Source organism: Schistocerca serialis, chromosome 10, assembly GCF_023864345.2.
Source record: "Schistocerca serialis cubense isolate TAMUIC-IGC-003099 chromosome 10, iqSchSeri2.2, whole genome shotgun sequence".
NCBI lineage: Eukaryota > Metazoa > Arthropoda > Insecta > Orthoptera > Acrididae > Schistocerca > Schistocerca serialis.
The window spans coordinates 186624910-186753962 of record NC_064647.1 but is presented as its reverse complement, the minus strand read 5'-3'; the positions used below and the strand labels follow the sequence as shown (position 1 = coordinate 186753962).

Genomic DNA, 129053 nt, shown 5'->3' with positions numbered 1-129053 from the left:
AAGTCGGAGTGAGATGTGATAGTGGAGAGTGCTGTTCCATGTTTTATGCAGTTATTTGATGGGAGAGATAGCAGATGTTATTCTAATGGAAATACTGTAACAATCAGAGTGTTTTTCGTCAATATATTTGAAGGTAAAATATTGCGTGATTTTTTTATCATTTCCATGTTTTAAATAATGCGTCATGACAGGTTCAGTCAACAACGCATCTGGCTTGTGTTCTTGTATTAGAGTTTAATTCTGCTTTCCTTACGCAATTGTAGTATTTGTAATTTTCTTTTATCAGGTCAGTATAATTGGTATTTAAAAATTCTCGTCTTGTTGGAAAAGAACCGTGCCAGATGTGTACGTTGAGTCACACTCCCACATACAGAACAGTTATACTTGTGCTTTGGTTTAGTAGGTTTTATAGCTGCTGGGTACTTAATTAATTAATTGTGTTAATGAAAAATTTCATTTCATTCTTGTTGTTCTTTGCAGTCAGATAGCGTAATAATACTAGTCAGGGCCTACCGTTTACGAGACACAGCGTAAGCGGACATACAGCTACTAACAATTTAAAAAGTATTTTCAATCATAGTTAATTAAGCCCCCATGCACGTGGCGACCCTGCCAGGATCGTCCCTTGAAATTCTTCTGATTGTGAAAATAGTAGACTGTAGTATTGTTGTAGTAATTTGAGTTTAGTGATTGTAGTCTGTATTGAGTGTGTAGATTTGGTAATTGGCATTCTTCTAATGGTATTTTTCAAAATTTATTTTTTGTTGTTGTCTTGTCTACGGATTTGATAATTTAGTGCAATTATTTCAATTGTTCGATTAATCGTGTTTGAGGGAAACTTTTCATGTAAATGGTATTGTTGGAGATAAAGAGTCATTGTGTGTAATTTTCGTACAGTGACGAATTTTTTTTTATGTTTTGTAAATGATTACGCGGTCAATGAAAAAGGCGAAAATGATGAATAGTGAGAATGACGAAATTGTTGAGATGGCGAACTCGCCAACACAGGACAACAGTATGATGAATAAGGGAGTTGAAAACAATTTAATAAGTCGGGAAGACAGTCCGGAACCATTTCAAAATTTTTCTCAATCAGAAAATTCACAGAATCCGAGATTAACGACAGACGATTCTGGAATAGTATCGTACACAGATAGCCTTATGGCTACGCAGAAGGAAGTTAGTTTTGCGGGAAATGTTAGGGGCGAAAAGAATTCTGAACCATTTAATATGGAGCAGTTGATGAGTGCTATATTAAATTTGGGATCACAAATAGGAACAATGGAAACACGAATGGAAACTTTGGGATCTGAATTAAAAACTGATATGGGAACAATGGAAACACAGTTTCGATCTGAATTGAAAACACAGATGGAAACAATGGAAACACAGTTAAACTCACGAATAGGGACATGTTTCAAAAATATGAAAGATGAGTTAAAGAAAGAAATCAGAGAAGAAGTACAACCGATTTTGAATTCTCACAATAATAGATTAATTGCAGTAGAAATTAGACAAAGGGAACAGGATAGAGAACAGGAAGAAAGAGATCGCGTGATAGTACAAAAATTTTCGGAGTTAAATTTACAACGTGCAAACGATAAGAAAGAAATATTTGAAAGAATCGAGGAATCCGTACCAAATGACAGAATAAATAATCTAACACGACAATATGAACAGTTAACTACCAAATGTGTCAATACTGAAACCCGAGTCGTGACACTTACGGAAGACGTAAACAAACAGAAAGAAAAAATAGGTGACTTATCGGAAAGAGTTGAGGAAATTTTAGATAAGTTGACAAATCTTAGTTTACATGGGGATAGAGATTCGGATGATACAGCTCCATTACCATTCGCAGAAACCGAAGAGTACCAGAGCATAAATAAACATGTTGAAAATCAGGGAAAATTTAATGAACGCGTTAAAAGGGAAGTTGAGGCATTACGAAAGCAAGTCAAACAGATCGAAGGCGAAATTGTAGGAAAAGATAGCAGAAGAAATTTAGAATCACAGGTAGCAGAGGGGTTTGAAGAAAATAATTTGTTTCATTTACGGGATGCAACAAGAGAGCGCCAGGCGCGCGAACTTTACAATAATCGACATTCGGACTGGGACAGACGCGGTAGGTCTTTGTCGCCACGAGGCGAAAGTTTTGACTATAAACACTTTTTGACTGTTCGGAAATTTAAGATCTTCCGCAACTCTAAGAATGACATACATCCATGTGCATGGTTAGATCAATTTATGTACGCACTTCCGCCAAATTTGCCACTAAGTCACAAACTGGAAATTATGTGCGGCTATTAAAGTTCTCAGGGGATTCACTACTCTAAGTGAATATGTGCCGTAGCGAGCATAGGGCCCCGAGCTGTAGTGGTGCTATTTCTCTTTTAGTTTTCTGTACCGCTGCCTACTCTTTCACTATGCTTTGCATCTGTCAAAACAACTCTTCGACTATCAATCTATCTAGTGAGTAAGTAAACAATAACCTGATATGACTGTTTTACCCAAAAGTGACTTTGGAATTTACCGTTTGGACTTACTGTATCTTCTGCAGCATTCATTCGTAGTTTAAATGAAATTTTACCTGTTTATCTTCGTAACAATATTACTTCATATGTTGACGATATTCTTATTGCTAAACGTTCTTGGAGTGAGCACAACAAAATTTTGGATTCATTGTTACGTATTTTTGCACGAGTTGGCATTACAGTAAACTTGGAAAAATCTGAATTTGGTCGTTCTCAGGTGAAATTTCTCGGTCACATTATTTCTACAGAAGGTATTCTTCCTGATCCAGAAAAATTAGACGCTATTCGTAATTATGCTGTTCCTACTACAAAACGTGATGTTCGTAGTTTCCTTGGTGTCTGTAATTTTCTTCGACGCTTTGTTAAATTGGACGATTTGGCCACACCTCGTTTATGTGAACTATCTGGAAAGAAATCTAATTGGTGTTGGGATGAGGAAGCTCAGTCAGAATTTGAACAGCTTCGTGATGCTTTAGTTGCTGCTCCACTTCTTTCACATCCGGATTTATCTAAAGAATTTTGTTTGGCGACGGACTCATCATACAAGGGCCTAGGTGCACATTTATTTCAAGAGATAGAAGAAAACGGCGTTGTAGTACAGAAAACTATTGCATTTGGAAGTCGCGTTCTCTCTAAATCAGAAAAGAATTATTCGATTACGGAACTTGAAGCTTTGGCTGTTGTTTGGGCTTTTACAAAATTTCGCACATTTTTGTTTGGCAGACATACTAAGGTTTACACCGATCATCGAGCTCTGGAATTTCTTATGTCAACAAAATTAACTCATGGCAGATTGTCACGATGGGCGTTGTACCTACAGGAATTTGACTTTAGTATTGTTTACATACAGGGTTCTTCAAATATTGTTGCTGATGCTTTATCACGTGCACCTATGGGTTTGAAACAAAGTGCTGAAGAGGACGGCATAGAAAACAATTATTGTTTGATGTATATTCAAGGTGTTGCGTTTGAGAACTTTATTTCGTCTTCGCTCCAGGACATCGCTAAGGAGCAAAATAAGGATCCAATCTGGAAGGACATTAAGGAGAAGTGGAGGAGAAAGGAAAGCGTAGCGATTAGACAGCATTATTTAGTTCGCAATGACATTCTTTTTAAACGAAAATCGGTCGACAACTCCGTTTGGTTAGTTTGTATTCCTGATGAGTGGGTCAATAAATTGATTTGGTATACGCATTTCAGTTATGCACACTTTGGTCCCAGAAAATGCTTTCACAAATTACGAGAAAATTTTTATTTCAGTAATATGGAAAAACGTATTCGATCTGTTCTGGCCAAATGCAAATTATGTCAAAAGGCTAAGCCGCCAACAGTTTCTCACAGAGCACCGTTGTTTCCTATCATTCCAGCGAAATTAAAGGAGATGGCTGCAGTCGATTTGTTCGGTCCAGTGGTTCGTTCTACTAATGGTTTTGCGTACATTTTCGTAGCAGTGGAGTTGACGTCAAAATATGTATGTTTTACACCTTTACGCAAAGCAACAGCTCGTTCGGTATCTAATGCTTTCATCAAACATTTTCTTAAAGAAGTTGGTCATGTTGATAAGGTTATATCAGATAATGGATCACAGTTTCGTTCTAAAATTTGGCTTCGTACTCTACAGCGTCGTAAAATTAAACCAATTTTCATTTCACTTTTTCACCCTCAATCTAACGCTTCAGAGAGATGGATGAAGGAAATCAATAAATTGTGTCGCCTTTATTGTCATCAGAATCACAGAACATGGGATCAGTATCTTCATATTTTTCAAAACATTCTGAATGAACTTCCTAATGATTCAACTTCTTTACCGCCTTTATTGACATTAAAAAATAAAGCACCGACAAATCGCATTTCTGAAATAGTTCCTTTTCCACCTTCACGGAAACTGCGGCATTCTGAAGTTGTCAACCTGGCTCTACGAAATATTGCATCTGCGGCTGCTAGAAGAGAGAAATCAGCTAAGCGTCCTGGTCGTTCAAAAATCTTGTCAGTTGGTCAAAAGGTGTTAATTAAGTCTCATCGTTTATCGCACAAAGGAAAAGGCTTGTGTCGCAAATTTTTTCTGCTTTATAACGGTCCATATAGAATTCGCAAAATTATTCATGATAACACTGTCGAAGTAGAAACTCTTAAATCTCGACGCTCTAAAGGAATACATCATATATCTAACGTAAAAATTTTTGTGGAATGATATACTTTTAAAAAAATTTTGTGGAATGACATACTTGTGAGAAACTAACAGCTAGATGTAAACATGCGGAGAGTACAAGGATACCGCGCTGTGTTTTGGCGGCGGCATATACTCAAAGCAACAGTCAAGTCTGCGCGCCGCACAAGGCAGTCGTTGACCGCGAACAATTGCTTCCTACGTCACGCGCCTACAGCTGATCGAGCGCTCAGTGCGAATGCACTGACAGCCGTAAACAAATACACAGTTTAATTTCTCCGACTAAATTCAGTATAAAGCTATAGTGACTTGATGAATTATGTTATTAACATTCAGTATTTTCCAGGATACGGTTGTGTAAAATATTTGAGAACTTCAGGTAAATTCTGTGTGTCTCCGACGTTAAGAGGACTTGCTCTCGAGAAATTTTCAGAAAGAATGTAATTTCCAACAAGAAACTAATAAACTAAAAAAGGTAACTATTAATTGAGTTCATTTTTCAGATAACATATTTCCACTTAGGTACGTACTTCAGACGTAATTTGCTGCTCGCGATTACGTGATTCATACTTTGTGCTAATTTCATGTTCTATGAAATTACTTGTGAAGCGACGTGCTTGCATACGTTAACTGAATTTGACAATGATTATTAATGAACTGGGTTGTAACTTGTATATATTCTGCGTCGCTTGGCTGCGCTGCTTTTTCACTGATGTCATATTTTTTAATTATGTGCCTGCTGTGCTTATTTATTTAAATTATAATTGTAACCTGATTGATTGTGCTGACTGTGATTATGTATGTAAGTTATACTTTGTGATTTATCTGCTTGGGCCTTCATGTTTACTTATTAAGATGACATATGAACATTTATTTGCTTATGCTGATATGATGCTAATGACATGTTTACTGCTTTGCGTATGGATTGCATATTTATACATATATGTTGTTGTCATAACTACTCTTTAATTTGGTGTATAGAAATGCTGATGTACAGTGTACGAATATAGAGTTTAGGTTACACTATGGTATAGGTTACAGATTGTTCGCTTGGCAGAGCCTCGTTGTAAGGATTGTGCTGCATCCACTTTTTGACATTCTGTTCTCTACTGGTATATTTACTCGCTATTTCTTGTTTTGCTTACGCTAAGTGCCTTATATTTTTAAGATAAGAAAATGAACTGTTATAATTCGACGAACGACATTAGTACAAGAAACTTTATAGAAGCCACATGAGCTGGAGGTTTTATGGAAGCTGTATAAATTTATGCTAATAGGAAGGAAGCTAACGACATGACATACCATTACTAGGTTTAGACCATTAACAGTTATTACACTGCATTTTTCGTGAGCAATTGAAATAGGAAGTGACACTTGACACAAGAAATACTCCACATTTTTGCTTCTGCCATAATTCTGGAAGTGGTGTACACACTGTGAAATATTATGATCATTCACACTCCGTAATCGTACTTAATTACTGAGAGTTATTCGAACTAAGTCTGTTAGAGGTCATGTATGCATTTCTTTGTTTATAATTTATAATGAGTAGAAGATTTGGGTCAGATGGATTACACAGAGGTTGTGTGTTGGCAATGTGTCTTCAGATTGTATGGGATGATGAGGTTTGCATTAGAATTTTATCTGTACTTGTTCGAGGAGACTGACTAGAGGAAAGAGTTGTTATGGAAGTGAAATGATATTGGTTAATAAGGTTCATATTTATCGACGTATTAAAGAGGTATTAATGAGGTATAGAGATTATATGAAGTTGATGATTATTGGAGTTTTTGTAGACAAGAGGTAAGGTAAATGATATTGATGATAAGATTTATATGTATTGACGTAATAAGTATTAATGAAGTATTGAGATTATGTGATGCTGATGATTATTGGAGTTTTGGTGTATAAGAGGTAAAGTAAGTGAGGAGCATATTTTTTTTTTTTTTGTTGGTCTTATGGAACAAGGAGGATGAAGATAGCAGACTAGAACACTAAAGTAGAAGGAAGATAGTCTATACACACTCTTTGTTAAATCACTAAGCAGTATATACTTATTTTTGAAGAGAGGAAGTATTTGCATATCTTGGTTCACTGACAGTTGTTCAACAACAGTACATTTGATCTGGCTTGGCAAACACTGGTCTTGACATGATGACTATGACGTTGACTTAACTATTATTGACTGTTATACATTGCTGCCATTACTACTTGATACACATGATGAACATCAGATTTTGACAGAATTACATTTACACAGTTAACACCATTCAATTACACAGTAGTACTTAATGTGGATGAAAGATGAATGAGTGTGTTTTGTGTGTTTTCCTTTCCTAATCCTACCCACCTATCTCCTGAATATTATTGTATTTGTTTGTAGTGGCTTGCACTGACACCCATAAATATTGTAGGTTTACTGATATTTGAGTATTTGTAATAGTTAATATGACAATTATCTGACATCTTTTGTGTGTTTATTAGAATTTGTATGTTTAGTGTAAGAGCATTGTAAAAGCATTTGTATGTGTTTTCAAACTATTGTTCATGCCTGAACTGTCAGATTAGTGAAGGTGAATATTATGGACTGTTACCTGCATTTTTCAACGTAATGTGTGACACTTAGGAATGATTAATTTCTGCTGATGAACTGAGTGATCAGTGATAGTGAATATTATGGACTGTTACTTGTACTTTATCTACATGATTGGTGTCACTAGGACATGTTTAATTTGTGCTTATACTCTGATGAACAGTGTGATAAGTGATAGTGAATATCATGGACTGCTCTCTGCACCTGCTCAACATTACTGGGTGCACAGATGGAACTGCTTCTACTGAAATGATGTCACTTGTTGGTGTCTGCACCTCTCAACATTGCTGGATGCAACTGATGGACTGCTTCTACTGAAATGATGTCACTTGTTGGTGTCTGCACCTGCTCTCAACATTGCTGGGTGCAACTGATGGACTGTTTCTGCTGAAATGATGTCACTTGTCGGTGTCTGCACCTGCTCAACATTGCTGGATGCAACTGATGGACTGCTTCTACTGAAATGATGTCACTTGTTGGTGTCTGCACCTGCTCTCAACATTGCTGGGTGCAACTGATGGACTGTTTCTGCTGAAATGATGTCACTTGTCGGTGTCTGCACCTGCTCAACATTGCTGGATGCAACTGATGGACTGCTTCTACTGAAATGATGTCACTTGTTGGTGTCTGCACCTGCTCTCAACATTGCTGGGTGCAACTGATGGACTGTTTCTGCTGAAATGATGTCACTTGTCGGTGTCTGCACCTGCTCAGTATTGCTGGGTGCCACTAATGGAACTACTTCTACTGAAATGATGTCACTTGTTGGTGTCTGCACCTGCTCTCAACATTGCTGGGTGCAACTGATGGACTACTTCTACTGAAATGATGTCACTTGTTGGTGTCTGCACCTGCTCTCAACGTTGCTGGGTGCAACTGATGGACTACTTCTACTTAAATGATGTCACTTGTTGGTGTCTGCACCTGCTCTCAACATTGCTGGGTGCAACTGATGGACTACTTCTACTGAAATGATGTCACTTGTTGGTGTCTGCACCTGCTCTCAACATTGCTGGGTGCAACTGATGAACTGTTTCTACTGAAATGAAGTCACTTGTTGCTGTCTGCACCTACTCAACATTGCTGGGTGCCTCTGATGGATTGCTTCTACTGAACTAATGTGACTTGTTGCTGGGTGTACCTGCTAAACTTTACTGGGTGCCACTGATGGACTGCTTTTACTGAAAAGATGTTACCTGTTGGTGTCCTTTTTTTTTGTATAAACTAATCATTGAAAGCATTTTATGTGAACATTTGTATCAACTGATTTTTTTATGTATTGTGTAAACTATTATGTAAAGCCACATGTATGAAAAGAATTTGTATTGCCTACTGTATTTTATATATTAGGTTATTGAAAGGTCAGTGCAAAGCCAAAATTTTAACTAATTATGTGATATTTAGGTATTAATATTATCTTTTATTTTGTCTGTATTTTTCTGGACGAATTTGTTGGTATTTTCACCACCAATGCTGGCAAAAATACCATCAAATTCTGGCCTGTGGAGGAGGGGCATATGAGAGGTGGCTACACTGAGCCACTGCGCCAGAGATTGCGCCAAAGAGTACTATTAAGCCGCCTCCACAGTGCTTAGAGAGAGCTCGTGGAAGTCAGTGCCTGTTAAGAACTCGTGGAAGTCAGTGCTTGTAGAGAGCTCGTAGAAGTCAGTGTGTGGGCAGAGCTCGTAGTAGTCAGTGCTTAGAGAGAGCTCGTGGAAGTCAGTGCTAGGAGAGAGCTCGTAGAGGTCAGTGCGTGGGCAGAGCTCGTAGTGGTCAGTTCGTGCCGAGATGTGCTAGTGGGCACTGCTTGTCGTGAAGTCGGAGTGAGATGTGATAGTGGAGAGTGCTGTTCCATGTTTTATGCAGTTATTTGATGGGAGAGATAGCAGATGTTATTCTAATGGAAATACTGTAACAATCAGAGTGTTTTTCGTCAATATATTTGAAGGTAAAATATTGCGTGATTTTTTTATCATTTCCATGTTTTAAATAATGCGTCATGACAGGTTCAGTCAACAACGCATCTGGCTTGTGTTCTTGTATTAGAGTTTAATTCTGCTTTCCTTACGCAATTGTAGTATTTGTAATTTTCTTTTATCAGGTCAGTATAATTGGTATTTAAAAATTCTCGTCTTGTTGGAAAAGAACCGTGCCAGATGTGTACGTTGAGTCACACTCCCACATACAGAACAGTTATACTTGTGCTTTGGTTTAGTAGGTTTTATAGCTGCTGGGTACTTAATTAATTAATTGTGTTAATGAAAAATTTCATTTCATTCTTGTTGTTCTTTGCAGTCAGATAGCGTAATAATACTAGTCAGGGCCTACCGTTTACGAGACACAGCGTAAGCGGACATACAGCTACTAACAATTTAAAAAGTATTTTCAATCATAGTTAATTAAGCCCCCATGCAGAGTGTTTGTACAAAACGAATAAATACAGGAAATCAAAACACTGGACACATGTTTATTGCACAGCTGAGCACAAGCAGCAGTGAGGCGCTGGCCTGTGGCAGTGGTGCGGAGCCAGACCCTCGCTGCCCCCCACCACTGAGCTGAGGCTGGATGATGCGCAGTATCCAGCTGCGGTAGTAGCCCACGAACATGTGGTAGTTGTGCAACATCGGCGCGCCGCACCACTGCATGCTGCAGTTCTTGAAGCGGCCGCCCGTGATGATGCCCATCAGCACGTGGCGGCCCGCGCAGAAGACGGGACCCCCAGAGTCGCCCTTGCACGAGGACTTCTTCTCCACGTCCAGAGTGCACAGCCCGTTCTCCTGGTGACAAGCCACAGAAACACATCGTGAGAGCAGCAGCTGCACGTGGATGCCGACATGAGACTGTCAACTGTGCAGGCTTTGACAAGTGATGCAGAACTTTTATGTGTTGTTGAAATTACACTACTGGCCATTAAAATTGCTACACCATGAAGATGACGTGCTACAGACGCGACATCTAACCGACAGGATGAAGGTGCTGTGATATGTAAATGATTAGCTTTTCATGGCATTCACACAAGGTTGGCGTCGGTGGCGACACCTACAACGTGCTGACATGAGGAAAGCTTCCAACCGATTTCTCATACACAAACAGCAGTTGACCGGCGTTGCCTGGTGAAACGTTGTTGTGATGCCTCGTGTAAGGAAGAGAAATGCGTACCATCACGTTTCCGACTTTGATAAAGGTCGGGTTGTAGTCTATCGCCATTGCGGTTTATCGTATCGCGACATTCCTGCTCGCGTTGGTTGAGATCCAATGACTGTTAGCAGAATATAGAATCGGTGGGTTCAGGAGGGTAATACGGAACGCTGTGCTCGATCCAAACGGCCTTGTATCACTAGCAGCCGGGATGACAGGCATCTTATCTGAATAGCTGTAACAGATAGTGCAGCCATGTCTCGATCCCTGAGTCAACAGATGGGGACGATTGCAAGACAACAACCATCTGCACGAACAGTTCGACGACATATGCAGCAGCATGGACTACCAGCTCGGAGACCATGGCTGCGGTTAACCTTGACGCTGCATCACAGACAGGAGCGCCTGTGATGGTGTACTCGACAATGAACCTGCGTGCACGAATGGCAAAACGTCATTTTTTCGGGTGAATCCAGGTTCTGTTTACAGCGTCATGAACATTGCATCCGTGTTTGGCGACATCGCGGTGAACGCACATTGGAAGCGTGTATTCGTCATCGCCATACTGGTGTGTCATCTGGTGTGACGGTATGGGGTGCCACCGCTTACACGTCTCACTCACCTCTTGTTCTCATTGACAGCACTTTGAACAGTGGACGCTACATTTCAGATGTGTTACGACCCGTGGCTCTACCCTTCATTCAATCCCTGTGAAACTCTACATTTCAGCAGGATAATGCACTACCCCATGTTGCAGGTCCTGTACGGGCCTTTCTGGATACAGCAAATGTTCGACTGCTGCCCTGGCCAGCACATTATCCAGATCTCTCACCAATTGAAAACGTCTGGTCAATGGTGGACGAGCAACTGCCTCATCACAATACACCAATCACTACTCTTGATGAACTGTGGTATCCTGTTGAAGCTGCATGGGCAGCTGTACCTATACACGCCATCCAAGCTCTGTTTGACACAATGCCCAAGCGTATCAAGACCGTTATTACGGCCAGAGGTGGTTGTTCTGGGTACTGATTTCTCAGGATCTATGCACCCAAATTGCGTGAAAATGTAATCACATGTCAGTTCTAGTATAATATATTTGCCCAATGAATACTCGTTTATCATCCGCATTTCTTCTTGGTGTAGCAATTTTAATGGCCAGTGGTGTACATATGATTCTTGTTTTATTGAATTGAAATGTTACACAGGACAAGTCTGGTTAAAATAACATACTATTTTGTTTTTAGGTCATTATTGCTTCATAAAGCATGATGTTAAATAAAATTTGTATCAGGACCATGCCTCATTCACTTGTAAGTTTCGCTATCTTGGTGCCGTGTTTCTAAATTAATTTAGACCATACGTTTTTGACATTCTCGTAAAAATTGGAAAATATGTCATTTCAGAAGGATGTCAGGAGCAAGAAAACATAAGAAATGCAGATAAACATTAGGTATTTGATATATTTAATAGATTTGTACTTAAGAACAAATAGACTATTCCTGAAGCAATTCTTCAACAGCATCAATTAACGTTTCTCAGTTCAATAGTACAAAAAGTGAAGACTGGAAGTAGAATTACGAATGTTAATTCGTGAAACAACAAAATTAGTTCCGTTTTTGAAAAACATTTCTCACCAACCCTGTTCATTCGCAGACATCAGAAATAAAGTTTTTGTTCTGTGCCTTATTCCAGCACTTGAGTGTGTGCCCGTAAATTACAATGCTGACACCCAAACCAGCGTTCTCCAGGGTCTGAATGCGAATATAGCCCCAAGTAGTACAAACAGTAACAATCTTCGGAAGCATCACTGTCGTCGCCAAAAAGGCCTTTTCGTGCAATATTTCTTTTCCACAACTAAGTTCCCTCTTAGCTTTTCTCAGCTATTTGGAACGCAAGTTGTCTCACCTCCTTCATAGTCATACCAAACATGTGTGACTCCAATGTCTCAGGTGTTGTACCATTTCACGATTCAAAGCAGCGTTGAAAGTTGGCTCGAATCCACCTAGTCCTTTCTGAACACCAGTAAAGATTTTGTTTGTATTCCTAGTTCGTCTCCTAAGCGTAGCCTGGGGAACTCCGAAAGCTTTCAATGCCCGCAGCCATCCCATCCCGCCTCTGGTGATAGCATCTATAGCCTGCTGCATCTGCACCGCATCCCATAACTGTCTTGACGATTTCCTTACATTGTTGCCAGCCAACTGAAAGGGGAAATACATATACTTGTATTTGGCCCACGCAAATTCATTGCATTTGTGTATTACTACACATTGTTTGAAGTTTCGTTTTATTTGATTTATTATAGAGTAACCTACTGCTATTGTTGTTAAATTTAAACAGATACGCGAAATAAATAGATTAATTAACATCAAAGATCGCACAGAATAGAATTAGAGTCCACATTGGGGTAAACTGACGCAGTATGTCATTTTATCCTGACACATAGCATGTCACTGTAGCCTGAAACGCCTTCTTTGATTCATTTGAGAAATGTTCAGCTACTGGGTGCTGTATCAGTCATCTACCTCTCATAACATAGCTAAGAGTATGCTTTACAAGGTGACTTATACTTTTTTTAAAAATTCAGTTTGTTTCGTCCAAAGTCTTGCTGTGTCATTTTACCTGGGTATGTTATTATAGCCTGATTTCTCCTACTACAGCGCAAAGCGTTAATTTTCACACTGTACATCTGATATAACAGTTATGCCAAGAGTCAGAATGGCTTCACACTGAAGCATACTATGGATGCACCTAATCAGGGCACCATCATGAGCCTCCAGAATAAGTTCCCAAAGTCAGAAAATGTGACGGATGCAACCAAAGCTGGTTGACTCAAAGTGCAGGCGATTGACGTGCAAACTGCGTATTTCTCAAGGTCAACAAAATTTGTACTTTGCCTCTCTACCCAGCCTCAATTAACCGAGCGAGGTGGCGCAGTGGTTAGCACACTGGACTCGCATTTGGGAGGACGACGGTTCAATCCCGCGTCCGACCATCCTGATTTAGGTTTTCTTTGATTTCCCTAAATAGGTCCAGGCAAATGCCGGGATGGTTCCTTTGAAAGGGCATGGCCGACTTCCTTCCCCATCCTTCACTAATCCAATGAGACCGATGACCTCGCTGTTTGGTCTCTTCCCCCAAACAATCCAATCCCAGCCCCAATTGTTTGTCTCTTGGTAACTGTGGTGCTTAACAACGAAAATGATTTTAACGTTTCTTGTGGCTTGTTTACTTTTGTTATGCTGACATACTAATTCTGTGTAGTTGCACTGTGAACATAGGTCTGTTATAACTGGAGTCAAATATTAGATACTGATTTGAATTAATGAAGACGGGTCTCTGGTAGAAGTGGGTCTTTCGCAAAGGAACAGTCCAAGGGAAGTGTTCATTAAATTAGACAAAACGACAGAAGCACAATTTTTCAAGAACTGTCATTCTCACTTCCCTTCAGGTCGGCCTCGTTGTCGCCTCAGTCTCCTTCAGTCGATCACACTTTTCATTCTACAATAGTTGGTTTAGTTGTAGTTCCTTTCGTTCATTACATCTGCCCAGTCTTGTTCAATTTGAAACCTTTCTCCCAACTTCTAGTTTTTTGTGTATGCCGTTCAGAGTTCACGAACAGTAGTTCACAGTTATACAAGTACATTAAACTTGACACAAAAAGTCCTTATTCACTTGAACTAATTTTTTGATTTGCTAGTGGGTGTTTTTGAAAGCAATGTGCCCATAATTTCCACTTTAGCTTCCACAAATGATATTTATCAATTGTAGTATTTAAGTCAGTGTTCTATGAGTTGCTGTAAAATAAAACTTTAAAATGAAGTTCGACGAATTTATCAAAATAGATTCCTTTAGCATTTTCACTTTTCACCTCGTCAGGTACAGCCGATAATACTTCGAATGGATTTTTTTTAGAAAGAACATTGTAACTAAGCTACAAGATGATCCTATGACAAACGTAATGCACAAATCAGGAAAGCCCTTAAAAACATAATTCCTCTACACTGAACAGAAGTAAGACAATGAGAGCCATAATGTTATGTGCACAACCAAAAATTCATAAAATAGACATGCCAATTCGAACTATTGTTAATACTATCGACAGCCAACACATATTTCATACAAACACCTCAATTACGTACTCAACAAATAATATACTTATCAGAAGAAATACACAATAAAGAGTACATGAGGATTAATTGGTCAAATCAAAAATACTAGTACAACAGGAATTACTAATACCACAGCAGAGTACAGTATGTTCTTTGGATATTACTAACCTCTATACAAATACTCCCATAAAAGAAACTGTAGACATAATTGCAAATAGCTTAATTAACAACAAGATAGTATGTCTAGGTGAAATATGTGAGCTTATACATCTTTTGCATCTTACTATTTTCTATAACTACTTTACCTATCCGAATGACACATACTCACAACCTAAAACTGCAAGGTGGGAGTAGTGGGAACCAAAGAGATAAGATGTATGTAGAGGGACTATGGCAAGTTATTTAGCATTCGTTTGGCGCCACACTGTACTCTTAACTGCCCTGTATTGTGAAGACATTCGGCAGTAGTTTTAAAGTGAGAAAGTATGTGTGAGAACTTGTAAGATAAAAAATCGTCTAATTTCTTTCAGAATCATGCCTACCATTTGCTCAGTGTATAACTCCATGCAGAGAAGCAATAAAATGAGTACTGTTTAAAAATATTACCTTTTAGTGGTTCTTATACATTTGCATTGTACACCAGCATGGAAAGAAGTTTATTGTGTCAAACTTTACATGAATCTGTGAATGTAATATTTTAAACCTACATTTCCAGTGAAAAATAAGGTGCTGTCAAACAAATGTGTTACTGCGTTGACAAGGTTTAAGGTAGAGGCCACCGTGATAGATGAGAAAATATTGATCAGCACCACTAGTGGATGTCCACGAGAAGGGATTTTGATCCCATTACTGTAGAACCTATTGGTGAACGAGCTCATCAATGGGTTAAATACTAGGTGTTACTTTTCCCAAGGGAATGCAGACGATTTAGTCCACTAATATTCGGCAAATTTGCAGGTAATATTAGAACAACGGCATATAGCGCTCTGAACATCGTGCACAACTGGTGTAGAAGGCAGGATCTAAGGGGCCAGTCCCAGGAAAACTGTTGTATTACCGTTCACGAGGAAGCACACCCTGGACTCGTAGTGGAATGTTAAGCTCTTTGGCGAAATTGTACCAGGAGGTAGTGAAGTACCTTGGGGTATACTGGATGCGAAACGAACTTTGATCCCTCACTTAAGGAACATAATTTGCAAGGCAAAAAGTGCCGTCAAGTCCACTAAAACGACCTGTGAGAAAAATTTAAGTCCCAGAAGCATGTATTGGAATACACCTCTGTAATAAGATCTGTGATAATTAGCACCATAGTCACTGCTGGAATGGTGATCATGCTTGATATGCCCCCATCTCCCCCATGGACTCCAATGGAGGCAGCGATAAGAGCATAAGCCGGCCATTGTGGCCGAGCTATTCTAGGTGTTTCAGTCCGGAACCGCACTGCTGCTGCAGTCGCATGTTCTAATCCTGCCTCGGGCATGGACGTGTGTGATGCCCTTAAGTTAGCTTTAAGTAATTCTAAGTCTAATGGACTGATGACCTCAGATATTAAGTCCCATAGTGCTCAGAGCCATTTGAATCTTTTTTTTTTTTTGATAAGAGCATGTAGGTTAAAAACTGGAGATAACTCGATTCTTTTAGGATATACAGAATCTCAAACCAATATACTGAAAGTGGTAAATATCAGAATGGTCGGGGAATGGCGGCTGACAGTAACTTCCAGTTGCTTGAACAAATCTTTCAGTGTAACAATTGGAAGAAGAGAACAGTGGAAGAACGAACCTCATTACCGGTCAGCCGCCATAGTCCAGTTTACCGGCGGGTAGAAGGTGTTGGGGCCAGCGTGTACAACCTAGTCTAGAGAAAGCAGTCTCTCTCTGGAAGATGGCCATGGTATTCCATGCGAAAATATCCGTTATCTGGGTTTTCAGACAGCCCCTACAACGAAATCAAAGATTTAACTAATGCCATGAAGCCCTTGGGAGACAAGGGGAAAGCGATAGGGTAAACCTCATGTGGGTCATTCGCATCGGTATGCGCTGTGAGCAACATTATTGTCCTAAGGGCGAGAACAGCGTTCAGACATTTGTTAATTTGTGTACGCGACGCAGTGCAGGTCACGAATCCAGTGGAAGACTGAGGTCAGGCGCAAGTCACATGACGATACTCGGGCGGCAGCAGGCCGCCCCGCATAATTCTCCTCAATACGCTCCATGGCCTGGGTGCACTATGCTGTCTTGTGGCTTCTCAGTGCAGAATCCACTTGCATATAAGTAGCAGTGCCAAAGCTCCGGGATTCATGAAACATTTCCATCATGCCATCAGTCTTGGGTGCAACTGTGGGTGAACAATATGTTAACACTTCCCTGTACTTGTCATAGTTCCATTTGCAAATTAGACAACCGTGAAGGCACATTTTGTTGCCAAACCAGCAGATGTTTGTCAAAAATTTAAATTGTTTAAATTCATAAATATGTTCATATTTTGAAATCTCATTGCTCGCAAAATATTTGTTCACCCACCGTTGCACCGTTCGCCGGCTTTCTTTACTAGTACAGTTATAAATATGCTTATCTTGGTTATCTATCCATTCAGAATAATTACCGCTGAAGGTGTGCACCCTGGTCATCGAATTGTAACTTTAAATTGTTTGCCTGTTCAGAAGTGAAATGTCCTACTTCAGACTGAAAGGTATGAACCATGTTACCAAGTGTGATATTTTCACTAGTGAGCTTATCTGTATTGGTATACAAAGCCTGAAGGAAATTACATAATTTTGTTACACCGCAATTAGACGTTTCTTGTTGTTGCTTCAAATTTCTATTCTCCTGTGGAATTTGCCCTACATCTAGAGAAATGTTACTAAACTTTGACTGCAAATCGTATGAAAGCTCTGAAATTTGTGTTGTGATATTTTTCGTTGCTTCGTCGAACTTTGAAGTCATTTCGTGTATCATTGTTGCATTCCATTTTTAAACCTGGTCATTTTATCTTCAGTAATCATATTAGCTAATGACTTTTGAAACATTTGTTGTGTGTCGAGTTAACAAGAAGCTTGCGCGGGCAGGAACGCAAGGTCGCCTGAAGGTCGAACCACTGCGTTTGTGATCTGTTCATCACTTATAGTTGATTAAATTTCTGACAGAAAGGAGTCACTTTCAGATTGCGTATTTGTTTCACACACAGCAGCATCAATATTCTCCACGTTTGAATTAATTTCTACTTTGTCACTTTCTTCTTCTGAAGGTATGGCACCTGGATTTGTTTCTGCTATTTTTTGTTTCTTACCAATTTTCTCAATAATACTGAAAGATCAGTAAATCGCGAAAAGGTGTTTTTTACAATATATAACATTAACTGATAATGGAAAATATTAACGTTGTTGCTAAATGACCACAATACTCATTGCATTTACTATGATAATGGAGTGCTCCATTACGTGTGAGATGTGACAAGATTGACCATCTTTGACCATCTAAACTGCGTATTGGAATGTTTGTTACTGTTAACTGTGCTGTACTGTATGAAAGCATGTAACTAACTAAGATACAAAAGTAATGAAATGCTGCGATATTCAAATAACAAGCATAAGATAGCAGCCTAGAACTCACTACTTCAGGCAGGAAAAGGCAATAATGAATTCTGTCTAAATATTTTCATTCAGCTTCGGTTGTTAATTTTTCCATTGCAGATCTCTTCGCTTATTTTATTTCGTATTAATTCTTTTCACCCAGTTTTAGTTTCCAATTACTTTGTATGTCCACACAAGAATGTTTCGAGCAATCACTCGACCATGAAAGAAAGACAATCAAAACAATTACAATTTCATTCAGTAGATATTATTTAATAATGATGTGATCACCAGTGTCTGTTGGCTTCCACCTCTGCTCACTAAATCAGTTCCAAAGCAGTTTAAGAACGCATGTTGTAATTGCCCCATATTGGCTCTGGTAGCAGCGCAATTAAAGATGTGGACTGATGAAATTTTTGAAAATGCGAATTACATATCGCTAACTGATAACTGCCCTATGATGTGTGATTAGTTAAAGTTCTCGGACTTCCTCGAATGACTGCAGGTTCACGTTCAAGTTGTACAATAAGAAAAGAGATATTTAAAATTAGTAATGAAGTCACACCAATGGCGGATTGACCTCACGTCGAAGTATTGCGTCTCTCCCACAAAAAAGCGGAAAATCCAACTATTAGAATAATGATTATTCACATAAATATGTGGACTGGTATTATAATAAAGTATTTGAGCAAATTTTGAATGAAAATTAGCTTAATATATTAGAAATTATTTAGAGCTACAGACAGCAATACATACATGACAAGATCAGCATGGTAAAAGATAAAAGCGAACAGTTAGGTATCTTCTCAAAGAAAATAAATTGAAGGCTGCGCCCTCATTAATTAGCACAGATTATATAAATATTGTCATATGGACTCCTTGGTCCTCAGTCGATATATCAATTGTATCTTCCTTTGCACAAACATACAAGAAACACACAAAAAATTTATGGAAAAGGGCTTGTGCATACTAATGCAGAGTTTACAGTTTCCCAAATTTACTTCATCAAAGAAGATGAAGTAAATATTCCAGAATTCAAATCAAGAATAGTTCCTAAAATGAGTAACTGAAGATCAAATTTTCTCAGTGTAGTGAAGCAGCTTAAATCACTCGATAAAGGCAAACATTCCAGTCCAGATAGTATACCAATTACTTACCTTTCAGAGTATCCTGATATAATATCTCCATACTTAGCAATCATACATAGCTGCTTACTTGACAAAAGATCCGTACCTGAAGACTGGAAAGCTGCACACGTGACACAAATATCTAAGAGCTGAAGCACGTCACTGATGTTAATTTGCTGTAGGATTTTGGAACATTTACGAGTAGGACTGTAAGGAAAGGTCTGGGAGTGAAAACAATGTAATCACACCCGACATCATGTTACACATCCAGTGTCAGGTCTGGCGTCACCTCTAAGCCTATCTAATGTATGACGTGATTTATTCAACCGATATGAATGTAATGCAAAATAAGACAGTAAAGTCTGTAATATTATGAGTCATTTTGTCGAGTCTGATGATATTTTGTGACAAATATTGTAAATATTTTCCATTAATCGCAAATATAAAGAATACGGCAGTTCAACACGTTCCATGAAAGCATGAAACTGCAAGTGAAATATATATACACAAGAGCTATCTTGCTCGCCCCAGTTTGTTCTCTGTTTTTCGTCTGTTTGTTCTCTCTCTCCTAAAGATCGATGCATGTATAACTAGCTGTCTGTGTGAGCTTTAAGCTTACAATATATTGTTAGTTGAAAGTATATTATGTTTCCTTTCAAAAACACCTCTCCCTCCATGTGAAACTTATTTAAAGATAATAATAATATTGCTGTCCATTCTCCATCTGACTTCGACTGTTTCAGTGGTGCTGAGTCCGCCGTTAGGTGCACTAAAGAATATTTCAGTGTTTGCGAGCTTCACTCGAAAAGGAAAATAATTCTAAGTGTTTTTATGAATTTTGACAGCCAATTTTCAATATTAAAGTTAGTTAATATTTTTGATTATGAAACTTATTCAGACATTTAACACCGTAAGGCTTCACCTCTGGTTTAAAATATTTTCAGTTAATTCAAAGTATTAAAAGTTAACTTAGTTCTTAAAGAGATAAAGGTAAAAAAATTCTTTGCAATTATTTCAATAATAGGCAGGTGTTTATACCAGTCTTTCTTTCTGTGTAACATTAGATTAATTTTCTGGGAAAAGAAATCATTTCATGCTCTGTATTATCGCTTGTTCAGTTGAGGGTTACGTTACGTTGTCATTAATTGAAAGAGAGCGCAACATTTCCATTAATAATAAATAACTTTTAGTCTGCGGGTTGAGAGTAAGTCACCTTACGTGTATTTAAGACGCGTTTTCCGCTCTCAAAATATACGTGGCGTTCCAAACACAATAATAAGAATTTAAAGAGCTACGTTACAGTAACATTGCTGTAGGTTGTGGCTGACTCCTGCGCGCGTATTTAAAACCACACGTAGCAATCGGCACAGACTTATACAAAATAACAAAATTAATTCTGCATCACAACAATTAAGCAGAAAGGAGTTAATGGTACACAGGTTACACATTGTGCTCCTTGGTGCCACTGCTTCCTCTCTCCTAGACACTGATCAAGGTCACCCAAGGGACATGAGCTTGGTACTGCTTCCACTCTTCCATTGTGGGGGAACTATAGGGGGTGGGGGTGAGGTCCCGTTCGTGAGCGAGGTATGGGGATGGGGTGGAGCGATCTATAGGGAGTGGGGTGAGTGTCGCAGGGAGGTAGAGTGGGGGGGATCCTCGCTGGGATCTTCGCAGGTTTTAACGTTTACTACCCAGGGGAATCCATAGTCCCTACATCCTCCCGCTTCCCCCCCCCCCCTCTCCCCTTTCGACCAGTCAGGAGCAGGCACTCCCTCCACAGCTTTATCTTTTAGAACTAGGTTGCTTGAGTGGGTGAATTTCACTCAGGCACTGAGCAGCATAGGGAGAGGTCTTAGATTGCATCTCTTTCTTAATAACATATTACATTAAGTAATGTCACTTTAGTTCTATTTCTTAATACCAGTTAAATATTACACCATTCGAGGCATCGGCAGAGACCACCCCAGGCAGGTATATCAATTCCGCGCAATTATATGTATTTTTCAATATTTACCGTACTTTCCTCAATTTTACGTGTTTTTCACAAATTTTCACATTTTCTGGATTTTCCACAGTTTTACGTATTTACTCCAATTACACAACATCCACACCACTGTTCTCGACATCGCGTCGACGGCAATCGTAATCCAATACGTGCTCGTATTAGCCATCATTGATACTGAAGCACACCTCCCAAATGCCATCTTTTATAACTGGGGCACTTCTGGAGCTGGGCAGCATAGGGAAGGGACGTAATCTGTGTCTATTTGTTAATAGCAAATTAAATTAGATCACTCAGGCACTATCTGTTAATAATAATTTAACATAAAGTTTATTCTTGAAACAGCAACCAGCTACAAGTATGGTTTCACAAAGTTTATTTGGATCAAATCATGACTGGTTTCTGGTCATTTACAAATCCGTCTTCAGATGCTTGTCTCACATTTCGTTTAGTTTTCTTGCTGGGACCTCGATTTATATCCATCATTGGTCTGCTGCACTGGCACAGATTGAAAATTTTCTGTTCAGTATTCGGAATGTAGAGGCTTATCTCACTAGGGGTAAGATAGATACTGCCTACAGGAAAATTAAAGAGACCTTTGGAGGTAAGAGAACCACTTGTATGAATATCAAGAGCTCAGATGGAAACCCAGTTCTAAGCAAAGAAGGGAAAGCAGAAAGGTGGAAGGTGTATATAGAGGGTATATACAGGGGCGATGTTCTTGAGGACAATATTATGGAAATGGAAGAGGATGTAGATGAAGATGAAATGGGAGATATGATACTGCGTGAAGAGTTTGACAGAGCACTGAAAAACCTAAGTCGTAACAAGGCCCCAGGAGTAGACAACATTCCATTAGAATTACTGACGGACTTGGGAAAGCCGGTCCTGGCAAAACTCTACCATCTGGTAAGCAAGATGTATGAGACAGGCGAAAAACCCTCAGACTTCAAGAAGAATATAATAATTCCAATCCCAAAGAAAGCAGCTGTTGACAGATGTGACAATTACCGAACTATCAGTTTAATAAGTCACGGCTGCAAAATACTAACGCGAATTCTTTACAGACGAACGGAAAGACTAGTAGAAGCAGACCTCGGGGAAGATCAGTTTGGATTCCGTAGAAATATTGGAACATGTGAGGTAATACTGACCCTACGACTTATCTTAGAAGCTAGATTAAGGAAAGGCAAACCTATGTTTCTAGCATTTGTAGACTTAGAGAAAGCTTTTGACAATGTTGACTGGAATACTCTCTTTCAAATTCTGAAGTTTGGAGGGGTAAAATACAGGGAGCGAAAGGCTATTTACAATTTTTACAGAAACCAGATGGCAGTTATAAGAGTCGAGGGGCATGAAAGGAAAGCAGTGGTTGGGAAGGGAGTGAGACAGGGCTGTAGCTTATCCCCGATGTTACTCAATCTGTATATTGAGCAAGCAGTAAAGGAAACAAAAGAAAAATTCGGAGTAGGAATTAAAATACATGGAGAAGAGATAAAAACTTTGGGGTTCGCCGATGACATTGTAATTCTGTCAGAGATGGCAAAGGACTTGGAAGAGCATTTGAACGGAATGGACAGTGTCTTGAAAGGAGTTTTGCTATTTGGGGAGCAAAATAACTGATGATGGTCGAAGTAGGGAGGATATAAAATGTAGACTGGCAATGGCAAGGAAAGCGTTTCTGAAGAAGAAAAATTTGTTAACATCGAGTATAGATTTAAGTGCCAAGAAATCGTTTCTGAAAGTATTTGTATGGAGTGTAGCCATGTATGGAAGTGAAACGTGGACGATAAATAGTTTGGACAAGAAGAGAATAGAAGCTCTCGAAATGTGGTGCTACAGAAGAATGCTTAAGATTAGATGGGTAGATCACATAAGTAAAGAGGAGCTATTGAATAGAATTGGAGAGAAGAGAAATTTGTGGCACAACTTGACTAGAAGAAGGGATCGGTTGGTAGGGCATGTTCTGAGGCATCAAGTGATGAACAATTTAGTATAGGAGGGCAGTGTGGAGGGTAAAAGTAGTAGAGGGAGACCAAGAGATGAATACACTAAGCGGATTCAGAAGGATGTAGGTTGCAGTAGGTACTGGGAGATGAAGAAGTTTGCACAGGACAGAGTAGCATGGAGAGCTGCATCAAACCAGTCTCAGGACTGAAGACCACAACAACAATTCAGTACAGTTTATGATAGATTTAATTCTTATGACCTCTATCACGGCATTTCGGTCAAGGTTTTAAAGTTATTAAAACGTGAAGTGTGGTGTAAACTTACGTACTGCGTGCTTCTGGGAGACGAAATCGCCCAGTGTTTTTGTTGTGAATTTTGAACTTAAGACATTTGTGAGTATGCACTACACGAGTACTGTTCAGTTCCTTGAAAAACACTGTATACCACACGATTCTTGTTTAGTGGCAGCATACACGATAAACGTTTACAGTGTGACCCATCTTCACATGGGTAACACAGACAATGTCTTAAAAGATTTTGCAGTCGTAAATATGGTAGGTTACAGAATCTGTGAGAGTGTGTGGAATTAGTAAAATATGTGTTTCGTAGTGCAGTGGAATTAATTTAAGAAACCAAAAAGTAAAGTAAAATTATTTAGAACGGTTTCTAATATGGTAAATGGATAGCATTACACACACAAAGGTTATACTTAGAAATACGAAACAAAGTGTACATTACATAAGGACAATAAGACACGTTTTCTATTATAGTGATAAAGTTAAGTTTGAACACTGAATCTATGGTTGCATTTTACATTATAAACAGTAATCCTTCAATACATCATACTATGAATATCATATAGATGTGAATTTAACAGTAAACGTACAACTTTTAAAGCACTATGAGAACTATGGGAATATTACATTGCTTTAAAGGATGAAAAGACCTTTCGGAAATTATTTAGGAATGAGGTGTTGGATGACTTTTTCATTCAGAATGAGATCAGGAAAAGCGTTCTTATGTATATGAATATCAGCTTCCTCTGTAAAACTCATTGTGCACTCTTATCTCTAAGTAGTAAGATATGGGTGCTGTTTTCTATATTGCCTTCTTTGTGATTGTTCTCTACAAGATGTTCAGCTGTGATCCTTAAAGCTTGTTTCAAATGTTCTACGTGTTTGGGCAATGCAGAATTTGAGACAGTTACTGCAGTTTAGTTCAGAAATCCCTGACCTTTTTTGGGGACACTAATGTGTGGGAGTGAGTTTATAACTCTCTGTCGAAGTTTATTATTTGTGTAAAAGGTAACTGTAACATTCTTCTTTTTGAATAGGTTGGAAACATTATATGATTTAGAAAATATCGTTCTTGTGAAACACAACTAGCTCTTTAGCTCACACGAAGCTTTCAGTGCTATCGACAAAGGATTTCATATAGATACTCTATTTATAGATTTCGAGAACGCTTTTGCACTCAAGCAGCTTGTAATCAGATTTCGTGCTTATGGCATATCGTCTCAGTTATGCGCCTGTTTCTTCCTGTCAGAGAGGTCACAGTTCGTAGTAACTTACTGAAAGTCACTGTGTAAAACAGAAGTGATTTCTGGCGTTCCCCAAGGTAGCGTTATAGGCCCTCTGCTGCTTCTTACCTATATAAACAATTTACAGAGAATCTGAGCAGCCGCCTTAGGTTGTTCGTAGATGATTCAGACGTTTATCATCTAGTAAAATCATCACAAGATCAAAACAAATTGCAAAATGATTTAGAAAAGATACCTGTGTGGTGTGAAAATTGGCAGTTGACCCTGAATAATGAAAAGTGTGAATTCATCCACATGACTGCTAAAAAGAATCCGTTGAACTTCGGCTAAGCAATAAATTAATCAACTTTAAAGCCCGTATATTCAACTACAATTGCGAACAAATTAAATTGGAAAGAACACATAGAAAATGCTGTAGAGAAGGCAAAGCAAAGACAGCGTTTTATTGGCAGAACGTGTAGAAGATGCAACAGATCTACTAGAGAGACTGCTTACACTACGGTTGTCCACCCTCTTTTGGAGTGCTGCCGCACGGTGTGGGATTCTTACCAGATAGGTATAACGGAACACATCGAGAAAGTTCAAAGAAGGACACCACGTTTCGTATTATCGAGAAATAGGGGAGAGAGTGTCACGGTAATGATGCAGAATTTATGGTGGACATAATTAAAACAAAGGTATTTTTCGTTACGGCGGGATCTTCTCACGAAATTTCAATCACCAACTTTGTCTTCTGAATGCGAAAATATTCTGTCGATGCCACATACATAGGGAGAAACAATCATCATAATGAAATAAGGGAAATCTGAATTCGCACGGAAGGATACGGGTGTTCACTTTTTCCGCGCCCTGTTCGAGAGTGGAATAATAGCGAATTATTTTGAAGGTGGTTAGACGAACCCTCTGGCAGGCATTTAAGTGTGATTTGCAGAGCAGATATGGAGGTGTAGATGAAAGTGGGTCGAAATTTTGTGAATTTCCAACCTAATTCTCAACAAAAACACTAGGCGAGTTCCTCACCCAGAAGCATACAGTAAGTAAGTTTTCACCACATCTCACATTTTAATAACTTTAAAACCTTTTCATAAATGCCTTGATAGAGGTAAGAAGAAATAGATCTATCATGAACTTTATCATATAGCGAAAAACAACAAAAAAAGTACCCCATTGAAGCGAACCAATCACGGAAATAAAAGGAGGCCCCAGGAAGAAAACGAAACGAAACGTGTAACAACTAACTGAAGATGGTTTTGCAAAAAATTCGAAACCGGTCATGATTTGATCTGAAAAATCTTGTGCCTGGTTGCTGTTTCAATTATAAACCTTATTGTATTACAGCCAGGTTCTGAAGACGTCCATTTTCAAAAAAAATAGCGGCAATTTAATATTTCGTAATTTGAGATACCAGCAGACACTACACCCAGGGAGATACGTAAGTAATCTCATTCTTCCACAGTTTTTTTATACTTTTCCATGTTTTCCACAATTTTATACAGTTTATTCAATTACTTGAGCTATGTGTCAACGTCATGTCAACATCGCGTTGTGTCGCGCCACAATGTTACGGTGTCGTGTCACATCATGTCACGACGTCACATCAGCATTGCATCGCATTGGTTCGACGCCATGATGCTCAGTCAGCAATAATGCAACATAGACCGATTTATTTCTCATTGCTAAGCACCACTCCATTACTAGCGTACGTGTGACGTCATACTGCATGTGTTAGAAAGGAACACATTGGTAGAAACAATGATGCCACACCAAATAAATGTCATAGCAAATTCTGTAACGACTACCGACTTCTAACAAAAGATGTTGTATGTATAAGAAATACCACACCGCAATAGATAAACAGCCACTATATTAATAGAGCGTGTGATGTCATAGTAAAATTCTGGTGCTTCCAACCAAAGGTACTCTATTTGTAGCACAGCTCTGCAAACTACGCCTCTAGAGAGGCGAGCGGTATCTGCAACAGCTCTATCAACTGCAGGTTAGCCCTTCCCTCAGACTCAGACACTGCCTCCCTCCCTCTTCCAAAACAGCAATAGCTTAGAAAGTTGCACTGTAATCCTCTACGGCCTGGAGGTTAGCGGTGCTGCTACATCAATTCTGGCCAAGGGATCTCCTGCCTGCTATATTTACTTCAAACAGACCCCAAGACGTCAGTGGAAACATCAAAGACTGCTACAGTTCGCCTAGATTAGGAGGAACTCACCCTAGCACTTGGAGGTTGAGCAAACCAAGCGAGATGCCAGCCCAGCACTAATCTGACCATATATCCAGGCATTATAGAGAAATTTGCAGAGCGTGTGTGAAATCGTCTCCAAACTGGTGGTTGGCAGAAAAGACAATCATTCAGAAAGGCGGCATACTACCTAGGCAAGCCAGTCGTAATTCACGGACACCTTTACCCTGATAGCAGAAACATTGAGGCCATTGGCGACCGTGACGTTAGATGCCGTCTGGAGGCATTACACGCACGTAACATGGTAACAAAAGTATGTGAGCAGACAGACGGGGGATCACCCTTGCAAAGATATGGTCTGCAAATGGGCAAATCCACTCAGATAAGCGACTTTGACAAAGGGCAGATTATTACTACATAGAGCTTGTGAATGAGTATCTCTAAAACGGTGAAGCTGGTCGAATGTTCACATAGCATCTATGGAAAGAGGTAGAAGGACAGTGAAACTGCCACTAAGCGCTAAATGGTTGGACGCCCACGACTCTTCGCAGAACGAGAGGTTCGGAGGCTTGTCTGTCCCGTAAAGTAGGATACATGACGACCTGTGACATCTATGTCGAAGGAGCACAATGCTGGTGCACCTACAAGTGTTTTGAAGCACTTTCGTCGTCCATTGTTGAACATGGTACTCTGCAGCATATCACCCCTATGTGTTCACATGTTGACCCAGCGACATCGTCAGTTATAACACCAGTGGGTGTGGGACCATGGGGATTCAACAATAGCTCAAAGGAAACGTGTCGACTCTTTAATTGTATCACATTTTTGGTACACTAGGTCTATGGCCGTCTCCACAAACGTCGTCACTGAGGTGAACAACGTCTCGAAACGTGCAGCATGCCATGGACGCAGGCTGGTTGGAAGAATATTATGCTATGGGAGACATTCTCCTATGTCTACATGCGACCTGAGGTAGTAATCAAAGACATGCCGACAGATGCAAACCACATGCATCCCTTCATGCTTGATGCAGCAGTATAATTGTTCATGTTTCGGAGCCAGAACCGTGCTACAGTGGTTTGAGGAGCATTATAGTGAAGTCACGTTGATGTCTCGGCGTCCAAATTCGGCTGATGTGAATCCCATGGAACTCAACAGGATCGCTATCGGGAGCCATCATCTCGTACGCAGATCAGCGGCCCGTTATTTACGCCAATTACATGACCTGTGCGTAGACATCTAATGCCACATACCCCCACAATCTTACCAAAGAACTGTCGAATCCGTGATATGCAGAATTCGTAATGTTTTCCAAAAACAGACAGACAAGCTATTAAGCAGGTTGTCATAATAGTTTGGATCATCAGTGCGTACACCCTAGAGGAATACGTTGAACGTTACTACCAGTTTAAGAGATAAGTACTTTCCTCCCTTCCACCCTTTGTCTCTGGACCAATCAGAAACAAGATTCCCTTCCTCTCGCAACTACTATGCTTTTTTAAACTTGCGTTGGCGACCCCATTTTCAGCCAGGCATCACTCCCAGGTGGAATGAAGACATGTAACAATATGTAAACAAAATAAACCCTGCAATATTGTTAGTTTGTGGCGACGCTATAGGACTCGTAAACACTATCCAGCAAGAACACTGGCTGTTGACGAGCTCTTCCAGGACGCCCAAGCAGGTAAAGAGACATGTAACTCATGGTATATTAATGTGGCACGCGACTTTAAGACTCGTAAACAGATGCGGAAGTAATTTGAATTATATACGACCTCACTACACACAAACTAGACTTTGCAATGGTCACAGGGCAGCAAAAATAAACTCTTTCTACATACAAAGTCAACGTATCACAGAGGTCACGTCATGTATCTCGCTATAAAAAAAGACCTTAAAGATTGAGCACTGTCTGTCGATAAACATATTCTCCATAGTCCAATTAACCTATCACCAACACGATTCAAACTACGAACAATAAATACACAATGGCTACTGGAAAAAACGGGCTGCTCATGCTTGATAACTGCAAAACCATCACCATTTCTTCCCAATTTATGTGATCCAAAAAGGCTGCAGGCAGCTGAGAGCTGGAGTCGAACTATTACTCTCAGCATAAATGGAACGTCTAGTCCTGAAGTCCACAGCCTCAAAATGCAGGAAAAAAGGCCTAAGAAAACTGATAAAAGGGGGATTCAACATAGCTGCAAAGTTCACGCGCATCATCTGTCATACTGATTCTGCAAAAACTCACTTACAATTAATCTACCACCAACATTATTCAAATTGCGAACAGCATACGAACAATCACTGGTTAAACGGGCTACACATACAGGGCTATTACAAATGATTGAAGCGATTTCATAAATTCACTGTAGCTCCATTCATTGACATATGGTCACGACACACTTCAGATACGTAGAAAAACTCATAAAGTTTTGTTCGGCTGAAGCCGCACTTCAGGTTTCTGCCGCCAGAGCGCTCGAGAGCGTAGTGAGACAAAATGGCGACAGGAGCCGAGAAAGCGTATGTCGTGCTTGAAATGCACTCACATCAGTCAGTCATAACAGTGCAACGACACTTCAAGACGAAGTTCAACAAAGATCCACCAACTGCTAACTCCATTCGGCGATGGTATGCGCAGTTTAAAGCTTCTGGATGCCTCTGTAAGGGGAAATCAACGGGTCGGCCTGCAGTGAGCGAAGAAACAGTTGAACGCGTGCGGGCAAGTTTCACACGTAGCCCGCGGAAGCCGACGAATAAAGCAAGCAGGGAGCTAAATGTACCACAGCCGACGGTTTAGAAAATCTTACGGAAAAGGCTAAAGCAGAAGCCTTACCGTTTACAATTGCTACAAGCCCTCACACCCGATGACAAAGTCAAACGCTTTGAATTTTCGGCGCGGTTGCAACAGCTCAGGGAAGAGGATGCGTTCAGTGCGAAACTTGTTTTCAGTGATGAAGCAACATTTTTTCTTAACGGTGAAGTGAACAGACACAATGTATGAATCTGGGCGGTAGAGAATCCTCACGCATTCGTGCAGCAAATTCGCAATTCACCAAAAGTTAACGTGTTTTGTGCAATCTCACGGTTTAAAGTTTATGGCCCCCTTTTCTTCTGCAAAAAAACGTTACAGGACACGTGTATCTGGACATGCTGGAAAATTGGCTCATGCCACAACTGGAGACCGACAGCGCCGACTTCATCTTTCAACAGGATGGTGCTCCACTGCACTTCCATCATGAAGTTCGGCATTTCTTCAACAGGAGATTGGAAAACCGATGGATCGGTCGTGGTGGAGATCATGATCAGCAATTCATGTCATGGCCTCCACGATCTCCCGACTTAACCCCATGCGATTTCTTTCTGTGGGGTTATGTGAAAGATTCAGTGTTTAAACCTCCTCTACCAAGAAACGTGCCAGAACTGCGAGCTCGCATCAACGATGCTTTCGAACTCATTGATGGGGACATGCTGCGCAGAGTGTGGGAGGAACTTGATTATCGGCTTGATGTCTGCCGAATCCATAAAGGGGCACATATGGAACATTTGTGAATGCCTAAAAAAACTTTTTGAGTTTTTGTATGTGTGTGCAAAGCATTGTGAAAATATCTCAAATAATAAAGTTATTGTAGAGCTGTGAAATCGCTTCAATCATTTGTAATAACCCTGTATATGATAACAGTACAATCATCGCCATATTTTTGACGAGATGCAGTACGTCTCTGCCGACTCTACTGACACGGTAGTGACTCCTGCGGAAGTCAGACCTGGGATATGAGCCGACAGTGACACTCCATTAGTGCAGAGGAAGAGGCATCCTAGTAGCTTCAAGTTACCGTGGGAAAATCATCCAACGCAAGCTGATAAAATGGGGAATTACCGACCTGTCGATCGGCCCCGTTAATGGCCAGAAAGTTAGCAACTCCACCTATTGTTGCGGCGTCCAGAATACTGAGGCTACACTGTAGCCATAAGAAACGATGTATGAGCAGTGCCCACATACTAGTGACGGCGTCTGTAATTGGCAGAAGCCGTTTTGATAATGCTATCACTATCACCTGTCGAAACACCAAGCATCTGGAGAGACGTTCTAAAATTTTAATTACTTGTCTGTGTGCTGATGGAATTACCCATACAGTTTTATTTAAAAAAAGCAATAGTTGGCAACAAAAGCACACGCTGCTCTTATTGGTTACAATAATATCATCAGATGTATAGTTCTGGACGTTAAGATTTGACAACGAATCCGCATCTCTCCTGGTTCCTATGTACGAGATCTGTTAAAAATTTCCGGTACTTTGTTCACAAAATTTTTATACACTTACTTTTTACCTATTGTGCATGGTCTCCTTCGAAATACTCTCCTCCACAATCGATAACCCACTCCCAACGCAGTTTCCACTTACGAAATCAGTCTTGGTAATGGGCCGATTTTCAGCACGATTGTTTCGGCCGCGAGTGTTAAGGTCGATATTGGCCTCGCCAGAGTTACTGGGCCGCCGAGTTGGTGGCGAGTGGTCCTCTGGTGACGAGGAGAGGAGGGTTAGAGAGCACCGAGCGAGAAGGAAAGAACGGCAGAGTGTTGGGGGTCCGGACGGTCCGAATTGTGCATTAACAATTTTGGCACTCTGGTAATGAACTGATGGTGAAACCGAGACACTTGGGAATTCAACGCTGCTGTGGAACGATAAGCCATGGGCTCTGCAATTGTATGGACGCAATTTATGGCGAGCTGTGGCCAATGTCGTTTATGGGTGTTTTGCCACAGCAGATAAACAAAACAGCATGGGGCCAACCTGAACACGCTGTGCTGTAGCATGTTCGCCCACAGTAAGGGTGTCCTGATATTGGGGAAGAAAGCAGTGGAATACGGTAAGTGTATTAGCCTACAGTGACTTCTGCGGTGTTAGTTTACTTAACCGTGTGGAGATTGAGCAGTAACTGTCACTTTTCAACGGAATTTACGATTGTGTAAATGTGTGGCCAGTTTCGGATGGGCGTTGTCATAAACTTATTATATTTCCTAATTGTGAACACAATTTTCTGTTATCAGGATTACTCACAGGACAGGTTTGAAACTGTCAGCTCTGCACTTAGTTCAGCGGGTTATAAACACTGAAATTTGACAAATATGCTAACTGTGAGTTTTGGATATGTTTTGATACCTGCGTGTTAAATGAAACTGACTGTTGAAGTTTGTATGGTACCTTTCTACCATTACGATTCCGTAAGTTTTTATATGGAAGTGATGTTGTTTGCTACTGTTATTGGTTGAGAATTTATTACCTGATTAATCAAAGGAACAGTTATTTAACCAGCCTTTCTATGAAGTGTTTTAAGACTTGTTTTTCAGTGAACTGTTATTAATAAATTACCTAAATCAGTAATGTTGTGTAAGCAGTTATTGAAGGCACCCATCTCCATTTGCCAATCAACCATGGCCAGTTGTGAATGGGCATTGATGTAACATTAGGGGACTAGAGGCTATTTGTTAAGTTGTGGCAACGCTAATCCTGTTGTTTGTTGTTCTTGTTGAAGCGTCTAGTCGCCCCTAAATTACATACTAATTACACACAGTACGCATCTTGCTGGATTGCGCGAAGCACCGTCTGCGAATTTTCTTTAATTCGTCTATCGTTGCAAGTCTTCATCTTTTCAACAGGGTTTTCAGCTTTGGAAATAATAATCGTCCACAGGGACCAATTTTGGAGAGTATAGAGGGTGAGAGGCACCATACAATTTTTTTTTTTTTTTGCAATAGTCACGCACCAATAGGGATGAACTTGCGAGATCGTTATTCGTGATGCAAGAGCCATGAATTGTCTCACCACATTTCAGGCCGTTTTCTTCTCACATTTTTTCGTAGGCGCCGCAACACGTCCCAATAGTACCATCGATTAACAGGTTGTCCCTGTGGCACGAATTCGTGATAAACTAATCCTCCAAGTCAAAGAAAGCTATCAGCTTGGCTTTGACATTCGACCTGACCTGACAAGCGTTTTTTGGTCTTGGAGAACCTTTCCCGATGCGCTGTGAAGACTGAACCTTGGTCTCAACATCATAACTGTAGATCCACGTCTCATCACCAGTTATGATTCTCTGAAGGAACAGCTCCTTCTCATTTACACGATCCGAAAGCTCTTCACAGACTGCGAAGAGGAGGTCTTTCTGGTCGTGACTCATGAGTTGTGGAACAAACTTGGCGGCAACTGTATGCATTTCAAGATTCTATGTCAGGATTTCGTGACATAATTCAAAAAATGGTTCAAATGGCTCTGAGCATTGTGGGACTTAACTTCTGAGGTCATCAGTCCCCTAGAACTACTTAAACCTAACTAACCTAAGGACATCGCACACTCCATGCCCGAGGCAGGATTCGAACCTGCGACCGTAGCAGGCTCGCGGTTCCAGACTGTAGCGCCTAGAATCGCTCGGCCACGCCGGCCAGCGTGACATAATCCAACTGAAATGTTACATTCTTCTGCACTCTCCCGTACAGTCAGCCTTCGTTTGGCACGCACGATTTCGTTGACGTTCCTGAGTGTCGTCGGTAGACGTCGAATGGAATCCTGAACGAGGGTCATCTTCAACTTCCGACAGACCGTTTTCAAACCGTGTGAACCATTCATAACATCAAATACGAATTAAGCACTCATCGCCATAGGCTTCCTGCATTATTTGGTGTGTTTCTATAAAAGTTTTCTTGAGTTTCATGCAAAATTTAATGCAGGTGCATTGCTCCTCGAACCCTGCGATCTCGAAATTCGCAAACTGTGCTGCACGACATTCTACTCAATACAGCATTGACCAATAAGGAACAAGACATACAACAATGAAACTTCCGGCAGTTACACATCAAACACGAGCGTATGTAGGGATGTCAACTGCATTTCGCTGCAACACACCATTGGCCCGAAATTACGACTGTGCCAGAATTTTCTGAACAGAATTGGTGTTGTTAGAACTCTATGACATTGTTGTCGATGAAAAGTTAGAAATTAGGTAATGTCGGAATCAAGTTCAGTCTCCAGGGTTGCCACAGGTTCTGAAAATCAGGGAATAACAGGGAATTTCAAACAAGTCAGGGAAATTTGAAAAAAAAAAAACCACTGGAGAAATCTCATTTTTGTGTCGGTAGATGAAATGGTTTGTTTACTGAGGTGTCCCAGTGCTGCCACCACTTCTTGACACTAACCTAGCAGCTGTCGACGAGAGGCAGGGAGTCATGAGGTGTGGTTTGTTTGGATCTGATTGTCAGAGACTGTAGACGCACCGGCCAGAGACGACAGTCATGTGTGCATAAGTTGTGTTTAGTGTGATTGGGTAATGTGTGTGTGCTCTCGTTTTCTGACAAAAGTTGTGGCTTAAAAGTTAGTCATGAGAGTGTGATTGTCTCTTCTATATGTCTGTCTGCAGCCCAGAGATCGTTTTCATGGTGAAATGTCACCTATCCTCATTAGTATTGATTCTCAGAGTATTTAAAAACACTGTTGCCAATTTAGCGACTTTGTCGCTAGAAATGGCGACTTTTGCCTTCGTCTTAGCGACAAAAAAAAACTTTTTAGCGACAAAAATTATTTAGCGACTTATCTGGCGACTTTTGGGGTACTGACGACTTTTGATGTACAAATCAAAACTATTTTGGGCCAGTATTTTCATTAACAAAACTAAGATTTTAACTGTAGAATGGGTACTACACTCTCTTTGTTCTAGATTTACTAAGTTAAATTAAGTTCTTAGCAGATCATGTAGCACTGTTCAGCATTTAGTAAACCTGAATGTAGGAATTGCCTACAGAGTAAGGAAACCTTGACTACAGAACAATTCATTATTCTGGGTTAGATAGAGCAGCAGTCGTAGAATTAAGTTGCTTTAATATGACATTTATAGTCACAACGCAAATGACCTCTAGTTCGCCTGAGTTTTAATGTATTTTCAGTGATTATAAATTGGTGAAACTTATGTTGTGGTGGCTTACATAATGGATTTACCGCAGAAGAAGAAGCAGTACGCTCAAAAATATCGGGATGCGTGGGAAGCAGAACCTGAATTCAATGGGTGGCTGAAACCAGTCGTTGGAGACTTATCCAAGGCAAGATGTCAAGTATGTGCAACAGAGTGTTATGCTAAATTATGTGATATTAGAAAGCATTTGAAAACTATTAAGCATAAACAAAAAATTGATTTAAAAAAAACACAAACCACCTTATCTATGAAAATTGTTCCGAAAACTACAGTTAGAATAGCAAGCAGAGAGGAAGGCGCCCTTTCTTTATTTATTGCTGAACATTGTTCTATTTTAGCTGTAGATCATTTAGGAATACTGTGCAAGAAGGTGTTTTCCGGTGACGAGGGCACTAAAAACATGCAATTACATCGTACAAAGTGCACTAACATTATAACCGAAGTTTTGGCTCCATATTTTACACAATAATTGGTTGAAGATATAGGTGACCAAAAATACAGTGTACTAATAGATGAATCCACAGATGTATCAATATCTAAAATGCTAGGTATCGTTATACGGTACTATAGTGTAAACAACCAAACCATTAGATCAGAATTTCGCAAACCCGCTGTAGTAGAAGCTGCAGATGCAAGAAATCTGGCTGCTGTTCTTGTGAATTCTTTCAAAGATCTCAAACTTCCAGTCGCTAATATGGTAGGAATTGGCACAGATAATGCTTCTGCAATAGTTGTAATAAACAATGGGCTTTTCGAACAACTCAAGAGAGAATATGGTTTGAAGCATTTGCTAGTGATCCGTTGCATTTGTCACTCTCTTCAGCTTGCAGTTTCGCGCGCCCCAGTGAATACTAACTACAATTCTGTCAGACCATGAAACAGAAGAGTTATTCGATAACGAGTGAGGAATTTGAATAGCTCACATACCGATATGTATATATTTTGTAACCTAATTTGAGTTCTTGCTTTCTTTTGTTACAAATATAGTTGTTTATTTCAAAGTATATTTGACTACTGTGATTGAAACAACAATTTATGTGTTGCGTCAATTATGATAACATGTTTAATTAAACGTTAACGTATTTTATATGTATTATGTACGTTGTTGCAAGTGATGCGTCATTTAATAAAGACAATATAGCAATTAGGTATGAGACAATTTTTATTAATATTTTATTCCCCCCCCTCCCCCACCCCCACTCCACCCACTAACTTATTGCACCATTCACAGTACGAAATTTTCAGTACACCCCTAGTAAAATCAGTTTTAGAGACTTTCTAGCGTCTTCTGATATTAACTCTAGCGACTCGGGTTTTTTAGGGTTGGCAACACTGTTTAAAAACGTTATCTGTTGCATGGATTGATCACCGTGGTCTCATTTCCTCAATATGCTGTCTGTGGCTCGTGAATAGCTAGTCATGTGAGTCGATTTCCACGATGGCCAAAGCCGGAGGCCATTTCTGCGGGTATCTGTAGTGGATCGAGCTTGCCGATCTGAAGCCATTCGGTTCCCACTAATGTGCAGGTTCTGCCCGTCGGATCTAGTCTCACAGACCTGCCCACAGGCCAGATCTGTTTGTGTGCAGCGTAATACAGGGTGTCCCAAAAAGAATGACCTGATTTTTAATAGAATTATTTATTAGGAAGAAGGGCTTAACACCAGCAAATTACATACTAAATTATTCAGAAAATACAGAAGTTTATAAAAATCCATCATAGATGTTCAATATGTCCTCCATTGGCTGCGTGGACGACATCTAGCCGATAGCCGAATTCATCCTAAACTGAGTGTAAGGTGTCTTCTGACACTGAGGCTACAGCAGCTGATATTCTGGTTTTTAGTTCATCAATGTTATGAGGTAAGGGAGGAACGTTTAGCACGAAATCGAATATGAAGCACCCACTGAACTGCGATCACTGATTGAGTACGACTGAATTCAATAACACAATACCCCTTCTGTTGAGCGGACGCCATATTGCGCGAGACTAGTGATGGGGAGCTCGTGAATGAGTCGTTCAAATGAACGCTTCACTCCAGTGAAGTGTGAGCTAACCACTCAATTTCAATGAACTGGCACTTCAAACTCTTCACAGATAGCACACTCCACACTTTTGTCTAGTTCACTCACTCTCTTCCACTCTCCCTTTTCCACTACATCGGCGCTACGTCACTCATTCTCCCTTCACTTCAGTCCACCCCCTACTGCCTGTCGACGAATCGCGTGGTGAAATACACTTAGAGCAACAGTTGCACTTTGCTTTCCCATCACCTAAACCGGCGAAGAAACCCCAAATTTCACTACTTTTAGGCGATTGTGAGTTGCTAGCCATTGCATAAGCGTGAACAGAAACAAAAACTGCTTTCCAAATAAAATAATGAGGAATTTTACCTGAAATCGTACCAATGACTGCAGGTGACAGTTTACGTTTTGAATTTAGAGGGTTATTATTCTCAACAAAAATAAAATATACAGGAAAACTTCTGAATAATTACGAAACGTAGGTATATAGATTTTGTGACAGTGGTAAACATACTCATTCCATTTTGGATTAAATTTTAAAAGGAACATAAAATTGGACTGCATTTCGTTGGTAGCTCTAGTTTTCAGTACGTGAATAAAACAAATAAGGTTTCACTTGGCAGATAAAGACTTTTTTTGGCGCTTCATGAGAAAATGTCGAGCAAGATTAAACGTAATACCTTCTTTATATGTGACATGCTTCTCTGTTTATCTTTCCTTTGTCCCCTTCGACCATGCTCTATTTAAGTTAACTCACGTCAGACGCTGTAAGACGCAAAACGTTGCGTGCACGTTACTGCATAGTTCGGCCATCTGTTGGTAAAATTATGAAGTATTACGAAGCTTTATTGTACGAGCGAGGCGAAGCGAGCGTAGCCGCGGCTGAGCGGCGAACTGGGCAACTTCGCCAGGCTTCCGTACTTCATGAATGAACTACTTCATTTGAACGCTTCACGGTAAAGAGTGAAATGAATGAAGTAGTTCACGGGAATGAACGAGTTCGACCCATCTCTACGCGAGACTGGCTGCACGCTCCAAGTCAGCTCTCGTAGCGACATCTAGCGGATTTTTTCTGAAACTCTAGACCACACCCACTACATCTAGCGCTGTTTCAGTTACCTAGTGACATTTGTCTCAATATTATTACAAGTTAAAATCGGGTCATTCTTTTTGGGACACCCTGTACAGCGGAGTTTCGTGGTTTATCCACGGACCCAGGACTGTGGCGCTCCACAGCAGGCCAGAGGTCATGGGCGATGGATTTCTCGCCACAAGTACGTTGTACATTGTGGTGTTTGGTCTAGTACATTCTGGCACTTCAAAAGTAGTTTATATGTTAGAAAGTATGGACGATAAGAAGAAGACATTGTGTCAATCACTGGCGGTTTGTACGCTGTGTGCTTATATATTTCTCGAACGAAAAATTCCAAAATACCTGTAAAATAATAGATATAAAACAGAAGGTAGTAACTGACAACATCGAACATAGTAGAACCAACATTTTATAGGCGGTCACCTATAGTATTGAAACTTCCTGGCAGATTAAAACTGTGTGCCCGACCGAGACTCGAACTCGGGACCTTTGCCTTTCGCGGGCAAGTGCTCTACCATCTGAGCTACCGAAGCACGACTCACGCCCGGTACTCACAGCTTTACTTCTGCCAGTACCTCGTCTCCTACCTTCCAAACTTTACAGAAGCTCTCCTGCGAACCTTGCAGAACTAGCACTCCTGAAAGAAAGGATATTACGGAGACATGGCTTAGTCACAGCCTGGGGGATGTTTCCAGAATGAGATTTTCACTCTGCAGCGGAGTGTGCGCTGATATGAAACTTACTGGCAGATTAAAACTGTGTGCCCGACCGAGACTCGAACTCGGGACCTTTGCCTTTCGCGGGCAAGTGCTCTACCATCTGAGCTACCGAAGCACGACTCACGCCCGGTACTCACAGCTTTACTTCTGCCAGTACCTCGTCTCCTACCTTCCAAACTTTACAGAAGCTCTCCTGTGAACCTTGCAGAACTAGCACTCCTGGAAGAAAGGATATTGCGGAGACATGGCTTAGCCACAGCCTGGGGGATGTTTCCAGAATGCGATTTTCACTCTGCAGCGGAGTGTGCGCTGATATGAATATATCCTTTCTTTCAGGAGTGCTAGTTCTGCAAGGTTCGCAGGAGAGCTTCTGTAAAGTTTGGAAGGTAGGAGACTAGGTACTGGCAGAAGTAAAGCTGTGATTAGCGGGCGTGAGTCGTGCTTCGGTGGCTCAGATGGTAGAGCACTTGCCCGCGAAAGGCAAAGGTCCCGAGTTCGAGTCTCGGTCGGGCACACAGTTTTAATCTGCCAGGAAGTTTCATATCAGCGCACACTCCGCTGCAGAGTGAAAATCTCATTCTGGACCTATAGTATTGTTTTAGACAATTTCCCGCCTTATACACTTCTTTCTAGAGGCCTACTTTTTTCTGAGGCTATTTCTGAAATCAGTGAAGGTATTTAAAATATGTTCTGCGACTCCAAGGAAATGCATATTTTTGTCACCAAATGTGTTTCGTTTCATTGAAACAAAAAGGCATCAGTGGTCTTAATGAAACACATGTACCATTTGGGTTGCTTTCTCCATCTAAAACAGTTCATTACAAAAGATGTCGAAGTTAGTATTGAAGATTTTTGCTCACATCAGGAAACGCCATCGGCTTGCAAGTTTTTTTTTTATATTTCCTCGTTTGCAATATTGTTTCTTGTACCATAGTTACAAAGACAGATTGTCAACTTACATCTCAACTTACCCTTGAGATCTCTAAATTTGTCAGGGAGAAATGCTTAAACGTGTCTGGAAATCAGGGAAATATCAGGAAATTTCATTTGGGGAAACTTGTGGCAACCACTGTCTGATGCGTTTGAGGGAAGAACGTCTTAGAAAGGATATTATTAAATATTTTTATCGTTCTCTTCTAACACGATAAATACAACATCTAGCTAGGAAAGAGAAATGCTCATAATCTTTGCATGTAATGTAGTCCTCTTATAGGTCTCTGCTGGATGTTTTGTTTAGGGATCATATGTTAACGATAAGGTGCGTGATTATCATATTCGTCACTTAGTAAGCCAACCTAGTATGATTCTCAGATCCTGTAATGTGAGTTTATAAGCTTGCTGGCCACACTTCGTAGCAGTGAATCTTTTGTAGCTGCAACACAGAACTTACTAACGAGAAGACCTTTCCCCGAGAAACCAATGTCTTAATGTTGGACTTGATACCAGTAGCTTCAATCAGCACACTAGTATTATGTGATTTAAAAACGGACTATACTCTTCTTACGAAATACACTATTCATAAGTGACATTTGCAGTCAGCATACATTTTGCATAGAAATTAGGGATTGATAGACATGTTTCTCTCTAGCACTGATTTTTGTGAGTGGCGTGAAGTGTGTTTGTGTGTGTGTGTGTGTATTGGGAAGAGAGACGACATATTCGTGTGATAGTTATAAGCAAGAAGAGACCTAGAGTTCAGATAAGCATTTAAAAAAAAACATAATAAATCTGTGACCATATTTGTTCAGAATTACACGTTTGTACACACTGGTTTGTCTGCAATCTAGGATTCTATGGATGTACTTTTTGCGATAATTATAGTCTACATCCATTAAGCCAACCTGGTAAGTGTCTCAGACTGTTGATAAAATCTCCTATTTTGTTGTAACATGCCGCAAACATCCTTAACATGTTATGTATGTGATAACTAATTATTGGTTCAAAGACCAACCGTAGGTATTTATTTACAATTCTATACTGATATTAGCACTGTTTAGTTGAACCGTGACACATATGAAAAGACAGTTGTTTTGCCAGCCATATCTGCAAGTGTGTTAGCAAAACTAGTTTCCCTGTCTCGGTTCTACATGAAGTAATGTGGGCATACAAGATAAATTCAGTCATCCGGCTGAGAAACTCTCAGTTCCACCATTGGATCGGCTACCAAACAATTGCCAGTATCAATGTTTTCGTGTAATCGATTTCCACATTAAGTCGGTAATCATATGGCGCACAGTCTAACAAACTATTATAGATCCTGATTGTCTTTTTTGAAGTATAATAAAGAGTGTTACAGGCTGTCATTACCGAACAATTCATCAAAACTCCTGTCTTCCACAACATGGACGCCTGCAGGTAAAAATATAACACTTACACACTCAAGCTCCAAAGAAACTCGTATAGGCATGGATATTCAAATACAGAGAAATGTAAACAGGTAGAATACTGCGCTGCAGTCGACAACGCCTATATAAGAATCAAGTGCCTGGTGCACTCGATAGATCGGTTACCGCTGCTACAATGGCAGATTATCAAGATTTAAGAGAGTTTGAACTTGGCGTTATAGTCGGGGCACGAGAGATGGGACACAGCATCTCCGAGGTAACGATGAAGTCGGGATTTTTCCGTACGACCATTTCACGAGTGTAGCATGATTATCACGCATCCGGTAAAACATCAAATCACCGACATCCCTGCGGCCGGAAAAAGATCCTGCAAGAACGGGGCCGACGACGACTGAAGAGAACAGTTCAACGTGACAGAAGTGCAACCCTTCCGCAAATTGCTACAGATTTCAGTGCTGGGCCATGAACAAGTGTCAGCGTGCGAACCATTCAACGAAACATCATCGATATGGGCTTTCGGAGCCGAAGGCCCACACGTGTATCCTTGACAACTGCACGACACAAAACCTTACGCCTCACCTCGGCCCGTGAACACCAACATTGGACTGTCGATGACTGTAAACATGTTACCTGGTCGGACGAGTCTCGTTTCAAATTGTATTGAGCGGATGGACTTGTAGGGCTACAGAAATAACTTCATGAATCCATGGACCCTGCACATCAGCAGAGGACTAGTCATGCTGGTGGACGCTCTGTAATGGTGTGGGGCGCGTGCAGATGGAGTGATATGGGACCCCTGATACGTCTAGATACGACTCTGGCAGGTGACACGTACGTAAGCATCCTGTCTGATCACCTGCATCCATTCATGTCGATTGTGCATTCCGACGGCCTTGAGCAATTCCAGCAGGACAGTGTGACACCCCACACGCCCAGAATTGCTACAGAGTGCCTCAGGAACACTCTTCTGAGTTGAAACACTTACGCTGGCCACCAGTCTCCCAAGACGTGAACGTTATTGAGCGTATTTGAGATGCCTTGCAACGTGCTGTCCAGAAGACATCTCCACCCCCTTGTACTCTTACGGATTTATGGAGAGACCTGCAGGATTCATGGTGTCAGTTCCCTCCAGCACTACCTCAGACATTAGTCGAGACCATGCCACGTCCTGTTGCGACACGTCTGCGTGCTCTCGGGGGTCCTACACGATATTAGGCGTGTGTACCAGGTTCTATGGCTGTTCATTGTAAATGGAAGAACGTTGTAACACATGAAGTGGTTGTCATAATATATCAATGACCTTGATATCATTTCAAGTAGAACTAAGACGTGTATTTTGATACAATAATTTGCATTATATAGTCTAAGATCCTCAGTCCAATGTTTATGCACCTTTTGTAGTACAAGGGTTGAATGAAAAGTAATGCTTCCACCTTCGTTAATTGGGTTTGGATGGGAATATTTTAATAAATCAAACACAGAAATAATCCTTAGAATGTGATCTTTAATTACCAATATTCTCTGTTCCACATAATCACCAGCCAATTGGATAAATTTCTGCCAATGATGAACAAGTTTTCTGAAAACGTCACGGAAGAAGTCGACAATCTGTTTCCGAAATCACAGACTCTCAATGTCTTCTACAGAAGCATAATGATGTCTCCGCATATCGTCTTTCATTATCGGGAACAGATGGAAGTCAGACGGTGCTAAATTAGGATTTTATAGAGGGTTCCGAACGGTGGTGAGATTCAGTCTCTGAAGTTCTGCTGTGGTGGCACGTGAAATGTGTCAGATGTTCCCGCCTCAACATCTTTAAACTTACTCGTCCATCTTTAGCAATAGCACGCACCTAAAACAGGTAGATCCACCTTTTGTATGTAACTCCAAACCTCATGCGGCATTACTTAAATCTTTATCTGAAATGGCGTTTTAAGATGTGAATAAATGGTGTCAGTTATTGAGTAAAAAGAGTGACTCTGACTCTAGTTACTGACCGCCTCTCATTCTAGAAAAGTTCGTCAAAGTGCTTGTTCACTATTTTTATACGTTTACGTTTTATACGTTTTTATTCGTTTGTTAGGGAAGTTACACACAATGTCCACCTTTCACAAATATTGAAAGTTTGTCAACAGATTGTTAATGATCCTTTTTTCGACGGCGCCGATTCTAAGATGTTATATGCATTTGCTGCATCTATAATCTCAGATTTAAAAAACTTAGATTCTTTACTGATATTTTTATTACTGAATTACTAACATTGTAAGAAAGCCAGGTTTCGAAATTCTTATTACGAATGATGTTACACTGCGTTCATTATATTTATTACTTCAAAAAATAATGCTTGCCAGATCTTCATGAACGCCAACGAATCATTTTTCAACTGTACAGGCGATGTCGTATGTCTCAGACCGTAACCTAAGATTTAGTGACCTAAAAATTACATTGAAGATATTCACTGGACAAATTTTTAAATCTGACCACCTCAGCAGTTGCGGTCATCAACTTGTAGATGTTATCAACTGTTTAAAAACACTTTCTTGGTAAGTCTCTAAAGCATCTTTAAAGACTAAATTTGAATTGTGGCTTTCAACAGTGCGACAAGTAAAAATTTCATGGTGATTTTGAGTTCTTGATTATTGCTTGTAGTCAGCTGTATACTCCCTGCAGACTGATCTTCGTCTTGGGTAAACGAAGTAAATGATCCACATATCTTTATTTCTGACGGATTCGTGGAATTAACTCATCCTGGGAAACAGCTATTGACCGACATGCTATGGATGCATACGTCGATGAGTGTAGTTTCTATGTTTTTGCACTTGTCAGTTTCAATTTTCTGGTTCTTTCTTTTCATTGCTACGAGGCCTTTTGTTGCTCGGAGTCGTGGGACACTGACCTGGTCTCCTCTGCTTAGCTACCCCATAAATACTGCAAATTATTGGCATCTGTACTCCTCGTTTTTGAGACGCATCCAAGGGGCAGGGATGGGCTGGTTCGCTTGGACCCCATGGTCCCTGAGTGATAAGCCACTGAGCTCTTCTCAAAATTTATTTTAACATCAAGGCAAACACTAGATAACTTAATTTTATCCATATTTCGCGCTTCAAACGTGACTATTCAGTAAAATGGAGATATGAATAAAAACGCCTTCAGTCGCAATTTTTCGTGTTTATTAAGTACACGATACATTTCGGACCCTGTGGGTCCATCATCAGGTGTTTTTTTTTTCTCTTGAATGAGGTGAAATGCATTGTCGTGCCACGAAAAGGTTTGATGTTAGATTATGTATTTCGTAAGTCAATTTCCTTCCCAAAAGAAAAACCATAAACACTATTAATTCCAGAAAATTGTTACTGTTAAAGTTCTTATGCTAGGAAATACAAACAGTTTCAGTGAAATCTGTATCTGCATTAAATGTCTTGTCTCAAGCAAATTCAAAACAACTGTTCTTTCCTTTAAAAGGATTTAAGTCCACTAACTCCAGAGAGCAGTCTCAATCATATCAACATAGACATTACAAGTTTTCGTTAAAATGTTTCTTTATCCCAAATGGCCAAGGCTGAGCAACAGAAAAACTAACAAGATAAATTTAGAGGAGCTATTACTAAGCAAAATGGCTGTGTCTGAGTCACACCCAATTGAGCAAAATTTGTTAGTTTGCAAAACACAAAATTTCATACAGCCTAATGAGAGGAACACCAGTTCCATCAGAAATTGACCATGACCCAAAATGTTCAACAGGCCAGCAATTTCAGCAGAATACAAGGTATAATTTTACTGAGAGAATAGCCGTGACTGATTGGCGGTATCAGTATGTACTGAGGCGACAAAAGTCATGGGATACCTCCTAATATCGTGTTGGTCCTCCTTTTGCTAGGCGTAGTGCAGAAGCTCGACGTGGCATCGACTCAAGAAGTCTTTGGAACCCATGCAGAAATGTTGAGCCACACTGCCTCTATAGTCATCCATAACTGGGAAAATGTTGCTGTGCGAGATGTTGTGCAGGAACTAACCTCTTGATTTTGTTCGATAGGATTCATGGCAGGTGATCTGGGTGGTCCACACTGTTTGCTGGAATTGTCCTGAATGCTCTTCAAACCAACCATGAACAATTGTGGCGCTTCTTATCCATAAAAATTACATCGTTGTTTGGGAACATTAAATTCATCATCAATGTCTGCAAATCGTCTCCAAGTTGCCTAACATAACCGGACGACCCAGTCCATTTCATGTGAACACAGCCCACACTATTATGTAGCCTCACCAGCTTGCACAGTGCCTTGTTGACAATTTGGATGCATGGCTTCGTGGGGTCTGCACCACACTCAAACCCTACTATCAGCTCTTACCAACTCAAATCTGGACTCAAGTGACCAGGTCACGGTTTTCTAGTGGTCTATGGTCCAACCAGTAAGGTCACAAATCTAGGAGAAGTGCAGCAAGCTATGGCTTACATTTAGCAAAGGCACCCACTTCGGTCGTCTGCTGCCCATTAACTCCGATTTCGCCGCACTATCCAAACGCATACGTTAGTCGTACGTCCGATATGGACCTCTGGGGCTATATCAGACAGTGTTGCTTGTGTGTTAGCACTGACAACTCTATGCAAATGTCGCTGCTCTCGGTCGTTAAGTGAAGGCTGTCGGCCACTGCGTTGTCTGCGGTGAGAGGCAACGCCTGAAATTTGATATTCTCGGCACACTCTTGACACTTTCGATCTCGCAATATTGAGTTCCCAACGATTTCAGAAATGGAATGTCCCATGCATCTAGCTCCAATTACCGTTGCACTGACAGCTGATAAAATAGTTGTTTATTAAAACTTAATATGTTTCATGGCCTAAAGCCGCATCATCAGCTGCAACAGCTTTATAAGATCATAGGCGTACTTATCGCCCCCTGGGCACTGACGGTCGCGCAGTTGAGCGCCCCACAAACCTATCATCATCATCATCATCATCATCATCATCATCATCACCATCGCTCCCAGTCAAAATCTGCTATTCAGTGAATATCGTCTGAATAGTAAATTTTGACTAGGGCTGTGGGTATGCCTACGGTCTTGTAACGTTGTTGCACCTGATGATACGGCTTAAGGTCGTGAAACCGGTTCTTTTAATAAACAATTTTACCAGCTGTTAGCGGAGTTCTTCTTAACAACATGCGATTGCCGAGAATATAAAATAGTTTGTGGTAGCATTTCACGTTCAAAATCTCTTAATGCCTGTCGTACAGCGATAATCACTTTGGAAACTTTTTCTCATGAATCAACTGTCTGCAAATGGCAACTCGCCAGTGCTCTGCCATTTTTTACCTTGTTTTCGAGATACTACCGCCATATACAGGGTGATTATAATTAAAGTTAAACTTTCAAACCGCTGTAGAAATAACACCACTGATCAGAATGACGCCAAATTGCAACAGAATATTGTCAGAGAAGGGAGAAAACGTATGGCAGAAGAAAAATAGTAGTTACAAAATGTAGCAATAGATGGCGCTGTAAGCATCACAATTTAATAGTGGTCGACTACAAATGACAAATGAATCATACAACAATGCTTAAGCTGCTGTTAAACGAACAGTGCTACTCAGTGTGTATGGGTGTACAGGTGTGATACTGTTAGCTACGTAAGCGCAACCACCACAGCAAGGTCAGTTAGTTAGTTACATATTCCATCGATCAATAGCACGGAAAAACCGTTGTGATGTGGAACGTGTCAAATCCACAAGAAATGCGCACAGGAAACGGATGGGAGAAATCGGCTTTTTGATGTCCTGACGTTTTTCCCTGTCAGTAGGAGAATCTAGCCTACTGCAGACAGAACTTATGCCTTTTGGCCATCGTATCCACAAACAGATATTGTTCAAGGAATGTACTGCACAGAATGAAGAAAATGGTCTCTAAAACGTATACTGTAGGCATTGAGACATACATTGTACAGATATTATTTTCATGCAGTGTTTTAGGCGACTTCTGTTGAACTTTCTGTCAGTTCTTCGAAAATAATGTAGAACCTTTGGAAAATAGTCGAGCGCCGTGCTGAACATTTCAGCAGGCGTTTTTGAGGCACAGTACAGATACGGGCCACGGATTTGCTATGTTCTAGAAGTTGCGTGTTGTGGTACTCACTTTGACATCAGTCCGGCCACACGTGGGTCCGGGTTCGGTAATGAAGCTGGCGGCTCGCTGGAGACCCGTTTTCGGCTTCAGGTTTGCTCCACGCTGTCCGTAGCCCACTATGGTGCATGTTTCCTTGAAATTTGGTGGTAGCCTGGAAGAAGGTGTCGTACTTTAAGAGATCTGTAAGGCCTAATTTTTAAGGCCAGGTTCTCATTCAACATGGTGGAAAATTCAATTTTTTATGCATTTTTTTAAAGCTATACATGTCCTGAATGTTGGGACGAAAAGGTTTTTTAATCCGTGCGTTACAAAAGTTTCTATAGACCATTGTTCGAAGCAGTGTCACGGCCGTCGTGGGACGCTCTAAGACGTAGATGGTCGGCCCAGGTAGAAAACTTGTCGTGCCGTCCGTGACGCACGTACACAGAATGATCTCTGTTGCAGTATACATGCAAGCCAGGCCGGCTTTTCTCGTCGGGAAGAACGAAGGAATTGCTCTCCAGGAACAAGTAGAGTTAGAGTAAGGTTTAATATACGGTCATGGAATTGCACACTAAACGTAAGTAACGAAAACACGTTTTTTGGCCAAAGTTTTGTCAAAATTGGTCAAAAGATAATTTTTAGTCAGCCATAGTGAAGTAGTCAATTTGAAATTTGAAATTCTACCTTCAGATCTGTGTTCAGTAACACATAAATATATAATAACGTGGACTTTTTATGGAAACTGAACTAATAAAACATATAAAAGTTTTCTCTCAATTTTAGACTGGTTCTTCTCGAGAAACGATTTTTCAAAACTGTGTGCTGCATAAAATAAAAACGGTCCACCTATTAACATCTACCTTCGACCCCCAAAAAGTAAACACTTTTCTTGGGAGCTTATAATATACGAAATTTGTTAATATTAACTAATTTTTGTAAATGCATAAAGAATGAAAAATCGAAGTAAAGTTAGAGTTAGCATCATATCGTTGCATTTAAGGTTATTTCGTTGTTTTTAGGTATAAGCTCCCATAAATTTAGGGTACCATCGACTGAAGTTATCCACTTTTGATTTCAGATGACTCCTGAGGGCTACATTGCACGCAGTCTGCGTATTTCAAACTCACAGGCGCTTGATCAAACCATAATTGTGGGCGCCACTTTGTTTTTTTTTTATTGAACATGTAAAATAAAGTTCAAAGTATAATACATCATAATCCTCAAGCAGATCCTTTGTATGTCTTTTCATTGACTCAGTAAAAAGTCGAAACTTTGCGTATTTTTTGCCCATTTGAATAAGAACCTGGCCTTAAGTGTCTCACTGGTACAGATTGAGCATAATAACATGGTCCCAATCTGTGCAGATGGCTCGTTAGGGGCGGGGACAGTGGTATTGGTGGCGTTGATGATACTTTGAAAAAACAAAGTTTAACAACTCAGATGAGAATAAATTGCCAATTTCGTTATAAGTCCAGTGGAATCCTGCAACCCAGTGTATCTTTACCAATGAACAGCTGGGACTGAAACTTACTAAAGGATTTTATTTGTACACTCCAGTTATCTTCAACACATGAAAAAGTACATCAGAAACGTACTGTCTTTCCATTTCTATCCATGTAGAGAGTGAGCGAGTGAATATTTTTACTATAAATATCTTTTAATTCAAAAATGATATTGACTTTGGCGAATAGTTGGCAAGGTTCTGCAAGTGGTCAGTGTGGTCACAATTTCAGCGCTATGAAAGAGTTTTACTGGGTCAGTTCTAATCTGCAGCAAAAATGCAGCGTGGTTCCTTCAGAAATTACAAATTTGATGCCTGTTTTACTGTGGGTAATGTGGTTACAGAAGAATGCTGAAGATAAGGTGGGTAGATCACGTAACTAATGAGGAGGTATTGAATAGGATTGGGGAGAAGAGAAGTTTGTGGCACAACTTGACCAGAAGAAGGGATCGGTTGGTAGGACATGTTTTGAGGCATCAAGGGATCACAAATTTAGCATTGGAGGGCAGCGTGGAGGGTAAAAATCGTAGAGGGAGACCAAGAGATCAATACACTAAGCAGATTCAGAAGGATGTAGGTTGCAGTAGGTACTGGGAGATGAAGAAGCTTGCACAGGATAGAGTAGCATGGAGAGCTGCATCAAACCAGTCTCAGGACTGAAGACCACACAACAACAACATGTGGTTACAAAAACATGATAGCAATTTCTTTACGAACTGCTTGAGATTACATTAAAGTTAAAATTGATTGGAAATATGTATAATCAATCTTTAACACGTCAAACGACAATTAAGGTGAGAAAGTTCAGCACATCACCCTGAATGAAGATAGAAACAAAAATATGGTACACTATTTGCTGAGAAATATTTTCATATTTCTGAGATAAAGAAAAGGGAGAAAATCGTTTGGTAAGTTTCCATTCCAGTCGTTCCCTATTAAAAATACAATAGGCTACAGGATTCTGCCAAAATTGCAAGACAATTGGCGATTTATTTTTGTTTGAATTTTAATCTTCTCTCATTTGAAGAAGCATCATCAGTTGTGAGTAATAACTCCATTTCTCTTAATGACAGGTTTAATTTTTCTTATTTTGCCAAAGCCGCACGGGATTAGCCGAGCACTCTAGGGGCGCTGCAGTCATGGACTGAGCGGCTGGTCCCGGCGGAGGTTCGAGTCCTCCCTCGGGCATGGGTGTGTGTTTGTCGTTAGGACAATTTAGGTTAAGTAATGTGTAAGCTTAGGGACTGATGACCTTAGCAGATAAGTCCCATAAGATTTCACACGTTTATTTTGCCAAAACACAGTATAACTGGCACAAGTCACTTCCCAGTGGCTACTCCGACAGAATATTGAAACAGTGTGTCTTATCAAACAAGCAATTGGCTACCAAAGAGGTCAGTACCTCAAGAAAAACCTCACTGTGTCAGATTGCAGTATGTAATAGAAGAAATTTCACATTTAGTTTCATACTAGAAAATTGCCTTTTTACTAGCTATCAATCAATCTAAAAGTTACAGTACTGGATTTAAAAAAAGAAAGATTAAATAAAAACTACAGCTTTGACTACATCTATGTAGCTAAAAAAGTTCTGTATGTCGACCACATGGCGAAATACCCTCCATATCATTTGCCAAAATCTCGTTCTGGCATTTCGAATGGGTGAGGAGATATGAGGTGAGTTATGAATATTTCGTTCTCACTCACATACTACTCGAAGTGAGTGCTACACAAAATCCAATTTCTCGAGACTGGAGATGGATTGAGACCTCCTCTGAAGTCTAAAGAAAAATTCAATGTCTTGGTTAAATTTCATTCGCAGGAACAATATGGTGAAATATGCACCAAACGCAAAATCATAGCGACTCATATTTTGAACGTAAACTTTTGAAATTTTGTCCAGCGTCTTCCTTAAATGCGAATATCGCAATAAGTATAACTATTATGGTAGTTATGGTTGCTTTGCAATGAAGCTGACATATAAAGCTAAATGTATCACAGAAATCAATTTTTTGTAATGAATAGTTTCTGCTCACAGAGCGCACATGACGTTCTACTCGTGTGTACCCACAGGCTTGTATGGATGCACTGGAAAACACGGTGGGTCGCTACACAGACTTCTGGTTTTTTTTTTTTTTTTTTTTTTTTGTACTCTTACTCTTACTCTTAGACCGAAGTCGAAACAAGGCCCCGCGAGTAGACAACATTCCATGAGAACTACTGACAGCTTTGGGAGAGCCAGGCCTAACAAAACATCATCTAGTGAGCAAGATGTATGAGGCAGGCGAAATAACCTCAGACTTCAAGGAGAATATAATAATTCCAATCCCAAAGAAAACAGGTGTTGACAGATGTGAAAAATACCGAACTAACAGTTTAATAAGCAACGGCTGCAAAACACTAACACGAATTCTTTACAGACGAATGGAAAAACTAGTAGAAGGGGACCTCGGGGAAGATCAGTTTGGATTCCGTAGAAATTATGGAACACATTAGGCAATACTGACCCTACCACTTATCTTAGAAAATAGATTAAGAAAAGGCAAACCTACGTTTCTAGCATTTGTAGACTTACAGAAACATTTTGACAATGTTGACTGGAATACTCTCTTTCACATTCTGAAGGTGGTAGGAGTAAAATACAGGGAGCGAAAGGCTATTTACAATTTGTACAGAAATCAGATGGCAGCTATAAGAGTCGAGGGGCATGAAAGGGAAGCAGTGGTTGGGAAGGGAGTGAGACAGGGCTGTAGCTTATCCCCGATGTTATTCATTCTCTATATTGAGCAAGCAGTAAAGAAAACAAAAGAAAAATTCAGAATAGGAATTAAAATCCATGGAGAAGAAATAAAAACTTTGAGGTTCGCCGATGACATTGTAATTCTGTTAGAGACAGCAAAGGACCTGGAAGAGCAGCTGAACAGAATGGACAGTGTCTTGAAAGGAGGATATAAGATGGACATCAACAAAAGCAAAACGAGGATAATGGAATGTAGTCGAACTAACTCGGGTGATGCTGAGGGATTAGATTAGGAAATGAGACAATTAAAGTAGTAAATGAGTTTTGCTATTTGGGGAGCAAAATAACTGATGATGGTCGAAGTACAGAGGATATAAAATGTAGACTGGCAATGGCAAGGAAAGCCTTTCTGAAGAAGAGAAATTTGTTAACATCGAGTATACATTTAAGTGTCAGGAAGTCGTTTCTGAAAGTATCTGTATGGAGTGTAGCCATGTATGGAAGTGAAACGTGGAAGATAAATAGTTTGGACAAGAGGAGAATAGAAGCTTTTGAAATGTGGTGCTACAGAAGAATGCTGATGATTAGATGGGTAGATCACATAACTAATGAGGAGGTGTTGAATAGAATTGGAGAGAAGAGAAATTTGTGGCACAACTTGACTAGAAGAAGGGATCGATTGGTAGGGCATATTTTGTTTCATCAAGGGATCACGAATTTAGTATTGGAGGGCAGCGTGGAGGGTAAAAATAGTAGAGGGAGACCAAGAAATGAATACACTAAACAGATCCAGAAGGATGTAGGTTGCAGTAAGTACTGGGAGATGAAGCAGCTTGCACAGGATAGAGTAGCATGGAGAGCTGCATCAAACCAGTCTCTGGACTGAAGACCACTAAAGTTACTCTTAGTCATCCGACAACTTGCTCATCAAAGTTATCTACATGTATATTTTCTTCTTCTTCTTCTCCTTCCACATTGTCCGTGGATTAGAGATGCCACGGAAGTACTTGTAGCTACATTTTTCCCCTCATCTTCTATCCTCTTTAGGGATGGGAAATGTTCGTTGGCTGCCCCTCTGCCACAATTTCTAAAGGAATTTTTACTCCCTCATCCACCTCTTCTGACATAACATTTCATGAGACTGGACACAATATTGGTTGCATGGTACAAAGCCCTTCCCTTGCACCTGAAGTGTGTGGATGCTATGCTTTGTAGAACAGATACAGCAACGAAAAAGTTCCCAGTGTACGGATTGGCAGGCGACATACCACTGACAACTGAGGCAGCTGCTGCTGGAGCAGGCGAAGCGCATGGCTCAGGAGGCCGCAAGGGATTGAGGCGACCCCCCTTCAGAACAAAGGAATGTACTCATCTGACGGCCAGGACGAGAATGTGTTTCTGCGCAGGGGTCACATTATCTCGCACGGCCGCTACTTGTAATTACTCTAGGTAAGAGACGAGGTACTGGCAGAATTGAAGCTGTGAGGACGGATCGTGAGTCGTGTCTGGGTCCCTCAGTTGGTAGAGCACATGCCTGCGAAAGGTAAAGGTCCCGAGTTCTAGTCTCGGTCCGAAACACAGTTTTAATCTGCCAGGAAGTTTCACTCTACAGGGTGGTCCATTGACAATGACCGGGCCAAATATCTCGCGAAATAAGCATCAAACGAAAAAACTACAAAGAACGTAACTCGTCTAGCTTGAAGGGGCAAACCAAATGGCGCTATGGTTGGTCCACTAGATATCAACTGCGTTTTTTTAAAATAGGAACTCCCCTTTTTATTACATATTCGTGTAGTACGTAAAGAAATATGAATGTTCTAGTTGGACCACTTTTTTCGCTTTGTGATAGATGAAGCTGTAATAGTCACAATCGTATAAGTATGTGGTATCACGTAACATTCCGCTAGTGCGGACGGTGTTTGCTTCGTGATACATTACCTGTGTTAAAATAGACCGTATACCAATTGCGGAGAAGGTCGATGTCGTGTTGATGTATGGCTATTGTGATCAAAATACCCAACGGACGTGTGTTATGTATGCTGCTCGGTATCCTGGACGACATCATCCAAGTGTCTGGACCGTTCGCCGGATAGTTACGTTATTTAAGGAAACAGCAAGTGTTCAGCCACATGTGAAACGTCAACCACGACCTGCAACAAATGATGATGCCCAAGTAGGTGTTTTAGCTGCTGTCGCTGCTAATCCGCACATCAGTAGCAGACAAATTGCGCGAGAATCGGGAATCTCAAAAACGTCGGTGTTGAGAATGCTACATCAACATCGATTGCACCCGTACCACATTTCTATGCACCAGGAATTGCATGGCGGTGACTTTGAACTTCGTGTACTGTTCTGCCACTAGGCACATGAGAAATTACGGGACGATGAGCGATTTCTTGCACGCGTTCTATTTAGCGACGAAGCGTCATTCACCAACAGCGGTAACGTAAACCGGCATAATATGCACTATTGGGCAACAGAAAATCCACGATGACTGTGACAAGTGGAATATCAGCGACCTTGGCGGGTTGATGTATGGTGCGGCATTATGGGAGGAAGGATAATTGCCCCTCATTTTATCGATGGCAGTCTAAATGGTGTAATGTACACTGATTCCCTACGTAATGTTCTACCGATGTTACTACAAGATGTTTCACTGCATGGCAGAATGGCGATGTACTTCGAACGCGATGGATGTCCGGCACATAGCTTGCGTGCGGTTGAAGCGGTATTGAATAGCATATTTCATGACAGATGGATTGGTCGTGGAAGCATCATACCATGGCCCGCACGTTCACCAGATCTGACGTCCCCGGATTTCCTTCTGTGGGGAAAGATGAAGGCTATTTGCTATCGAGATCCACCGACAATGCCTGACAACATTCGTCAGCGTATTGTCAATGCACGTGCGAACATTACGGAAGGCGAACTACTCGCTGTTGAGAGGAATGTCGTTACACGTGTTGCCAAATGCATTGAGATTGATGGACATCATTTTGAGCATTTTTTGCATTAATGTGGTATTTACGGGTAATGACGCTGTAACAGCATGCGTTCTCAGAAATGATAAGTTCACAGAGGTACATGTATCACATTCTAACAACGGAAATAAAATGTTCAAACGTACCTATGTTCTGTATTTTAATTTAAAAAACCTACCTTTTACCAACTGTTCGTCTAAAATTGCGAGCCATATGTTTGTGACTATTACAGCGCCATCTGTCACAAAGCGAAAAAAGTGGTCCAACTAAAACATTCATATTTCTTTACGTACTACACGAATATGTAATAAAAAATGGGGTTCCTGTTAAAAAAAAACGCAATTGGTATCCGTTTGACCTATGGCAGCGCCATCTAGTGGGCCAACCATAGCGCCATCTTGTTCGCCCCTTCAAGCTAGACACGCTTCGTTCTTTGTAGTGTTTTCGTTTGACGCTTATTTCGTGAGATATTTGGCCCGGTCACGATCAATGGACCACCCTGTATACACATATTTTGTATAATCTCAAACAGGATATGAGTTTCGCTCTGAATGTTTCTATGATTTTTTTATTATTTTCCAAGGACAAAGGTGTTATTTGTAAAGGAAAAATAGTTTGCTCTTCAAGCAAGATACGTTATGATGTAATTCTTCAGGCTTTTCTGACTATATGTTGACGCGTTGAATAATCAGGTCTTCTGGCGGTTGTTCGCGTCGTCTGCGCACGATTTTTCGACCGAGATAGTCGCTGTCTTCTTCAGGAGCCCCCAGAGACCGGTCCTTGTGTGGATCGGGTCCAGTATTTATGTCTGGACGGTGCTAGGCGCTCCGTTTTCCGACCTCTCCGCATGAGGCGCTCCGACCGCGGAACGAAAACGCTGTGTTTAGCAGCGTCCAGGCACTGGATAATATTTTCATGATGCGGGACCCCAGTCATAAAATATTTCTTTAAAGTCAGTACCGCCATTAGAATATTGTTCATTTGCAGTGTTACATTTACACTTTACTAGGGTTGTAAGGTGTCAGTCAAATCCAACACCTTCCATGAAAATCCTGACATGATAAGCAAATCCACTAGTATGTCACATAGCTCCGAATAAATCGTGACATTAAATTAACCAAAGTAATACGAGTAACGAGTGAGCAAATGGAATACCACAGACTAACACAAGAATGCCTAAATGCATGTCATACCTTCCCACTGTGGGACAGACGCAATTCTGAGGGGAGAAACGAGAACAGAAGCCGAGAGCAGAACCGTGTTAAGCGAGAAGGCCCTACGATAAGGGACGGACACCCACGTCGCCAGCTAACCGCTACGACGACACCACCCGCAAGTTTTTAGCGTGAGACTTTTTCGCGTCTACGTTAGGACCACCCCCCAGCCCATGTTAAAAGATAGAACCCTACAAAAGAACAGTATAGATCTTACGGTAACGCAAAAAGGGCCACCCCAAACGCAAGTTTTAGCGTGGTCAGGTGGTGATTAACTGAGAAACATAAAAAAAATTAGAAACATTGATTGTGGTGACAGTGTGGCGTCAATTGTTTTTATATTTACGCGTAGTTTTAATATTTAACCAAGACGGCTGCCTAAACGCCACTCCTGATTGGCTACTTTCATGTGACTTGTCCGAAGCTGACGGGTGGTATCCTCATCTGCAGTATTCCCCATCAAACATACGTTCAATTTTAATAAATGAGTTTATTATTTATAGACCTAACATACACACATTCCTTAACAATTATGATACTTTATGAAAAGAGTATAGGAATGGGACGAATTGTAAATTTAACTGTATTACGTTCAACTTGAAAAGGCCGGACAATGTAAAAATCCGCCCAGACTCCGGACAAAGAGCGAAATAGGAGGACATGTCCGGATTAATCGGGACGTCTGATCACCCAACACTTTACATCTTTGCAGTATCTGTTTGTCTTAGTAGACATTGAAGTTGCCTACTCATAAACAGTAACAAACCTCTCGATAATATTCGCTGCATCCATAAATATAAAAGTCCACCTAGTCATTGACGTTGTTTAAAGTACATTTTAGTAGGTAAATATACACCTTTGTACGTGAAATTAATAGATGGCCAACTCTTAAGGCGTTCAATTTTGAAACTTTCTGGCAGATTAAAACTGTGTGTCGGACCGAGACTCGAACTCAGGACCTTTGCCTTTCGTGGGCAAGTGCTCTACCATCTGAGCTACCCAAGCACGACTCACGCCCCGTCCTCACAGCTTCACTTCTGCCAGTACCTCGTCTCCTACCTTCCAAATTTTACAGAAGCTCTCCTGCGAGCCTTGCAGAACTAGCACTCCTGAAAGAAAGGATACTGCAGAGACATGGCTTAGCCACAGCCTGGGGGATGTTTCCAGAATGAAATTTACTCTCTGCAGCGGAGTGTGCGCTGATACGAAACTTTCTGGCCGATTAAAACTGTGAGCCGGAGCGAGACTCGAACTTGGGACCTTTGCCTTTGGCGGACAAGTGTTCTACCATTTGAGCTACCCAAGCACGACTCACGCCCTGTCCTCACAGCTTTAATTCAGAATCAATACAGTACAGTGCAATTAGTTATTCTACTCACTCATTAATTAACCAGTGAGATTTGAATTGATATTTATGATGTATGTAACATTAGGCATGTAAATCCTGTTATATGTGTTGGAACATTACTTAGGAGTAAGTGCAAATAACACAGGTATGTGAAACGTGTCATGTACATAAAAGCATTTAAGCAAATAAAAGAATCAAAAGATTTCATGTTAAACAGCAAATTTAAATTTAACATAATATAAAGAGTAGGCATATCCTAGTATTTGTTAATGGTTGATGAGATACAATTGCAAACGTGAGTGCACCGTGGTATTGATACATATGGCTGTAATCTTGGTTCTATAAATCTTATTTACATGTTATAGTAGTGATATCTTATTTATATGATGTAAAGATGACATAGTAATGTTAACAACGTAAGCAGCTATCACATATGAAAGCTCCAAGTTGGTTAATTCCTATTCCTTAGCAACATAGATAAATATAACATTACCAATCATAGATTACTTCTTAGAGACGTAACAAACAACTGAGAAGAAATACAAATCTAGAATACTATAAATCATTCATTGAAGACTGTAGGCATGTAGAATGTAAGTGTAAGAGAGGGGTGTAGAAGGATGTATTGGGGGGGGGGGGTATAAAATGACTAATGAAATGTAGAAGAAGCTATTATTGACTATACCAATCGCTAAAATATACATATAAGAACATACCCTCTCCCTCTTATTCCTTACCCTTCCATCTTTCCTTCCTTTAATACATTTGTGTGATTTCATAGTGCTTCTACATTGTGAATTTCTATTTTAATCTTTACACTTTATATGTACCCTGGTCACCAAATTTATATTTTGTGATGAACATATTCTATTTGTGGACTATTCCTTTGCTAGTTCACAATGTGGAATATTTATGTCTTTTCCCCCCTTTTGCGTTTTATAACATTCTCCACTTTCTATTCTCTACTTTATTAGGCTTTAATTGACATTGTCATACATGATTCCTCTATTCTCCAGCATCCCCCTCCCCTCCCCCCTTCCCTGTACGTATTGCTAAGATGCCCTTCACCCCCATCACGGATTATTGCTAATCACTGATTCACTAACCCCTTCCTCTCTCTGAGACATACTACTTTTATGAGGAATCACTAACCCTCTTCATACCTCACCCTGAACTTCTATCACTAACCAAAGGACAAACTGAGTAAGTCTTAATAAAACCTTTTATTTTATTAAATTTATGGAATAAATCTTAGTATGACAACTACTTAATACATAAAATACTAGGACATATGAACCCACACAGAGAATGTAGAGATACACATTTATGCCATACCTTCACTTTGGACGCACCATTTCCACACAATGGCCTAACATATGCTATATTTGGTCCTAGCTTTAACATTTAAAAGTGCCTATTTACCTTAGGTGTATCTAAATTTTAAAAAATAATTCACTTCACATTTTTATTCTTATTCCTTTGTTAGTTACTCTTTTGTCCCCCACCACACCCACACCCCACTATAATAGATTCTTCTTCATTTCATTAGTCATTTTATAACCTCCCCCATCCATCCTTCTACACCCCCCTCTGACACTTACATTCTACATGCCTACAGTCTTCAATGCATGATTTATAGTAATCTAGACTTGTATTTCTTCTCAATTGTCTATTACGTCTCTAAGAAGTAATCTAAGATTGGTAATGTTACATTTATCTTTGTTGTTAAGGAATAGGAATTAACCTACTTGGAGCTTTCATATGTGATAGCTGATTAAGTTGTTAACATTACTATGTCATCTTTACATCATATAAATAAGATGTCACTACTATAACATGTAAATAAGATTTATAGAACCAAGATTACAGCCATATGTATCAATACCACGGTGCACTCACGTTTGTAACTGTATCTCATCAACCATTAACAAGTACTAGGATATGCCTACTCTTTATATTATGTTAAATTTAAATTTGCTGTTTAATATGAAATCTTTTGATTCGTTTATTTGCTTAAATGCTTTTATGTACATGACATGTTTCACATACCTGTGTTATTTGCAATTATTCCTAAGTAATGTTCCAACACATATAACAGGATTTACATGCCTGATGAGACATACATCATAAATATCACTTCAAGCCTCACTGGTTAATTAATGAGTGAGTAGAATAAGTAATTGCACTGCATTGTATTAATTCTGAAATGAGGCAAAATTACACAACTTAGAGTTGGTCATGTACGAGGGCCGTTCAGAAAGTAACCTCCGGTTGATTTAAAAAAATACACCAAGTTAAATAAAAATATTTTAATATATACATCTTACAACTACATCTTTGCACTATTTTTCTACATAGTCTGCATAGCGATTGAGGCACTTATTGTATCTCTTCACAAGCTTTGAAATTCCTTCTGCATAAAAATCACCCGCTTGTGCCTGGAGCCAGCCTGTGACCGCATCTTTGAGCTCTTCGTCGTCATCAAACCGCTGTGACCCGAGCCATTTCTTCAAATGCATGAAGAGGTGATAATCACTTGGCGCCAGGTCTGGGCTGTAAGGTGGATGGTTGATAACGTCCCACTTGAAGGACTCAAGAAGGGCCGTTGTTCTGCGAGCAGAGTGAGGACGGGCGTTATCGTGCAAAAAAACGATACCGGAAGTCAGCATACCACGGCGTTTGTTCTGTATAGCCCGTCGTAACTTTTTTATTGTTTCACAGTACACGTCTTGATTAATGGTCGTACCACGTTCCATAAATTCAACCAACAACACCCCTTTGGCATCCCAAAACACCGTTGCCATCAGTTTTCTGGCAGAAAAATCTTGCGAGGCTTTTCTTGGTTTGGTAGGCGAATTTGAATGTGCCCACATCTTTGATTGTTCGTTTGTCTCAGGGTTCACGTACTTAATCCAGGTTTCGTCACCGGTCACGATTCTGTTTAACAATGGTTCTCCTTCGTCCTCATAACGTGACAGAACGTCTAATGCAGAGGCCATTCTTTGAGTTTTGTGGTGGTCGGTAAGAATTTTGGGCACCCATCGTGCACAGAACTTACGGTAACCCAATCTTGCTGTCACTATCTCGTACAAGAGAGTGTTAGAAATCTGTGGAAAACCAGTAGACAACTCCGACATTGAGAAACGTCGATTTTCACGAACTTTTGCATCAACTGTCTGAACGAGTTCGTCAGTCACCAATGATGGTCTACCACTCCTCTCTTCATCATGAACGTTTTCTCGTCCACTTTTAAATAAACGTACCCATTCACGGACAACTCCTTCACTCATAACTCTTGGTCCGTACACGGCACAAAGCTCACGATGAATAGCTGCTGCAGAATATCCTTTGGCTGTAAAAAACCTTATGACAGCACGCACTTCACATTTGGTGGGGTTTTCTATTGCAGCACACATTTCAAACTGCCACAAAAACTAAACTAGCGCAGGTACGACGTTCAATCGACCACGGCTTGATGCCGACTGACCTGTTGAGTGCGTGAACGCACAGATGGTGTCGCTACTCCCCCCACAACCCGCACTGTGACCAATCGGAGGTTACTTTCTGAACCGCCCTCGTATTAATTTCACGTACAAAGTTGTATATGTACCTACTAAAATGTACTTTAAACAGCATAAAATGTTCTTTTTTTTTTTTTTTTTTTACTTTATTGTTATTTTAAAACCTGTAATTCAGGTAGGCTGGCAGCGGCACACTACGCCGCTCTTCAGCCATAGCGTTTTACAAGAGTATAAAACATGGTGAATGACAATGAACAAAGTGATGGGCAAAAGAGAGAGGTCACAGAGACATAAAAAACACGGAGTCGTTCACATGTGACGATAATAACACTGAAAACACGTTGGCACGGCGCACAAAACACTGGTGAGTCCGACGGCACAAGTGAACGTAGGAGTGGGACGGCGGACACCAAAAACACTATATGACGTCACACACACGAAGCACAAGAGGCGACGATCTCCGGCGCGCGAATGTTCACTATACGTGTGCGAGTCCGGGGACCTGCCAAGAGACGAGGAGGAGGAAGGGGAGTGGGAGAGCGAGAGGGGTGAGCAGAGATGCCACGGGCAGGGGAGATAGGGGGGAGGGAGGAAGGGGGAGAGGAAGCCCGGGGGAAGAGGGGGAAGGGAGGGGACAGGGAGATGGAAAAAGAAGGGAAGAGAAGAGAAGGGAGGGAGGGTGCCGAAAGGAAAGGACACGGGAAGTGGGGGGTGGGGCAGGGTCAAATTTGATAGGAGGGGTAGATGGAGGGGACGAGGACATCATCAGGGAGAGGGAGCTGGCGGAAGCCACCTTGGGAGAGGGTATGGAGGGTGGAGAGATGGAGACCGGGTGGGACGTGCGAATACAGGCGCGGCAGCGGGCGGGGGTGGGAGAGGAGCGGGGAAACGAGCGGGTGAGGAGGATCAAGTTTACGTGAGGTGTACAGGATACGTATCCTTTCAAGGAAAAGGAGGAGGTGGGGGAAGGGGATGAGATCATACAGGATCCGCGTGGGGGAGGGGAGACGGATGCGATAGGCAAGGCGGAGAGCATGGCGTTCAAGGATTTGGAGGGATTTATAGAAGGTAGGGGGGGCGGAGATCCAGGCTGGATGGGCGTAACAAAGGATAGGGCGGATGAGGGATTTATAGGTGTGGAGGATTGTGGAGGGGTCCAGACCCCACGAGCGGCCGGAAAGGAGCTTGAGGAGACGGAGTCGGGAACGTGCCTTGGCTTGGATTGTCTGGAGATGGGGAGTCCAGGAGAGGCGACGGTCGAGGGTGACGCCAAGGTACTTAAGGGTGGGAGTGAGGGCGATAGGACGGCCATAGACGGTGAGATAGAAATCAAGGAGGCGGAAGGAAGGGGTGGTTTTGCCTACAATGATCGCCTGGGTTTTGGAGGGATTGACCTTGAGCAACCACTGGTTGCACCAAGCGGTGAACCGGTCAAGATGGGATTGGAGAAGGCGTTGGGAGCGTTGCAGGGTGGGGGCAAGGGCGAGGAAGGCGGTGTCATCGGCAAACTGGAGGAGGTGGATGGGGGGCGACGGCGGCGGCATGTCCGCCGTGTACAAAAGGTACAGAAGGGGGGAGAGGACGGAGCCTTGGGGCACACCGGCGGAGGGGAAAAAAGTGTAGGAATCGGTGTTATGGATGGTGACATAGGAAGGACGGTGGGAGAGAAAGGAACCGATCAGACGGACGTAGTTAATGGGAAGGGCAAAGGTTTGGAGCTTGAAGAGGAGACCGGAATGCCAGACGCGGTCATAAGCGCGTTCGAGGTCAAGTGAGAGGAAGATGGCGGAGCGACGGGAATTAAGCTGTTCGGAAAGGAGATGAGTGAGGTGAAGGAGAAGATCGTCGGAAGAGAAGGATGGCCGAAAGCCACACTGGGTGACGGGAAGGAGGCGGTGCTGGCGGAGATGCTGGTGGATGCGGCGGGTGAGGATAGATTCTAGGACCTTGCTGAAGACCGAGGTAAGGCTGATGGGACGGTAGGAGGAGACGGTGGACGGCGGTTTGCCAGGTTTAAGGAACATGAGGATACGGGAGGCAGCATCAAAGACTAGCTGGACTTTTATATTTATGGATGCAGCGAATATTATCGAGAGTTTTGTTACTGTTTATGTTTATAAGCAGGCAACTTCACTGTATACTAAGATAAACAGATACTGCAAAGATGTAACGTGTAAATGTAACACTGGGGAAATGTGTTTTGTTTGAATGGGTGTGGCCTGGTGTTCCAGAACGTCGCTGTTGGATGTCAGTCAACGCATCATCTTAGTTTGACGTCAGATGGCGCTCGCTCATCAGAAGGCATTTTGTGTGCTGCAGTTTGTAAAAAATGTGTCATTGAATTTGGTCCAGCATGCTTTTCGTCGGATGTAAAAGATGGTGGGCAGGAATTACTCCATTATGTCTGTGAAAAAAACCTTGCAGATCATGAATATGTAGCCATGCCTACATAGGAATCGAGAACATGAATGTGAAATGAGTCATTCTAATTCATTACGAGTAATGTACAAATGATACCTGCAACATGAAACTAAGTAACTAACACCCAGAGTTGAAGTCCTCTGTGTGGCACACGTGCAGGGCTTGAGGAGGGGAGGGGCTCATCTACTGATGGCAGGCAACTCATCCTAAATCCTGCTCATTGCTTATGATATATATGGTAATCAAAAACGTTGTAGGACTTCTCATATTCAACTCCTATGTGTAACAGTTGTGTGTCTACATGAAGACATGCCGCCAGAAACTGCATCTTACCGTGGTGTTCGTGGATTGCTCAAAATGGTACTCACCTTGTGTTTTCCGTCAGGGGAATGGTAGTGACATAACCCGTTTCAATACTAAGTTCCCTCCAAAGTTCGACCACCACGATGTCGTGAACCAGTTGGTCGGGCTTTGGTGGAGTGTAGTCGAACGTTTCTCTGACGATCCGTATCTGGATGTTGTATTTTGTGAAGAGTCTGTCGGTCGTGAAGTCCACATCGCCAGCGAATATTATACCTGCAGAGAGAGAGGGGCGTTGAGTTCTCCACACAACAGTCGACTGGGACACCTGCAGCGCCGCTAGAGTGCCGGCAAAACAATGCTAAATATATGAATGCGTGGTGTCTGTTCTTTCGGACATGTTCGAAACAATGGACACAATGCAGTATCCACATCTGTCATACATATTGTACAGAGTGGTCCTTTGATCGTGACCGGGCCAAATATCTCGCGAAATAAGCATCAAACGAAAAAACTACAAAGACGAAACTTGTGTAGCTTGAAGGGGGAAACCAGATGAGGCTATGGTTGGCCCACTAGATGGCGCTGCCATAGGTAAAACGGATATCAACTGCGTTTTTTAAATACGAACCCCCATTTTTACATTACATACTCATGTAGTGCGTAAAGAAATATGAATGTTTTAGCTGGACCACTTTTTTCGCTTTGTGATAGATGGCGCTGTAATAGTCATACACGTATGAAGTACGTGGTATTACGTAACATTTCGCCAGTGCGGACGGTATTTGCTTCGTGATACATTACCCGTGTTAAAGTAGACCGTTTACCAATTGCGGAAAAGGTCGATATCGTGTTGATGTATGGCTATTGTGATCAAAATGCCCTAACGGGCGTTTGCTATGTATGCTATGTATCCTGGACGACATCATCCAAGTGTCCGGACCGTTCGCCGGATAGTTACGTTATTTAAGGAAACAGGAAGTGTTCAGCCACATGTGAAGCGTCAACCACGACCTGCAACAAATGATGATGCCCAAGTAGGTGTTTTAGATGTTGTCGCGGCTAATCCGCATATCAGTAGCACACAAATTGTACGAGAATCGGGAATCTCAAAAACGTCGATGTTGAGAATGCTACATCAACTGCGATTGCACCCGTACCATATTTCTATGCACCAGGAATTGCATGGCGACGACTTTGAACGTCGTGTACAGTTCTGCCACTGGGCACAAAAGAAATTACTGGACAATGACAGATTTTTTGCACGCATTCTATTTAGCGACGAAGCGTCATTCACCAACAGCGGTAACGCAAACCGGTATAATATGCACTATTGGGCAACGGAAAACCCACGATGGCTGCTACAAGTGGAACATCAGCGAAATTGGCGGGTTAATGTACGGTACGGCATTATGGGAGGAAGGATAATTGGCCCCCATTTCATCGATGGCAATCTCATTGGTGCAATGTATGCTGATTTCCTACCTAATGTTCTACCGATGTTACTACAAGGTGATTCACTGCATGACAGAATGGCGATGTACTTCCAACATGATGGATGTCCGGCACATAGCTCGAGTGCGGTTGAAGCGGTATCGAATAGCATATTTTACGACAGGTGGATTGGTCGTCGAAGCACCGGAACCATAGCCCCCCCGTTCACCGGATCTGAAGTCCCCGGATTTCTTTCTGTGGGGAAAGTTGAAAGATATTTGCCATCGTGATCCACCGACAACGCCTGACAAAATTCGTCAGCGCATTGTCAATGCATGTGCGAACATTACGGAAGGCGAACTACTCGCTGTTGAGAGGAATGTCGTTACACGTGTTGCCAAATGCATTGAGGTAGACGGACATCATTTTGAGCATTTATTGCATTAATGCAGTATTTACAGGTAATGACACTGTAACAGCATGCGTTCTCAGAAATGATAAGTTCACAAAGGTACATGTATCACATTGGAACAACCGAAATAAAATGTTCGAACGTACCTACGTTCTGTATTTTAATTTAAAAAGCCTACCTGTTACCAACTGTTCGTCTAAAATTGTAAGTCATATGTTTGTGACTATTACAGCGGCATTTATCACAAAGCGAAAAAAGTGGTCCAACTAAAACATTCATATTTCTTTACGTACTACACGAATATGTAATAAAAATGGGGTTCCTATTTTAAAAAACGCAGTTGATATCCGTTTGACCTATGACAGCGCCATCTAGCGGGCCAACCATTGCGCCATCTGGTTTCCCCCTTTAAGCTAGACAAGTTACGTTGTTTGTAGTTTTCTCGTTTGACGCTTATTTCGTGAGATATATGGCCGGGTCACGATCAATGGTCCACCCTGTATAAACTGAAGTTGGACGATGGACAAAAGGAAAGGAAAGGGAAGAAACTCTTGATGTCAACTGCACTGGGACTTTTTGCGGAGTCAGGGACCCCGAGTCAAAATGTGTGCCGGACTGGCATTCATACCTGAGATCTCCCACTTTCTATGCAGTTGTGTTAACCACTGCACCACCCGGTCACAGTGTTAATCGCAGTTGTGTGGACAACCTTGGTATGTCCCTCGGCAGATTGACATTCCCCACCTAGAGCTTCCCATCCACAGTCCTCGTCCGTGTCCTCCATGCTCATTACTTTGAGACTGCCAAAGGAGATCGAATGTGACTGTGCATTCGCACTGAACGCGGTGGATTCATAGTGCACTGATGCATCTCAGTTATATGAATGCATGATGTCTGTTCTTTCAAACACATAAAATAAACAGACATCACATGGAATAACAGCTGTGACAAATATTATGTAAACTGAAGGTGGAGGGTGGAGAAAGGGATGAATTCATAATGTTAGCAACATCTGTAATTTATGCGGAGTTATCGGCCCCAAGTGAAAATATGTGCTGGTGCAGGATTCGAACCTGGGATCTCCTACTTACGACACAGTTCCATTAACCACTGTACCCCACACGTACAGCATTTACTGCAATTGTGTAGACTATCTTGACAAGGCCATCGGCTGACTCACATTTCCACATAGCACTACCTATCTGAAGTGTCTGTCCATGTCATCCATGCTTGCTACTCTGAGATTCCCACAGAAAGTCGACCGTGGTTGTGCATTCACACTGAAAGTGGTTCATTCATAGTCCATCGCTGTTACTCAATTATACGAATGCATGGTGGCTGTTCTTTTGGACATGTCTGGAAGAACAGACACCAAGTGGAAATCGCAGCTGTGATACATGTTATGTAAACTCAAGGTGGAAGCTGGAGAAAGAAAAGGAAAGGGAAGGAACTCGTAATGCCACATATTTGTGATTTTTTGTGATTTCCTGTCAGAGAGATCACAGTTCGTAGTAATTGACGGAAAGTCGTCGAGTAAAACAGAATGATTTCTGGCGTTCCCCAAGGTAGTTCTATAGGCCATTTGCTGTTCCTTATCTATATAAACGATATGGGAGACAATCTGAGCAGCAGTCTTCGGTTGTTTGCAGATGACGCAGTCGTTTATCGACTAATAAAGTCATCAGAAGATGAAAACAAAGTTCAAAACGATTTAGAAAAGATATCTGAATGGTGCGAAAAGCGGCAGTTGACTCTAAATCAGGGTGCAATTTGTGCTTTTACCAGTGGGGGGGATGTCTTCGGGGTTATTAGAATTATATATGTTACTAGCTTGGACCGTGGCGCTACGCATGGTTAAACAGCTATTTATAAATAGATGTTAATGCTGAAACTCACTATTCACGCATATGCACTATCAGAAAAGCCATCCCTTGTTATATCTTTAAAAGTACATTATAGGTAAAGCTTATTTACAAAATCCTCTACATACAGGTATACGAGGGGAATTGAAAAAGCAGAGGCACATTTGTGAAAAGCTGTACTTATTCTGATGATAGAAAACTGAAGCATATTAATAGTGTTAATAGTAAGACTTATTAAAAACTTTCTGTGTTCAGCTCCACAAATTTAAATTGTATGTAAAGTTTTACTCCAGTGCTTGGGAAATAAACATCCCAGGTTGGGACGCATAAACTAAAACCAGAGGAGGGGATGGTCTGATGCAGAGGGGGGGGGGGGGGAATCCCCCATCCCCCCCCCCCCCTGCAAATCGCACACTGCTCTAAATAACGAAAAGTGTGAATTCATCCACATGAGTGCTAAAAGAAACTCGTTAAACTTCGGTTACACGATAAATCAGTCTAATCTAAAAGCCATAAATTCAACTAAATACCTAGGTACCACAATTACCAACAACTTAAATTCGAAGGAACACACAGAAAATGTTGTGGGGAAGACTAATCAAAGACTGCGTATTACTGACAGGACACTTAGAAAATGTAACAGATCTACTAAGGAGATTGCCTATACTATGCTTGTCCGTCCTCTTTTAGAATACTGCCGCGCGGTGTGGGATCCTTACCAGATGATAGAAAACTGACGGAGTACATCGAAAAAGTTCAAAGAAAGGCAGCACGTTGTGTATTATCGCGAAATATGGGAGAGAGTGGCAATGAAATGATACAGGATTTGGGCTGGAGATCATTAAAGGAAAGCGGTTTTTCGTTGCGACGAAATCTTCCCACGAAATTCCAATCACCAACTTTCTCCTCCGAATGCGAAAATATGTTGTTGACACCGACCTACATGGGGAGAAACGATCACAACGATAAAATAAGGGAAATTAGAGCTCGTACTGAAAGACATAGGTGTTCATTCTTTCCACGCGCTATACGAGATTGGAATAAGAGAGAATTGTGAGGGTGGTTGGATGAACCCTCTGCCAGGCACTTAAATGTGATTTGCAGAGTATCTATGTAGATGTATATTTTCACTTGGCACCCCTGACTCTGCATGAAGTCCCGATGCAGTTGATGTGACACCAGAGATTCATGTAACTGAGTAGCCTTGATGGCCTATGAATCCACCACATTCAGTGTGAATTCACAATCGCGTTCGACTTTGTGCAGGAATTTCAAAGCACCGTGCATTGAGACACGGATGGGAACTGCAGATAGGTGGCACTAGGTGGAAATGTGCGGAGACATCAACACTGTGTCCGATTACCTCAGCTGTTAACACAACTACCTTAGTAAGCAGGTGATCCTGGGTAAGATCCTGGTCCGGCACACGTTTTCACTCAGAGCGACTGCCTCCAAATAAAGTCCTGATGCAGCTAGCATCATAACTTCCTTCCCTTTCTTTTTCCTTCTCCATCCTCTGCCATTAATTTACGTAATACTAAGTACTTTCTCTCAAAACTAAGTACAAGGGGAAGGCCTCAGGCACAGTCAACCGATTCGGCTCATATCCGGCAGATCGCTTGTGTACAAGGTAAACTGGAAGACTCTTAATTTCGGCTCAAAGAAGTTTTTGAGAAAACAACCGATAAAGTTTATGACGTGCAATCGGCTCAGAATTGACGGGATCGATAGACAATTGAAAACAGAGTACTTTCCTCAACATGTATGGGGTCGGCAAACGCCTGTTTTCATAGAAATTGTGGAAAGAAACTTTCTCGACTGCCTCTTAACAACCAAGAAGTTATGTGCTGTTGTGCCAAGGCACCGCGGGCGTAGCAACCGAAGCATTCGCCTGAAAAGCAGTGAACCTGTTACCGATTCCTAATTGCCTTCCGCAGTTATTTTTATTTGTACCTTTTTCTGCATCGAAAATGGTAGGAATAGGAGGATTAATAAGGCAAGCAAATCAGTAAGGAATAATAACAAAGTGGGCAAACAAATTTCTCATACGACTTGGATCAGCAAAGAATTGAAACTTTAAATCTTGTTGTGTGGACACAATTCTGGGTAAGACAGCTGCGAAGGTGAACATTCGATGCACGTTATAGCATAACGGAGAAAACTAATCCTTGTCGCAGTTGGTAGAGCGCATAAGACCGTCCTGGCAAAGTGTAGCTCGAGAGCCATTCCCTCCAGCGAATTCTTCTCGCTCCAGCTGTGCGATGCAGTGACGTCACGGTCTCGCCACTGGGGAAAATGAGATATACAGGCCCTGCAAAGAACTTGTGACGTCACACTAGTCGGCTTGTCCGTCACACTTGGCGAACGCTCGGTTCTGTGCAAGGCCAATGGGAAATCAATACATAATTGAGAAGGTACCTACTAAAGGTCCTAAATTTCTTGTGTGCTATCAAGAGCTTACACACATTTAAACGAGCAGTCGAGAATTATTAGGCTCATCCGAAACAGTTACTCGCTTGCCGCCGGAGATGGCAGCTGGCACTCATGAGACCTGCAGTGTCGTGTTATGATGTACGCGCTATGGCCTTTCTTTCTCGTGGGCCTCTCTTACCGCAACCTACGATTTGCTCATTAATCAGCAGTCGTGTGCGGCAGCCTCTCTTAAGGGGCCACTGTATGTCCTATGCTGCCATTGTTAAATTATTGAATTTTGTGTTCCATTATCTTGGAAACTTTTTAAGACACCAACTTACAATTTTCTATAATTATTGAATGGACCTTACTAGATACACTGAACTAGAATTATTACTAAATTGTATTTTGGGGAATGTTAGCTTTTTTTTGAAACACTCAATTTTTTGCGAGAATTTTGTATATAAATGAGCATAAAAACAAAACAACACAGGATATTTTAATTATTCTACACTCCTGGAAATTGAAATAAGAACACCGTGAATTCATTGTTCCAGGAAGGGGAGACTTTATTGACACATTCCTGGGGTCAGATACATCACATGATCACACTGACAGAACCACAGGCACATAGACACAGGCAACAGAGCATGCACAATGTCGGCACTAGTACAGTGTATATCCACCTTTCGCAGCAATGCAAGCTGCTATTCTCCCATGGAGACGATCGTAGAGATGCTGGATGTAGTCCTGTGGAACGGCTTGCCATGCCATTTCCACCTGGCGCCTCAGTTGGACCAGCGTTCGTGCTGGACGTGCAGACCGCGTGAGACGATGCTTCATCCAGTCCCAAACATGCTCAATGGGGGACAGATCCGGAGATCTTGCTGTCCAGGGTAGTTGACTTACACCTTCTAGAGCACCTTGGGTGGCACGGGATACATGCGGCCGTGCATTGTCCTGTTGGAACAGCAAGTTCCCTTGCCGGTCTAGGAATGGTAGAACGATGGGTTCGATGACGGTTTGGATGTACCGTGCACTATTCAGTGTCCCCTCGACGATCACCAGTGGTGTACGGCCAGTGTAGGAGATCGCTCCCCACACCATGATGCCGGGTGTTGGCCCTGTGTGCCTCGGTCGTATGCAGTCCTGATTGTGGCGCTCACCTGCACGGCGCCAAACACGCATACGACCATCATTGGCACCAAGGTAGAAGCGACTCTCATCGCTGAAGACGACACGTCTCCATTCGTCCCTCCATTCACGCCTGTCGCGACACCACTGGAGGCGGGCTGCACGATGTTGGGGCGTGAGCGGAAGATGGCCTAACGGTGTGCGGGACCGTAGCCCAGCTTCATGGAGACGGTTGCGAATGGTCCTCGCCGATACCCCAGGAGCAACAGTGTCCCTAATTTGCTGGGAAGTGGCGGTGCGGTCCCCTACGGCACTGTGTAGGATCCTACGGTCTTGGCGTGCATCCGTGAGTCGCTGCGGTCCGGTCCCAGGTCGACGGGCATGTGCACCTTCCGCCGACCACTGGCGACAACATCGATGTACTGTGGAGACCTCACGCCCCACGTGTTGAGCAATTCGGCGGTACGTCCACCCGGCCTCCCGCATGCCTACTATACGCCCTCGCTCAAAGTCCGTCAACTGCACATACGGTTCACGTCCACGCTGTCGCGGCATGCTACCAGTGTTAAAGACTGCGATGGAGCTCCGTATGCCACGGCAAACTGGCTGACACTGACGGCGGCGGTGCACAAATGCTGCGCAGCTAGCGCCATTCGACGGCCAACACCGCGGTTCCTGGTGTGTCCGCTGTGCCGTGCGTGTGATCATTGCTTGTACAGCCCTCTCGCAGTGTCTGGAGCAAGTATGGTGGGTCTGACACACCGGTGTCAATGTGTTCTTTTTTCCATTTCCAGGAGTGTAGTTCCATATGTGTTGAATCTCACACTTGGCATGCTGTGAAAATTTGATGTCTCTACCATCATTAGTTTTTTAGAAGACAGCTCATTATTTGCAAAAAATGTAGTTCAGAGATATTGAGGTTCAAAATTTTTTTATCACAAATTCTTATACTGACTTACATTTCTGCGTCTCTTTATGCACTAGAACTGCCCTGGCCCATAGTCTGTGTCTTCTTCAGTGTCACAACAGCCCAGTGCTTGCTTCCTCCTTTTCCTTCTAGCTTCTTTTGTCATTTGCTGAGCAGCTAACTCTGCTTCATGTGCACGGAGCTCATCCAATTCCCACAGCCCTTTAGCTGTGTTCTGTCCAAATCTTACCCCAAACTTCTCCTGAACCGTAAGTCTTTCATAGTTCCCACCATTAAAAGTTATCACAGCATCAAACACTGCTAACTTTAGAGTCATAAGGCCAAGAAATACATTTTTAGGCACACGGCAGCACACAATGTTAATGAATGACTGATTCACGTTCTGGGTCTTCCCATGTAAACACTTCTTTAGTAGTCCAGGATTTGCCAAATCTCTGTAAAAACGTTTGATTGTCTCCATTACTGCCAAAGGAAGGGAATGTTTATGTGTAAATTCATGCAGGGTGCCAGAAAATTCAGCTTGCCTATATTTAAACCAAGCATTTGGTGGAAGTGGACACAAAGCGTGACATGGCTTTTCATTGGTTGAGATTCGATGAAAGAAAGTGCTCCACACAGCTCTTTTCATCTTCTCTAAATGGTCACAGTTATCTCTATGGCCTTCCCATAATTTTATTTACGTATAAAAAGCAATAGAAGTTTGATTACTACAAAAATAGTCGATAATCACACTACTTTCAACGAAAACCAGCATCAGAAACGAAGGACTGATGTGTTCATTCGTAATGCCAACTTCTGAGACGTAGCAGTAGGCACAAAACAACGCAATTCACAGCCTTGTAGACTGTGTAGTTCCTAAGATATGACTGTTCAACTGCGCAGTATATGTGTAGCTGCGAACTTTGACAGTCACACTTCAACGGTCAAAATATTATTTGAAGGTCTCACAATTGTCTGATTTTAATGCATTATACACCAAAATGTTCAGGAAAGTCCAAAGTACATTATGGAGTAGAAAACAGAAAATATAAAATTTCAACGAATTTCATGTACAAAGTCCCCATTTTAGACGATGAACGAAACTGTTCCAGAAAGATTATAGTCTACTGCAGCGCTCCAAGCGTACTAGGCTTGAACTACAAACTCGTACAAGATCTTGCCACAGCATATTTAAATGACAAACGTAAACACAGCTAACTGCTACTAGGATAGAAGTGCCAAAGTCGTGATTTCACATTAGCGTATTGTTAATTATTTTTGAAATTTCCAAAGATTTAAAAACGTCTGTGAACATATTTACAGAAAGCACACTATACTCACTTGCTCAGAAAGTTCCTTGTGATAACGAAACGACCACAAACAGAAACAAAACTCAACATAGCCGCGCGGGGTAGCCGTGTGGTCTAGGGTGTCTTACCACGGTTCGTGCGGCTCCCCCCATCGGAACTTGGAGTCCTCCCTCGGGCGTGTGTGTCTGTGTTGTCTGTAGCATAAGTTAGTTTAAGTTAGTTTACTTAGTGTGTAAGCCTAGGGACCGATGACCTTAGCAGTTTGGTCCCATAGTCCTCACCACAAATTTCCATTTTCCAAACTCTACATTCGGTAAGTGCAGCAGAAAGCAATATGGCAGACTCGGCGCTCAGCTGAGACGTGATCACACCAAACAGCTGCTAGTTCGCGCATGCATAGTGCGGCCACTACTAACAAATTTAGAAGTAGCCCTATTCCTTTATCCCTAAAATTACCGCACGTTGCTACTAACGTGATCATAATAGTGAGCCCGTTCACACACTACACGGCCGCCATTCACGCAACTAGTTGTCAATAGATTACCAAGTTCGTTCATCGTGTAAAACGGGCATTACCCTGGGGTTGTTTGTGGTTATTACTGTGGCTATTCTTCCATTTGAGTTCTCAGGAATGTCGAACCCTAGCAGTACTCAGAACCATGCTTTTGATGTGTAGTGGGAGATTAAGTACTTCTTTGCACGCAATTCCGACGAAAAACCCCAGAGTTTAATATGTGGAAAATTTTAAAGTCAAAACAAAGGTTGTAATCTTACTTGACAATTTTTTTCGCTCCATGACAACATACAGATGTTATTATCATGACGAATGATGAAGTTAAAGAAAGATACCAACCCTACAAGAGTTGCCTGAATGATCATGTCTTAAAGAAAAGAGTTCAAGTGCATCGTATGTGGGACGTTTAATGATGTAGCTCAAAAATGCTTTACCGATGGCGTAGTCGTGAAAGTATGTGGAGAAGAAATGGCAAAACCATTTTGTAAGGTGACAGAATAAATGGTCAGATTCGCACCTTACATGAGAGCTTTACAAATCGCAATGAGAAGGTGAAGATGACACCTAACGTAAATCGACAGTTATGAGAACATTTGCCTCTCAATATGTAATGCAAAAAGGGATGACAGTCAATCGATGGTAATTAACACACCATTCCTATACAATGCTTGTCTTTGAGCGGAAGGTAGAACAGGGAACGCGAGTCAAGTCGTTTTTAGTTTTGAAAAGCCTGCTCCACAATGGCATAGCGAAGCCTCACTGCATGAGTTACGCTGGAAACCACTTAAAGTGATGGCAGGAAGGAGGACAGCGACCCTGGACCAGGTGATTCAAGCTGGAGGACCGCCTGCAGCAGGGGAATCTGCTCAAGGGCAGAGAAGCAGCTTTCGAAAAGTGCGTTTCGGAATTCTAACATGAAATGAACAAAAGAGTGACGCATTTTCGTCCAACGAGTGCTAACAGTTGTTCTCAATTCAAGAATAAAAAGCAAAAACAAACCCCCGCACCCTTACAATTTGATTACCATGATGCTGCTGAGCGCTTTAAAACAGTTGCTTTGTCATGCAATGCAGCAAAAAAATCGAGTTCTTGATGTGGAACATAGCATAACAAGGAACTAAACAATTTAGTGGCAAACTGTCTGTAATATTCCTTGTGTGTGGGCGAGGCTGCTGATGGAACAGATATTAGTCAACTACTGTTTTCTGTTCGTCCAATCATGGCCAACTTTTGCCGCACCAGTATATGAAGAGTTATTCAATTTAATTCCTTTACTCACAAGGGAAACTTCCCATCCCACTCCCCTCAGATTTTTTGGTAAGACGGTCCAATGGACAGCCCGTTAAAAGCTGGACGTGGATCAAGTGTGAAAACAGGAAGGTGTACTGCACTGTGAAAAACAAAATAGAACCCGTGGACGGTCTAACCGCAACAAGTGGAAATCAAGCGAACTGGAAGAGACACCGCAAGGTGAGTAAGTGGTCATGGTGTTGGATTGCACAGCAGGTGGACGAGTCGTGTTCTAAACTCCCTTCTGCCATTTAATTTTTTTTCACAACATTATCAACTATCTGTTCGGTAATTGAAATGTTTGTTCTCTTTCTGTAGTCTTGGCAGTTGTCATACTATAACTGATTACACAAAACGAGTCATGCTGTAAGAATACGTTACCATTGCAGGTAAATGTGATGAATGGTAAGAGCAGGCGAGACACTACATCAGTGATCGTCAAAGCTTTTTGCTCAAGAGCCAGTATTAACATTCAGGGACGACACCTGGGGCCGCATCTTATTATTACGAGGGTCACTCCAAAATAAATGCACACTATTTTTTTTTACATCCATCTTTTATTCTATATGTTTTAAAGTTTTACAGTGTGTAGATACATCCTTTAGGAACAATATTTTCATTTCTTCACATAATTTCCATCCCTCTCAACTGCCTTACACCATCTTGGAACCAGCGTCTGTATACCCACACAGTAAAATTCTGGACCAACCTGTTGGAACCACTGTTTGGCAGCGTGCACAAGGGAGTCATCATCTTCAAATCTTGTTCCACTAAGAGAGTCTTTCAGTTTCCCAAGGAGATGGTAGTCACATGGAGCAAGGTCAAGACTGTAAGGTGGGTGTTTCAGTGTTGTCCATCCGAGTTTTGTGATCGCTTCCATGGTTTTTTGACTGACATGTGGCCGTGCATTGTCGTGCAACAGCAAAACATCCTGCTTTTGCCGATGTGGTCAAACACGACTCAGTCGAGCTTGAAGTTTCTTCAGTGTTGTCGCATATGCATAAGAATTTATGGTGGTTCCACTTGGCATGATGCAAGAGTCCTTCAGAATCGAAAAACACCGTAGCCATAACTTTTCCAGCAGAAGGTGGGGTTTTGAATTTTTTTTTCCTTGGGTGAATTTGCGTGATGTCACTCCATTGATTACTTCTTCGTCTCTGGTGAAAAATGATGGGGTCATTTTTCATCACCTGTCACGATTCTTCCAAGAAATTCATCTCCACCATTCTCCTACTGTTCCAAAAGTTCGCTGCATACCGTTTTTCTTGTTTCTTTGTGAGCCACTGTCAACATCGGGGGAACCCACCTGGCACGAACCTTTTTTAACGCCAGCACTTTCAGTATTCTGCAAACACTTCCTTCCCCTATCCCAACGTAGTGTGACAATTCGTTCACTGTGATGCTTCTGTCAGCAGTCACCAATTCGTTAACTCTCTGCACTTTGTCCGGAGAGTGTGCAGTACGAGGCCTGCCAATGCGAGGACAATCCTCAATATTGCCGTGCCCACTTTCATCATGTAACCTGCTTGCCCACTGACTAACTGTACTGCGATCGACAGCAGCATCTCCATACACCTTTTTCAACCTCTTGTGGATGTTTCCCACTGTCTCGTTTTCACAGGACAGGAATTCTATGACAGCACGTTGCTTCTGACGAACGTCAAGTGTAGCAGCAACCTTGAAGACATGCTGTGACGACGCCACTCACGGGAAGAGGTTGAACTAAGTTTGAAAACAAGCGGGAAGGATGTATCTTCACACTGTAAAACTTTCACTCATGCAGAATGAAAACAGTATTTTTACAAAAATAGTGTTTATTTCTTTTGGATTGACCCTCCTAACTGGTAAGATATATAAATTGGTATGTTGCAAGCGTCGAGTAGACTAGTTGTGGTGAGGGCGCGATAAGTTGGCAGCTGGCCCCCGTATAGCGATCGTTAAAAATCGGCACCATTCAGACCACTTCCTGTCAGCTGTTCTCTATTTCAGATTGTTGCACCCTCAGCGACCCCAAAGTCGTAGCGCAGCTTTGCCTACCTAAGTCTTGTGTTGTCTGTATGAACGGATGGTTTATTTATTAATAAAAGTAACTGTAGTTATGTTTCAAAGCATTATTCATTATGAGGAACTATGGCATATGATTTGAATGTCAGTTTTCTTCTACTCATTGCACTGTATTATAAGATCTTCGATGTAACGTTCCTCGCTGCAAGTAAGTATCACATTTGAAGATGACTGTCTCTGTAACACGCATTCACAAATCCATGTTACTTCCGTCTCAAAATTCATACCGTAGCGGCTGATCGCTAAGAGACGCTCGCACACGTGAGTTATCGGTACTGGAAGACAAAACAATAAACGTTTCCCGCTGTAACTCAACAGTGGCCGCGCTACTTGATCCCTGTACCTCTGAGGTAAGCGGCCAACTTTACATAGTTCATGGACGAATATCGATTAAAATTAGGCATATCTTAAAATCGTAACTCGCTGTGTAAGTATTTTTATGTTACTAAGCAGGAAAACTAAAGCTCTTCACGTTAGTTGACGTTTTGTATTCGGCTGTTAGTTGTCAGAGGCATATTGTTATAAAATACGGCTGAGAATCTTGATTTGGGTCGCAGTTTGACGACCACTGCACTACAAAGACGCCTCACAGAAACGAAAGCAACAAATAAACGGGCGTGAACTACGTTACAACATAGGAATTAAAGAGTCGAAACTTCCAAAACCGAACTCTGCTTCCAGTCATGGATAGTGCGGCAAGTCCCGGCGGAGGTTCGAGTTCTCCCTCGGGCATTGGTGTGTGTGTTTGTCCTTAGGATAGTTTAGGTTAAGTAGTGTGTAAGCTTAGGGACTGATGACCTTAGCAGTTTAGTCCCATAAGATTTCACAAACATTTGAACATTTGAACTCTGCTTCAAAAACGTTGAAAATATGTTTAGACAGAGTACAGAGAAACCGTGTGATTATGACTGTTGCGTTCATTTGTTGCAGCTTATGTGACAAACTATTATGTTTTCTCTAGTACCTCCCGCCACGGAAGTCGAACACGCGGCAGAACAAATGGACGTGGTCAGCCCATAGAGGGCTCCGCCTCCGCGGCGGCTATTCCAGGCAGCGGCTCTCGCGCAGCGAGGGCGCCACCGCCAAGCCACGTGCAGACAACGGCCAATAGCGTCTTCAGCAAGGTCCTGGAATGTATCCTCACCCGACGCATCCACCAGCATCTCCGCCAGCACTGCCTCCTTCCCGTTACCCAGTGTGGCTTTCGGCCGTCCTTCTCTTCCGACGACCTTCTCCTTCACCTCACTCATCTCCTTTCCGACCAGTTCAATTCCCGTCGCTCCGCAATCTTCCTCTCCCTGGACCTCGAACGTGCTTATGACCGCGTATGGCTTTCCAGTCTCCTCTTCAAGCTCGAAACCTTCGCCCTTCCCATTAACTACGTCCGTCTGATCGGCTCCTTTCTCTCCCGCCGTCCTTCCTGTGTCACCGTCCATAACACAGATTCCTACACCTTTTTCCCCTCCGCCGCTGTGCCCCAAGGCTCCGTCCTCTCCCCCCTTCTGTACCTTTTGTATACGGCGGACATGCCGCCGCCGTCACCCCCCGACAACCTCCAGTTTGCCGATGACACCGCCTTCCTTGCCCTTTCTCCCACCCTGCAGCGCTCCCAACACCTTCTCCAATCCCATCTTGACCGGTTCACCACTTGGTGCAATCAGTGGTTGCTCAAGGTCAATCCCTCCAAAACCCAGGCGATCACTGTAGGCAAAACCACCCCTTCCTTCCGTCTCCTTGATTTCTATCTCACCATCTATGGCCGTCCTATCGCCCTCACTCCCACCCTTAAGTACCTTGGCGTCACCCTCGACCGTCGCCTCTCCTGGACTCCCCATCTCCAGACAATCCAAGCCAAGGCACGCTCCCGACTCAGTCTCCTCAAGCTCCTTTCCGGCCGTACGTGGGGTCTGGACCCCAACACCATCCTCCACACCTATAAATCCCTTATCCGCCCTATCCTTTGTTATGCCCATCCGGCTTGGATCTCCGCCCCCCCCCCCCCCCAACCTTTTATAAAGCCCTCCAAATCCTTGAACACCATGCTCTCCGCCTCGCCTATCGCATCCGTCTCCCCTCCCCCACGCGGATCCTGTACGATCTCATCCCCTTCCCCCACCTCCTCCTTTTCCTTGAAAGGATACAGATCCTGTACACCTCCCGCAAACTTGATCCTCCTCACCCGCTAGTCTCCCCCATCCTCTCCCACCCCCGCCCGCTGCCCCGCCTGTATTCTCACGTCCCACCCGGTCCCCATCTCTCCACCCTCCTTACCCTCTCCCAAGGTGGCTTCCGCCAGCCCCCTCTCCCTGATGATGCCCTCCTCCCCTCCATCTACCCCTCCTACCAACTTTGATCCTCCCTGTGTTTGCTCCTCTGGGCACCCTCCCACCCTTCTCTCCCTCTTCCCTCCCTCCTCCATTTCTCCCCACTCGTCCCCCGGGCTTCCCCTCCCCTGTCCCTCTCCTCCTCCCCCCATCTCCTCAGCCATTGGCACCCTAGTCCTACCCTCTCCCCCACCTCACCCTGATTCCCCTCTTGGCATGTCCCCGGACTCGCACACACTAAGTGGACATTCGCGCGCAGGAGATCATCGCCGTCAGTGTCTCGTGTGTGCCGTCGTGTTTAGTGTTCAGTGTTCACCGTCACGCTCCCCCGTTCACCAGTGCCATCGTCATCTTCAGTGTCTGTGCTTCGTGTCAACAGTTTGTAGTGTGGATTGTCATCGAGTGTGAATGGCTTCATGTTTTTTTTTATGTTCATGTGTCTACTGTTTTTTCCCGCCGTTTTTCCAAGTCATGTATCTTCTCTATTTATATCATTGTCCTATCTTTGGCTGAAGAGCGGCGTATTGTGCTGGTGCCAGCCTACCTGTTCCACAGGTTTTAAAATCACAATAAAGAAAAAAAAAACGGCCAATAGCCTCTCCCTCCGGTTTCGTATATAGGGACCCGCTCTGCCCTAGTCCAGTGAGTCTGGTACTCGCTCTGGATTTCGTTTCTATCTCGGCGGTACTGCGTTCTGGTCGTTGCTCATTGTTGACATTTGCCTGGCTCTGGTTCCGAGTGGATTTACTGTTGGTGTTTGGTGTTGTGGTTTCCACAAGCCTCCGTTGTTTATGTCTTCCTTGTTGTGTCGGTCATGGTCGGTCGTGGTCGGTTGTTGTCAGTTGTCGTTGGTCTGTTGTCCGACTCGTCCTTGTGTTTACCCGGTGGTGCGTGCTCCGCCGCCGGCGGCTTCCCCACCTGGCGGCTCCGATCCGCCGCCCAAGGCGTTCCCGCAGTTGGTTTTGGTTACTACATTTTCATCATTTGCTTGGGAGTGATCACATTCACATTCATACGAACTCCTAAATCAAGCAAAGAGGCGTATCTCACTCAGTTACTAGGCACACGAATTAGGTGCGTCAATAAGAAATTCGCATCATATGACACACGTACTGTCACTAATGCCGTGTATGACACAGCCGACGTGTTTTCCGGTGAAGGATTCGGTTGACTTGTCGCCTTGCCATCAAACGTTTGCGGTTCCGATTCGAAAGCCACTTCCTTTCGGCTGTCAATACAGTAGTTGTGCAAAATCACCTTTCATTATAGGTCACTTCGTTACACCTCGCTGTTGCAAACAGCACTCCAGACACAAATCTGAATACAGCGAAAAGCGCGAAAAAAAAGTACAAATTTGGCACGAGGGAGCTTTGCACACGGCTCACCCACTTCGAATCCAATGTTCCACACTGCTCTACGTTGCATTTCCTGTGGTTGGATCGTTCACTGTTTCTATTTTGCTTTTCTTTCACAGTTCAGTAAACCTTCTTCCTGTTTTCATGCTTGATCTGTGTTCAGTTTTTGACGGGCTGTCCACTACTCTTATCACTAAATCTGAGGGGATGCCATGGGCAGTCCCCTTGTCAGAAAAAGATGTTTGGATATTTTTAAAACAGTGTTGCCAAAATTGGTGCATTTAAAAAATGCTCTCCAATTTGCCCCGATGGTGCGACTATGGTCGGAAGAAAAAATGTCTCTGTTGTTTAGTAAAGAAAAAACTGAATTAGTAGTTTAACTATGTATGAAAACTGACAGAACGGTGTCCGTAATGTGACGAAACTTACGAATATAATAAATCTTTTAATATCCCATTAATGAAACTACAAGAATATGAGAGAAATCAAAATCGAAGTTTTGCTACGAGTCAAGTTGAAGGGGAAACATTCGTTGGAGGCGAATGTGTCGCGAGTCGTGATTTACAAGCCTGACAAAATAACGTATTCGTACAGGGCGCAATACGCCATCACAGTGTCTGTAAATTGTTCCCTAAATTGTACACATGCTTCTAAGAAACTACTGATTAACTTGATGCTTGGGGTACGGAAGAGCTCAATGGCTTAACCAGCTCGTTAAAAATATTTACTTCACTTGCTCCCAATCCGAGAAATAGAAGAATTCACCTTACAAAACATATCTTGAGAGTATTTTAATACCACATGTTGCTAATAACAGGTTTTAACTGATATTGCATTCCTGGGCGGACAAACACCGTCATGCGCCGTAGCATGTTTTTAGATGACGAGGGACAGTTGACTTGCACTTCAAAAGTAATACCACCGAAATTTCCACCTCTGGTACCTGAGCAGTCAGCGCAACGGAATGTCATACCTAACGGCCCGGGTTCGATTTCCAGTTGGGTCGGAGATTTTCTCCGCTCAGGGACTGGGTATTGTGTTGTTTTTATCATCATCATTTCATCTCCATCGATACGCAAATCGCCGAAATGGCGTCAACTCGAAAGACTTGCAGCAGACGAACGGTCTACCCCACGGGCGGCCCTAGCCACACAGCATATCCATTTTTACCGCCAAAATTCACTCCTGTGTGCCAGCCACTTGAGGTTTAATCTTATCACCAAGCTAAAAACTTTATTTCATGGCTTTAAAATTACAGTCTGCTTCTGGAAACCCAGATGCAATTGTACAACCGATCGAACCCAACAACGATTCGCAGTATCACTTTCAGCACACACTTTTCAGACAATTTTGTCGTATGTGTGGTATGCATCAGAATTAATTCTCCAAAAAGAAATATTTTTACTAGGTTAAAGGTGCTTCTGCCGCCACAGCACTACTTTCGTAAAATAAACAACCGCCCTGAGTCTCTAAAGTGAATTGAGTGAATGAAGGCAGATATTCTTTATTTCACGGAAATTTTGTTAAGTGTAAACCGTGTCTGTTTTATCCGAATCTTGGGGAGGAATGATGTACTGCGTAGGTGAGTAAGTTCTTAGTGGTTTTCCATAAGTCTTACATACGCAAGTTAAGCGCTGTCGGGCGTGGCGGGCACTTGGATGGGTGACCATCCAGGCCGCAATGCGGTGTTGCCATTTTTCGGGGTGCACTCAGCCTCTTGATGCCAATTGAGGAGCTACTCGACCGAATAGTAGCGGCTTCGGTCACAGAAATCCATCATAACGACCAGGAGAGCGGTGTGCTGACCACACGCCCCTCCTATCTGCATCCTCATCTGCGGTTGACGCGGCGGGCTGATGGTCCCGATGGGGCACTTGTGGCTTGAAGACGGAGTGCTGCTGCTGCTGCTGCTGCTAATATACGCAAGAGATACACGTATCAGACTCTCTAGTCATCGTCAATAATATATTCTCCTTCTCTGTTTTCAACAATTTGCCAATGCTGGGGTAACCCTTCCATTTCACGTTGTAGAAACCATGTGGTTTTGAGACGAAGAACCCATCGAGCTACGTTTGGAGCGCATTTTCATCCGGATAGGAAGTTCCTGATGGTTGTGCGACAGAGAACGGAAAAGGTGAAAATTTGAGAGTGCAAGATCAGGCGAGTAAAGTGGGTGCAGAATGACTTCCCAGCCCCACCCCTGTATATCATGTTCTGTCAGTCTAACAGAATGCAAGCGGGCCTTATCATGAAGTAGCATCACTTCACGCAGTCTTCCTGGTCGTTGGTCTTGGACTGCATCTGCAAGACGTCTCAGTTCTTGCCAATAAATGTCAGCTGTGATGGTTTTGTAGTATACCACACCGTCGCTGTTCCACCAGATGCATAACATTATCTCTTGTGGATGGGTGGGTGCCTTTGCACGGGGATTGCTACTTTGTTTGGGCTCAATCATTCATTTCTTTTGCTTTTATGTTAGCATAAAGATACCATTTCTCGTCACCAATAACCATACAGGATAGGAATGGTCAGTGTTGTTCATGAGGCAGCTGATGGCGAGCAAGTAGAGATGCTCATGATAATTTTTATGATTTTGGCTTGGAGCATGAGGTCCCCATACACCATATTTTTGAAACTTCCACGTTGGGTTCAAATGTCACACGCTGGTTGAGTGATCACAGTTCATAATATTTGCCAGTTCTCGAGTACACTGAGATGGATCATGGATGATTAATGTGTTTAAACGATCTTTTTCAAGCCCTGAAGCTCTTCCTGAATGTGAAGGTTCACTAATGTCAAAACGATGCTCCTTAATACGAGAAAACCATTTTCTTGCCATGCCCCGTCCAACGGCATTATCCCCATACACGGCGCAAAAGTTTTTGACGGCCTCCTCTGCTGTCACCGCTCTTTTGAACTCAAACAGAAGAGTACGTCAAAAATGTTTCGATTTCTCAATTTGGCACTGCATTATCTTGCGTTCACAGCTACACGCACTATCTCCAAATGACAAAATGAGTATATGTAAACTCAAATACCAACAGTGAACTACAAATAAAAAATGATGATCGATAAATAAACCCATAGCAACCGGAATACCAACATGCAAATCAAAACGCAACGAACTTATGCACCAACTTAATAGTAGTGCGAAGATTGCATTCGTTAGATGTTCTCGATGTCGTAAGTATATTTGCCTCGAGTGTTGATATAACAAGTTCGATTCATCTAGATGTTCGAAGGAAATTGAGGTCATGTAACAGAGTGAGAGAAAGAGACATTGTAAACCGACCAGGCCTAAATTTTTAATTCTTTACTAATCCAAGTCGCTCCAGAAATTTATTTGCCTATCTTCTTGTTATTTCCTGTTTATTTAGTTACCTTATTAACCATTCTGTTATCTTCAGGTCAATATGACCCAAAAAGGAATTTGTGCTCACATAGTTCTTCCTTAACATTTTTAATATTTAATTGGTATTGCTCCAAACTTGATGACTTTGTCTTTCTAAACATTCTAAATAGCATAGAGCTCAAATTAAAAAAGAAAATACTTTTGGTAGCATTTATGGAATATTTCATCAGTTCTTGGAGAGACATAGGCAACTTGAATACTCAGAATTAATTCTCCATAATTAATTATTTAATAGTTCCTTATGAACCAGCTTTTGGTTGCTTAGGCCATCACCAGATAACTTAATCCTCACACCTCACACCGAGGTCCTAGTAGACCTGATGTACGTTTTATTGTATATTACAACCACTTGAATTTATTGAAACTTAGTCTATATTATATTAGTAATAGTGCTTACATATATGCAACGTTACCTCAAATATTTGTATCGTGTTGTGGTAGTGTCAAGTCATAAAGATTGTCGAACGTCTTAAGGGTCTTGAGATTCCCATTGTCAGTTCCATGTAGCTCATTTATGCAGATTGAAAATGTATAATTTACTAAGAAGAACAACAATGAAATACATACACACTTTGTGCATTAGATACATTGCATTACATGACGTGCTATTTCTTTCTAATTTATGCATAATAACTCTGTTGTAAACACTATTTTTTCTGATAAAACGTGCTGCAGTGTCGTAGCCCAATGTGATGTCCATATCGCTGATTTGTGCAGATTGGAAAATTTATTATTTGGTAAGTATGCAATATTGAAATATATATTGCTTGAAAATTATAACTGTTTCTTCTCGATGTAGCCCCATATATTTCATTTTATTTTTCAGCTACAATGAGTAAAAGAATCAGAACAGATGAAAATATATGTAATGCACTTATGGACGAGATGGACCAGGAAGACGATTCACTTGCAAGTCCGTGTTCTGATTTTGTCGACATTCAGAAACCATCAGGTATGGAAGAGAGTGGAGAAGATGATGACGAGTGTCATGGTAGTCCTTCGATCTCAAATATCCTTCTAGGTAAGAATGGCTATACGTGGTCTTCAACAATTCTATCTAAGAGGGGAAGAACTAAATCCACAAATTTAGTTTCTCACCTCCAAGGACCAAAAGGACAAGCGAGGCCTATTTCTTGTTCAGTTGAAGCATGGCAATACTTGACATGATTGTCACTTACACGAACGAAGAAATTACTTGCGAATGTTCTTCAATCAGAAACCTGCTCAGTTACTTGAGTCCTACAAATACTGTAAAACCAAGAGTTGTCATTGGTTTCTTGTATCTCTGTGGAGTAAATAAGGTTGCTCAAACAAATTTAACAGAACTTTCGGCTCCTAAATTTGCCAGTGCTCTGTTTCACGTACAATGTCACAGAGGCGTTCTTGACTAGTTGTCTACCACATGCAAAGAAACCGAGAAGACCGATTTGCACTCACTCGGGGCGTCTGGACTAATTTATTGATAACTGAATATCCCTACACACTCGTTTCGAATGCTGTACAACAGACGAGCAGTTAATGGCTTTCTGTGGCAACTGCCCTCTCAGAATATTTTTGTTTTCAAAGCTGGACAAATATGTAACTGAGATTTTGATGTTGAATGATTCCAAGACTTATTACTAGCTAAACGCTATTCCAAATACTGGCAAGGTAGTAACAGAGAAAAAATGAACTGTCACTCCTCATTTTGTAAGAAATTAATCAGAACACATTTGTACTACTAATAGGTACCCGACTTTTGACAGCTGCCTTTCGTCAACTCCTCTTTATCAGACAATGATTGAGAACTTAGGTTTGACAATGTTGGGAACTGTAAGAGAAAATATGCCTGAAATACCAAAGTCATTTTCAAGTTCTCGAATGTCGGGAAAACACGATTTGCTGTTGATGTGAGTAAGACGCCACTGTCATATGCCCCAAAGAGGAATAAAGTTGTATTCTTGTTGTCTACCATGCACTATTCAAACGACATCGACGAAACAGGAAAAAGTGAAATGATAAATTCATACACGAAAACAAAAAGTGGTATAGATACTTTTGATCAACTTACACCAATGTGTGTGCAACGAGAAGATATCCTATCGGTTTTTTTTATGGCTGTTTGGATCAATGTGAGATAAACGCCATGGTTCTGTTTACCCTTTCCAATACTGAAGTAAACAGCCCACGAAGAAAATTTCTTCACTAACTGGCATAGAACTAAGTTGTGCTATACCTGAGGGCTAGACTGAACACACCTATATTATTATTATTATTCTGGATTTACAATGTGAGTACATTTTTCCAGCACCTATTCTAGATTACAGTAAGTCACTAATTTTTGTTCTCCACTCTTCTCTATTTGTCCATAAATCTTCAGGAATGTTGTTCTTCCCCATTGCTGACTGAACTCCCTGTATACATGTATCAGGTGGTCGTCCCCTTTTTCTTCTTCCAATTGGTACCCATTCGATTACGCATTTTGGTAGCCTTTCCTGTTCCATTCGTCTGATGTGTCCATACCATTTAAGTTGTTTGTGCTCGATGAAATCAATAATTGAATTTTTACATTTCATCTTGTCTCTGATTACTTCATTTCTTATTCTTTCTCGTCTTGATATTCTTGCTGAACGTCTCCAGAAATCCATTTCTGTGGCTAATAATTTTGATTTCAGTTGCCATTTTGTTGTCCACACTTCTGAACCATATGTAATAATGCTCCTAACTATTGTTTTAAAAATCCTTATTTTGTTATCAGTTGTTATGTGTTTGTCCCAGAGAATTCCATTCAATAAAGAGATTGTCGTCTTTCCAGAATTTATTCTTGATCTAATTTCTTTGTCCTGTTTCCCATCATTTGTAATTTTCACACCTAAATATTTATATTCCTCAGTAGCTGTTATTGTTCACATCTCTTCTTCTAATATTAAGTCTCCATTCACTCCACCAATTACCATGTACTTTGTTTTATTCATGTTTACATTTAGACCTGATTTTTTATATTCTTGAATCAATTTTCTGGTCATATACTCTATGTCCTCATAGTCTTGGGCTATAATCAGTTGGTCATCTGCAAATTGTAACGAGTATATTGTTCTATCATTTGTTGGTATTCCCATAGCGTGACATTTTTTCTTCCAATTCTGTAAAGTTACTTCTGTATATATTTTATACAATGTAGGTGAGATGCTACATCCTTGACGTAATCCTTTTGTGACTTGGAATCCATGTGATAGATATTTACCAATTTTTATTTTTGAAATAGAATTTTTATATAAATTTTGAATCGCTTTAATTATTCTTGGATTTATTCCTATTGATATTAAAGCTTTCCATAAACTGGATAAAGGCACACTATCATAGGCTTTTTCTATATCTATGAATACTAAATGTATAGGTTGTGCCCGAACCATTTTTTTTCAATAATTTGTTGTAGGCAAAAGATATGATCAATTGTTGATCTTCCAGCTCTAAAACCTGCTTGTTCTTCAGCCTCCTTTTCTTTGTATTCTTGTTCTAACAAATATTTAATAATTCTTCCATATAATCTACTGAAGGTATTGGTCACTGTTATTCCCCTATAATTTTTACACTCATCTTTCGCTCCTTTTTTATGTATCACTGAAATATATCCTACTTTCAAATCATTTGGGACATCTTCCCCATTTAAACATCTTTCGAAAAGGTTTCTTAACAATTCCATTAATTTCTTTGTTCCTAATTTTAATAATTCTGCAGGAATACCTCCAATGCCTGTAGCCCTTCCATTCTTTAAAGATTTTATTGCAGTTTTTACTGTCTCTATTTCCAAACGGATGTAATTCTCTGCTTGTAGATCTATCATTTCATTATATTCAGGGTTTCCCCTATATTACAAAGGAATTTGAAGAGAACTCTAGAAGAAATAATACACACTGTCGTTACAGATAGACCAGAACCTCTAACAAAGTGAGAGGTTCACTAAGTTCAAGAAAGTGAGATGTTCACTATGTTCGTGTGCAAAGTGAGATGTTAAAGAAAAAGAAAAAGAAAAATGTGTTGCCAGCGATCTGTGATGAACACCAAGAACTAGTTATACCAAGTCTGCTCACTGCCTATACAAATAGCGACTGATAGTAATCACAGATTTTCACTTCATTCTAGTATACATTGGCTTCATCTTTTTTACGCATTTTTGCACAAATAAACCATAATAGTAACTAATTTTGTAAACACCACATGTAAAAACATCCTGTAAAAATAAAAAAATCCATCATATTATATTACGTTATATTACTCCACAAAAAAGGGGACAAAACTGAACCAAATAATTACAGGGGTATCTCACTCGTACCAGTCACATATAAAATCCTATCAAAAGTTCTCATGAATAGATTAGAAGAACAAGCTGACCCACAAACAGGAGAATGCCAGGCTGGTTTTCGCAAGGGACGATCATGCATAGAGCAGATCTGGAATCTGAAAATGACTCTCCAGATGAGAAACACCCGAAACAAAGTGGTCACTTTTGCAGATTTTAAAAAGGCCTACAACTCAATACACAGAGTAGCGCTCTGCAAGACGCTAGAAGAATTCAGCATTGACAGAGAGACAAGAGCAATCATTCGGGAAACATTAACTGACAGAGTCTCCAAGGTTAAATTTATGGGGGATATCTCGGAACTATTTGAAATCCAAACTGGAGTGCGACAGGGTGACGGACTTTCACCATTACTCTTTAATATCATTCTTGAAAAAATTATCAGGACATGGGAAAAAGAAGTCAAAGGAATCCAGATTGGCATTAGAAAAGACAATAGATTCAATGTGAAGTGTTTAGCGTTTGCGGATGACCTTGCAATTCTCACAAATAATAGAAAAGAAGCCACTAACGCCATAGAGAAGTTACACGAAATTGCACAAAGAACCGGCCTGCAAATCTCATATGAGGAAACCCAGTAGATAGAAAGAGTGCCACAAGACAAATTGCCTATTGTGACAACCCATGGGAAAATCGTACAAGTACCACATTTTAAGTACCTGGGAGAAATCATCCAGCCATTAGGGATCAACATAAACGCCAATGTGGAAAGAATAAAAAAAGCATATAAACTCACGTGGAACTATTATAACAAAAAATCCATATCCACTAACGCAAAATTGAGGCACTACAACACTGTTGTACTTCCAGAGGCACTGTATGCATCTGAAACAACACAAATAGGTGGGCAAACTAAAATCAAAGAAATAGAGAAACAAGAAAGGAAAATTCCCAGGAAAATTTTTGGCCTGATACAAGAGCAAGGAATCTGTAAGAAGAGACCGACATCAGAATTATACAAATACACAGACAAGATTACGGATACAATAAGGAAAAGAAGAATGCATTTCTACGGACGTATCCACAGGATGAATGAAAACAGAATTTCAAAGCGAATTCTTAAATTCATCAACTTGGGCAGGGGAAAAACAAAATGGATAAAAGAAGTAGAAGAGGACCTCAGACAAGCACACATAACAGTAAACGATGCAGAAAATAGAACTGAATTCAGGAACATCATCAAAAAACATAAATTTGACACCACTACACAGAAGAAACCAGGATGCAAATGGACAGCAGAGCGAAAGAAACAACACAGTGAACACATGAAGAAAATTTGGACTCAGAAAAAATATAAACAATCATCATAAAGGAATTCAGGTTCAAACGCTCTCTTAAATGGGAATAATCGAAAATAATAATAATAATAATTACGTTATATTACTTTATACATTCGAGTTCAGATACATGTCGAGTATACAGGATGGTCCATTGATCGTGACCGGGCCAAATATCTCACGAGATAAGCATCAAACGAAAAAACTACAAAGACGGAAACTTGTCTAGCTTGAAAGGGGAAACCAGATGGCGCTATGGTTGGCTTGCTAGATGGCGCTGCCATAGGTCAAACGGACATCAATTGCGTTTTTTTTTTTAAATAGGACCCCCATTTTTTATTATTTATTCGTGTAGTACGTAAAGAAATATGTATGTTTTAGTTGGATAATTTTTTCCCTATGTGATAGATGGCGCTGTAATAGTCACAAACATATGGCTCACAATTTTAGACGAACAGTTAGTAACAGGTACTTTAGTTAAATTAAAACACAGAACGTAAGTATCTTTGAACATTTTATTTCGGTTGTTCCAATGTGATACATGTACCTTTGTGAACTTATCATTTCTGAGAACGCATGTTGTTACAGCGTAATTACCTGTAAATACCACATTAATGGAATAAATGCTCAAAATGATGTCCGCCAACCTCAATGCATTTGGCAATACGTGTAACGACTAGTGATGGGGAGCTAGTGAATGAGTCATTCAAATGAACACTTCACTCCAGTGAAGTGTGAGCTAACCACTCAATTTCAATGAACTGGCACTTCAAACTCTTCACAGATAGCACACTCCTCACTTTTGTCTAGTTCACTCACTCTCTTCCACTCTCCCTTTTCCACTACATCGGCGCTACGTCACTCATTCTCCCTTCACTTCAGTCCTCCCCCTACTGCCTGTCGACGAATCGCGCGGTGAAATACACTTAGAGCAACAGTTGCACTTTGCTTTCCCATCACCTAAACCGGCGAAGAAACCCCAAATTTCACTACTTTTAGGCGATTGTGAGTTGCTAGCCATTGCATAAGCATGAACAGAAACAAAAACTGCTTTCTGAATAAAATAATGAGGAATTTTACCTGAAATCGTACCAATGACTGCAGGTGACAGTTTACGTTTTGAATTTAGAGGGTTATTATTCTCAACAAAAATAAAATATACAGGAAAACTTCTGAATAATTACGAAACGTAGGTATATAGATTTTGTGACAGTGGTAAACATACTCATTCCATTTTGGATTAAATTTTAAAACGAACATAAAATTTGACTGCATTTCGTTGGTAGCTCTAGTTTTCAGTACATGAATAAAACAAATAAGGTTTCACTTGGCAGATAAAGACTTTTTTTGGCGCTTCATGAGAAAATGTCGAGCAAGATTAAACGTAATACCTTCTTTATATGTGACATGCTTCTCTGTTTATCTTTCCTTTGTCCCCTTCGACCATGCTCTATTTAAGTTAACTCACGTCAGACGCTGTAAGACGCAAAACGTTGCGTGCACGTTACTGCATAGTTCGGCCATCTGTAGGTAAAATTATGAAGTATTACGAAGCTTTATTGTACGAGCGAGGCGAAGCGAGCGTAGCCGCGGCTGAGCGGCGAACTGGGCAACTTCGCCAGGCTTCCGTACTTCATGAATGAACTACTTCATTTGAACGCTTCACGGTAAAGAGTGAAATGAATAAAGTAGTTCACGGGAATGAACGAGTTCGACCCATCTCTAGTAACGACATTGTTCACCTTCCGTAATGTTCGCGCACGTATTGACAATACCCTAACGCATGTTGTCAGGCGTTGTCGGTGGATCACGATAGCAAATATCCTTCTACTTTCCCCACAGAAAGAAATCCAGGGACGCCAGAACGGGTGAACGTGCGGGCCATGGTATGGTGCTTCCACGACCAATCCACCTGTCATGAAATATGGTATTCAATACCGCTTCAACCGCACTCGAGCTATGTGCCGGACATCCATCATGTTGGAAGTACATCGCCATTCTGTCATACAGTGAAATATCTTGTAGTAACATCGGTAGAACATTAGGTAGGAAATCAGCATACATTGCACCATTGAGATTGCCATCGATAAAATGGGGGCCAATTATCGTTCCTCCCATAATGCCGCACCATATATTAAACCACCAAGGTCGCTGATGTTCCACTTGTCGCTGATGTTCCACTTGTCGCAGCCATCGTGGATTTTCCGTTGCCCAATAGTGCATATTATGCCGGTTTATGTTACCGCTGTTGGTGAATGACGCTTCGTCGCTAAATAGAACGTGTGTAAAAAATCTGTCATTGTCCCGTAATTTCTCTTGTGCCAAGTGGCAGAACTGTACACGACGTTGAAAGTGATTGCCATGCAATTCCTGGTGCACAGTAATATGGTAATGGTGAAATCGATGTTGATGTAGCATTCTCAACACTGACGTTTTTGAGATTCCCGATTCTCGCGCAATTTGTCTGCTACTGATATGAGGATTAGCCGCGACAGCAGGTAAAACACCTACTTGGGCATCATCATTTGTTGCAGGTCGTGGTTGACGTTTAACACACGTGGCTGAACACTTCTTGTTTCCTTAAATAACTTAAGTATCCGGCGAATTGTCCGGACACTTGGATGATGTCGTCCAGGATACTGAGCAGCATACATAGCACACGCCCGTTGGGCATTTTTATCACAATAGCCATACATCAACACGATATCGACATTTTCCGCAATTGTTAAACGGTCCATTTTAGCACAGGTAATGTATCACGAAGCAAATACCGTCCGCACTGGCGGAATGTCACGTGATACTACGTACTTATACGTTTGTGACTATTACAGCGCCATCTATCACAAGCGAAAAAGTGGTCCAACTAAAACATTCATATTCCTTTACGTACTACACCAATATGTAATAAAAATTGGGTGTTCCTATTTAAAAAAACTCAGTTGATATCCGTTTGACCTATGGCAGCGCCATCTAGCGGGCCAACCATAGCGCCATCTGGTTTCCCCCTTCAAGCTAGACGAGTTTCGTCCTTTGTTGTTTTTTCGTTTGATGCTTATATCGTGAGATATTTGGCCCAGTCGCTATCAATGGACCACCCTGTATGCATGTAATAAAACAAATATAAAAACTAATTTTCATTATGGTGTTGAACTGTGACATGTATTACACTTGTAAACATCCTATGTTACTCATTATAATAAATAAACAAAGTCAAGGGAGGCATTCTACTACATTATATACATTCAAATACAAGAAAGCTGAACATTAAAAAATACAAAACATTATTTATAAATAATACTACGCACATTTGGTACAGCTTCCCATATACATAAGAAAGTCCAGTGGCCATATCAATTAGCTTATAATACTTGATGCATGATAATATTTTACTGAGATCCAGTTAACCCTTCTTTGAGGTGCAAAGTTATTCAAACAAAGTGTGATGTGTGAATGTTAAAAGTATTAAGTTATCAGAGGAGGGCTTATGAAGCAAAAAGTCGGTTCATGTCGAACTATTAGACAAATAATTGAGAAACATTGATACTGAGTATTCAAGTCATTAAAATTACTTTTTCCCCATTGATACACTTTTTAAAAATTAACAGAATGTGCAAATGTCACAGTCAAATTTTATTTCTGCTTGCGGAGTAAATATCTGATTGTTTATTGTCGAAATGTGTGAAAGCTATACAGCAATGCAAGTCGCTGATCGTTTTCAAATTATTAAAGCGCATTCAGGTATCTATGGCAGTAATTTCTGTGTGGCTATCATTTCCGATGAGAAATTGGAAGCATTAGCAAACGCATCTGACAGCGAAGAGAATATTTTTGAAGAAGAAAATCACATCAGTCAATACAACATTCACCCTTCATCTGATTTAGAAAACATTTCAAATATTGATACCTTAAATGACAATGTGCAAGCTCTTCATCTGGTTTAGTCTAAACACACAAAAAAAAAAAATCACAAGGAGCTTAGAATCTTTCCCACGAACTGTAAGAGCATTAGAAAAATGACTCCTAGTACAAAAAGATACGCTATATGGACATTGTGTGAACACTTTTTGAAGACACATATCCATACAGGAAAATTACCTGGACAAGCACCCGAAACAATCAAAGTATGAGTGTTATCACAGATCTGACACATGAGCTAAAAGGACAAAATGTCTCTTGGGGCAATTCGTTCACACCATGAGTATTAAGCTAAGGGCTTTTCGAAAGACAGCTTACAAGGTGAGAACAAATAAATCTGATCTCCCTGATAATATGTCAAGCAAGGACGAGTTTCACATTTCAAAGTTCTTTTTACTAGGGATTACACAGTCATAGCTTACGTTCCAAGGAAGAACCACAGGTTGTCCTGATGACACAATGGGCAACAGTGGGCAAATAAGCAACAGAGAAGACAATAAACCAAAAATGGTATTGGTTTACAATGCAAGTAAGCGAGTAGGTGACACATTGGATCAGCTCAATTCTTACCTATACATACAAGAGAAAGACCAACTGATGGCCAATGATCATCTTCTACAATATTATTCATACTTGTGCCTTCAGTGATTTTGTTCTGGGGAGAAATAAATACATGGTGTGTTCTTTACAAAAGAAGAATATTTGCCGATGAATTGGGAAGACTCCTAGTTACGCCTTACACTGCCACGAAATGAACAGTCAGCCGCCACTGTTAGAAGACTACAAAGAGGGAGTCCATCACACCAAGCTCCAGTGGTGGCGACCAAACTGCAAAGGTGCCGGATGCAAATTCTGCCCATCAAGTGGTGACAACCAGACACCAATGACGTGTTCAAATTGTAAAAACATGTTTGTAAAGCTCACATTAGATACCATTGCCCAAACTGTGGAATTCTGAGTAAACTTCTAATTTTTCCCGTGGTCGTCAGTTTATACGGTAAGTAAAAGTCTATTGTGCAACACCTTCCCCATGAACCATGGACCTTGCCGTTGGTGGGGAGGCTTGCGTGCCTCAGCGATATAGATAGCCGTACCATAGGTGCAACCACAACAGAGGGGTATCTATTGAGAGGCCAGACAAACGTGTGGTTCCTGAAGAGGGGCAGCAGCCTTTTCAGTAGTTGCAGGGGCAACAGTCTGGATGATTGACTGACCTGGCCTTGCAACATTAACCAAAACGGCATTGCTGTGCTGGTACTGCGAACGGCTGAAAGCAAGGGGAAACTACGGCCCTAATTTTTCCCGAGGGCATGCAGCTTTACTGTATGGATATATGAAGATGGTGTCCTCTTGGGTAAAATATTCCAGAGGTAAAATAGTCCCCCATTCGGATCTCCGGGCGGGGACTACTCAAGAGGACGTCGTCATCAGGAAAATGAAGAAGCTTGCACAGGATAGGGTAGCATGGAGAGATGCATCAAACCAGTCCCAGGACTGAAGACCACAACAACAACATTGTGCAACATCTCATTGAGGGCCAGAACTTACATCATTGTTGAGATTGTTGGCATGTAATATAGTATAATTTGTCTGTTTTGTAACAAATGAACCTAAATATAAAATAATAAAATTTTTAACCTTTTTATAATCATCATATCCTTTACATACCATACCAGGTCTAGCAGGTTTAAAGCTAAAGCTAAAGCAGGTTAAAGCCTACCAACTTTGGAACAGAAAAAAAACCAAGACTTACAGGATGCAACTGGGAACAGAACACAAGGTCTCCATTCCACAGCCATATGTCTTGGTCGCTACACCAGTTGAAGAGCGTTTAGTTTATGGGTACATCAGCAAAAGTCAAACAATTTTCTTACCTCGATCTGCAGAAAATGTGCCTTTGCGGACCTTGTACATGATGATGAAAAATGCTCATTTTTCAATTATCTATCGATCCCGTCAATTCCGAGTCGACTGAGCGTCATGACCGTTAGGGGTAGTTTTCTCAAACACACCCAAAACATCGTAGTCTTTCGTATTAGGTTGGATACAAGCGACCTTCCAAATATAATTTGCCCAAGACTGAGGCCTTCTCCTTGTTAGTACAGGTATTGAATGCTGCATCCTGTCCGCAAATAAGGATTTAGTGAGGGACACATGAACTGCTCGATAGTGCCCAAGATAGCTTTTCGGTATACCAACTGATCCACATTACACAGAACAAAGTATTGCTTTCATAATTTATGATTACATGCTAAAGCATACATTATGTACATTGTACACGATGTAGTATAACTACTTAGCTTACCAGCCTGCAAGACAAAAGTAATTATACAGAATCTCTAATTAGCAGTAAAGAATTATTTCGGAATCAACAGATTGATAACGGTTATGGGGAAACTAATTATGTAATTATTGGAAACAATAAGTTACAATGTCATAATAATGTTACCATCCAGTTCCAATAAATTACGAAATTTAGCACTAAAATTCTATTATTGCATGTAAAGCCAAATTAAAAATTCTAAATGTTTCATGAGATGAAATGAAATTGAACTAACATAAGACCTTTTGGAAACATGTTACTGAAGATGCCAGACTCAAAATGTAATTTTGTAACTGAACCTTCTAGAAATTTCCGATATAAACAGATTCTGACAAAACGAACCTTTTGTATAAAATGTGAAGCTTGTGATCTTATTCCACACTCTGTAAAGTTCTCCAATTTATATTAGTTAAAAAAGTTATTTAGTAATTAATAAGAAATCTGTAATTTGTGTCAAGTATTGTTCACCACATTTCATTACTTTATTTTCGTCTCATAACCTAATACTTGAAACTATTTTCATTATAAATGAACACTTGTTTACTTCAAAATATATATAACTGTCAAACAGATTTTGTTTGGTATGGAAACGTGTGACAGCAGAACTATCAAACTGAATGCATGCTTTTTATTTTCTTCCATACCCAAACTGCCATTACCATCCACAATTACGAACACAACACAAAAAAATCAACCAAATCGGTCCAGCCGTTCTCAAGTGATGATCTTTCATAACCGATTTCAATTTCCGACTTTTCCAGTGGATTTCTCAAAAATTTTCTTTACTCAAAGCTTGTCCTGATAATTATGAACACAGCAAATTCAAAAATCAACCAAATCTCTCGAGCCGTTCCTAATTTATGGTATTTCACATTTTTTCGCTCGACTTTCCAAAAATTTTCTTTTATACAAACCTAGTCTTGACAATAACTAACAGAGGAAAAAAAAATTAACCAAATATGTCAAGCCGTTCTCAGGTTATGATCTTTTATACATGTGGCAACTGATTTTTATTTATATACATAGATTAGAACCACCTGTTATTCGCATTGATGTAATAGGTTTTGTGGGAGATAACTTCCATGAATAAATTTGACAGGGAGTACTGCCCAACTAAGTTTCTTTAATTCTTATTCTTCTCAGTTGATTAAAATTATCAGTGATAGTACGGATTATGCGAGATGATACAATGACAAAAGGAATATGGATTAATTTGGTGTTGTTGCATGATAAGAATAAATGAAGACATAATTACAGAACCAAAAATTACATACATCTGCACTCTGCAAACCAATGTGAAATGCATGGTAGAGGGTACATCCCACTGTACCCATTATTAGGACTTGTTTCCTTCCAATTCATGTATGGAGTGGGGAAAGAATGACTGTTTAAATGTTTCTGTTCGCACTGCAAATAATCCAAACTTGCCCACAGTAACTTATGGGACTGATATGTAGGGGATTGTAGTATATTGCTAGTCATTTAAATCCAGTACTTGAAGCTTTGTTAGTAGACTTTCTCGAAATAGTTTCACTGTGTCTTCAAGAGTGGCGGATCAGTTCTTTCAACATCTCTGTGTCACTCTCTCATGGGTCAAACAGACCTGTGACAAATCGTGCTGCCCTCTCTGTAAACATTCACTATCCCCTGTTAGTCCTATCTGGTACAGGTCCCACACACTTGATTAATATTCTAGGACGGATCATATGTGTGATTTGCAAGCAGTCTCCATTGTAGGATGATTGCATTTCTCTATTACTCTACCAACAAAACCGAAATGTGCTCTCTGTTTCACCTTTCACTAATGCCATATGATCGTTTCATTTCCTGTCCCCACAAAGTGTTATGCCCAGAGTTTCCTATGTATTTACAGATTCGAGCTGTGACCCACTGTCATTACAGTCATAATATACGACGTTTTTTTACTGCTCTGAAGTGCACAAATTTAAATTTCTAAACATTTAAAGCAAGCAGCCAATTTTTGCACCACTTCAAAATCTTGTCAAGATCTAATTGAACATTTGTATAGCTTTTTCTGTCAGTATTCCGTCGTAGATAACTTCGCCATTTACGAAAATCTGGAGCTCCTATTAATATTGTCTGCAATGTCATTAATATACAGTATGAAATGGAAAGGTCACAACACACTTCCCTAGGGCACACACAAAGTTAGTTCTACATCTGCCAAAGGCTCTCCACTGTGTAATCCTTACCTAGAAATCCTTAATCCAGTAATAAATATCGCTTCACCCCCCCCTCCCCCACACACACACACACAAGATCATACTTTTGATAATAAACGTAAATGTGGTATTGAGTAAAATGCTTTTCGGAAGCGAAATGATCATGTATCCACCTGAATGCCTTGATCCACGGCGTTCAGAAGATCGTGTGGGAAGAGTTCGAGTTGGTTTTCACATGCTCTGTGTTTTCAGAATCCACGTTGGTCAGCATGGAGGAGGTCATTCTTTTCAAGAATCTCATCACGTTTGAGCTCAGAATATGTCTAAGAATCTACATCAAACTGATATCAAGGATATTCAACGGTATTTTCGTAGATCACATCTACTACCCTTCTTTTTTTTTTTTGTGGTTTTAGGGCGCAAAACTTCTATGGTCATTAGCGCCCAGCCCGTGACGTTGAAAACAGGAAAAAAACGAAATTTAAAATCAGCAGCAATGGGAACAAAGTCATAAAATTTGAGAAACTAAAGGCAGAAGGAATGCTTAAAAATCCACTATAGAAAGGGGTTGGTTGTCCCCCCAAAAAAAAGCTTCAAACGACTGACGTCATTTCACTGTCACTAATAAACCGTAGAACGCGGTCAGTTGAGCGCGTGTCAACTGCTAAAAGCGACGATAGATCAGGCGATAGCTGTAGACGGGAGCGTAACGGATTAAAATAGGGGCATTCAATTAAAAGGTGTCTGACCGTCCACAGCTGAGAGCAGTGGGGACAGAGTGGGGGAGGATCACCGCTTAAAAGATGTCGATGACTAAAAAGACAGTGCCCTATCCGGAGTCGAGCTAAAATTACCTCCTCCCGACGACGCGTTCGGGAGGAAGAGGTCCAAGCGCAAGGAAGGGCTTTCACTTCCCGCAATTTATTGTGGGGAAGTGTTGACCAATGCGCATGCCATAAACGAGCAACTTGGCGACATAAACCGCTCCGTAGATCGGTAAACGGAAGAGACTGAATAGCTGGCCGAGGAAGAGATACTGCAGCCTTGGCCGCTATATCGGCCGCCTCATTCCCACAGATACCAGCGTGTCCCGGGAGCCAGAGGAACGCCACTGAGACGCCCCCCAGGTGGAGCAAGCGCAGACAGTCCTGAATCCGGTGGACCAGAGGGTGCACAGGGTAAAGAGCTTGCAGACTTAGGAGAGAGCTGAGAGAATCTGAGCAGATTACGTACTGTATCCGCTGATGGCGGCGGATGTAGTGGACAGCCTGGAGAACAGCGTAAAGCTCTGCAGTATAAACCGAACACTGGTCGGGAAGCCGAAAGTGATTTGGGGTGTCGCCAACAATATAGGCACTCCCTACACCTAACGATGTTTTCGAGCCATCGGTGTAAATAAATGTGGCTTCCGTCATTTGTGCACATAGAGCAGCAAATTCCCGACGGTAAACAAGTGTAGGGGTACCATCCTTGGGAAATTGACATAGGTCTCTGAGCAAGTCGATCCGGGGACGGAGCCAAGGCGGTGCTGTACCCCAAGTTGTCAAGAAGGTTTTAGGAAAGCGGAAGGAAAGAGAATGGAGCAGTTGACGGAAGCGGACTCCCGGGGGTAGTAGGGAGGAGGAGCGGCCTGCATACCCGACATCAAAGGAGGCGTCGAAAAAAAGGTCATGGGCTGGATTAGCAGGCATGGAAGACAGATGGCTAGCGTAACGACTCAGAAGGACTGCCCGCCGATTGGACAGCGGAGGTTCAGCAGTCTCAGCATAAAGGCTTTCCACAGGGCTGGTGTAAAAAGCTCCAGACACTAAACGTAATCCACGGTGGTGGATAGAGTCGAGACGCCGAAGAATAGACGGCCGAGCAGAGGAGTAGACTATGCTTCCATAATCCAATTTCGAGTGCACTAAGGCGCGATAGAGGCGGAGAAGGACCACTCGGTCCGCTCCCCAAGAGGTACCATTCAGGACACGGAGGGTGTTAAGGGAACGCAGACAGCGAGCCGAAAGATAGGAAACGTGGGAGGACCAGCACAGTTTTCTGTCAAACATAAGACCCAAGAATTTAGCGACGTCGGAAAACGGAAGGTTGACAGGACCTAGATGTAAGGAGGGCGGAAGAAACTCCTTACGTCGCCAAAAATTAACACAAACGGTCTTACTGGGTGAGAAACAGAAGCCGGTTGCGATGCTCCACGAGTGGAGGCGATCGAGACATCCTTGAAGGCGTCTTTCAAGAAGGCTGGTCCGTTGAGAGCTGTAGTAGATCGCAAAATCGTCCACAAAGAGAGAGCCCGAGACATCAGGAAGGAGACAATCCATAATTGGATTAATGGCGATGGCAAACAGTACAACACTCAGCACGGAGCCCTGGGGTTCCCCATTTTCTTGGGAGAAAGTATGGGAGAGAGTAGTGTTCACCCGCACCATAAATGTCCGCTCTGCCATAAATTCGCGAAGAAAAAGGGGCAGCCGACCTCGAAAGCCCCAAGAGAACAGTGTGCGGAGGATGCCTGTCCTCCAACAGGTATCGTATGCTCTCTCCAGATCAAAAAATATTGCTACCGTTTGGCGTTTCCGGAGAAAATTGTTCATGATATAAGTGGAGAGAGCAACAAGATGGTCAACGGCAGAACGATGCTTTCGGAATCCGCATTGGGCTGGTGTTAGAAGACTGCGGGACTCCAGCCACCAAGCTAAACGGTAATTCACCATACGCTCCAAAACCTTACAGACACTACTCGTGAGAGAAATGGGGCGATAGCTAGAGGGGAGATGTTTGTCCTTTCCAGGTTTCGGAACGGGAACGACAATAGCTTCCCGCCATCGCCTGGGAAAGGTACTGTCGGTCCAAATTCGATTATAAAGGCGAAGGAGGTAACGCAGGCTATGGGTTGATAAATGCAGCAACATTTGGACATGGATACCATCCGGTCCTGGGGCGGAGGAGCGAGAAGAAGAGAGTGCATGTTGGAGTTCGCGCATGGAGAAAACAGTATTGTAGCTTTCGCGATTTTGAGAGGAGAAAGCAAGATGTCGCACTTCCGCTGCACGTTTCTTCGGGAGAAACGCTGGCGGGTAATTTGAAGAGCTCGAAATCTCAGCAAAGTGCTGACCCAATGAGTTAGAAATTGCGACGGAGTCCACTAAGGTATCATGCGCGACAGTGAGCCCAGAGACTGGGGAGAAACTAGGCGCGCCTGAGAACCGTCGAAGCCGACTCCAAACTGCCGAGGAGGGAGTGAAGGTGTTAAATGAGCTAATAAAGAATTTCCAGCTTGCCTTCTTGCTATCGCGGATGACACGACGGCATCGCGCACGGAGCTGCTTATATCGGATACAGTTGGCGAAAGTTGGATGGTGACGGAAAATGCGAAGAGCACGTCGCCGCTCACGTATTGCGTCACGGCATGCCTCGTTCCACCAAGGAACTGGAGGGCGCCGGGGCAATTCGGAGGTGCGTGGTATTGAACGTTCCGCAGCTGTGAGAATAACGTCGGTAAAATGTGTGACCTCATCGTCGACGCTGGGAAAACGACGGTCATCGAATGTCGCTAGATACGAAAAAAGTGTCCAATCGGCTTGGGCAAACTTCCAGCGTCGCGAGCGCAGATATGGCAGTTGAGGCTGCAGTCGAAGAACACATGGAAAGTGGTCACTCGAGTGTGTATCATCAAGGGCAAACCATTCGAAGCGCCGAGCTAGCGGAACAGTACCGACCGCAAGGTCCAAATGGGATAAATTTGCCGTGGAGGCACACAAAAATGTGGGGACCCCAGTGTTGAGGCAGACTAGATCCGCTTGGTGGAAGACGTCTAGCAATAGTGAGCCACGTGGACAAGGATGTGGAGATCCCCAAAGCGGGTGGTGGGCATTGAAGTCCCCAACCAGCAAATAGGGGGGTGGAAGCTGATCAAGAAGATGAAGGAGGTCAGCTCGTGCCATTGGTGTAGACGGTGGAATGTATACCGTACAAAGAGAGAACGTGTATCCAGAAAGGGAAAGACGGACGGCGACAGCTTGGAAGGAAGTGTTTAAATGGATTGGGTAATAATGGAGAGTATCATGGAGCAGAATCATGAGTCCTCCATGGGCTGGAGTGCCTTCAACAGAGGGGAGGTCATATCGGACGGACTGAAAATGAGGGAGAACAAAGCGGTCATGGGGACGCAGCTTTGTTTCCTGAAGACAGAAGATGACCGGCGAGTAGGATCGTAAGAGGATCGACAATTCCTCCCGATTGGCGCGAATGCCGCGGATATTCCAGTGGATAATGGACATAGGGTGAACAGAAAATGGATGTATGTGACCAAGGGTGCTGTCAACTCAACGACTGCTCAGAGCTTGCGACCAACAGCATGGAACGGCATTCAGTCGAAGGCAGAAGATCCTGATCCATAGGTTGGTCAGGAGCAGCTCCTGCCACCAACGATCGGCCAGTTGACCGGCCACCAGCAGTGCTCCTCGGCGACACAGAAGATGGCCGAGGGCGATTTCCGCCAGGTGGTGCTGTAGATGGGACACGCCTTGGCGGAGAAGGAGAGGAACTGTGTTTCTTCGTAGCCTTCTTGGAGGTATGTTTAGATGAAGGAGGAACCGACGGTTGTGAAATTGCAGTACGTAAAAATTCTTCACGAGAATGCTCTTTTTTCGAAGACTTGGCGTCTGACTTTTGGGCTCGAGATTTAGCAGAACCCGACGAAGGGTGAGCCATAGAGTGGGCAGGCGAAAGTGGTGAGGTTGAACGGGCGATCTTTGCGCTGGCCGATCTGACGACCGTGGTACTAAATGTGAGGTCGCAAGTCTGCGTGGCCGCCTCCTTTGTTGGCCGAGGAGAAGCAAGGACAGTGCTGTATTTTCCTTTCTGAGGCACGGTGGGCTGTCGACTGGCGAGTAACTTTCGAGCAGCAAAGGTCGACACCTTTTCCTTCAGTCTTATTTCCTGGATCAGCTTTTCGTCCTTAAAAACGGGGCAATCTCGAGAGGAAGCAGCGTGGTCACCCATACAGTTGATGCAGCGAGGGGATGGAGGTGGACAAGCACCCTCATGGGCATCCTTGCCACACGTAACACATTTGGCCGGATTGGAACAGGACTGGCTGGTGTGATTGAACCGCTGACATCGATAGCAACGCGTAGGGTTTGGGACATAAGGGCGAACGGAAATTATCTCATAGCCTGCTTTGATTTTTGATGGGAGTTGAACTTTGTCAAATGTCAAGAAGACAGTGCGGGTTGGAATGATGTTCGAGTCAACCCTTTTCATAACCCGATGAACAGCCGTGACGCCCTGGTCAGACAGATAGTGCTGAATTTCTTCGTCAGACAATCCATCGAGGGACCGTGTATAAACGACTCCACGCGAGGAATTTAAGGTACGGTGCGGTTCCACCCGGACAGGGAAGGTGTGGAGCAGAGAAGTACGCAGCAATTTTTGAGCCTGGAGGGCACTGTGTGTTTCTAACAACAGGGTGCCATTCCGTAATCTGGAACAAGATTTTACAGGACCCGCTATTGCGTCGACACCTTTCTGAATAATGAAAGGGTTGACCGTGGAAAAGTCGTGACCTTCGTCAGACCGAGAAACAACAAGGAACTGTGGCAACGATGGAAGAACCGTCTGTGGCTGAGACTCAGTGAACTTACGTTTGTGAGCAGACATAGTGGAAGGTGAGGAAACCATTGCGGAAGAATCCCCCATGATTACCGGCGTCTCCGATAGCGCGCTCCTCCCTTGTGGGGGCCCTCACCGAGGGCACACCCGCCTTAGGTGATTGTTCACACCTCAGGTCACACCTCCCGACAAACGGACGGAGGGACCAATCGGCACTTTCGGAAGGTATCAGCTCGGGTAATCACCCCTCCCTGGGCCTGGCCATTACCAGGGGGTACGTACGTGTCCTACCTGTCTACCCGGGGCGGGGAATTACGCGTTACCCCGTCACCGGCTACGCATGGAAGTGCGTGGGTCGGCCTTCAGACACGCACAGGGAGGAAAGAAGAGAAAGGGAAAGGAAAGGAAAGGGGGTCTCAAACGCCGCAGCGGAGAAAAGGGCAAGGAGAAGAGGGAAGGAAAAGAGAAGGACAGAGGAATGACGAGGACTTGCAAGTGTAAAAGCAAGGAATTTGGAACAGTTTCGAGCGTCCGTCTCCGGACGTAGGCACAAACCATACTCCCAGAGGGGGAGAAAGGGAAGGAAAGAGCCAGAGGTGAGGGGGGGGGGGCCAAGATGGGGGACGGGGAGGGATGCGGAAAGGGAAGGGAAGGTATGCAGCCCGGAAAGGAAGGAGGGCCACATTAGCTCGGGGTCCCGTGCTCGCTACGCACGTGTCCACAAAAGAGTTGTGGATCCCCTGGGGGGACTACCCTTCTTGTAGACAGGTGCTATCTGTGCTTTCTTCCAACTGCTGGACTGGGTTTTATGTGCTAGATATCTACGATATATTATAGTTAACAGTTGGACTAACGTAGCCTCAAATTCAGCTAGAATCTGACTGGAATTTCATCAGGCATTGGGGCTTTGTTCAATTTTGGCGATTTCTGCTGATTGTCAATGCTGTTTCACTGACACTAGTTCTAATTGATTCATCTTTGTAGACATGTGAGGATTAAGTTGGAGCATTTCTCCTGGGTTTTGCTCTATAAAGCAACATTTGCAAATGGGTTTGAGAATTTCTGTTTTTGCTTTGCTACCCTCAATTTCAGTCACCATTGCTTCCATGAGTCGCTGGACACTATTTTGGTGCCACTAATAGTCTCTACATACGACGAGAATTTCTTTGAGTTTTGTGAGAGGTCCTTGGACAATATTCCTCTGCATGCATTCCTCTCTTGACAGCCAAAGGTGTTTCATACAGAATCCCCCCACCTCTAGCCCTATACTTTGTTTTCCACCTATCACACAGTAGTCTCTGTTACTTAACAAGTTTCTTTACAGTGACTGTATACCACAGAGGGTTTCTCCCACCATGAACCATTCCACTAGACATACATCTGTCAAGTTGATGATCAATATTCCTTTAAACCAGTGCCAAAGTTCTTCTACATGCTTCTATCCACAGCTAAAAGTTTTGAATTTCGTACTGAGATATGACATTACAACTTCATCTAGTTTACTTATAATATAAATCCTCGTATTCATTTTATTTACAGTTTGTACTTTGGTTATCACTGTTGCTTCAGCTGCCTCATGGTCACTGATAGTACTGGGAGAACAGCGGTGTCAGCACAATTATTTATTGCAGGTTGCCTACATTCAGTGGCAAACATATTGTTCTCTTTTGATTGACAGGTCCTTAACCTATTGTTCTGCTAAGAGTGTTAAGAGACCCTGGGGATAATCGACCCCTTTGATTGACAGGTCCTTAACCTAATGTTTCCCCACACCTCCCTTTCCTTCTTGTCCTCTTCCACTTTCTCCTTCCCCATCCTTGATACAAGCACACTTTAGATATCAGTTTGATTAAGTAATTAATTAAATCGATCAATTAATTAAATCCACCCTCTGGGAACACCCTAGACCTCCCACTCCCGGAAATTACCGGAAAAAAGACTCAGTTGATCAGCCATTTGGAGAGAAATAGATTGCAGTGTAGGAAATATTGTTTAAACAATTTAGACAATATGTGGAATATTGTTTATTTAAACATTATTTGGATACAAGAGCATGTATGAAATATAGTTCATTTATTTATGCAAAGAATTTGGTGGGTGGTGGGAAATCGATTGCGGTGTATGGAATATTGTTTAAACAATTTGGACAATGTGTAGGATATTGTTCATTTAAACAATTTATGGGTTAGAAGTTGATAAATGGAATATTGAAACAATTGCGATGCTTTTTCATTCCAATTGCACAAGGAATACCATCATAAAACACCCATCACACATAATTACACTGTTAAAAATCTTTCTATCGTGAAGCATGTACCGTCCACTGTCCTGCACCCAGTGCCACACCACACTATGTGCATGTCGCTTGGGATCTCGCAAAGTGATGTGTCTGTCAGTGGCTGCGCCATGCATCAGTGTGCAAGAGGTGTCTGCACAGGCCTTGGGACTGACAGACCAGAGTCATCCGAGAAATTCCTGTCGAAACACATGCTCTCTCTCTCTCTCTCTCTCTCTCTCTCTCTCTCTCTCTCTCTCTCTCTCTCTTTCCCCCCCCCCCCCCCCTCTCTCTCTCTCTCTCTCTCTTTGGTCCTGTAGCATACCACTGCTGGATCTGCATGTAATGTTAGTCGTGGTCGGACCAAACTGCAAACAAAGCTGTGTTTGCCAGGTAAACCCCTGCACAATACTGATGCACATGGAACTCCTTACAAGGCAAATGGCTGACTAAGAGTTGATTCCACCATAGGCTGTACTTTCTTTAATAGGGAATGGTTTCAGTCTGTTTGACACATTGGTTCTTTTTCTTAGGTTTTACGATATGACGTTATCTGTGTCAGCCAACCCTAATTTTACAATATCTATATCGGACGGTATTGTGGAGAACAGCGTTCTTGACAGAGAAAAATAAGTTCCTCCTGCTTTAACGTAACACTTGTATATAATAGTTATATCATCTTTATTGGGGTCAGAGTTAAGGATCTCCACTTAGTTTATAGGTAGATAGTTAAAACTCTATGCAGACAGAACATAGCTGATGAGCTTTTCTCGGTCTGCAGTATCTGGAAGACTTACCTGTACATCTGTGAATTTTCGTGTGATCTGATTACCCCAGTACACAAACTGAAGAACGTTATTAAACACACCACAGCAGTCATTCTGTATGTTATCCGTTAACTGACGCCACATGGAAGCAAGTGAAAGAGAGTAAAGTGGAGCATATTGTAAATACTGTTTGTTAACATCTAGTACACGTAAGCACTCTTGCATAAGGTCGAATACACGATCCATTCTGTAGTTGCATATTGTAGCCTCCAACCCGGTAATGCCATGCTGTTTAGCCAAGGAAGGCCTAAAAGTTTCTCATAGTCGCATGTGTGGACACTTTATAAAATGTGGTTATTAATATCTTTGTTCACTCCCAGACTTGTGATTTGACATATAAATTTGTTATATATCTTTACAGTTGGAACTTAATCGCGTTAGATAGTCTATTCCAACTGTCATATCGTTTTCCAGAACCACATTGGTATTTGCCTTGCGATCTCTTTCCATGCAGAAGTCTAGGATTGATATTAAATAGTCGTACATTTACATTTTGTTAAAAATTCCGGCAAAGTCTTGTGTTATGTCCAAATCCAAAAGATAACAGTTGTCTACCTGTACCTGCTCCAATATTCCAGGCACCTCTTTCATTAGAACATCTATTTCAACGTAAGATAATTCCACTTCATTTGGTATAACCACAGGATTTTTATATTTCCTCGAAATAGTTTCCAGTGCTTCCTTGCCGATTTTTTCACGTACCACTCTTGCCGTCACACTGTCCTTCCCGTGCAAGAGAAAAGGCAGCTTCGCCTTGACGCCATGTTTCGCAGTGACGAAATTGGAGATTCTACTGCATAGATAATAGTTAAATGGACCACACATTACCTTCTTTGACATTACCGAACGTCCTCTTCCTAATTGTTCTTGACAGTCCACTTGATCACAGATTTTAACTATCAATATGTTATCGCAAAACGGCTCTGTAGTAGGTATAAGCACATTTACATTCTTCTTGCTAAGTAGTATACCATTTTCTGTATAATTTATGTTGCCAATGGCAGTAACCAGATTATCCAGGTTCTGCTGTAGTAATCACAAACAGAAGCGTTCGTCTGTTGGTCTTATCTTGCTCCTGCTGGGGGATGTTTAGCACTTTGGAGTTGACACTTTCAACTATCACGGAGGACTGATCAGTTACGGCTCTCAGGCATCCTTTTGTACCCTAAAGATCCAAGATGGCGGCACTCCCGGTCACGTGGTTCTGGTCATACACACTAGTTAACTTCTAGCACAGTTGCGCTATTGTGTTGTCTGCAATGTGCGCGTGGAGGGGAGAGAGACTGTCGGTCGTGAGTACCATCCTTATGATGGTTTTTTTAAAGTCACACACAGTTTTTGTTTACTTTCCAGTACTGAATGTCCTCTCAAACTGCAAATACAGCCTTGGACAACTTGGGACCGTTGCATAAGAAGTGAAGGTTTTGTAATGTCTGTAACATTGCCTGTTCCTTTGTTTGGCGGCAAACTACAGCTTGCATCATCAAATCTTTGCTATATGTTGTTCATATTCAGGTCTACATGAAATAAATGGTTGTAACTCTGTCATGAGTTGCATTGAGAAGTAGACCTATCCTTTTTATTTCTTGTTGGTGACTAGTTTCAGACAGTTGTGTCCAGTTTGAAACCATCTGTGTGGTAAGTGTGACAAATACAGGCGAAAGCCTATGTACAAAAATATCCCCTGCAGCGATGATTGAAGGGGTACTAACGGCTGACTTAACGACAGTAAATAGACCACATAGACTGGACATTTGCTGTTGTTGCTATTTACTGTTGTTAAGTCGGCCATAGCGCCACTTTGATCATCGCTGCAGCTACAGTTTTTGTACATAGGCTATCGCCTGTGTTTGTCACACTTACAACACAGATGGTTCCGAAATGGACACAGGTGTCCTAAACTAGTCATCATCAAGCAATGAAAAAATACACTTCTCAGTCCATCTTACGAGGGAGCTAAAACCATTTATTTCAATTATAAAACAAGTTGAGAACCTATTTTTCATGTGCAGCATGCTGCAAGTTCGTCAGGTCTATTTGTTTTTCTTTCTTTTTTTTTCATTTTGATTCTTCAGCGACAGCTGTACAAATGTTTCGTCCATACTACCGTATGACTTCTCAACGACCTGTGTGTGTGTGTATTATCAGGAAGAAGTCGTCCTACATCCTTTGTTCATGGCTGCTAACTTTTCTGTCTTTCGAATTACCACTGATGATTAGCCCTAGGTTTTACCGATCGTTTGTATCCTGAAACTGTTTCGCAATGGAAGACCGTAATAGAAACCCTAATTTCAGTCACCAACGCCGAAATGTCTAATACTGAGATAAGTGGTCGCAGAAGAGAAATGCAACTACACTCACACGTTAGTGGGAAGGTATCTGGACCAGCTGAGATACCTGTAAGCTTCTACAGAGATTATGAGAATGAACTTGCTCCCGTTCCAGCAGCAGTTTATCGTAAGTCGCTGCAGCAACTAAAGGTACAAGAAAGATCATAGGATAGATGCACAAAATTATGGAGTTACATCGTTGAGGTCAATCTGTTGTAGAGCTATTGAACATGTTTTAAGGTCACCTATTATGACGTTTTTGAAAAATGAAAATATCCTGTGTTAAAATAAGACGAGACGCACTGAAATTTGGTGAAACTCAGCTCGCTCCATTCCTCCACGAGATCCACAGTGCTGTAGACATCGGCGCTCAAGTTGATGACGTGTATCTTGACTAAGGGAAGCGTGTGGTACTGTCCCACATTGTCCTTTAGTTAAAAACATACCAACTTAGCGATATCGGATCAGGTTGGCGACTGGATTCAAGACTTCCTTGGTGTCAGAACTCAACACGTCGCTCTTAATGGACCGAAAACGATAGATGTAAACGTAATTTCAACAGGGCCCCAAGGATGTGACAGAACCGTTACTTTTTACAATTTATGTTAATGATGTAGTTGAATGTGTTGGAAGGTCTTTACGGCTGTTTGCAGATGATGCAGTTGCCTAAAAGACAGTAGCAACACTAATAGAGAGTAACGATTTTCAGAGTGAGGTCTGATGACCGGCAGTTGACCAAGAATGTAAATAAACGAAAAATATTGCGCATATGTAGGAAACGAAATCCACTACTGCACAACTACACTATTGATGGCAAATTGCCAGGCACAGTAACATCCATGATATGCCTAGGAGTACCTCTGCAGAGCGACATTAAGTGGAATGATCACATAAAACAAACAACATGAAAAGTAGGTGCCAGATGGAGCTTCACAACAATAATCTCAAGAAATTGTAATTCATCCACAAAAGAGTGCCTTAGAAGGCGTTTGTTCGACAGATTCTTGAGTATTACTACTCCATCTAGACCCATTACCAGGTTGGATTAATAGAAGATAGAAAAGATCCAAAGAAGAGCGGCGCATTTCGTCACTGGATCGTTTAATCAGCGCGAGAGTGTTAAGGAGATGCTCAACAAATTCCAGCGGCAGACGTTACAAGAAAGGTGTTGAGCATCACGGGAGGCTTATTATCGAAATTCTGAGAGAGTGAAGTGCAGCCATATTTACCTGTGCAAATATGCCTCTGGTAGCTGCACCTCTGTCGAATGTAGCTGAAAATTGGTTGGGCTATTTTAAATAATGTGGTCTATACCAGATTTTTGGTCCAATTGCACTTTGTTGTGGAACAAGATACAGTTTATGACCATATTGAGTCTCATTCACTATAATTTATGCTCAGATAAACAGCTAGCCACATACTACATTTGATAGATGCCCTACACCACTGTTGGAGTGCGGTAGCCTATCTCTGAAGTGACCCAGAAGTTTTCGAGTGGCAAGTTAATCATCAAGACTTTTCCTAATTAGACTGTCCTTTCAAGTATATAGTCAGGTTTTCCAAAATGCGCCATTATATTTCAATAACAATGCTTTAACTAGAAATGCTAATTACCCTGAGACTTAATGTGTCCAAAAGTTAGCATATTTCCAACATCAACTGCAGAGATACTTCGTTTATTAATACGAACTTTTTATTTACTTTGTCTGAAGGTCAATAACGAGATACATATTTACATATGAACAATGATAACGAAGTTAGTAATTACTGGTACTTGTGACAAGCATAGTTTTTAGGTAAATTAATTACATATACAGGTTCTCATTAATTAAATCCATATACTGGATAATAAAGCTATTCGGCGAAGCACCGAGTCAATATTTAAAATTTTTTGCTATTGCACATAAGTAATAATCTCGAAGATATTTGCAAAAATTAAAATAAAAGCAAAATACTAACGCAAATTCTTTACAGACGAATGGAAAAACTGGTAGAAGCTGACCTCGGGGAAGATCAGTTTGGATTCCGTAGAAATGTTGGAACATGTGAGGCAGTACTGGCCATACGACTTATCTTAGAAGGAAGAATAAGGAAAGGCAAACCTACGTTTCTAGCATCTGTAGACTTAGAGAAAGCTTTTGACAATGTTGACTCGAATACTCTCTTTCAAATTCTGAAGGTGGCAGGGGTAAAATACAGGGAGCGAAAGGCGATTTACAATTTGCACAGAAAGCAAATGGCAGTTATAAGAGTCGAGGGACATGAAAGGGAAGCAGTGGTTGGGAAGGGAGTGAGACAGGGTTGTAGCCTCTTCCCAATGCTATTCAATCTGTATATTGAGCAAGCAGTAAAGGAAATGAAAGAAAAGTTTGGAGAAGGTATTAAAATCCATGGAGAAGAAATAAAAACTTTGAGGTTCACCGATGACATTGTAATTCTGTCAGAGACAGCAAAGGACTTGGAAGAGCAGTTGAACGGAATAGATAGTGTCTTCAAAGGAGGGTATAAGATGAACATCAACAAAAGCAAAACAAGGATAATGGAATGTAGTCAAATTAAGTCAGGTGAAGCTCAGGGAATTAGATTAGGATATGAGACACTTAAAGTAGTAAATGAGTTTTGCTATATGGGAAGCCAAATAACTGATGATGGTCGAAGTAGAGAGGATATAAAATGTAGACTGTCAATGGCAAGGAAAGCGTTTCTGAAGAAGAGAAATTTGTTAACATCGAGTATTGACTTAAGTGTCAGGAAGTCGTTTCTGAAAGTATTTGTATGGAGTGTAGCAATGTATGGAAGTGAAACATGGACGACAAATACACTCCTGGAAATGGAAAAAAGAACACATAGACACCGGTGTGTCAGACCCACCATACTTGCTCCGGACACTGCGAGAGGGCTGTACAAGCAATGATCACACGCACGGCACAGCGGACACACCAGGAACCGCGGTGTTGGCCGTCGAATGGCGCTAGCTGCGCAGCACTTGTGCATCGCCGCCGTCAGTGTCAGCCAGTTTGCCGTGGCTTACGGAGCTCCATCGCAGTCTTTAACACTGGTAGCATGCCGCGACAGCGTGGACGTGAACCGTATGTGCAGTTGACGGACTTTGAGCGAGAGCGTATAGTGGGCATGCGGGAGGCCGGGTGGACGTACCGCCGAATTGCTCAACACGTGGGGCGTGAGGTCTCCACAGTACATCGATGTTGTCGCCAGTGGTCGGCGGAAGGTGCACGTGCCCGTCGACCTGGGACCGGACCGCAGCGACGCACGGATGCACGCCAAGACCGTAGGATCCTACGCAGTGCCGTAGGGGACCGCACCACCACTTCCCAGCAAATTAGGGACACTGTTGCTCCTGGGGTATCGGCGAGGACCATTCGCAACCGTCTCCATGAAGCTGGGCTACGGTCCCGCACACCGTTAGGCCGTCTTCCGCTCACGCCCCAACATCGTGCAGCCCGCCTCCAGTGGTGTCGCGACAGGCGTGAGTGGAGGGACGAATGGAGACGTGTCGTCTTCAGCGATGAGAGTCGCTTCTGCCTTGGTGCCAATGATGGTCGTATGCGTGTTTGGCGCCGTGCAGGTGAGCGCCACAATCAGGACTGCATACGACCGAGGCACACAGGGCCAACACCCGGCTTCATGGTGTGGGGAGCGATCTCCTACACTGGCCGTACACCACAGGTGATCGTCGAGGGGACACTGAATAGTGCACGGTACATCCAAACCGTCATCGAACCCATCGTTCTACCATTCCTAGACCGGCAAGGGAACTTGCTGTTCCAACAGAACAATGCACGTCCGCATGTATCCCGTGCCACCCAACGTGCTCTAGAAGGTGTAAGTCAACTACCCTGGCCAGCAAGATCTCCGGATCTGTCCCCCATTGAGCATGTTTGGGACGGATGAAGCGTCGTCTCACGCGGTCTGCACGTCCAGCACGAACGCTGGTCCAACTGAGGCGTCAGGTGGAAATGGCATGGCAAGCCGTTCCACAGGACTACATCCAGCATCTCTACGATCGTCTCCATGGGAGAATAGCAGCCTGCATTGCTGCGAAAGGTGGATATACACTGTACTAGTGCCGACATTGTGCATGCTCTGTTGCCTGTGTTTATGTGCCTGTGGTTCTGTCAGTGTGATCATGTGATGTATCTGACCCTAGGAATGTGTCAATAATGTTTCCCCTTCCTGGGACAATGAATTCACGGTGTTCTTATTTCAATTTCCAGGAGTGTAGTATAGACAAGAAGAGAATAGAAACTTTCGAAATGTGGAGCTACAGAAGAATGCTGAAGATTAGATGGGTAGATCGCATAACTAATGAGGAGGTATTGAATATAATTGGGGAGAAGAGGAGTTTGTGGCACAACTTGACTAGAAGAAGGGATCGGTTTCCAGGATATGTTCTGAGGCATCAAGGGATCACCAATTTAGTACTGGAGAGCAGAATGGATGGTAAAAGTCGTAGAGGGAGACCAAGAGATGAATACACTAAGCAGATTCAGAAGGATGTAGGCTGCAGTAGGTACTGGGCGATGAAGAGGCTTGCACAGATAGAGTAGCATGGAGAGCTGCATCAAACCAGTCTCAGGACTGAAGACCACAACAACAACATGAAAAAGTACATCAGAAACAACAACATCCAGACTGAATGCATTTGGGGTAGTTTGTAGAGCCACCTCTGTGTTTGCCAAGATAATGTTATCATCAGCTTACTGAAGTTTGATGACAGTTGTTGTGGTTCTGTTGCTTTTAGCTCCGAGTCTGCTGAGGTTGAGTAGCTTACCTTCAGTTCTATAAGCTACTTCAACACCCAACGGTAGGTTTTCCTGAACAAGATGAAGTAAGATTCCCACAAACATAGAGAATAGGCTACGTGTAATAACGTATCCCTGCTTACTGCTGGCATAACCTGAAACATTTCTCCAGGTCCGTTGCTGGCAAGGACAGTGGCATTCATGTTATCATGTAGAAGCTGGAGTATTTTGATGTATTTTCCAGGACATCCATTTGATGCCTGATATTTCCAGAGACCTTCTCGATTAAGAGAGTCAAAGGCTTTAAAAAGGTCTATGAGTACCTTGTGCAGGGGTTGGTTCTGTTCTTCACATTTTTCTTGCATTTACCATGCACTGAAAATCATATCTAGCGTGCCTCGATTAGGTCTCATGAAATGACACAATGAGAAAACTATGGAAATTAGAGCTAATGGGGACCTTTATCGATGGTCATTCTTCCCACGAGTTATTTGCGACCGAACAGGGGTGATGGATCAGCTAGTGTCACCAAAAATACACACCACCACTCATCGTCAGGTCGTTTGTGTAGTAAAGTTGTTGATGTGTGACTCACTCGAGGTGTTGACTAACCTTGCCAGTGCATGCCCCTGACACAGTGGGCTGCAGACAGCACCCACTTGGGTGCCACGATCGTGACGCTGCACGACAGTGTCGTGATCTGCTTCAGGATGAAGATGTACGCGGCGAACGGGTAGAGGCCGACGTGGGTGACGAAGCCGCCGAACACCCTGGCGTGTGGCGACCAGCCCACGTCACTCATGTCGGCCGTGCGGCGCCACGACTCCACAGCCTGCCTCCCTAGCCGGATCTCGTCGGCAGTGTTGAGGCTACAGCGCGCCGTTGCGATCAGCGCGCCCCAAGCGGCGATGCGGCACACCACCACCATGACGCAGTAGTCCAAGGACGGCAGGCAATTGTCGCCTTGGATCCTCCTTTCTATCATTTGAGCGTTGAAAACAGCCAGGGAGAACTGAACGTATGGTACATTTCAATCAATTACTGACAGTATAGGAATCACACTGCATTATGAAATCTGATAATGTCATCGGCAGCATTACACCAAATTTTGTTTACGTAACAAAGCGACAGCGTTAAATACTGTCAGCTGTTTATCGATCGTTATGTGACGTCTCTGATGCTACTCAATAGCCTCTCTGCATCTATCAGAGCCTCTGGCGTGTTTACATTTGCAAATTTGCATTCATTGTCTCCATCTCCTCCTCCTCCGTCAGAAGCATGGAGGTAAGAATAAGTACCTCCATGGTCAGAAGGAAGAAACCACACACTCAGAAATCGACAGATATTTGGAAATTAAACAGTCAGATATTTGTCAGAAGGAAGAAGTGAATTTTATTGCTACGAGTGTAGGAAATCGCCACACATTCGGAAATAAAGAGCCATATATCTGTCGGAAGGAAGAAGATGCACGTTATTGCTCCTTGTGTCACTCACAGCAATTTAAACTGTTCTCTTAGGTTCCTGTCTAACAACACTCTCTGAAATCGCCGCATATTCGGAAACAAACAGCCAAATATTTATTTCATTTTTCATTCTTTAATCAAACGGAAACATCAAATAACGGCGAATATTGCAGAAATAGTGGTATTAATTCATAAGAAAGCCCCAGAATGTGTTAACTGACCTAAGATACAAAAATATTAGCACATTGTGAGATACAGACTTATGTCTTGTCTCCATGACCCACAAGCTTAAGTCTATTTATATGAAATTTGTCTTAAGTCTTTGTTATCATGATATCTCTCGAAAGCCTGTTCCGTTGGGCGCTATTTATTAACATTTAATAAGAAGGGTGACGTGTTTGTTATACATTATCAATGCGCTGTTGCCATGAAATGGCATACTGCAAGTAATAATACGAAACAATTAAATATTCGAATATAAATATGGCGTCTGCCGGATCGATCGCCGATATTCATCATCATAGGCATTTACTCATTGACAAGAATGAAATGTTTTTTGGTAGCGCTATCTGTGATTCTTTGGTGGCTAAATAGTCCAACTCTAGAGTCACAGAATTTTGTCGTATTTGACTTGAGGACATCTTCATATCGTTTTGTTTGCCCTCCCTGATTGCGTTGGCCATTCTTCAATTGGGAGAACATGATTTGCTTAAGGAGACGGGAGTTTGGGATGCAGATGATACGATGAGCCCAACGAAGTTGGTGTACGCCTAAGGAGAATATGAAAGGAAAACGATAGGATCGGCGAACAAACAACAGCATTTTGATTTCTTCCAGAATGCTGTTGTTTGTTTGCCGATCCTACCATTTTAGTCTCAATATTCTCCTTAGGCAGCGCTGGTGGTATTTTTCTAAGGACTTTAAGTGATGCCTATATATGGTCCAAATTTCACATCCATAAAGAAGTGTAGGCAAGATAACGGCATTTTAGACTGTAAGCTTAGTTTTAACACTGAAACCATGGTTATCAAACACTCTTAGTACCTGCACACTTTCTGCAGAAAGATGGCCTCCCAGATATGGAAAATACTCTACTATCTCTAGAGGTGTTCCATCAACTGTGATAACTGGAGCTGCTGCAGTGGAATTTGGGGCTTGCTTGTGTTTTGTCTGTGTTAAGCTCTAGACCAATGGATTTGTATTCCAGACTGAATGCATTTGGGTAGTTCGTAGATCCTCGTCTGTGTTTGCCAAGATAATGTTATCTTCAGCTTACTGAAGTTCAATGACAGCTGTTGTGGTTCTTTTGCTTTCATCTCGGAGTCTGCTGAGGTTGAACAGCTTACCATCAGTCCTATAAGCTATTTCAACACCCAGCGGTAGGTTTTCCTTAACAAGATGAAGTATGGTCCCAACAAACATCGAGAATAGGCTAGGTGTAATAACACATCCCTGCTCACTGGTGGTGTAACCTGAAACGTTTCTCCGGGCCCATTGCTGGCAAGGACAGCGGCATTTATGTTGTCATGTAGAAGCTGAAGTATTTTGATGAATTTTCCAGGACATCCATTTTTCCAGAGTGCTTCTCGATTAACAGAGTCAAAGCCTTTAAAAAGCGCTATGAGTACCTTGTGCAGGGGTTGTTTCTGTTCTCTACATTTTTCTTGCATTTACCTTGCACTGAAAATCATATCCAGTGTGCCTCGATTAGGTCTAATGCCGCCCTGAGTTTCAGGTAGGGTTTTTGCAGCCAGAGGAATTATTCAGTTGGAGAGAATCCTAGCAAGGATCTTTCCAGCTGTTGGGACTAGTGATATTCCTCGGTAGTTTCCACAATGGGTCTAACACCCTTATTGAATATAGTTATAATAGTGGTGTCACGCAGATCTGCAGGTATTGTCTCAGTGTTCCACATCTTGGTAATAAGGATGTGAAAGTTTTTGCTTAATTCGGTACTGCCATTTTTAAAAAGTTCAGACGAGATTTCATTCAGTCCACGGGCTTTGTCATTCCTCAGCTGGTGGATAGCTTCTTCAATCTCTTGAAGGGCAGGATCATTACTCGTATGGTACTGAATGGGTTTTTGTGGTATTTTTGTAAAAACGTCCTCGTATACCTCTGAATCTCTGTTCAGAAGTTCTTCAAAGTGCTTCTTCCACTTACAAGGGAACCTCCGCATCGCAGTTATAAGTTGGCACAGTGGATAGGCATTGAAAAACTGAACACAGATCAATAGAGAAAACAGGAAGAAGTTGTGTGAAACTATGGAAAAAAAGTAAAATATACAAACTGAGTAGTCCATGTGCATGACAGGCAACATAATGGATAATGTGAGTTCAAGAGTGCCGTGGTCTCGTGGTTAGTGTGACCAGCTGCGGAACGAGAGGTCCTTGGTTCAAGTCTTCCCTCGAGTGAAAAGTTTACTTTCTTTATTTTCGCATAGTTATGATCTGTCCGTTCGTTCATTGACGTCTCTGTTCACTGTAATAAGTTTAGTGTCTGTGTTTTGCGACCGCACCGCAAAACCGTGCGAATAGTAGACGAAAAGACGTGCCTCTCCAATGGGAACCGAAAACATTTGATCCCAAGGTCATAGGTCAACCGATTCCTCACAGGAAAACACGTCTGATATATTCTATACGACACTGGTGACGGCATGTGCGTCACATGACAGGAATATGTTGTCGACCCACCTAACTTGTACACTTGGCGAATGGGTAAAAGAATTCTTCTACCTTGCCAGATTTAGGTTTTCTTGTGGATGTGATAATCACTCCCAAAAAAGTGATGAAAACATAAGAGTTTGTCACATAAACTAGAAATAAAAAATTATACTTTTCACTCAAGGGAAGACTTGAAACAAGGACCACTCATTCCGCAGCTGCTCACGCTAACCACAGGACGAGGGCGCTCCTGATCTCACATTATCCTTGATGTTGCCTATGTTGTACATGGATTACTGAGTTTGTATATTTTGCTTATTTTTTCATAGTTCCACACAGCTTCTTCCTGTTTTCTCGATTGATTTTCAAGGCCTATCCACTGTGCCAACTTGTAAATAAATCTGAGGGAGGTGCGATGGGGAGGTTCCCTTGTTGGAGCCGATAGATGCCGAGTCATTAAAACGTTGTGTAACGTCTTTAGACCAAAGGAGGTTTAGGGCTATTTCTGGAGGGGCCATAGATCGCGTTTGTGGCAGTGACGAAGTCTCTGGAGCTGTTGGTTTCTGCTAAATTTTCCGTTTAGGGTTGATTTTATAGTCCACCACTGGTTTTTGAGAGCTCTGGATTTCCTTTGAACATCAGCTATGGCATGGAGATAAGCTAGTTACTTGTGGACTGATTTTGGGTCATTTTGGCAGGATTGTAGGCATTTTCTTTATATAACATACTTTGAAGTTTATCATCATTTTCGTCAGCCCTGTCTCGAGGTTTTATTTCGATGAATCCAGTTGATTCTTGTCAAATCGAAAGCATGAAGGTTTTCAGTATTGACCAGTGTTCTTCATCATTGTCAGGACACTCAGCAGGTAACTTTTACTTCACAATGTTCTGGAATTTCTTTTAGTTATATAATATTTAGCAGATTTTTTACTTGTTTCTTTTGCTTACACCGTTTGGGTGACACTTGTAGAGCCATTACTGAACGGACTATTTGATGATTTGTCCAGCGGTCATCAGACAGAGCTACAGTTCTTGTGATCCACACATCACGTCGATCTCTAGATCGCACAATCACATAATCTGTGAGATACGAGTGTTCTGATCTGTGGTGTTGCCATATGATTTTAAGCTTATTTTTCTGTCGAAAGAGAATGCGTGTAGTGACGAGATCGTGTTCTGAGCATTTAGTCAGAAGAACGGTTCCATTGGAGTTGCTATCGCCTATAACCTCTTACCAACGATACCTTTCCATAGGGCATAGTCTCTGCCAACTCGTGCATTGAAATCACCTAGCAGAATAATTTCATCTGATCGAGGTTGTTGATAAGAGTCGATCCAGTTGGCTATAGAGCTCTTCCTTTTATCATCCTCTGAGTCCTGGATTGGTGCGTATGCACTAATTGTACAAACATAAAAAAAAGTTTTGCATCACCACGGTTCCAAGAGTTCCAGAACCTGTACAGAAAATTGGAATAGAGATCAACATAAACATCATTTCAGCCCTTTTTATTGCTCATGAAAACCGCACATTGCATGTTGTACCACCATACAGCGAGACCTTCACAAGTAGTGGTCCAGATTGCTGTACACACTGGTACCTCTAATACCCAGTAGCACGTCCTCTTGTACTGATGCATGCCTGTATTCGTCGTGGCATGCTATTTCATCAAGGATCTGTTGGTACAGAGTGCGCCACTCCTCAATGGCGATTCGGCGTAGATACCTCAGAGTGGTTGGTGGGTCACGTCGTCCATAAACAGCCCTTTTCAATGTATCCCAGGTATGTTCGATAGGGTTCATGTCTGGAGAACATGCTGGCCACTCTAGTCGAGCGATGTCGTTATCCTGAAGGAAGTCATTCACAAGATGTGCACGATGGGGGAGCGAATTGTCGTCCATTAAGAAGAATGCCTCGCCAATATGCTGCCGATATGGTTGCACTATCGGTCGGAGGATGGCATTCACGTATCGTACAGCCGTTACAGCGCCTTCCATGACCACCAGCGGCGTACATCGGCCCCACATAATGCCATCCCAAAACAGCAGGGAACCTCCACCTTGCTGCACTCGCTAGACAGTGTGTCTAAGGCGTTCAGCCTGATCGGGTTGCCTCCAAACACGACGATTGTCTGGTTGAAGGCATATGCGACACTCATCGGTGAAGAGAATGTGATGCCAATCCTGAGCGGTCCATTCGGCATGTTGTTGGGCCCATCTGTACCGCGATGCATGGTATCGTGGTTGGAAAAATGGACCTCATCATGGACGTCGGGAGTGAAGTTGTGCATCATGCAGCCTATTGTGCACACTTTGAGTCGTAACACAACTCCTGTGGCTGCACGAAAAGCATTATTTAACATGGTGGCGTTGCTGTCAGGGCTCCTCCGAGCCATAATCCGTGGGTAGCGGTCATCCACTGCAGTAGTAGCCCTTGGCGGGCTGAGCGAGGCATGTCATCGACAGTTCCTGTCTCTCTGTATCTCCTCCATGTCGGAACAACATCGCTTTGTTTCATTCCGAGACGTCTTGACACTTCCGTTGTTGAGAGCCCTTCCTTGCACAAAGTAACAATGCGGACGCGATCGAACCGCGGTATTGACCGTCTAAGCATGGTTGAACTACAGACAACACGAGCCATGTACCTCCTTTCTGGTGGAATGACTGGAACTGATCGGCTGTCGGACCGCTTCCGTCTAAAAGGCGCTGCTCATGCATGGTTGGACTCTCAACAGTCAAAGGGACTGTGTCTGTGATACAATATCCACAGTCAACGTCTATCTTCAGGAGTTCTGGGAACCGGGTTGATGCATCTTTCCCAGCGATATATTACGTATTAAGAGATTATGAACAAAATCAATATTTTACGCGTACAGTCACATTCAAGCGGAAGTTGAATGAAATAGAAGGAATCGAAGTTCTCCGGTTCTTCCACGGACATTTACAAGTTGTCGTATTTTAACGAACTTTAGTTAGATGGCCAAGTAGAAGAGAATAAATTTTCGCATACTTGTGTCTTCTTTTTCTAAACTCTATAAACAAGTTAACAAACGTTTCACTATCCGTCAGCAGAAAGCTGATGTAATCATCAAAATATGAGTGTAAAATTCCATTAATAGGTTTTCAGTTGCATAGTTCTCTATCTCATTTTAAACCATTCCCTGCTTCATATTTTAACACAGTGCCAGAGTCACTGTTGTTGTTGTTGTTGTTGTGGCTTTCAGTACACAGACTGGATTGATGTAGCTGTCCACGCTACTAGAAATGCCTTATCTGCATCAGTAGTCATTCCCACTGGTGCAAAAAAAAGCATACACGAATAGCGTCTGCTTCAAAAGGAACGTTAAATTGATAAGCTTTCTTGGAACAAGTACGGACTTGTTTGACACATCCCTGGCTAGATAAGAGCGAACTTGACAGGTGAGTTTGCTCTTTCAGAGGGGTCATAAAAGGTTTTAAAAAGTTTCATTGTCCATTCGAACAACATTGATGTAATCGTCGGGTTTGTGAGTAATATTTCGTTTGGCAGATTTTTATGAGCGAATCTCTCATTTTAAGCCATTCCCTAGACCAGACTCTCCTTTTCTTCTTCTTCCTCTTCAAACACAATGCCAAAGTCAATGCAGGACTGCCTTGCATTTGTGACCGTTCTCACTACTGGTGAAATACTCACTCACGAACACGAACAGCAGCTGCTTCAAGGAGAGGTTAAACTGACAAACATTGTTTCAACATGTACGGGCTTGCTTGGCAACTCTGTGGCTAGATAAGAGCGATTTTGTCAGGCACGTTTGACCGTCTATGGGGGCGTTTACAGTTGTTGCGCAACTTCGCCACTGCAGCACCGCCAAGCGACTATCAAGAAAAAACACACTGCGAAACGATTGTATACTGTGAATATGGGGTGGAGAAGCACATTCAAAATGAAAATGAGATCGTGTTTCGTAGCTTATTGTGACGCTAGAAATGTAGACAGGCATATTACACTGAAGCACCAAAGAAACTGGTATAGGCACGCGTATTCAAATATAGAGATTTATGTAAACAAGCAGAATACGGCGCTGCGGTCGGCAACGCCTATATAAGACAAGTGTCTGACGCAGTTGTTAGATCGGTTACTGCAGCTCCAATGGCAGGTTATCAGGATTTAAGTGAGTTTGAACGTAGTGTTATAGACGGCGCACGGGCGATGGGACACAGGAGCTCCGAGGTAGAGATGAAATGTATGACCGTTTCACGAGTGTACCGTGAATATCAGGAATCCGGTAAACCACTGAATCTCCAACACCGCTGCAACCGGAAAAAGATCCTGCAAGAACGGGACCAACGATGACTGAAGAGAATCGTTTAACGTGACACAAGTGCAACCCTTCCGTAAATTGCTGCAGATCTCAATGCTGGGCCATCAACAAGTGTCTTTGCGAACCGCTCAAGAAGGCCATTCAACAAAGGCCCACTCGTGTACCCTAGATGAGTGCACGACACAAAGCTTTAAGCCTCGCCTGGGCCTGTCGATACCGACATTGGACTGTCGATGACTGAAAACATGTGGTCCCATTTCAAGTTGCATCGAGCGAATGTATGTGTAGCCTGCATGTCAGCATGGGACTGTCCAAGCTGATGGAGGCTCTGTAATGGTGTGGGGCATGTGTAGTTGGAGTGATATGAGACCCCTCATACGCCTAGATCCGAGTCTGACAGGTGACATGTACATAATCATACTGTCTGATCACCTGCATCCATTTATGTCCATAATGCATTCCAACGGACTTGGGCAATTCCAGCAGGACAATACGACAGCCCACACGTCCAGAATTGTTGCAGAGTGGGTCCAGGAACACTCCTCTAGAGTTTGAACACTTCTGCTGGCCATCAAACTCCCCAGACATGAACATTATTGCACATATCTGGGATGCCTTGTAACGTGCTGTTCAGAAAAGAACTCCACCCCCTCGTCCTCTCACGGATTTATGGGCAGCCCGGCAGAATTTGTTGTTTTAAAGTTCCCTCCAGCACTACTTCAGATATTAGTCGAGTCCATGCGATGTCGCACATGCTCGCTGGGGCCCTATATGATACTAGGCAAGTGTACCAGTTTCTTTGGCTCTTCAGTGTATACTATTGGGTATAATAAAATGTTATTTGTTTTTAAGACAGTGTGATATCGTTAACAGAGAGAGAGATGGGAACCCGCTTCCTTTCTTCAAAGCGAATTAGAATAATCTGCATTGACAGATTTGTATTAAAAGTCAAAAAAGAGAAAGTGTAAGGCAAGTTTATTTTCAATACTGATGGTTTTTTGTTCTTTGAAAATGGAATGAGGAAATAAAAAGACTGTTATTGTTTGTCAAAAAATGAAAATTAGCACAATACGGTTCATTGGCGACGCAGCAGTAGTAGCCGAAAGAAAATGGTTTCTGTACTAAATGTGACGGAGCCTGTGGTGACTTTAGGTTATGATATGCAGATAAATAAGAAAGCGTCACAGGTGGACACGCTGCAGGACTAAATGCAATAGCCGGTGAAGAGAATCCAGATGCGATCTGTACATTTTGATATCTGGCAAGCAGGATAGATAAACCTGATATGTACACGCAATGCATATGGCTCTGAGCACTATGGGACTCAACTGCTGAGGTTATTAGTCCCCTAGAACTTAGAACTAGTTAAACCTAACTAACCTAAGGACATCACAAACATCCATGCCCGAGGCAGGATTCGAACCTGTGACCGTAGCGGTCTTGCGGTTCCAGACTGCAGCGCCTTTAACCGCACGGCCACTTCGGCCGGCTGCAATGCATAAAATCAATGAAAAGGACAAAAGGTCTTTTTTAAGAATAAATAGCGGTTAATGCCCATGAATGTAATACTCGTGCCTAGTTTTGAATGTACTATAATGAGTTTGAAATCCGCAAAGAAATTCGCGAAACGAACTACAATCGGCTCAAAGCATCAGAGTGCTAGTGGCAAACATGCAGGTATACTCGATCAGTTGCTTTTGAACATCAACACGTCAAATGACAATCATTTCTCGTCTTAAATGATTTTAGATGATACTATTACAAGTCAGTTACTGTAAATCGCATATATTACATCGCACTAAGGTTTTATTATCACATGGTCCAGTCACATTAATGTTCGACGACAAATTGTAATAACCACTCACAGACGGTAGGTGGCAGCACTAACAGTGGAGGGTGTATAAACCTTGTTGGAGCACACAAAAAAATGCGCAGTCGTCATAATACGGAAAAGGAACGATTTGTGTGTCGTCCAAAGGCGCATGATCATTGGTTTACAGCCCCCCAAGGGGCTCGCCACTCTTTAGCGGGTTCGTGCTAGGCTACCAAAGGGTCCCAGCCTCTGCAGCATTTTTTTGCCTTCTGTGCTTCATGTCTGTCCTCTTGCTATTATTTTTGCCCTCCATTGGGGAACGTATCTGAGGTGCTGTTGGGAATGTTCTGCATTGTGTGTCGCTGATTTAAAAACAGTGTCATCTTTGTTTTTCGCTCCCTTCTTCTTTCTGTGTTTCCCTTCTCCTCTCGTTCCTCCGCTCCTGCATTTGATGATCCTCGTTTTTCTTCTTCCTCCCTGAAGGAAGAAGAAGGAATGCCCACACATCTGATGCATAACAGGTGACTGGGTAATGTGTAATTTCCAGCTCCAGGTCGATAGGTAGGGTTTGCCCGTACCCCCTGGTAAAGACCAGGCTCAGGGAGTGGTGACTGCCTGACCTGCAACCTTCCCAAATTGCTGACTGGTTCCTCTGTCAGGTGTTTGGGAGGTGTGACCAGAGGTGAGAACAATCACCTAAGGCAGGTGCGCCCCCTTGTGAAGGGGACCCCCAGTTGGAAGGAGCAAATCATCGGAGATGCTGGCAGTCGTGGGGGATTTTCTCACAACGAATCAATCATCCACAATATCAACGTCTACGAAACGTAAACGTAATGAGGGTAATGATTCAAAGTCCCTTCTTCCTGCACCATGGTTCCCTGTGGTCTTACATACTGAAGACTGTCAGTCCTTCGCCATGGTAAATCCATTTATTATTCAGAAAGGTGTTAATGCAATTGCCAGCCCTGTGAAATCCCACCCTCGTTTATGGAATGGCACTTTGCTTTTGGTGACTACTTCTGATTCTCAAGCATAACAACTGATTGCTGCCTCACTTCTCCACAGCTACCTTGCTCATGTTGAGCCCCATAGAACTTCGAATTATTCCCATTGGTTCATTTACACCCGGCTGCTCGATGGTCTAACTGAGGCCAAGACTCAGTCTTACCTCTCTGATCAGGGTGTCATTGCCATCCATTGTGTAATCAGAGATTCCTCCTTGGTGCCGAGGTGCACTCTTTTGTCTCACCTTTGAAAAAATGGTGCTTCTGACCAAGATCAAAGCAGGGTATAAAATTATCATAGTCCGACTGTACATTCTGAACCTGATGTGCTGCTACCAGTGTCATTGTTTCAACCATACTAGAACATCTTGTCAACACCCAGCCAAAAGTGTAACCTGTGGTAGGGATGAGCAGAAGGACGATTGTTCGTCTGCTTCTCCCTGCTGTATCAACTTCAATGGCGGCCATGTCGCCTCCTCTTGGAATTGTCCCTTGTATCTTGATGAGTGGGCTGTTCAAGAGATCTGGGTAAAGGTTGGTTGGTTGTTTTGGGGAAGGAGACCAGACAGCGAGGTCATCGGTCTCATCGGATTAGGGAAGGACGGGGAAGGAAGTCGGCCATGCCCTTTGATAGGAACCATCCCGGCATTTGCCTGGAGCAATTTAGGGAAATCACGGAAAACCTAAATCAGGATGGCCGGACGCGGGATTGAACCGTCGTCCTCCCGAACGCGAGTCCAGTATCTAACCACTGCGCCACCTCGCTCGGTCTGGGTAAAGGAAAAAGTGCCTTACCCAATCGCTCACAAGTTACTGGTTAGTTGCAAACCCTATGTCCTCCCATCTGGCACATATAGTTTTGTTCTTGTTACCCTTCGTTCCATGAAGGACATGGACACGCACACATGCGACCTCCAATTCAGCTCTGAGGTTGTGAAATTGCCCACTGTCAAGGTAGCATCGCCAACCCCCCCATCCAGATGTGCAACAAGCTGTCAAACTGTCGCCTCAAGAGGCGAAGCCACCAGCTACACAACAGGTAGGCCAGAAAGGACGGAAGGAGTACTCCTGTGAAGACTTACTCTGTCCCTCAGGCCAAAGAAAACCAGAATCTTCCTCTAACTGTAAAAGCTCAAAGAAGTCCACCAAAGGCAAATGGTCTTCCCCTTTGCTGACTCGAAGACCCTCTTCGATGGTGTCGTGATGTGTTACCTTAGCCCAGCGTGTTTCCATGTCGCCAATGTGCACCACCAACCGTTTTTCGGCGTTTGACTCCAAAGACTGACCGCACAAGCAAGCCAACGCTTCTGTGGACCCCATGGAGCAGGATACTCCTGCTTCTGTGCCCTGTAGTAGCGATTCTTCACAGACTGTCACTCGGCAGCCGCCGAGGTGACCCCTACATCTCTTCCTCATCACGACTCTCCTCCAACGGAACGTTTGCTGCCTTTGGTCTCTCACAGAGGATTTACGACTGATTTTAGCATTGCAAAGTCCCCTTGTACTCTCTTCAGTACATGAAGTCGCGCCCTCACGACCACTTTGAGCTTTCACATTTCTTCCCAGTTCGTTTTGACCTTCCCCCTCAGGTCGGCATTCCATTGCATGGGGGTGTCATGCTGCTCATATGGGATGACATTCAAAGTCCATCCATCTCCCTGACTACCCATCTTCAAGCTGTTGCAGTTCGCCTTTTCCTTCCCCACCTGACTTTTTCTCTCTGTACCATTCAGTCCCTCTGTCATTCGATGCCACCAGTGCAGACTTCCTTTAGCTTATTGGGCAGCTATTCCCCAATTTTTGCTATTCAGTGACTTTAATGTGCATCATCCCCTTTGGGGTTCTCCCAGGACCTGTCAGAGGGGTGCCCTCTTGGCTGACCTTCTTAACCAGTTTAACCTCTTTTGCCTTAACACTGGAGCACCCACTTTCCTTTCCCACTCCCCACACACCTATTCCCATTTGGACCTACCCTTCTACACTGCAAGCTTGGCCATCATCTGGAGTGGTCCATTCTTTCTGACACCTACTCGAGCGGCAATTTTCTGTGTGCTATCCTTTTGCTGATTCCTACCCCATCCACAAGCACACCCAAATGGCAGCTTACTAAGGCTGACTGGCAGCTTCGCTCCTCCCTAGCGACCTTCAAACAACAAGATTTCCCCAGTTATGATAACCAGGTGGAATATCTCACAAAAGTATCCTTACTGCTGTAGAAAGCTCCATTCCTCACACTTCCCCTTTACCACGTCGTGTCCCAGTCCCTTGGTGGACGGAGACACACCACGACACAATTTGCACACGAGATGCACTCTCCACATTTTTAACCATCATCCTATGATGGAAAAGTGCATTCATTATAAACAGATGAGTACAAAGTGTCGTCGTGTTCTTCAGGATAGCAAAAGAGCTAGCTGGATTTCTATCACTAGTTCTTTTAACAGTTCCACCCCTTCCTCCATCGTGTGGGCCAACCTCTGATTGCTCTCTGGGACCAAAATCCATTCCCCAATTTCCAGCCTGACAGTAGCAAACGATGTCATCGTGGACCCTACTGCTGTCTCCAACACCTTGGGCCGCCATTTTGCGCAAGTTTCGAGCTCTTCCCACTACCACCCTGCCTTCATCCACCGGAAACGAGCGGAAGAGACTCGGGTGATACCCTTCTCTTCTCCGAATCGTGAGTGCTACAATGCCGCCTTTACTATAAGGGAGCTAGATTACGCTCTCAGTTCAGTTCATCCCGATCCTCCACCCCAGGGCCAGACGTCATCCACATTCACGTTTCTCTTGTGGGAAAACACTTTCTGCTTAACATATATAACCACATCTCAGCAGAGGGCACATTTCCCGGACGCTGGAGTGGAGCCACCGTCATACCCATACCTAAGCCTGGTAAGGACAAAAATCTTATTTCTAGCTACCGCTCCATCTCTGTTACCAGCTATGTTTCGAAGGTGATGGAACGTATGATTCATGCCTAGCTGGTATGGTGGCTCGAGTCTCGCAACTTGCTAACCACTGCACAATGTGAATTTCAAGCGTGGCGTTCTGCAATTGGCCATCTCGTTACTTTGTCCACCCAGGTCATGAATGGTTTTCTGCGGAAATCCCACACTGTGGCCATGTTTTTCTATTTGGAGAAGGCCTACAACACCTGTTGGAGAATTGGTATCCTCCGTACTCTATACGTGTGGGGATTCTGTGGCCACCTGCCCTGTTTCCTCCAGGAATTTTTAGAAGATCGAGTTTTCAAGGTGTTTATCAGACATCTTTATCCAGGAAAACAGTGTGCCTCAGGGTTCTGTCCTAGGCGTCATCCTCTTTGCTATCGCCATTAACCCCATCATGGCCTGTCTCCCACTGGGCATCTCCGGCTCACTTTTTGTTGACGATTTTGCCATCTATTGCAGTTCTCCATGGACCTGTCTTACTGAGTGTCGTCTTCAGCAATGTCTTGATCGTCTTTACTCCTGGAGCATTGATAATACCTTTCACTTTTCCACTGGCAAAACCGTCTGTATGAATTTCTGGCGACGCAATTGGATTCTCCCATCTTTACATCTTGGGCCTGTTGCCCTTCTGTTCGTTGAAACTACGAAATTCCTGGGGCTCATGCTCGATAGGAAACTCTCTTGGTCCTCCCATGTGTATTACCTGGCAGCCCACTGTACACGGTTCCTCAATGTCCTACGTTTCGTCAATGGTATTTCCTGGGGTGCCGATCGAATCACCCTCCTCTGTTCATACTGGTCCCTTGTCCATTCAAAATTTGAATATGGGTGCTTTGTTTGTGTGTCTGCATGTTCATCCCTCTTACGCCATATCAACACTATCAATCATTGTGGCATCCATTTGACCACATGCACCTTTGACACTAGCCCAGTTGAGAGTCTGTATGCTGAAGCTGCTACTGGAGTGACTTTCTCCTCAGCAGGTATGCATGCCATTTGTCTCCCTTGACATCCTATGCCGCCTCCTTTGATGATTTCTTTGATCACCAATATGGGTCTCGTCCCTCTTCTCTGTTACCTTCTGGAGCTCGCTTTCAGCACTTACTAAAGCGGCTTAACATCACACTACCTGCGACTTTCCCGGTACGTGTGAACACTTCACTACCTTGGCTTCATGAAGTGGCCCATGTTAACCTTCACCTCCATTCCCCTCCTAAGGACACTACTCCAGCCTCGATCTATAGCCTTCAGTTCATATGGAACTTCGCGATAGTACCTTTGTCTACACTGATGACTCTCGGACTGATTGTGGGGTCTGGTGTGCCTTCATCATTCGCACCTGTGTCTTTTGGTTCTTCTGGCACACTGCTCAGTGTTTACAGC

At 42.3% G+C, this 129053-nt stretch overlaps 1 protein-coding gene across 1 annotated transcript; it reads right to left on the bottom strand.

Annotated features, from left to right (window-relative positions):
- Nucleotides 1–9747: 9747 nt before the first annotated feature.
- LOC126425151 (kallikrein-13-like) lies at nucleotides 9748–114323 on the bottom strand. The gene is made up of 3 exons (XM_050088102.1): nucleotides 114088–114323; nucleotides 63269–63476; nucleotides 9748–10071 (listed from the first exon to the last, which is right to left on the bottom strand). The coding sequence occupies exons 1-3, from the start codon at nucleotides 114275–114277 to the stop codon at nucleotides 9978–9980; spliced, it is 492 nt and encodes a 163-aa protein (XP_049944059.1). The 5' UTR covers nucleotides 114278–114323; the 3' UTR covers nucleotides 9748–9977.
- Between the last annotated feature and the right edge of the window lie 14730 nt (nucleotides 114324–129053).

Bases quoted from the DNA above. Each gene is read 5' to 3' on its own strand.
- LOC126425151 (XM_050088102.1), bottom strand. From the start codon at position 114,277: ATGAGTGACGTGGGCTGGTCGCCACACGCCAGGGTGTTCGGCGGCTTC. The intron at 63,477-114,087 runs GTTAGTCAACAC...CTCTCTCTGCAG, and splicing joins CAGGGGCATGCACTGGCAAG to GTATAATATTCGCTGGCGAT. The intron at 10,072-63,268 runs GTGAGTACCATT...GCTTGTCACCAG, and splicing joins CCCCTGACGGAAAACACAAG to GAGAACGGGCTGTGCACTCT.